General features: G+C 43.6%; 2 protein-coding genes and 1 pseudogene across 5 annotated transcripts in view; 1 reads left to right on the top strand and 2 right to left on the bottom strand.

Moving 5' to 3' along the window:
• TTC39A (tetratricopeptide repeat domain 39A) overlaps nt 1-47,718 on the top strand; it is a 52,109-nt gene extending 4,391 nt beyond the window's left edge. The window contains exons 1-18 of one of the 4 annotated variants that reach the window (XM_057534155.1): nt 7,634-7,849; nt 14,980-15,084; nt 23,650-23,781; nt 24,679-24,755; nt 26,022-26,089; nt 27,940-28,004; nt 30,055-30,154; nt 31,505-31,570; nt 32,937-33,045; nt 33,490-33,557; nt 33,639-33,698; nt 34,629-34,790; nt 40,227-40,318; nt 42,274-42,394; nt 44,567-44,678; nt 45,099-45,213; nt 46,142-46,258; nt 46,793-47,718. In XM_057534155.1, coding sequence (XP_057390138.1) covers nt 7,812-7,849; nt 14,980-15,084; nt 23,650-23,781; nt 24,679-24,755; nt 26,022-26,089; nt 27,940-28,004; nt 30,055-30,154; nt 31,505-31,570; nt 32,937-33,045; nt 33,490-33,557; nt 33,639-33,698; nt 34,629-34,790; nt 40,227-40,318; nt 42,274-42,394; nt 44,567-44,678; nt 45,099-45,213; nt 46,142-46,258; nt 46,793-46,916 — 1,731 coding nt within the window. In that variant the 5' untranslated portion in view covers nt 7,634-7,811 and the 3' untranslated portion in view covers nt 46,917-47,718. Of the gene's footprint in view, nt 1-7,633; nt 7,850-8,307; nt 8,398-14,979; nt 15,085-23,649; nt 23,782-24,678; nt 24,756-26,021; nt 26,090-27,939; nt 28,005-30,054; nt 30,155-30,712; nt 30,777-31,504; nt 31,571-32,936; nt 33,046-33,489; nt 33,558-33,638; nt 33,699-34,628; nt 34,791-40,226; nt 40,319-42,273; nt 42,395-44,566; nt 44,679-45,098; nt 45,214-46,141; nt 46,259-46,792 lie in introns of those variants that run through there. The other 3 variants (XM_057534161.1, XM_057534150.1, XM_028164134.2) reach the window with 3 other exon arrangements.
• Nucleotides 47,719-56,341: 8,623 nt separating this feature from the next.
• Nucleotides 56,342-92,142, bottom strand: RNF11 (ring finger protein 11). The gene is made up of 3 exons (XM_007164480.3): nt 91,574-92,142; nt 59,723-59,892; nt 56,342-58,401 (listed from the first exon to the last, which is right to left on the bottom strand). The coding sequence occupies exons 1-3, from the start codon at nt 91,694-91,696 to the stop codon at nt 58,230-58,232; spliced, it is 465 nt and encodes a 154-aa protein (XP_007164542.1). The 5' UTR covers nt 91,697-92,142; the 3' UTR covers nt 56,342-58,229.
• Nucleotides 92,143-103,841: 11,699 nt separating this feature from the next.
• LOC103004615 (serine/threonine-protein phosphatase 1 regulatory subunit 10-like) lies at nt 103,842-106,931 on the bottom strand (annotated as a pseudogene).
• Nucleotides 106,932-144,179: the final 37,248 nt, after the last annotated feature.

The following is a 144,179-nucleotide window of genomic DNA, read 5'->3' as shown; positions in this document are numbered from 1 at the left end:
GCATCTGTGATCACCAGACTCATGATTTAAAATTCCAAATTTCTATGATGTTGAAGCTACTGACCCCAGGATTCTGATTTACCCCCTGTTGCTGATGGCAGCTGCATGGGGTAGGAGGGGGCTCTGGTGTGGGAGGCACAATGTGGTCCCTCAGATCCTCAACCCCTGGTGAGGATATCATGGAAAAACTCCAAGTAACATTTGTTCCCCTTTGTCAGTTATGGAGGGATTCTGACTTGGGATATTTTTGGTCCTTTCTTGAGGTCAATGAAAAATAGATTATTTAGGTTGCAATTTCAGTTCTGCCAGCATGCCACATTTCCTGAAATCTCTTCAATCTGTAGCTCTAGTTGCTTGAGTTGCTTTGTCCTTCCCCTGAAAATTTCTGCCTCTCAGCTCAGTTTCTGTCTGTGGTCAGCTCCATTCTCTCCTAATGCTCACCTACTTCTCTACTCAATGCAAGACATGGCTGCCAGCAGTTTCCAAGCTCACGTCCTGGGACAGTAAGACAAAGCAGTGAAAAGTCCTCTGGAGCCCACACAGGTTGATTTTGAATCCTGACTCCGGGCCTTTCTACCAGTGTGACCTTGGACAGGTTGTTTAAGTTCTCTGCGCCTCAGTTTCTTCACCTGTAAAGTGAGGGTAATGGTAGGACTTGCCTCACAGGGTTGTTGTGAGGACTGCATGAATTAGGCTATGCAAAGCACAGAGGACCGTCCTTGACACATAGTCGGTGCTATACCCAGGAGTGTTACTGATTGTTATGATTAGTCTCCCCAGGCCAGGAGAGGAAGGGGCTTCTCCACCAGCTCTAATATGAAAAAGCTCAGGGAAGTATTCCAATTGGCTCTTCTTTAACCAACCGCTGTGTCCTGGGAGGTGGGGTCAAGGAAGAGAACGCACCTCCCGTTCAGCCATTGGGGCAGGAGAGGAGAGGAGGAGAAACAGTTCTCTAAAAACAAGTGGGTGGCAGGGGAGGGTTCAGGGCGGGGAGGGTTGTAGCATCCATGTGGCCACATGGCAGGCCTTAAAATAAAGCCATAGTTTCATGAAGTACCCAAATTATGATTTCCTTGGAGCACCGCTGCCCATCTGTCTCAGTCTTCCAGCTGTCGTTGACCCCCTGGGAGCTGGGAACTAGTCCCTTATGAACCCCTCTTGGGATCTGTGCCACCCACCACCCCCTGCGATTGTGGCTTTGCCAGCCCCAGTCCCATTCTCTCCATGACTACCACCACCTCCCTGGCCTAGAGAGGGTATAGGCTCTTTGCTTTATCACCCCATCCCAAGGGTGGGACAGACCTTTCCCCTAATTCCCTACCACTTGACTAGGACCAGGCTGTAACTTTTAAGGCCACCTTGGGATGCAAGGAATGAGCAACTGAGTTTTATGATTCTATGGCTCCTCTCCAAGCCCCTCAACCATCCTGGAAGGAGCCTTCCTGCAGAACTTCCACTTCTGGGAGGGCCCAATATATGTCTTCCAGCATCTTCCCTCCCAAGAGAGGAGGAAATCTCTGCCTTAACCAAGACAACCAAGCCTTCCTTTCCTTTCTCAAGATCAGCCCTTTCCCAGGTGAACAGCAGTGCAGAAATCTACTGCTTTCAGGTAAAATCCTTTGCCCAGCCTACTAACTGGCTGGTTATATTATAACCCAGACAATTATATTAGGAATTAATACAGTAGGTGGGACATCAGGCACCTGTCCAGGTAGACCTGGGTCAGGTCTATTCCTTTTGATTTCCTTTTTCCCCCATCAGACGAAGTTTGTCCGTGCATGTTCCCTCCCACAGCCTCAGGGGTTCCCCTTACCCCCTTGCAGAATCGCCCTGCAAGTACCCACCCCCTGCAAAAATTCATCTCCAGCTAAGAAACAGCCTCCCCCAGAGAGAGCATCCAAGTGTCAGATTGAAGTAACTCTGCTCTCTTTCCAAGAAAATTGGTGGGTGGGTACTTCCTTTATATCAGTGACTGAAGGGCACACCCAAGCACTGTCCCTGAGTGCAGGCCAGGCCAGTCAAAGGGGGATGGCGGCTCCCCAGGCTCTGAGGACAGCACTGCACTCAAATCGTCACCGTTCTCCACCTTCACTTGCCCCTGCTCCCTCCAGCCACAGCTTCTCTCCCCGACACCCTCTTAACTAGGCCCCTGCCTCCGGAAGACCCTGTGCCCTTCCAGCTCTGATGCCTCAGTGATCTGTAATAACAGCAAGATCTGCCCTTGGCTGCGCCCTGACTTGACAAGCATCATCACCTTCGACGCACCACAACTCTGACCGGGGGCCCTGTTGTCTCCAATTCTAATAGATGAGGAAATTGAAGCCTCCTCATACTTTCTCAAATGCATAGACATTGGGGTTTTCTTTTTAGTACTGGATGTGTAATTTTGTATTCTGCTTTTTTCATATTTTTCCACCTTCTCAAAAACTCATTCATGCAATAAATATTTATTGAGCACCTACTGTGTGCCAGGCACTGTTCTGGGCACTGAAAATATGTTAGAGAACAAAGCTGGAAAAAAACCCAAAAATAAACTCTTCTCTTGTGGAGTGTAGAATTTAGTAGGGAGAGACAGAGACTAAACGAATAAGCAAAATATACAGGATGTCAGATAACAAGTGCTATGGGAAAAATAATGCAGGGCAAAGGAATTGGGAGAATGAGGGCAATGGTTCCATTTTAAATAGAATGGTCAGGGAAGGCCTCACAGAGAAGGTAACATTTGAGCTAAGTCCTGAAGGAGGTGAGGGACTAATCATGTGAATATCTGCAGGAAGAGCATTCCAGGCACAGGGAACAGGAAGTGCAACGGGCCCGAGGTGGGAGCCTGCCTGACATATTTGGAGAAGAGCAAGGAGGTCGGTGTGGCTGAATAAGAGAGTAAAGGGAGATGATATCAGAGAGAGAGATGGGGGTGCAGGGCATCCAGGCCTGGTGGCCATGCGAAGACTTTAACTTTTGCACTGAGCACCATGGGAAGCCAGTGCAGAGGTGTGAACAGGAGCGTGACATGATCTGATCATGTGGGTCTGGTGCTGTGTAGAGAGTAGACAATAAGGGGACAAGGGTAAGAGCAGAGAAACAGGAGACAATGCAGTAATCCAGGCAAATAAATTCTCTATAAATTTAATATCCGCAGAATAGTTCACCCTACAAATTCACTATAGTTCACTGAACTAATTCCTTATTTTTTTAAATACATATTTATTTATTTTTGGCTGCGTTGGGTCTTTGTTGCTGCGTACGGGCTTTCTCTAGCTGCGGTGAGCGGGGGCTACTCGTCATTGTGGTGCACGGGCTTCTCATTGCAGTGGCTTCTCTTGTTGCGGAGCACAGGCTCTAGGCGCACAGGCTTCAGTAGTTGTGGCTCGCGGGCTCTAGAGTGCAGGCTCAGTAGTTGTGGCACACGGGGACCAGGGCTCGAACCCGTGTCCCCTGCACTGGCAGGCGGATTCTCAACCACTGCGCCACCAGGGAAGTCCCTGAACTAATTCCTCATTGATGGGCATTTAGGTTATTTCCAGCTGTATCTTTATTATAGGAAACACTATGATGAACATCAATGTACCATAAATCTTTTGTGTCTGTGATTTTTTCTGAAGACATGTTTGCTACCCAGGTGTTACTGGTCATCTTTCTGAGGCTTTCAGCCCATAATTCCAGCTGCCCTTCAGAAAGATAGTGCCACTTTCTACTCCCACCAGCAGTGAGTGAGGTAGCACATTTGCCCTGAGGGCATGTAGTAAATGTCCAATGGACGCTGCTCTGTCCTTGTGGTCCTGGCCAGGTCTGGGTGCACGTCATAGGGGAAATGCCTCTTCTCTGGACAGCCTTGCATAGTTCCAAAGCTCTTTTGGGTTCATTTGCTTATTTAATGCTCACGACAATCTTGTTATCCCTGCTTTATGGGTGAGGAAATTAAAGCTCAAAGAATAATGATAAGGCCCCATTCCAAGAGCTTTGTGTATTTTATCTCGTTTAATCCTTACAGCAACCCAGTGAGGTTGGTGCCACCAACATCCCCATTTCAGAGATGAAGTCCAGGGTGTCAGAGGTGGGGTATAAGCCCTGGCTTGCAAACCTGCTCTCTGAACCGCTCCCTGCCCTGCCTCGAGCTAGTAGGGTGACTGACTTGCTTGGGGCTGCACAGCCAGGACACGGTGGGGCAGGAGTCCAGCCAGATCTTCCTGGTCCTGCAGCCCAAGTTCTAACCTCTGACGGGATGCCACTCGATGCCAGAAACCCTTCATTAGCATTCTGTATCTTCTTTTCATTCAGAATTGTTCTTGGTCCTTTGTGCCTGACTGGAGGCTCCTTTCTTAGACCCACGCTTGGCAGCTCCTGGAGACCAGACTTTCATAAAAGAGCTCAGATCCCAGAACTGAGAACATCAGAGCAGGGAGGGCCCTTGACTTCCTGGTGCAATCTCTCCCTTTTATATTTGGTGGGGAGAGAGAAACTAAGGGCCAGAGTGAGGCAGTAACTTGTCTGAGGTTCATAGCTAGTCGGGGCCAGAGTCCTTGAGGAGGAAGGCAGCCGGCCCAAGGAGCAGGCCTCGTGCCCCCTAAGGGCCTCTCTCCAGGGAATATTGAAGAACTGTGACTGGTTCAGCCCTCTTCCAGGGCCCTTTGTGGATGGGCCTGTTTACTTGTGAATTATTAACGAGCCCAAGCCTGTAACCTGCTGGGTGGGGCTCACTCACTTTAAGAAAACCTGCTTTACAGTCACCAGCTCAGCTGGGCTGGGAGGGCTCTAGGGTCTGAGGTGGGGAGTTCTGGGCTTTAGAGACAGTGGGGCTGGGGCTGGGGGTGGAGGCTTTCTCCAGGGAGAGGTCTGGGGAAAGGCACTGAGAATAGGGAAGGGGACAAGGGGTCACCCAAGTAATGCTCAGTAAGCCTACCAGCATCCCTGAGAGGTTGGCACTATTATTCCAGGTTTACAGATGGAAGACTGAGATTCAGAGAGGAGAACTGACTTCTCAGCTTAAGCTCCTTCTACGATGGCATCACTTTTCACATGCTCACACCCCTATTTCTGTGACACACATACACACACACACCCATTTCCACACATTTTCTCTACAGGATAGAATTGAGACCTGGTTTAAGATATGGCTAGACCTGAGTCCAAGTCACACTTGGTCCAAGCCTCAGTCTTCTCATCTGTAGGATGGGAGATAAAGCTACTATGGAGCTTTCTGGAGCATTCTGAGGAGGTTTCACTAAACAGATACTTATTGAAGGCCTTCTTCTTCTTTTTAAAAAAATTTTTTTTTTAATTTGGCCACGCTATGCAGCTTTCGGGATCTTAGTTCCCTGACCAGGGATCAAACCTGGGCCCTGACGGTGAAAGCACCAAGTCTTAACCACTGGACCACCAGGGAATTTCCTGAAGGCCTTCTTAAGCTGAGAAATGGTATTGGTGAAAACAGTCTATATTGAGATGTCTCAGGGCCACTGAGAAGTGCACTGAGCTCAGTGGTTTGTTCTTGCAGGCTGGGGAGAAGATGAGAGAGGAAAACAGGCCTCGCATCTCCCAGGCACAAAGCACCAGAAAAAAAGGTCCCCTGGCAGGGGAGGAAGGAACCCAGGACTCAGGATGCTCTCCTGGTCCCCTGGGAATGAGCAGGTGACCTGAGCAGGGTCACCGGGGTTGGGAGGCAGAAATAATGGTGACTCACAGGCTCTCCAGGGTTGGGGCTAGGCAGGAGCTCTTGGGGGCCGGGAACTACCCAGGTGGAACCCTCAGGAGGGGTGGGCCACTCTGATGCTCTGACTCACCAGGCGAGTGGCCCCAGCATCACTGCCACCGTTGTGGCATGGGCAGAGTTCCAGCTCTGAAGGCAAAGCTGAGCCTCAGTTTTCATCTGTAGAAGGGGGAGAATAATAGCATCTACCTTGGCACTGTCACCACCATCGTCAGAGCACTTATGTAACACCGTAAGCACATGCTAGGCACCATTCCGGGCATTTTACACATATAAATGCTTAATCCTTACAATGACCCTTTGAAGCAGGCAGTACTTCCATCTTACTGATGAGGAAACTGAGGCTCAGAGAGGTGGTTAAAAGTGTGCATTAAATGAGATAATCCATGTTACATACTTAACATGTGTGGCACATAATAAGCCTTCGATGGATATCAGTCATTATTATAATCATTACCTCAGAGGAAAATGGTAAAGTGCTAGGCTCAGTGTTAAAGTTTTTGGTGATTAGTTAGGCACTGATACAGAGATGTCTGACCAGGCCCTACCCTCCAGAAGGTCCCAGTCTGATGGCAGAGACAGTCACATACAAACCTCACTCCACCCCCACCATACACAGATGGTGTTCACCCAGGGTGATAGGGGAGGTCAAAGTGGGTTAGAGCAGTGTGTGCCCAGGAAGCCCCCAGCCTATATAGCACTCTCCCTTATCTGGACTTCTGGAGATGACAGTGGATGTTATCATAGCCCACTCCTTGTAGTTAATTATCTTTTCCATGCCTATGTCAGAATCCCAGAGGTGGGATGACCCTTGCTAGTGAGCACCTGGCCTCTGCTCACATATGGACAGCATAAGAACTCACTACCTTTCCAGGCAACCTGTTTAGATTTAAACAGTAATCCCCCTAAACCTCTCCCCTCTGCCACCAGGCCCAATCTGCCTGGCTCTCCCAGGACCTAGTCTAAGCCCTCTTTCTATCCTGGCTGCTTCTACAGACTCCTCCTGTTTCCTTTTCTAACATCCTGGAGCTCAGGGCAGATCCAGGGGTGCTGGAGTCCCTCCTCCTTCTGTCCCCTGCCTTTGTGAAGGGACAGCGCTAATGGCAGCCACGTGCTCTGATGAGTCATGATTAAGAGCATCTGGGGCCTGGACGTGGTAGCTGGTTAACTCTTCATGGGCCAGTGGCTCTTCTGCCAGGAGACCAGGTCGCCTTCAATCCTGGTCCTAGACATATACCTTAGGGCTGGGCACACAGTAGGCATCTGAGGAGTGTTATGGGTGACCCCATATAGGCCCTGGGGATTCAGGGGAGAGGGGACCCAGAGGGCAAGAGTGTGCACTTTGGAGTCAGGAGGGTTGAGTTCCAATCACGACTTGCCATTTTTTAGGTGAGTGGCCTTGGGCAAGTCACATGAACTCTGTGCCTTAGTTTCCCCATCTGTAAAATGGCAGTTATGGGGACTATTTGAGGAGGCGAGTGTGAACTGCTGGCTAGCAGTGAGTGCTAAACCGCGTTATTTTCTGCCTTCTGGTCTCCTGAAAACACAGTCAAGCTGTGGACAAGTGGGTGGGATTAAAATCCAAGCCTGACTCTGGAGGCCGTGCCTTTCTTTGCATGCATGCCCCCCACCAGTGCAGTAGGATGATGAAGGGCTCGGGTCGGGGGGCGGTGAAAGTGGCAGGGAGGTGGACCTCAGGCCTAGGAGAACTTCCCGGGACCACACTGGTGGGGCTCCTTGAGGAAAGAGCGAGCCCCCGCTCCCGGGGGCATGGGTCGGGCAGACCTTGGGCGCCCCGGGGTCTTACCCGTCAGAGCGGAGGTGGGGCGGGGGCGCCTTCCGCTGGCGGGCCGGCCCCAAACAGCCCCCGCCCGCTGCTTGGCCGGCGTCTGCGGTCGGCCGCGGGCGGGCGGCGGCCTGGCCCCACTGCGCAGGTGGGCAGACCGAGGCCCGGCCCTGCCCCGCCGCCTTCCCCGCCCCTGGCGCGCCCCTCCCCGGCCGCCGCGTCCGCGGCTCGGCGGCACAGCGCCGGCTCCGGGTTCCGGCGGCAGCACCTGGGCCGCGGCTGGCGTCTGCGGCGACACGCTGTCCGCCCCCCTCGGCGATGACCACGGCCGGCGCCCCGGGCGCCGTGCCCGCGGGGTAAGTGCGCGGCGGAGCGGCCCCGGAGGGCGCGGGCGGGGCGGGGCGGGGCGGGGGGGCGGCGCCGGGCCTGGCCTCCCCCGAGGCCCGCACTGCGGCTTCCAGCCTCTGCCGGGCGGCACTGCGACCCCCGCCCCTCCCGGCCTCCGGGTGCCGCCGCCGCCGCCTCCGGGGAGCGGGGATGGGGCTGCGCGGGGACGGTGGACGCCCTGGGCACCCTGGGTCGGTCGGTCACTCCCCGCTGGGTCCCAACTTTGTTAGGAAGCTGTGGCCGCAGCCGGGTCAGAGCCTCCTTCCTCCGCTCGTGGCGTGTACACCTCCACACCTGTGGGTGGGCTCTTATTGTCACTCCCGTTACAGGTGAGGAAACTGAGCAGTAGCTCTTAAATGACTTGTCTTAGGTCTCCCAGGAGGTGAGAAGTGGGCCTGGGATTTGAACCCAGCGATGCCAAACAGTACTTCATCTTCAGGGATATTCGGAGGAGTTAAAAGACTAAGATAGGAACCGGCCCGGCCCACCGGGCACAGCGGGAACAGGGGTAGTAAAGGTGGGTGTTGTCACTTTCAACGTGGCACTTCTGCTCATCCCCACCCCACCCCGTTGAGGAACCCTGTAGGACCCCTACACCGCCCCTGTAGCAGTGACAGCTGCCAGCTGCTGGGAGACCTGGAGCAACTCTTTGCCATTCCTGGACCCCCGTGGATAGGGGCTGGGAGCCCTGCGGCTGGGAGCCGGCACTGCCAGGAGGTTGCTGGGCGGAGATCCTGCGCAGGTGAGCTGGGAGGGCTGCCGTTCTGCCTGCAGCCTCACCACCAGGGACAATATTTGCCTAGGGCCTCAGGACTAACACATGAACAGGGAGGTGACTAGGCTGGAGCCAGCTGTCAGCTGGCGGCCTCCACAGGGCCTGTGTGTGTCCCAGGCTGAGGGCTTGGAAGTTGGGTGGCCGGTGGACACCCTGGCCTGGGGGAGGGTTGCCTGGTGAGTCAGGCAGCGTTTTGTATGACATGGACCAAGTCCTTTATCCTCCCTAGACTTCTGGTCCCTCCTTTGGAAAATACAGGGAGGCTGGGCTGGCTGCTCCCTTCCTTCTCTGGGCTGGTCTTTGTAAATCTGGAAGCTGGTTAAATCCCTTCTGCCCAGTCCTGAGCACCACCCCATTGGGCCCAGAAAAATGGTTTCCAGGAGAGAAGGCAGGCATGGAGCAGGGCACCTATCAAAGAATCCTGAACTCCCAGACTAGAACCCTCATTCATCTTTCTTCCTTGCACACTCACATCCCTGACTGAGTCCTCTCTACAACCCAGGGCTCCTCTGGCCCCTCCTTGGGCCTCCAGGGCAATGAGCTTACCCTTCTAGCACTGGCAGGTCGTCCTCATACCTGCCCACCTGCATGCCCTCCAGGTCCATCTGGCCCTGGCCCTGGTCAGTGCCATTCTGGTGGGGTCTGAGTAGAGCAGGGGCAAAGCAGTTCCACCTTCACCATAGACACTCATTCAGGCAGTCAACAAACACTCCCAGGCCTGCTCTGGGCCCGGCCCCATGTGTGAGGCTCAGTGGTGAAAAGACCAACATTTAAATCTCCTCCACTTAAAAAATTATGAAATATTTTCAGCCTTCAGAAGAATATCGCAAATAATAAAATGAACTCCATGCCCTTGCCAGCAAGCTTTTTCAGATGTTAACATTGTGCCCTGTTTATTTCATATTCTTTTTAAGAAATAAACCATGGCAAAGACCGTCAAAGCCCCTGTGGACCACCCCACCCTTCCCTCTACAGAGATAGTCACCATCCTGAATTTTGGTTTTATCATTTCTCTGTCTGTTTTTATTCTTTTGCTGAGTATGTATAAGCCTAAAAAATATGTAGTTCTCTAAATTTTTTCTGTAAATGGAGTCATATAGCATAAATCATTCTGCAGCTTGCTTTTTCTCACTCAGCTTCAGGTTACTGAGATTTAGCTCTCTTGATCCTTGAAGCCCTGGTCCCCACTTGCCTGAAGTATGATATGCCACCTGATGTAGAGACCATCATTTATTTATTTATACAGCCTTCTTGGTGAACACTGAGGTGGCTCCCAGTGTCTTGCTATTCAAACAATGAATATTCTTGAATGATTGTCCTTTGCATGTATGTGAGTGTTCTTCCAGGTTGCCAGGTAGGAGTGGAGTTGCTGGGATTTTACAGGAAATGTGCACTCAATCTTTTAAAGTTACTTAGTTTCATTATAAAAGTGGTGCTGCTCAGTAAAAGAAATGATGGAAATACATAATCTTAGGGAAAAAAAATTGCTAACGTTTCCTGAATACTTCTTATTGTGCTTTCCACTGTCTCAGTCATTCTTCCCAGCAACCCTGGGAGGTAGGTCATTCCCATTTCATTGATGAGGAAACTGAGGCTCATAGAGGTTAAAGAACCTTCCCACGTTTCTCCAACAAGTGATTGCTGAGCTGCAGCTTGAGTCCAGGGTTGTCTGCTTTCAAAACTCCACGCTACCTAGGCCACACCACATCACTCCCTGCCACGTGGTACTCGCTTTATGCACAGCTAAGCGGGACTCTGGGAGCAGAGTCACAATCGTATTTGCAATTTAGAAAGGTCACTGTGGAAGTGACAGGTCCCCATGGATAGGTTGCCTTACCCCCTGAGCCAAAAGTTCCCCCTGAATGCTGGAAGGAAGTAAAAGCCAGCTCTGATTCCAGTCTGCTCTCTGAGTGACTGCCTTGCCCTGCCTCCACTGCCCCACCCACCTCACCCTGACTGGGGTCGGGGTAGGAGGGTTTCCTGTCTCCAGCGGAGAAGAGGGTCCCCCAGCTCTGCCCATCAGACACTAAGGTAGTGGTTTCCAGGCAGACCACCGTGGGGAGGTGGGAAGGAAGGGGAGTGGGGTGGCTCTCTTCTCACTTTGGCTTCAAGCCCCCTCCCCCACTACGCCAAAGTTCCTGGTGTTAGTCATCACCAGCCATGCTCCACGCTCCACCCTGCTCGGCGTCCTCCCCATACCAGAGTTTCCACCTGGCACAGCAAAGAGGCCACCATCACCACTTGGGAGCCCAGGAATATTTTGGCCTGGGCCCCGGCAGGGTGGTTTGGAGCAGAAAGGCCTTAAAGACATGGGGACAGCCTGCAGAGAAGTGGGGACCTCAGTCACAGCCAGGGGAGGGCAACGGTTTGGCAGGTTGCTCTTGCAGAAAGTATTTCTGTCTTCTCCCAGGTTCCTGGGAGGAGGACATCAGGTTCCTGTCTTCACTGTCTTCACTTATCTGTCAAATGCAGATAAGAACATCTGGCTCTTGGGGCTGGTGGGAGGACTGAGTGAAATAATGCAGTCATCAATTTAGATAACTTGAAGTGATATTCTTGTAGTGGTGATAGGTGTTTGTTCATGCTATTATTAGGTCAAATGGGGCCAGTGTCCCCAGCCGGCCTGAGCTCCCCAGCCAGCTGGGATGCCCCCATCCCACCCGTCCACTTACAGGCCTTCCAGAGCCTCTGTCTTCTCCACCTGCCCCATGAGGGCCTGTGCCCCCTCCTCACTATGGTATCATGCCTCCAGCCCTTTGCTCACACTCTTTTCCTCTTCTGGGACTTCCTTCTCCATCTTGTCCTCAATTCAGGGCCATCTTATCCAGAAAGCTTCCTTGACGGCACCCCTCTTCACTTCCGGGCCTCCCCAGCCCCCAGTGACTCCCATGATCACAGCCCTGATGGCTCTGGCCGTCACTGTAGCCCTCAAGGGCAGGCCTACGTCTGGGTCCAGTTTCTTTCCCCAGAGTCCAGCCCCAGGCCTGGCCCAGAGCCAGAGATCGGTGGATATTTGTGGCAGGGAAGAAATCAGCTCCAGCGCTGCCCCAAAGCAGCTGCCCATCTGGAGAGGTCACTGCAGACCCACCTCATGACAGTTAAGGGAAAGTGGTGCTGGGGCTGCCAGGGAAAGGACTATGTGCCTCTGTGCTGTCAGTCCATCTCTCTGTGCATCTTTCTCTCCAGGTAGACCGAGGAGGCAGAACCTCTTTCTTGATGGGGGTGGAGGTGGGGGTGGGAGCGGGGTGTGCGTAGAAGTGGGAGGTAGGCTCTCGACTCTGGAATCGTTTAGAGATGGGCAGAAGCCAGGACAATGGACTTGACTTCCTGGGGCTGGGCTGGTGGGCACTGGCTCAGGCAGAAACCTGGCTGCTTCCAGTGGGGCCTTTTTGGTCCTGGAAAGGAACTTGATCTTTATCCCAAGAGTAAGACAGTGAAGGATTTCAAATCCAGAAGTGACATGGTCAGATTTGGGTTTTAAAAAGATAATCTTGGCTATTATGAGAAGGACAGAGTAAAGGGAATAATGCTTCCTACGTGATCCCTTTAAAAAACTACCTAGAGGCTGGATGAGTTACAACATACATCCTTTAAAATGCATTCCTGAGTGCCCACAGAAGTAACAAATCCGCTCAAGCCAAGAATTGAGAGAGAGCTGAAACCAGGCTGGTAAATAAGATGAAGCCACGGCAACCTGAGGGTGTTTACACATTCCAGAAACCTAGAACCTTGAGTTTTTTTTTTTTTTTTAAATTTTTATTTATTATTTATTTATTATGTTTATTTTTGGCTGTGTTGGGTCTTCGTTTTTGTGTGAGGGCTTTCTCCAGTTGCGGCGAGTGGGGGCCACTCTTCATCGCGGTGCGCGGGCCTGTCACTATCGCGGCCTCTCTTGTTGCGGAGCAGAGGCTCCAGACGCTCAGGCTCAGTAGTTGTGGCTCACGGGCCCAGTTGCTCCGCGGCATGTGGGATCTTCCCAGACCAGGGCTCGAACCCGTGTCCCCTGCATTGGCAGGCAGATTCTCAACCACTGCGCCACCAGGGAAGCCCAGAACCTTGAGTTTTAATGACACTTAAGGAATGGGAAATAAGGACTTGGGGGCTACCCAATGACAGCGCGAAGAGTTGGAACTTAGCCTCCCTACCACCTCACGTGAATCTGCCACCTTCAAAGGGCGTCCTCAGCAAGTAGGTGCATTGACTAGAAAAAAACACCCACCCACCACAAAGGGAGACGACAGTTCTTGTGGGGACAAAGAGGCTCCCTAGGCGATTATACATGTTGGTCTGCCCTCACACAAATTTCAGGTTTGAATATACACTACCTCTGTGGTCCTGGAAATGCAAAACTAAAAAAAGTAACATAAATGGTCTTGGGGGTGGTAGCACCCCAGGGAACCTGGCTGAAGTAAATGAAAATCCTCTCTGGAGGAATGGATTCTCATTTCAAGATCCCTTTGGGATCAGTCAAATAGGAGCTCATGGTAAAATTACAAAACACACAAGGAAACAAGTCACTGTGAGCAATAGATACCAGAAGCAAGAAATAGCAGAATTAAGAGTCTAAGATCCTAGAGTGATAAGATATTGATTTTAACCGATTGTGTTTAAAATGTGTAAAGAAATCAAAGATAGACTTGCCACAATACACAGGGAACAAAATACTGCCCAAAATGACCAAGCAGATTTGAAAAAGAACCAAGTGGAATTTCTGGAGATGAAAAATAAAATCACTGAAATTAAAAACTCAGTAGAGGATAAGTAGCAGATGAGACCCACTTAAAGAGAATTAGCGAAATGAAAGATCTAAAGAAATTACTCAGAATCTAACTGAGAGAGTGAACGAGATGGCAAAGAAGAGAGAGAAGAGGCATGAAAAACAATAAAATGGGATAACAGAGAAGAGTTAGGAATGGACAGGAGTAGAGGAGGGGTCTTCCATCAGACTTGGGTACAGATGGTAGTGGCCTGGACTGGGGGGCACTGGGTGTAGAAGGAAGTGGATTGAGAGATGTTCAGGAGGTAGAACTGATAGGGCTTATTGATGGAGTAGATGACAGAAGCCAGGGGGAGGATGTGTCAAGGATGACTATTTCTGACTTGAGAAACTTGGTCGAGGGGTACCATTTATTGAGATGGCAAATCTGGAGAACAGATTTGGGAGAACAATCAAGAGTTCAGTTTTGACCAAAACATGTTTAATTTTGCCTGGGAAGTTCTGTTGATGCATCACAGAGGAGGAGACATTAGAGCTGGGCCTTATGATAGGTGTAGAATTTTACCTGGTGGAGAAAGAACTTTTCTTAACTTTGGGGGCAAAGGATCTCCTTTCAGTAAGATCGTCGGGACACTTTTTAGAACCTTCTCTACTTAAAAGAGACCCCTTGAGAAGAGACATTCATAAGACCATCAGACAGGACTTTTGGGATCATCTCTCGTCTTTCAGATGGGAAGCTGAGGCTCAGAGAGGTCAGGGATTTGCTCTCCTAGCCCAAGGCTCTCCATCCATCCATCCATTCATTCATTCACTGACTTAACCTATATTTATCAAAAGCCCATTTTGTACCAGATACTAGGTGCCGGTGATACAGCAGTGAACAAAACAAAGATTCCTGCCCTCAGGAAGCTTATATTTTAGTGGAGGGAGACAGACAATAAACACAAAAATAAGTAAAAAAAAAAAAAAAAATGTCAGAGGGTGATAAGAGCTGTCAAGAAGTGTAAGGACTGGAAGGAGGTCGGGTGTACTGGAGGTGCCACTGGGAAGGTGGCCCTTGAACATAAAAGGCCCTGGGCAGCTCTTACAGGGTGGCTGCCCACTATGGCCCGTTGTGACAGCGCCCGTGGGGTTCTAGAGTGCAGGCCTGAGGAGGCCAGGAGAAGGCCTAGAGAAGGAGGAGGTAAGAAAAGAGCTGAAGTGGGATTTAGTGGGTAGGCTGTGCCCCCCAGTGGGGGCAGAAGAGTCCAATGGGTCAGAAGGGCCACAAAGACTCCTTTTACCCTTGTGAGAGGAAAGATAAATTTATTCCTGAGGTTTCCTTGCACCAACCCACCACATCCCATCCTCAGCCCCTCCCCACAATCTCAGATGACACCACCCCCTTCTGCTCCCCCTCCCACCTTTAGGGACACTTAGAGGTAGGTCCAAATTGCCCTGTGTCTTAGTACAGAGTGGGCAGCCTGGAGGAGCTCATGACAGGCATCCAAGGACCACCAGGGAGTTCGAGTGGGCCTTGGGCGGCTCTGTTCCAGCCAGGACAGTCGAACCTCTCAACTGAGGCTCTGTTGAGAGCTCCCAGGTCATGCCTGTGTCTCTCCCATCAGGACTCCTGTGAACAGCCTCCACGAGTCCCTGGACCAGTGCATGACCGCCCTGGACCTCTTCCTCACCAACCAGTTCTCAGAAGCACTCAGCTACCTCAAGCCCAGGTGAGGCTTAAGCCCAGGTTGGGGATGGAGTGTGTGTGTGTGTGTGTGTGTGTGTGTGTGTGTGTGTGTGTGTGTGTGTGTGTGTGTGTGTGTGTGTGTGTGTGTGTGCGCGCGCGCGCGCGCATGCGCGTGCACACACACATAAGTCTAGGGATGGGGATGTCGGATGGAGAACCAGAGGTTTTATGTGAGAGGAACCCTGTGTAACTCAATGCCTTCAGCCTTCTGGGTCACTGTGACCCCTGAGAATCCCATAAAAATGGCTCAGGGTCCCCATTCCACAGCCAGGAACAGCCAGGCCCTCCCCTAGGTCACTGTGACTTCCTTCCCCTCAGGTCTTGCAGCTTCTTCCACTTTGATTTCTTGTTCCCACTGAATCCAGCTCTAAAACAGCCCCTTTTTGTTATTTTCCTCCAAAGCGCTGAAGACTTGAGTTGCTTTTACTCAAGGCTCTGGGGCAGTGATGACAGTAGTTTAGCCATTTCTTCTAGTGTTGACTGCCGTCCTTCTTTTTTTGGCTGCATTGCGCGCAGGCTTTCTCTAGTTGTGGTGTGCGGGCTTCTCATTGTGGTGGCTTCTCTTGTTGCAGAGCACAGGCTCTAGGCACGTGGGCTTCAGTAGTTGCAGCACGCGGGCTCAGTGGTTGTGGCACTTGGCCCCTAGAGCGTGCAGGCTTCAGTAGTTGCGGCGCGTGGGCTCTAGGGTGCGCAGGCTTCAGTAGTTGTGGCGTGTGGGCTCAGTAGTTGTGGCTTGCGGGCTCTAGAGCGCAGGCTCGGTAGTTGTGGCACACGGGCTTAGTTACTCCGTGGTATGTGGGATCTTCCCTGACCAGGGATTGAACCCGTGTCCTCTGCATTGGCAGGCAGATTCTTAACCACTGCGCCACCAGGGAAGTCCCTGCCTTATTTCTAAATAATATGCTTAGAGTGCTCTTTCTTTACTTACCACTTTTTTCAATTTTTTAAAAACTGAAATTAAGTTGAGATATAATTCACATACCATAAAATTCACTCTTGTTAACTTTTTGCTTTTTTTTAAAATTTTTATTTATTTATTTATTTATTTATTTATTTATGGCTGTGTTGGGTCTTCGTTTCTGTGCAAGGGCTTTCTCTAGTTGTGGCAAGCGGGGGCCACTCTTCATCGCGGTGTGCGGGCCTCTCACTCTTGCGGCCTCTCTTGTTGCGGAGCACAGGCTCCAGACGTGCACGCTCGGTAATTGTGGCTCACGGGCGCTCGGTAATTGTGGCTCACGGGTCCAGCTGCTCCGCGGCATGTGGGATCTTCCCAGACCAGGGCTCGAACCCGTGTCCCCTGCATTGGCAGGCAGACTCTCAACCACTGCGCCCCCAGGGAAGCCCCAACTTTTTGCTTTTACACATCACCTGATGGTTGACAAGAATTTAGCTTTCTTATACCCCTGCCTCACCTCCCTTCCCTCCTCCTATCATTATATCACAATATCTGGCTAAATCAGTAATCAGTGTTTTCATTATTATAACTATGTAATTATGCTCATTGCAGAGACAAGTCTTACATTATAAGATTACATTTTCTTTCTGGAGTTAATAATTGTCTTGTTTTCTTCATTTGCCTGATTTGCTATACGTTTATCCTGAACTCTTTATAACTACTCCATCAAGTCATGAGATTTTCCGTAAATACTCAGACATATCAAGTAAGCCCTCAGTCCCTCTTTTTCCTGGAAACCTCTCCCCTGGAGGACAGACCTGTTTACTGGCCACCTTCCAGCCGGCTCCTGGAATCCCCTTTGCTGCTCTCCTGTTTGCTTGGCCTGGCTTTTTCTCTCTCATATCTGTATCCTCCCTCATTTTACTAGAGCATGTCCTCTAGAAATTTCCAAAGAGAGAGTTGCATGAATATGATCTTTCGCCCTCAGAATTTTGAAGGCGTTGTTTTCTGGCATGTACCGTAGCCGGGAGAATCCTAATTCTTCTTACATGGCATGGGGTCTTTTTTCCTTCTCCAGAGTTGTTTAGGATCTTCTCTTTTATTCCTGCAAATCTGAAATTTCACAATAATGTGCCAGAATGTAGGTCTTTTTACTTGGCATTTTTTTTTCTTTGTTTGTTTTGGCTGTGCTGGGTCTTTGTGGCTGCACGTGGGCTTCCTCTAGTTGCAGCAAGCGGGGGCTACTCTTCATTACGGTGTGTGGGCTTCTCATTGCAGTGGCTTCTCTTGTTGCCGAGCATGGGCTCTAGGCGTGCGGGCTTCAGTAGTTGCAGCACACGGGCTCAGTAGTTGTGGCTCGCGGGCCCTAGAGCGCAGGCTCAGTAGTTGTGGCGCATGGGCTTAGTTACTCCGTGGCATGTGGGATCTTCCCGGACCAGGGCTCGAACCCATGTCCCCTGGTTAGCAGGCGGGTTGCCAACCACTGCGTCAACGGGGGAGTCCCCTTGGTATTTTTTTATTCAGAAACTGAATTCTAGGAAATTCTCTCGTATGATCCTTCCATGTTCTGTTTCTCTTTCTTGGGCTTTGTTTAAGGCAGGTATTGGACTTCCTGGATCAGTCCTCTTCTAAGATATTTATCCGCACACCACCCCCCTCACATTTCTTTATCTTTTTTCCTCTGATTTATGGGAGAGTTCCTCAACCTTATCATTAAATCCACTGACTTTTCTTTCTTGTGTGTAATCATATGATTAATTCCCTAGTACTCTTCAGTGTTCTCTGAATGTTCTTTTTTTCCTAAAACATCTTATTCTTTGTTTATGAGTGCGCTGTGTTCTTTATATGTATATTTAAAAATATGAGTGTCCTGAGGATAGGACCTGGCATGTAGCAAGCCCTCTAATAAGTATTTATTGTTGTTATTACTATTATCGCAGAATATTATCTCTTTTAAAAATATTTTATTCTTTCCCTGCATGATCTTGGCTTTCTCCAGGTTTCCTTTTTGTGTTTAATGGGGGGGAATACTCTCCTCATGGTAGGACAGGGGGCGCTACCCTGAAATGCCCAATGGTCCCTGGCTGTCTGTCTGGTCGTATTTAAGAGCAAATTCACTCAAAGGCCAACTGGAAAGTCTGGGCCAAGAAACCTTGTAATTGGTGGGATCAACTTTTGGATGATCTGGCAGAGAGCGGGCCCCAGATGTTAGATTTTCCAGAGAAGAATCCTCCATTCCTCAATCTGGACAGAGAGCCCCTGGCTGCCTGAGTTCTGGGACTGGGATAGGGGTGAGGGGCCAGGGGTCTAATCATGCCTGCTGCCTGCTTGCCTGATCCCCTCTTTTCAGCTCTAGGCTGTCCTCTGCCACCACTGGTTCCCCTAGGTCCCCAGGGAAAGCAGGTGCTGGGGTGGGGGGACGGCTTTCCCCAAGCCCCAGGCCAGGCCTGTTCAGTTTCTCCCGGCCTGACTGACCCATCGATCTCCTGTCTGGGGTCAGTGGCCCAGCTTCTGAGCGGGGCGGCTCCAGGGCTTGGTGGTCCTGAGTCGTACGGTGGTCCCTCTGCCAGCAGCGCTCACACCTCATCCCCACCCTCGGGGGGGATCCGGCTTGAGGTGCGGCAGGGCCGGGTCTGCTCAGGAGTGTGGCCGCTGCCTGAGGCAGGCCAGGCCCCATCTTGCCCCATCACTGAACATCTGGCTTCCCCTCCCAGTGCTGTTGGAAGGCTCCCCGGCTCCCCTTCCCTGCTGGTCACTACCCGTCCCGAAGTGGCTCCTCTCTGCCACTGCCCCCTCCTGCCCTCAGCCCCCTCCTCGCTGAGGGGCCGCCTCACCTTCCCTCACCTCAGGAGGGCCCTCTTCTAGGGGTCCCGCAACCCAGGCCCCCGAGAGGCAACGCCTGCCCTGAAGGAAGCACCGCAGAGAGAACAGGCTTCCTGTGAGGCCACCTTTCATCTCACACGTGAGGGAGGCCCTGTAACCTCTCTTTCTCTTGACTCCTGCCCCATTCCGGAAAAGGGTCTTTGCTTTCTTCTGAGTTGGAGCGCTTCCTCCCCAAACAGTGGGTGTCATGAGCAGACTCCCGGCCCCTTCTTGTGACAACCAAATAGTGTTTCCAGGAACTGCCAGCTGTCAGGGGAGGGGCAGGCAGATTCAGTAAAAATACCTCCCCATCTCTGTTAAGAACCACTGGTCAAGATAAAATAACTCGTGCTCAAAAGTGGTCTCCTCTCCCCATTCACAGCCGCTGAAGCTGTGAAGGACGCTGGGGGGTCAGTGTCACCCACTGCTCCCCATGGCACGCATGGTGTCTCGTTTCGCTGTCACCCACGCTTTGCCCTCGGGGAGTAACTGGGCTCTCCAAGCCTCCCCCCCGCCACCCCCCAGCTTCTGCTTTCCCTTTTTCACTTCTTTCTTTTTTTTTTCCCCCAAACTAACACCAGAACCTGCATGTTAGACTACTTTGTTTTTTGTTTGTTTGTTTGTTTTACAGCAGGTTCTTATTAGTTATCTGTTTTATACAGATTGGTGTATACATGTCACCATATATACACCATTTGCTTTCTCTTTTTCACTTCTTCGAGTAGCTTCTAGTTTATTTTACTTCGTGCTGTGTGTGTCCCTGAGCACTGTCTCTGGAACATGGTAGCTACACATTTGGTGAAAACAATGGTCATGGTTGATTAGTAGCAGGACCAGGACGCACGTCCAGCCCCACTCGGCTCCACAGCCCACACTTTGCCCCCGGGCCATCCTGGATCTCAAGCAGGTGGAGTTTCCCTGGGACAGAGGGCCTCACACCTGCCGCCTCTTCCAGGAGGGAGGGAAGGAGGTAGAACAGGTGTGTGGGGCGGAGGGAGGGTGGTGTGCCCCTGCACTGTCCTGGGATTCCTCTGAGGGAGGAAGCAGAGTCCCCTGCTGAGAGGAAGCGGCCAGGCTGCTGCTGGGCTGGGGAGGTGACAGGGACTGGGCAGAAGTTTATGAGTGGCCGGATGGGCCGAGGTTGGGGTTCCCGCTCAGAGCGTGCCTGTCCATGTGGCTGGTGCCTTCCTCCTGCCTTGCTCAGTGGCAGCGCTGCGGAGAAAGTAGGCGGTGGCGCGGCTCATAACCAGGGCAGCAGGAGTTGGCAGGCCAGCAGCGAGGGTTTTGACGAGAGAGTGGCTGGTATGAGGAAGCTCAGCTGGGGGGTCAGGGAGAGAGGACAGGCTGGAGGTGGGGGGATGGCGCAGTGGGAGTGATGAGAGCGAGCGCACAGGTGGAAGGCGGGGAGTCTGTGGCCGGGAGGGTGGGTGGTATCGTGCAGGACTCCAGAAGCAGAGCTGGTCTGTGGGTTGACGGGGAGGTCAAGGGGTGACCCATGGGATGGGGTGGTTGGACGCCTGGGGCCAGTTCACTTGGCAGCGCCTCAGGAGTGCCCTCGTGTGGCCGGCGGCGGGCCGGGTGCTGGGGCTGCAGTACTGAGCGGGGCGTGGGCCGTTCTCAGGGTTCCTCATGGCCCCAGTGAAACAAGTAATAATGGCTTTAGGACCAGCCACATACCTTCCGGGGTGCACTGCAACATGAAAATGTGGAATTCTTTGTTCAAAAATTATTAAGGGTTTCAAGACGGTGACAGCAGAGCATTAAACCAAGCATGGAGCCCTGTGTGACTGCACAGATCGCACACCCGTGAAGCCAGCCCCGGAAGTCTTCCTGGAGGAAGTGACAAATTTAAGTTGAGAGAGGCTGGATGAGAAGGAGTCAGCCAGATGGAGAGGGCATTTCCAGGCAGAGGAACAGCCGGTGCTAAGGCCTGGCAGTGAACGAGGGTCTAGTGTATTTGAGGAAGACAGATAGTCAACCTGGCTGGGGTGGGGAGAGCTGGGGCAGGTCCCAGAAGGGAGAGGGCAGGGTGATGGAAGGTGGACTGGGGATATGAGTCCCCCAGAAGGTGGTTGGGCTGGAGAGGAGGGCAGCGAGGTGGGTCTGAGAGGCGTGGGGGGATTTCATGAGGGTGAAGGGTGGCTTGGAGGCAGGGGGTCTGTCTCTGAGACAGGCTGCAGGGGGGCATCCTCGCCCAGAGAGGTCCTCGGGAAGTAAGGCCTTAGGCTGCGACTGCAGAGGGGTCCCCAGGAAAGAGCAGTGGGATTTGGGTCAGAGTCAGTCACCCTGATGGTGAGGACAGGATGGCTGACGAGTAGCTGACAAGGGCCTGAGCCCTGGCTACTGGCAGAGGAGGGAAGGGCTGGAGGCCGCTGGGCTTAGCAGACCTCCAGGTGGCCAAGGAGCCCCCGGTCCCAACACCCTGCTCTTCCGATGGCTCTTCCAGTGCCCTCCCCATCTTGATAGCTGGTCTAGGCCTGGCAGGTGAGACCCCATTGGGCATCATGTCCTAGAGGTGGGTCTAGCTCAGAGGTGAGGGGATCGTTGCTTCTAGGGGTCTGGTCGCCATATGTACAAGGACTTTGTGGAGTAAAAACTAAACTTGGGGTGCCTGAGGTCTGGGGGGTTGTTATACCTCTGTGCCCTGAATCCCAGTCCAGACCAGAGTTGGGGGTTTCCACGTCATGGGCTGGGGAGGGGCTAGGATTCCCAGCTGGAGGTGCCTGTCGGGGCCTTGGGCCTCAGACTAGAAATTCCACTTCGCCTGCCAGCTGCCCAGGCGGGGCTCTCCCTCCTACTGGGCTGGGCAGGTGGGGCTGAGTCCCGGGCCTGGGGCCTGGGGGAGAGGAGGGTGAGAGTTGGAGAGGCCTGGGGGAAGGGGATTATCTGGGAGGTGGGTCTGTGTGCTGCCCGGGAAACCCTTCCTCAGGGAGAAAGTTTTTATGTAGGGCAATGACCCTTGACCCTGGCAGGACACAGAGGGACTCAGACTCACATTCATTGAGCATCGGTGTTATGGCCCTGGCCTGGGCACCCTACTTAAGCCACCCAAGGTCCTGGGGGAGAAGGGTTATTGTATCCATTTTACGGAGGAAAAGCCTGAGGCTCAGAGAGGCTACAAGACTCACGAGGGTCACACAGCTGGTGACTAGCGAGACCAGGATTCCAAATTGTGTCTGAGAGACTCTGAAGTCTGAGTTCTGTCCCCACTGCAGGCTGTGGCCTCCTTTCCCACAAGCCACTGCCCTCAGATAAGCAGTTCTAGCAGAGACCTGGGAGGTGTCCCGACAGCTGCCAGGACTGGTCTCCTTCATGAACCTTTGACTTCCAAGGATAATATCACCTGAGAATCACCCAGAAGTAAAAAAGCAACTTAATTTACAGAGGTGTTTTATGAATGAGGAACGGGTGAAGTCTTACGATAGAATAGATGGTCTATAAACCTTAGTCATCTCTCTCTCCCCTGAAGTTCCCAGCATAAGCCTGGCACTGAGGAGTTTGGAAAATAATTAATAAGGGAGTGTAGGGAAGGGAGCAAAAAATCACTGCAGCATCTACTGTGTGCCAGGCAAGGGTAATCCCCAGCCAGACCCACATGGACTCGGGTGGGCCAGCATTATTGTCCCCATTTTGCAGAAGCATAAATCAAGCCCCAGACACATTGTGACTTCCCCACGTACAGAGGGGGACTGGCATTGGTCCCATCCTTCCTTGCCTGTTGCTCTCTGCATGTGTTAGACTAAATGCCACCCCTCTCCCCTCCAACACCCTTTAGATGCGAGGTCTGGGGCTGTGGCGGAGCCGGGAGACAGGACGGGGAGGCTTCCTGAGACCGGCTCGCTCAGCCCTGTCATGTTGGTGCTGAGTCAGAGATAAATCTCACACACGCTCTGCCCTTGAGGTGCCCACAGTCTGGGAGAGAGCTGAGCCTCGGCTGATACAAGTTCAGTGTGACCTGTGCCTCAGTTATTGACACATGCTCCCTTTGGGAGGGAGCCCTGGATTCCCAGTGGCCTTTGAGGCATTTGAGGGCCTTGGCAGATGAGTCAGGGGATGCGGGGGTAGGGGATGGGCATTTCAGGCTGAGGGAACAGCAAGGACAAAGGCCTGCAGGAGGGAAAATGGGGGCTTTTCTCGAGGAGAGTGTGTGTGGTTCAGTGTGGTATAGTCTTGAACGTGACCAGATGGCGGGTCAGAAGCAGAAGTGATAAGAGGGCTGGGCTGGAGAGGTGGGCAGGGCCTGTGATATGTGGAGCCTTGGGCCCCCAGCATTGTCTCATGGGATGTGGAAGTCACTGGAGGGCTCAGCCAGAGAGCAACAGGATCAGATGGTGGGGTGGGGAGAGGCAGGAGGTGGCGAGGTCAGTGAGGTCCGGGGGACAAGGATGGGCAAGCCCGAGGTGGGGCTTGAGGAGACAGGACCTGCGGTAGGTGGGGCAGCAGGCGAGAGGCAGGCGCTGGCGCAGGGGAGTACCGCCTCAGGCCAACACACTGCTGAGCTCTTTCGGAGTCCTCACGGCAGCCTTGCTGCTGCCATCCATGTGGAATGGGTGAGAAACCGAGGCTCAGATTTGGAGAGTCACTTAGGGCCACTCAGCAGGAAGAAGAGGAGCTGGGATCCGAGGCCTTCTGAGCAGCAATGGAAGGGTCAGCCCTTGGCGAGTCCCTTCCCCTCTCTGGACCTGTGTGTCCTCCCACGCGGGATGGGGGAGGGGACGGTGGGTGATGACACAGGGTCAGCTACCTTGGAGTTCTAGGAGTTTATGCTCTCGTGTCCCTTCTCTCTGGCAGAACCAAGGAGAGCATGTACCACTCACTGACGTATGCCACCATCCTGGAGATGCAGGCCATGATGACCTTTGACCCCCAGGACATCCTACTTGCTGGCAACATGTTGAAGGAGGCCCAGTCGCTCTGTCAGAGGTCGCAGCTGGGGGTGTGGACAGGGATGAGGGGTTGTGAGGCCCATCCTTCTGTCACCTTGGCTTATCCCAGTGCCTAACATGCCACTATTAGTCCTACTCCTTTTGGCTAAAAAAAGGTGTCCCCAAGTGCTAAAAGCCGTCCCTGTTAGCACTGCCCCAGGAGCTGTGTTGTCTGAGCCAGTCACGGAGGGCTTCCAGGGGCCAGGCTGGATTGGGAAGAGACAAATCCTGGCTCTGTCACGTAATAACTCGCTGACCTTGGGCAAGCCCCTTTCTGGTCTGAACTTTCCTCATCTGTGAAATGGGTGTGATGACAGGGTTGTTGTGGGGACTGAATGAAGACATCGGGGTTACGGGACCTGGTGCATAGTTTGTGTTCAGTACACGTTAACTGCCTGAACGCGTGAATGAATAGACCCTCAGGGTTCGTGCACAGGTGGAGTCATCTTTCACTGGGACACACCCCTGCCTGCTCTAGGCCAGGCGCTGTGCTGGGCACTGGCCACCCAGGGAATCCTCAGACCCCGGCCCCTCTGACGCCTGAACTGCCTGATCGGGGAGACAGGCACAGACAGTAACATCCCAGCACAATGCAGGGAAGCTCATGGGGTCGTGGGGCTCCAGCTGGAGGAGCAGGAAAGGCATCCTGGAGGAGGTGATGCCAGAGCTGGGTCCTGTAGGGTGACTAGGAACTGGCCAGGGTAGAGGGGGCAGGGGCGGGGGCTCCATACAGAGGCAACAGCAGGGGCAAGGGTGTGAGAAGGCCTGGATTGGGGGGAGTTGCCAGGAGTTTAGTGTGCGGAGTCCTACGGGAGGGGCAGGAGATGCTGTTGGAGGCGCCTGGGCCCTTCGCTCACCCTCCCTGAATGACCTGAGACCCCGTTTTCCTCTTCAGGCACCGGAGGAAGTCCTCTGTAACAGATTCCTTCAGCAACCTGTTGCACCGCCCCGCTATGGACCAGTTCACGGAAGGTGTGGCATCTGGGATGTCCTCTCAACTCTGCTGACGCCAGGCAGCCCAGTTCCAGGCCCAGGAAGGGGTGGGAAGGGGCAGCTGTCCTCCCGGTTGTCACCCAGGGGGCCGGGCCCTGCCCTAGACACTGGGACACAGATGGGTCAGACCTGGGGCCTTTTGAGGACTGGTCTCAGGTCGGGGGCTGGGGTGAGGGCGGGGGAGCAGGTGAGACTCACTTACCTGACGGTATTACCTGCTGGAAATTGAGGAAAGAAAATGCTGTCACAAGGTCTGTGCACTTTGCTCCTCAGGCCAGTGTGGGCTTAGGACTGTGTGTGCAGTTAGGTTTACTGGTTTAATTATCTTAGTGATCTCACGTGCTCCTGAGGGGAATGTGGTTCTAGAGGCTGACACACTGAGATGAAACAGCTGGGAGCCGTGGAAGAGAAGGTCTGGGCCGCCAGAGCCATGTGGCATCTTTGTGCCGTGACCACAGGGGGCAGTCCTGGAGACAGCAGCAGCCAACCATGAGCAATTTGGGGCCCTTTAGTGCAGGGGCGAATGGCCCTCCCCACCTCGAGAGCCCTTTGAGGGTTCCAGTGCGAAACAGTGCTTATGATGGTGCACTCTCTCCTTCATACCTTCCATGGTTCCCTGCTGCCCACAGGACCAAATCTGCAAGCCTCCACCAGTGTTTAAGACCCTTTACAGCCAGACTTCTGCCCCTCATCTTTCCCTGTCCCCTAAATCTCTCCCTGCTCCACCCCATTTCAACCTTCTGTGGCTCAGCTGTCCCCCAGGCACCTGAGTTGTTCGGCTTTCCTGGGCCTCTGCCGAGAAAGCTCTTCCTGCCTCATTCTTCCATCCCGTGTTCAACTCAAATGGCCCAACTCAGGCGTCTTCTTCTGGAAGTCTTTCCTGACTCCTCGGGCTGTCTTAGTTCTCCTTCCTTACTCCTGCAGCCTGCGGCTTCCCTGGGTTTATCCATTCATCCCAGCACTGTAGGGGTGTTGGTGCACAGCACCTACAGTGACATCCGGAGGACAAGAGGACAAGGCCCAGGGCCCTCTGCTGACATTCTTGGGGGTGGGGTCAGGGGTGTGAGCTAATTCAGGACAATGGTGCGTGCCACCAAGGAACCTGGTGATGGGGATTCGGGAGGTGGCAGGCAGGTGCTGACTCAGGCTCCCTTTGCCTTTTGGGAAGTGGGATGAGGAGGATCTGGCCCAAGCCTCCTGCCAAGAGTCCCAAGAGGCCACAGGGCTTTGGTTTTCTCCTTGCAGTGGAAATCCACGCTGAGGTCTGCTACGCAGAGTGCCTGCTGCAGAGAGCAGCCCTGACCTTCCTGCAGGTAGGAACCCTCTTCTTGTACAAGCAGCCTGGGGGTTTCAGAAGATGGATCACCACGTCTTAGCCTGAAGGGTCTAGAGCAGCCATGCCCAGCCCCCTTGGGGTTGAGGCGAGGACTGAGGCTCTGTCACCCCAACACTCCTGGCCCTGGGCAGGCTCAGTGGCAGAGGTGATGGGCCCTGCCCCTCCACATGGAGCACACGCGTTCCCACCCACTACCAGGATGTGCTTCCACCTCGTGACTGCTGCTTCCCTGCTGTTTTTATGTCACGGGGGTGACAGAGGCTGCTTTACATTTGATTCATTCAGCAGACTAGTCTGAATGAATCAAACGCGATTCATTCAAGAACTTGACTTGTAGAACCTGCAACATACCAGGCTTTGTATGTACATTACAGGCATGTCATTTTTACATACCTTATACACATTGCATGGTTGTTTTTACCTACATTTCTATGTATTATTTAATCAGCACCTCACAGGCCTATGAAGGGGAGGATTAGCGGGGGAGGAACCACCTTCCCAGGGTCACATGGTTAACAAATGGCAGAGCTGGGATTTGAACCAGGTCTGGCCAACTCAGAGCCTATGCTCCTCACCACAGTGGAAATTAAGAGAACCATCACGTCATGATTTTACCAAAAAGCCTGGATTATAATTATAAAATATAATCATCATGTAAATAGGTGTACTGGGGTGGAGAGGCACATATAAATTTTATTGTTGGGGTACTGTTTATTTTTGCCAGTGAGTTTTCTATCTTTTTGGACCTCGGATGATTAGAATTGGATTAATCTTAATTCTTCGTTAGGATCACTGTAGTAATTGCACCGTGAATGGCCTTTTGTTTCCGTTGTTTGTTTACTCTCTTATTACACATAACGCGCACGAACCCCCCACCCATCCGGAGAACAGAACCCTGCTGGCACGTCTCCTTGCCCTCTGCCTCGCTTCCCCCAGGGGAAACCACTACCTAGAGTTTGCATTTATCATCCCCCGCCCTGTTTTTAAAAAATGGTTTTCTCAGCTTCCTATTCATGTCTGAAGAGCATATTGTTATGTTTTAGTTGCCTTTGAGCTTCTTAAGGCCTCAAGCTGTGTGGGACTTGCTTTCTTCACCCAACCGTACGTGGCTGTGTAATACTGCCTTCTATGAATATACCAGTTTGTTTATCCATTATCCTGCTGAAGGATATCTGGGTTGTTTCTGGTTCTTGGCTCCTATGAACAGTGATTCTGTGAGCATTCTTCAAGACGTTCATCCGTTTCTCTTGGGTGTGTACCTGGGAGTGGAACTGTCAGGGGGACTGTAGGTATTGGGGCTTTTTTGTTTTGGCTGCACTGTGTGGCATGCGGGATCTTAGTTCCCCAGCCAGGGTTCAAACCTGTGCCCCCTCTAGTGGAAGCATGGAGTCATAATCACTGGACCGCCAGAGAAGTCCCGAGGTCCTGGCGCTTTAAATTACAAATGTGATGGATACCTGCTTGTTGTAAAAAAACACAAACAATCCAAAAATGAACGTCTCTCTTCCTTCCCCACAGTTCCTCCACTGTTAACCGGTGGGAGCATCTCCTCCAGGCCTTTCTCCAAGCACATGGTATAGGTACATGTGAGCCTGGTAAAGGAGGCTGTGGTCGAGCCCTGGGCATTGTGGAGGTCTTGTTTGGCAAGCAAGACCCTCATCTCAAGTACCAGGGGTAGAGTGGGGAGGCCTCTGACCCCACCCACGCGGGGCCCCTCATAAAGCTGGGCCCAGGGAGGGCCAGGCAGTATCCAGAGCCTTGTATGATCCCTCTCAAGCCTGTGGCTACCCACCCAGGCCCAGCTCTTAGCATCTCTCCCCCCTGCAGGACGAGAACATGGTGAGCTTCATCAAGGGTGGCATCAAAGTTCGAAACAGCTACCAGACCTACAAGTGAGTGGGGCTGGCCTGGGGGGCCTGAGGCCACAGCATCTACTGCCCTGTGCCCCTCAGGCTGCTTTGTGGGAGGTAGAGGGCACTGGCTGGAGGCAGGAAACCTAGAATGCTGTGTGACCTCAGATAGATTTCTGCACCCTCAGGACTTCAGTTTTTCTGGACTATTATTCCCCTGTGTGTATCCATTCATTTGGTCCCCCTGAGAGCTGACTCTGTGCCTGACCCTGAGCTAGGGGAAAACAAGGCACATATTCTGTACAAACAGCTCGGTCTGGTGGGGGTGGGAGAAAGACACAGGAACAGTCATTTTGAGAATAGCAGCAGGACTCCTACCCATCCGTAAAGGCCCCATCCAAATGCCGCTTTCCCCATGAAGCCTTCCTTGAACCCTCCAGTACACAGGGATGATGCTTACATAATACACACCACCTCTCCAAACTGGGAGCTCCTCGACAGCCAGATTATTTCCATGCCGTCTCAGCACTGGGCCACACGTAGGCCGTGTTTATGGAGCAAAGAATGAAGACTCAGTCCAGAGCACTTCTGCCCAGTGTGGTCCCGCAATCCTTTTCTACAATTCCAAACTCAGAAAAGCTCTGAAAATAATTAACCCTCCCCCCTACCCCAAGTTTGGCATTGAAACTCCTTTTCCATTAAAAGTTGACTTGAATTGACTTGAGACTATCATCTTTATTTTCCCCACTTAATGTGACTATTTCCCTGCAGAGAGATTGTGAGTTTGATTTCCAGGTATTACTGGGGTATAACACACCATGCAGTATATGGACAGCACACTGCTTTGTGGGTCTCTGCTGGAATTGTTCAGGGAAACCAGACTGTGTTCTGGCCCTTCTAGTCTCCCTACCAGCTGCCAGAGTGATGTTTTCAAAGCACAAACCTTGTCAGGTCAGTCGGTCCCTGCCAACTCCTGAGACCCCCTCTTGCTCTTAGAATAAAGTCCTGGGTCCTGCCGAGTCATTCCTGGGAGGTGCCCCTGTCCTCCTAGCCGTAGCTCCTGTCCCACCGTGCCTCAGGCATTTGGGCCTTCCCTCCGGTTTTCAAACATGCCAGATTTCTCCCTCAGGGCCCCGGGACACACTGTTCTCTCTGCCAGGAACACTTTGTGCCAGGCTAACCCCTCATCCCTCCGTTTTCAGCTCAAATGTCAGCTCCTTGAGGAAACCTTCCCAGAACCCCAAACTAGGTCAGGCTCCAGGGTTCCTCCTCATCCTCACAGTGACTCGATAGGGGTGTGTCCCTAAGAGTGGGAGAGTTGTGAGGACAGCAGCTTGATGGCTTTGCTCCCTGCTGTTCTCCGATGCTTGGCACAGAGAAACCTTAGTCCGTGTTTGCTGAGCGAATGCCCTCAAGGTGCTTGTGGCCTGGAAGGGAGGCAGGTACATCTTTAAAGCCCCTGTCCTGCCCCAGGCAGACCGGGATATGGACTCTGAGCTCTTGGTGACCAGAAGAAAGAGGGTTGGATCCCAACCAAGAGACTCCAGAGGGACTTCCTCAAGGAGGCGGTGTTGGAGTTAACCCAGAGGTTCCCAACTGGGGGCGGTTTTTCCTCCCATGAGACGTTTGGTGATGTCTGGAGACATTTTGATCGTCATACTGGGGGAGGTTGCTGCTGGCATCTAGTGGGTAGAGGCCAGGGTTGCTCTTGAACATCCTAGGACGTAGAGGATGGCCTCCTGCCCCCATCTGAACAAAGAATTATCCAGTTATCCAGCCTAAAATACTAGTAGTGCCGAGGTTGAGAAACTGTTCTAGACAGAATGCAGAGCATGAGCAAATGCCTAGATGTTGGACAAGGCGGGTGTGCTAGGGCTGATAGAGCTGAAATCCAAGAGCAAGTGGTGCGTCATTACGATGGGAGATGGGGCTAGAAATTCCTCGAATATCAGCTCTCTGGATGGCCAGGCGGTTACAGATCCACCACCAGGGAGTTCGAGATCAGCTAGGAGTATAGGGGCAACTTGGGCCCGGCTGGAAGAGGCCCCAGCCCCCCAGATGTGGCTGAAACAGTCTTTGCATCCCTCCGCAGGGAGCTAGACAGCCTCGTGCAGTCCTCACAGTACTGCCAGGGAGAGAACCACAGGCACTTTGAAGGAGGAGTGAAGCTCGGTGTGGGAGCCTTCAACCTGGTGAGTGGGCATGCCCTCCCCACATCCACAGCGTCTGGGTTCAAGATCAATCTCCCCTGCACATCCCCGCCCTACACATGGTCTCTGCCGAGCTACTATCCCGGGCCCCAGTGATGAAGCAGACCCGTGGCCAGCCTGGGGGCTCACAGCTGGGGTGGAGATGGGGGCTGGCCGTGGCTCCGGAGTCCCTTCTGTGCGTTTCTTCCCAAGGCAAGTTGAAAGCTTGAAATCCACTATAGTGGCAATATTCACAGCACCAGAAACTGACAAACACAGTACATCAGGGCCTTTTCCTCCCTGGAGGGCTAGTGGTTAAACATTGACCAGTGGCGGGGAAGGAGACAGGCCTGGAAACAGCCAACGACCCACAGGGAACAGAGAGCCAGGACTCCTTCCTGGGGGAGCCCGGGAAGGTTTCATGGAGGGGATAGTATTTGAGCTGGATCTGGAAGGATCCATAAGCGGGGGAAGTTTTCCAGGCAGGAAGGGCGTTCTAGGCAGAGGGAACAGTGTGAGCTGAGGCAGGGAGGCTCAGAAGAGTTGTGACTACTCCTAGGAGGAGGAGCTGGTCTCTAACGATCCAGACTCCTGGCCCTGGGTGGCCAGGGACTTACCCACAAGTGTGAGTGTGGCCGGGGGTGGCTCTCTCCCCTCTAGGCAAAGCCTGTTCTGATGGGGGTCCCTGCCCCGCTCTGGGTTCCAGATTCCCCATATGTAAAATGGAGCAGTGATCCTGGCCCAAGTGCTGGGAAATACAAGCTGCCACGTGCATCAGATACTTCAGCAGGTTATAGCTGGACTGTCTGCGGTTCGAGAACTGGCTCCACCACTGATGAGCTGTGGTGCCTCGGACATATCCTGTCACTTACCTGTGCCTCTGTTTCTCCATCTGTTGAAAGGGGTTAGTAATCCCTTCTTTGCAGGACTGTTCTGAGGATCAAAGGCAATGACAGAGCCCCTGGTACAAAGTAGGGATTCAGTGTAATAACAATAGCTAACTGCTAGGTGCAGGCCCCATTATGTGCTTCACATATATTAATTTGATCCAGCTGGTAGGGGCTATTATTATTTCCATTTTACAGATGAGGAAACTGAGGCAGAGGGAGGAAATGTAACTGCCCGAGCTGGGAGTGTTGAGACTAGGATTTAGACGCAGTCTGCTCCTAATTGTCTGTCACTCTGAAGTGCCTCTCTATCTGGGGAAGCTGGCTTTCGGAAACCTAGGGCCTCCTCATGGGCATTCCAGAGACAGGGCCTGCGCCTCTGGGATTACCCCCAGGACTCTGGAGGCTTGGAGATTGGGAGGGTCAACCCCCACCCCTTCACGTGTCCACCTGCCTCTTCCTGCAGACGCTGTCCATGCTTCCTACCAGGATCCTGCGGCTGCTAGAGTTCGTGGGGTTTTCAGGAAACAAGGTAACCACCTTCCTTCTGGGGATCCCAACCTGCTCAGCCCCAGGGCTGGAGCTCAGCTGGACAGGGTGAGGCTGAGGGGCTGCGGGTCCTGAGTGCTAGTCCTGGCTCAGCCCCCCTCAATGTATGGCCCTGGACAAGGCTCAGACCTCTCTGGACCTCAGTCTCCTCTCCTGCAAATGGGGCCATTGATCCCTGCCAGGCCCTTCCCAGGGTAGAGAGGCTGGGTGTAGGTAAGGGTAAGGGTAAGGGTGTGTGTGAAGAGCAGCTCCTGGGGTCCTCCTTCAGGGGCCTGGGGCCATATTCTCTGAGCCTGGCAGGTGTCAGGAACCGGGTCCTTCTCCCCTCAGAAGACCTTGAGCAAGTCCCTTCCCTTGGGACCATTTTCTGGTCTGGGAGATGCCCAAGGGAAGCCCTACTGTGCATTGGGCCTTGAGGTGGAAACCAGAGGACTCAAGCACCCAGAGGCTTTACTGAGGGCAGGAACCTGAGTGCCAGGTAGCAGATCAGGGAGGGCTCCCTGGTGGAGGAGACCTGATGTGGTACAAGGAGCATTAACCTGGAAGTCAGGAACCCTGGGTCAGTCCAGCCTCATCCCCTTCTCCCTGTGAGCCTGAGCAAGGCCCGCCCTCCTCTGGGCCTCTTTTTTTGTAAAACAAGGGGCTTTTTTTTTTTTTTTTTTTTAACATCAGGTCAATGTTTCTCCAGCTTGGACTTTCTCCAGCCCTTCCTGATTTTTGCCATGTCCACACACCTCTATATTTTCACTTATGTATCATTTTTCTCAAATGTGAGTCATATTTTTTACTTAAATTTATTGAAAGGAAACATTACTACACAGAAAACCCGTATTATGTGGCACGATAAGAACATAATCATAACAATTAATACTACAAGAACTGAGCAATCTTACGAAAGCCCTGTCTGTGCCCTGAGCCTGTGGTTAGGAGTATCTGCCTCCTTGTCATTCCTACTCCCCCACCAGACTTGGGGCTGCTTAGGGCCTTGGTGCCCACCATGGGGACTGAGCAAGTGAATAAAGGGGGGAATGGGGAAGGGGCTACTGAGGAGGTAGGGGACACCCACGCCTTTGCCCTGGCTGTGGCAGCGGTGTCCCCTGCCCTCAGGAGGCTGGCTGAGGCACTGAGAGGGGCAGCCCCTTGTTCGAGGTTGCACAGCCTGGGAGCAGCTGACCGGCCTCCAGGGCTCCAGACTCGGAGTCCAGCACTCTCTGGTCCCTTCTGTGGCAGCGTTGCCCTCACACCTGTCCAGTGACCTCCCAGGCCCCTCCCCCCCTCCCTGGGTCCCGTGGTGGACCCTGGGGAGCTCAGGCCTTGCTGGCCTCAGCCAGTCCCCGTCTTTCCTCCAGGACTACGGGCTGCTGCAGCTGGAGGAGGGGGCATCGGGGCACAGCTTCCGCGCCGTGCTCTGTGTCATGCTGCTGCTGTGCTACCACACCTTCCTCACCTTTGTGCTCGGTAGGAGTGTGCTCGGGGGCGAGTGCTGGGGCCTCTGGGCTTTGGTTGGCTCTAAGGGCAGCGGGTGAGAGGGCAAGGGGCTGCAGACCCTGCTCGGGCCCCCAGGACTGGGCATGGGGCACTGAAACCAGAAACAGCAGAGCCGAGTCAGCTGTCCTGGGGCCTGGCCTGCTGGCCACTCGCTTCCTCACAGTGTGACTGGGTTCCAGCCCCAGTTTTCTCATCTGTGAAATGGGGGTGGGTCATGCCCACCTCAGAGAGGGTGTGAGGATGCTGTAGGCTGTGCTGTCTAATTCAATCCTCCCATCACCCTGGAGACAGAAGAGTTATCATCCCATTTCACAGAGGGGAAGCGGAGACCCTGAGAAGCCCCTGGTAGGTTGCTGGGAGGAGGATCACCAGGGAGGATGGTGACGTGTCCTATTGTCCCCCCACCTCCTTCAGGCACTGGGAACGTCAACATCGCGGAGGCAGAGAAGCTCTTGAGACCCTACCTGAAGCGATACCCTAAGGTGAGCCCTACCTCCTGGCAGATACTCCCAGCCCACGTGTGCCCTGTGGGCCCACACGGACCCACACGCGTGTTGTTGCAGGGCGCCATCTTCCTGTTCTTTGCGGGGCGGATTGAAGCCATTAAAGGCAATGTTGACGCGGTGAGTAATGGGGGTCGGAGCCAGTGCTGGAGGGCCCTCGGGTCTCCCAGGCCAGTAGGAAAACACAGATACACACAGATGAACTCGGGGACAAGGCAGACTGGGAGGAGGGCCCCGAGAGAGGACTTACGAGAGAGCGGGGGCAGGAGAGGCACTTCCGACTGAGACAGTCTGGGAAGACGAGGGAGGAGTTGGCATTTGTGGTGAGTAGGATTTGAACGGGAGATGGAGGGCTGCGGCATCCTTGAGTAAAGCAGAGAGGTGGGAAGACCCGCTGTCCAGGGCAGGGCGACAGGCTGGAACCTGGTGCCAGGGGGTGAAGCGGGCACCTTGAGGGTCTGGCTAAGGAGTCTGGGCTCTGTAGCTGGGAGGGAGCCATCGAAGGGGTGAGAGGGGGGAGGGTCACGGTCCGGGCAGAATCCCCAGCATTAAGCCAAGGCCCAGGACGGACTCCGTGACCTGGAGTTCTGGTGTCTCCTGCTGGTCCTGGCTGTGGTTCCTCAGGCAGCAGGACAGATGCCCCAGGTCCAGGTCACTTCGTGGGAGCTTCTGGAACCTTTGCAGTTTGCTCTGAGGCATAGACGTTATTATACCACTTTAAGATTAGCACTTTCCACTGCCTGTTATCCCTCCATTATAGCTCTGTCCCACCGTTTCATTTTGTGCTGCAAGACCAGAGTCCCCAGGAGGGGCAGTAACTGGGCCCAAGGTCGTGTAAGACTTAGGCGGTAGAACCAGGACTGGAGGCCACAACTCCTGTCTCCCCGATGCTGCCCCTCGCCCCCTCCCCGAGCCTGGCACAGGGCTGGGCCGCTGTGCACGGCAGGAGGCTGGGGCTACGGTGGAGCTGGGTGGGGACAGAGGGTGCAGAGAGCGGGGCGGGGGCGGGCCAGGGTTCGCCCACCGAGGCTGACCGGCAGGTGCCCACAGGCCATCCGGCGGTTCGAGGAGTGCTGTGAGGCCCAGCAGCACTGGAAGCAGTTCCACCACATGTGCTACTGGGAGCTGATGTGGTGCTTCACCTACAAGGGCCAGTGGAAGATGGCCTACTTCTACGCAGACCTGCTCAGCAAGGAGAACTCCTGGTCCAAGGTGGGCTGACACCATGTGCTGGGGGCACGGGGGGACCAGGCCAACCCAGACTGGCCATGAGCCCCCAGAGCAAGGGCCAAACCCCTAACCGAACGCAGATGTCTCAGCTGGAATTTAACCAAAACCACAAATTCTACTAGGCCTCAGGGTTGGAAGAAACTAAAGACCATGAGGAACAGATGACCTTTAGAACTACAGTGTGTCGAGATTTTTAGTCACAAGGGATAGAAGTGTGTGTTGTGACTCACATGGTCTATGTGAGTGTCGCCCAACAGAACTTTCCATTACCATGGAAATGCTCTATTTCTTTTTTAAAAATTAATTTATTAATTTATTTTTGGCTGCGTTGGGTCTTCGTTGCTATGCGCGGTCTTTCTCTAGCTGCGGTGAGCGGGGGCTACTCTTCCTTTCAGTGTGCAGGCTTCTCATTGCAGTGGTTTCTCTTGTTGCGGAGCACGAGCTCTAGGTGCGTGGGCTTCAGTAGTTGTGGCATGCAGGCTCAGTAGTTGTGGCACATGGGCTTAGCTGCTCCGCAGCATGTGGGATCTTCCCGGACCAGGGCTCGAACCCGTGTCCCCTGCATTGGCAGGCGGATTCTTAACCACGGCGCCACCAGGGAAGTCCTGGAAATGCTCTATTTCTGCACTGTCCAATGTGGTAGGCCCTAGCCATACGTGCACACCGAGCACTCGAAATGTGCCTACTGCAATTGGGAAACTGGATGTCTTCAATTTTATTCCATTTTAACTAATTTAAATGTAAAAAGTCACATGGAGCTAGTGGACATAGTACCTGACTATGCGGGTGTAAACACAAAAGGCTCATTGGTTCACATAACTGAAAATTCTAGGCACATCTGACTTCAGGTAGGGCTGAATGCAGGAATTCAAATTATGTCGTCTGGGCTTGTTTTTTCCACCTGGGACTGTGCTCTCCTCTATGACATCTTTGCCGTACAGGCAGGTTCTCTCCATGTGCCAGCAGGGTGGCTATGGGCTGCCTGCCCCTAACTCACATCTTCCCTTTGGTTTCAACCAGAGTTGAATAGATAGAGCCTCATTGATCTGGCATAGATCACAAGTCAATGCCTGGAAACAGGGGTGGGAGGACCCCTCATGGATTGGGAGTAGGAGATGGGTGGTTCGCCAGAAGGAAAATGAGGTAATACCCCAGAATAAGTGTGGATGGGGGTGGGCATTAAAGAGATGCCATGTAGGCAAAACGAAGCAAAACAGATGCTCAGCACAGCATCTTATAGCTTATAACATCATGGTAAGTGATGGAATAAGTATCAGGCGTTATCATCATAGTAACGATAGCACAGACTTCTGAACCAAGGGTCTTAGAGTCATCTAGATCATCACAGAGCATCTGGTAGTGTCAAATCCATAGCACTTGTGTCTCAGTGACCTTAAATCCCTATTTCTCATCTCTCCCCCACCTCTGCATGAAAGTCCCTTTTCAGTCCCCCTACCCGGGGCCCAAGCTGAAAGGGAACTCTCCGGCTGTGGGCAGGTGGGGCTGGCAGGAGGAGTGGGCTCTCTCGGAGCTCTGTGTGCCCAGGCGTTGTCTCCATCAGGCACAGGAGGGACACTGAGGCTTAGGGCGTGTGACTTTCCTGGGCCACACAGCTGTTGCTGACAGACACTGGATTTGAAGACAGTTCTGTGTGACTCAGAGGCCTCTGCTTTTCCCTTGCTCCTCAAGTCCTCCCAGGGAGGCCCAGCTTGCCCTGAAAGCAGCCTCCTGTTGAAGGACTTCCTCAAGCCCAGGCCCTGTGGGCCCAGCATTCATTCCTCCTCACCTCCCACTCCCAATACAGCCTCGGGGAACCTTTTTAAACTAAAGTGACCTAGAATCCTTCTTGTGAAGTGGGGCAGGCAGCTGGGCCCACCTACCCTGGGAAGGAGAGACCTGGGGTGGCCACACGGCCGCTGTGCGGAGCAGAGGGAGGACGAGGCCTCCCAGGTGTCAGGAAGTCTGGCTTCCTGAGTCGGCTCAGTCTCCAGCTCTGTGACTTTGGGGTGGTCAGCCCCTCTTTCTCTGCAACGCTTTCCTCAGAAGGGTTTCCTGTGAAAGTCGGGATTGTGGCACCCCGAGTTCTGGGGCTTCATTCATCCCTAATCTCCAGCACTTGGCCACCAGAGTCCACCAACTTCCAGCTCTAGGAGGTTGGCCTGTGGCCACTGCCATACGAGCCGGTCCCTCTGCTCAGCATTCTTCTCTGCCTGTGCTATGCCGAGTCGTCCCTTTGGGCCCGTCACGTTTCCCGCCGTGCGCGCGGCTTGGGTGAGCAGTAACCAGAAGGTGCCAACTGTGTTCTCGGTGCTGTGACGGCGGATCTGAGGGGAGCTCAAAGGCATCCCGGGGCAGCCCAGCCAAGGGCACAAGGAAGGCTTCTGGAAAAGGAGATGTCTGAACTGAACCGTGAAGGGGGAGGAATTAGGGTGGCAGAGTGGAGGAAGTGGAAGTTCTCTCCCCAAACCGAGAGAACTGCAGGGGCGTAGGGTTTGTGGGTGGGAGTGCAGAGGGACTGTGGAGGGGCCGTCCCCCTCTAAGCCACTCGCTGTAAGCTTCTTGAGGACAAGGTCTGTCTGATATCCCAGAGCCTGGTAGAATAATCCAGCAAAATAAATATGTGGACTCAATAGACAAACAGATAACTCTGGGAGACGGGAGTCCCATCAGGGAAGGTGGCTGCAGTTTTCCATCAGTGTGGCCCCAAAACATCCCCTGGTAACTCGCATGTCCATGGGTCTCACAACTCTAGGTCACTGCGTCCATCCTAATTCCTGTGGACTCAGTGAGGGTGCGCTGTCCGGGGGCAGTAGGAGAAGGCTCTTAGAGGAAGCCAGCAGACGAGCCTGGCAGAGAAAGGACAATGGCATCCCAGGCAGAGGGACAGCACAGGCAAAGGCCTGAGGTGAGTTCAAGGAGGGATGGGGAAGAGTGGCCAGAAGAGGAGGAGCCAGAAAAGCAGGTCACAAGGGCCCTGAGTGGCTGTTTGGGCTTCAGTCTGACAGTGGGGGAGCCCCTGCTTGTGGCTTAGATTCGTGCTTTTAAGAAATCCCTCCTGCAGTCGCTGGGCACGCTCACACGCCGCGTCCACGCCGCGTCCTCTTCTAGGGCAGGACATACGCAAATGAACCGAGCAAAGATCCCCTCAAGGCTCATGTTCTAGTGGGAAGAGAGAGAGAGACAGGAAACACACAAATAGATGATGTACAGTGTAAGATAACGTCAGGTTCCAGGAAGTGCGATGAAGAAAAATCGGGTAAGGTGCGGGTGCAGGGCGTGGTGAACAGTGTGGTCAGGGGAGGCCTGTCTGAGAAGACACCAGAATGGAGTGAAGGGGCGAGCCGTGTGGACATCTCCGTGAAGAACAGTCCAGGCAGAGGGCATTGGTAGATATTGGGGCAAGAGGGGGAGGAAGCTGAAGCCGTGAGTTGATGTGTTCTGGAAACAGCCCAGAGGCCAGTGTGGCTAGAGTGATAAGAGTGAGGGGGCGGGCTTCCCTGGTGGCGCAGTGGTTGAGAATCTGCCTGCTAATGCAGGGGACACGGGTTCGAGCCCTGGTCTGGGAAGATCCCACGTGCCACGGAGCAGCTGGGCCCGTGAGCCACAACTACTGAGCCTGCGCGTCTGGAGCCTGTGCCCCGCAACGGGAGGGGCCGCGATAGTGAAAGGCCCGCGCACCGCGATGAAGAGCGGTCCCCGCACCGCGATGAGGAGTGGCCCCCGCTTGCCGCAACTAGAGAAAACCCTCGCACGAACCGAAGACCCAACACAGTCATAAATAAATAAATAAATAAATAAATAAATAAAGTAGCTATAAGAGCACCCAAGCCCTTAAAAAAAAAAAAAAAAAAAAAAGAGTGAGGGGGCAACAGTGGAGGGGAACTGGAGAGGAAACGGGGCGGACTGCACAGGGTCTCGCAGGCCGTGACCGGTAATTTGGATGTTCTCCTAAGTGTGATGGGATACCGTGAGACGATGTCTAGGAGGGACTGATGTGATCTGATTCTGAAAGGTCAGAGCGGCAGGTGGTGTGGAAAATGGCTTGCAGGGGCAGGAGGGGGAGCAGGAGATCGGTTAGGAAACCGCGTGGACTAGGGCAGTAGAAAGACATCCCTGGTGGCCCGGAGCAGGGAAATGCTGTGGGGGCTGGTGGAATAATTGAGGTGAGGGCTAGGGCAAGGCCAGGGGGATTTAGGAGCTATATAGGAGGTAAAGTCATGAGGGCTTGGTGGCTCACTACTAGGGCCGGGGAGAGGGAGAAGGCACAGATGACGCTGGGAGGTTAAAGATGGGATGGGGAACAGATTTCACAGAGGGGAGCTTCTTCTCAGCATACCCCACAAAGACCAGCTTTTCCTCACGTTGGGAAGGGCAGACTGCAGTGCTGAGGGCAGGCTGGAACTGGGAGTAGCCCTGGGCTTCAGCATGGGTGGGGCTCCCAGGTGGAGGTTGCTTCCCACCTTCTCCTAAGACTAGACTCCAGGATGTCCTGCTCCCTTTCCTCCTCCACCCGCTACACTTGTTTGCTGGGTAGCTGCCCCAGGTGGCAGGAGCTGTGGTTCAAGACTTGGCCACTGGAGGGCAGCACAGAGCCAGACTCCCCTGGCACTGGACTTCAGGCAAAGGGGAGTGGCTTTCGGGGATGGATCTTTGGGGTGGGGTTGTGGCAGCTGTCAGTGGCGGCTGTGGATCCAGTGGGCAGACCCTTGAAGCCACACAAACCTGGGGTCACCCCCAGCTCTGCTCCTAGCAGCTCTGCTGTCCCAGGAAGTAGAGGTGGGGTATGGATTCCTTTCTGGCATTGTCTTTGGGATCAAGTGAGGTGATGTATGTAGAGTGCCTGGCACACAGCAAGGCAGTTTCACCAAGGAGCCCTGAGCTGAGCCCTGACCCAGGGCCCTGCTCATTCTTCTGGCCTCACACCTCTTCTTGTACACATCCCATGCTTTATGCTAGTGATTTGTATCCTACGTACACACATCTCTGCCCTCCCTGGCTTTGATCAGGCTGTTCCCCTTGCCTGGAAGGTCCTTTTTCTGTCTCTGTGAATCTTCCCATTGGCCTTCAAGGGCCCAGTCTGAAGTGGCTGCTTCCCTGAAGCCCGTGCTGCCCCGTCTTTGTGTCTCCATCCTGTCCTCAGCGCCACCCCGTGCATCCTCTAGTTGCTTGCGTCTGCCCTGCTGCTTCGGAGTGGAGAGGGCAGCTGCTTAGACACGGCCCATCGTGGATTTAACTCCTAGCTCAAATCCTCAAGCTGCTTCGGCTTCCTCGCCCAGTTTCTCCCCTGGGGCTTGGGGATAATATAATGTCAGCTACTATGCTGGGCCATAGTGAGGTTCCAGTAGGGCACTGGTACCAGTTCAGGACTGTGATTGGAGGCGGGTTGCCCACACCTGGCTGTTGCTCTGCCTCACACAGGCCACCTACATCTACATGAAGGCCGCCTACCTCAGCATGTTTGGGAAGGAGGACTACAAGCCGTTCGGGGATGACGAAGTGGAGTTGTTTAGGTGGGTCCGACCGTTGCAGCCCATCGCAGGCCCTGCCCACAGCCAGCCTGAGCAGAGGGAGGTGGTGGGGTTGTCGCCTCCCCGACACTCCCCCACAGTCACCCCACGTGCCTGTCCTTCCCTCCCATCGCCGCCGGCGCCTCCTGCTGCCCCTGGTGAGAGCCCTTTGAATCCATTCAGAGGTTTTCTTTCACAAAAGTGGTTTTGTCAACATTCTTTCCACTGAACCTCTTTCACCTGGAGTGTAGGACAGATGTGGACACTGAGGTCCAGAGAGCTTCCTTCTGCCGAGTACACCTGATCCACTGAGAAAAGCAGAGCTGGAATCACATAAACAGGATAAAATCTAGCCTCTGCCATTTGTTAGCTGTGTCACCTTGGACAATTTCAGGATCTGTAAAATGGGAATAACAACCTCTGCCTTCGCAGTGTTGTTTTGCAAATCAAATAGAGAATAGATTTAAAGAGCCTGGGGTAGGGCCTGGAGCCAATAAATGGCGGCTGTTTTTATTCTTATCTGCACTACTGTGTTTGCCTTGTGCGAAGGGCCTAGAGCAGGGCTCAGCCACGGCAGGCTGAGGATGGAGCCTAGGGCATTCCTCCAGTCAGGGTTGGCCCCAACGTGCAACATGCTAGGTAACCCTAGCTTCCTGGGCTGTCACAGTCACAGGGTGTTTATCATTTACTGAGTGACTTTGTGTCTCCATCTTATGTCACTCTTCCAGAAGATCTGTGAGGGTAAGAATCTGTGGGGGAGGAAGAGTAATTTTTTCTCCATCCTTCTAGGTTCTTGGCTGAGACCCTCATAATAAGATTAACAGGAGAAAAGCAAACAGAAGTTTAATAACTCCTATATACATGGGAGAGACTCAGGAAAACTGAGTTAACTCTCTGAAATGGCCCGAGCCATGACCTGAAGTGCCATCTCCAGCTAAAGGACAAAAGAAGATTTGGGGGGATAGGGAGCCAGTTGTGGGAGGCTTTCAGGTAAAAGAGGGTATATGGTTGTTACGCAGATGTAAGTCTCTGCCTTCTCCATTGATAAGTTTCTAGAGATTTAGTTATCCTCCTCTTCCTGGTACAGAGAGAGATAACCTTACAAATGGAGATTTCCCTTATAATGTTAATGTCTCGTACAAAAAGGTAACTTCTACTAGGTTTTCAGAGCTTTTTGTGTGTCTGCTGTTTCTTAAAAATAATCAGCCTAAAATAATCTTTATGCCAAAGAAGCATATTTGGGGGTAACAACTTCTCCCTTTCATATCGTCGTCTCCATTTGAGGGATGAGAAGGCAGGCCCAGAGCGGCTGCACAGTGAATAAGCAGGGGAGGTGTTTGGTGGGGGACCTCACAACTAGGTCCAGCTGTTTGCTGGGCCTGGACAGCTCAGGTCTGAAGGTCACAGCCATACCCCCATGATTGTGGCAGAGATCGAGGGTAAGGCAGAGCTGGGTGGGTGAGGCCCCAGATGTGGAGGCTTGCCCAGCTGCATACCACATTTTACTGTACCCTTGGGAACAGCTGAGGAGGCCACAACTCACGTGGCCAAAGTTAATGAAAGGTTTGTGCTGTGTGGTCTTGGGCAGGTCCTTCCCTTTATGAGTTTTAATCTCCTCTGTGAAAGTAGGGTCAGACTTCCGCTGGGCCCTTAGGAAATGGGGGCTGGGAGCAGAGAGGGACAACTAAAAGGCAGAGCAGGCCTGGGGGGTTTGTGTACATTCTCGCCTCTGCCTGCTGCTGCGGGGCAGCCCCTTGCCTGGCCCCAGGAAGTGCTCGGGTCTTGGGCAGGGCCCGTGAAATAAGGCCAGAGCCACAGGCTGCGAGTCCAACGCTCTCATCATGTAGATGGGGAAACGGAGGCCCAGAGAGGGGCCAAGCAGAGGCTGGGCAGGCTGGGGACTCTGTCCTTTCTAGCATTTTCTCGCCCTCTCCCCACCCTCCTCATCTCTTCCACAGAGCTGTGCCGGGCCTGAAACTCAAGATTGCTGGGAAATCTCTACCCACAGAGAAGTTTGCCATCCGGAAGTCCAGACGCTACCTCTCCCCCAAACCTATCTCATTGCCCATCCCTGCTCTGGTGGGTAGGAGGGTCTTGACTGGCCCTGAACTCCAGTTTGGGATTGTGGGGATGAGCTGAGAGCCAGGGATATAGCCACTGACCCCGGGGGAAGTGGATGAGGGAAGAAGACCTCATGCCTCAGGGGCCTGGAGAGGATTTCACAATTCACCTGGGACTGGGTGGGGGACACAGATGAGCTCCAGCCTGCCTCAACCTCTGAGGAAGCACTGGTCTACTAGGGATGGGGGTGGGGAGACAGGTGAGTCGGCTGCAGGCACCTCAAGGCAGAGCGAGCAGCCCCCCCAGACAGCCCCGCCCCCCTGTTCCCAGGCAGAGGCATCCCTCGGCTGTTTGTGTTTCCACCCTGCTTCTGTCTTGTTGTTTACACTGTCCCGCCCTCACTGGACCAAGATTTTCTGAGGCTGGGACCATGTTATATTACAGTCAACTCTGAAAGAACAGCAATTGCTGGCATTGTTATTGGGCACTTGCTGTGTTCAAGGCTCCTTATACCCATTGCCTATGGCCTCATTTGATCCTCACAACAACCCTCTTAGTAGGTGCTGGTGGCATCTCCATTTTACAGAAGGAGATAATAAGGCCTAATAGATAAGTAACAAGATAAAATATCTAGTAAGTAGATAAGATATAAGTAGAAAAATGAAATAACTTGTCCAAGTCCCATAGCTAGTGAGTTAGCCAGAATTTGAACCCAGGTAGTCTGGTTCCAGAGCCCATATTCTGAACCACGGTTTTGATGCTAATTCCATGCATGATTTGAGCAGGCATCAGAGAAGTTTCTAGTTTGTTAAGAGTCCTTGTTATTCAAATAATAAGGCAGCCAGAAAGGTAGAAAGGGTGCTGCTTCAGAGACCTGGCTCTGCTAGTCACTAATTGTGTGACCCTGTGTAGGGTCCCCTTTCCCTTAATGTAAATAATAATACATTCCTTGCCCATTTCATAGGGCAGTTATGAGAATCAGCTGATAAAACATGTTAAACACTTCAGAAATCAAAAAGTTCAATATTTATGTAGAATTTATTTAGAGCTCGTATCCTGAATAGCTTTAAATAAAATTTGAGCTATTTCACAGTTTAAAATATACAGCAAAGCTATTATCAAATGGGGGCATATGTTGTAAGGAAGGGCAGGGAAAGCAACTATATCAGAAATTTAGGGGAGAATTTCCAAAACTATAATCTGCAAAATGCTATTTGTGCATAAAATGATTTCTGTGATTAAATACATTTGGGAAAGACTGGCCTAAACAAAGTTTATATACTGTAGACCTTCTTGGAGCCTTTATATGCTAATCTGCATGGTAGGTCTCCAAGGAGAAGCTTGAAGATGCAGTTTTTCCCTAACTTATTTGGCCACAGAACAATCTTTTAATGGAACACTTGCTAATTTGAGACCATATAACAATTTGATAAAACCTTGTCTAAACTTAAAATTCCTCCCTGGAACATTAGAAAAGCCATAACAAAAGTCTTTCTAGAACTTTATGTATACAAATCACTTTCACATCCATTGCCTGGTTTGATAGTTTAGGAAATGCTAATCTAAGCTAACAGAATTACTAGAATGAAAATTTAATTTAGTATTCTGAACTTCCTGGCAGTTAAGGCAAAAAAAGGAATCAGATATGTTTCATAGATGGATACTCAAGCTCAGTGCCTTGGCAAAACAGGAGAGAAGGTAACATGGTCTTAAGCTCCTGAAGTGCTTAAGTAAGTTATGGTTCCTCCAGTATAGGAGGCCCTATTAGCTGGAGCAAGGAGGAGGACTCCCTGGAGAGTGTGGGGCATGACCTGGTCCTCAAAGAATGGGAAGAGTTTGGACACAGAGAGATTGGGAGAGAGCAGAGTAGTGCCCCAGGAAGCCATGAGCAGAAAAGTAACTGAAAACTATCGGCAGCTATGAGCAGAAGAGTGAGAATATGCGTCCCTCTTAAATTCTCACTGGCGTAAGGAGAGAGCTCAATAATAAGTAAGAGATAAGACTCCCCCTAACTCCCTCAAGTCCACAGCTTCAAAGGCTGGGCTGAGACTTGTCAAGGCTGGGCTGAGACTTCTAGAGTTAGAAGGGCCTTTAGTGATCCTCTGATCTGAGCTACCCATTTTACAGATGGGGAAACTTGAGGCCCCACTGGGGAGGAAACCTGGGACTGACTTGCTCCCCTGCCCCCAGGAAATGATGTACATTTGGAACGGCTACGCTGTGATTGGGAAGCAGCCGGAACTCACAGACGGGATACTTGAGATTATCACCAAGGCTGAAGAGTTGCTGGAAAAGGGCCCAGGTGACTACCCGCAGGCCCTTGAACCTGCCAGGCTGGGTCAGACCACAGGTCTTTACAGTTGAAGATTCCCTCTACCAAAAATGTCCTTCCTCACTTCTCTACCCTGGTAATTGTCCTTTGCCTTTCCAGACTGAGCTTCAGTGGCAGCTCCTCCAAGAAGCTGTCCCTTGTCCCCCAGGTAGGGTCAGGGCCTCTTCTGGGCTCCCACAACCCCCGGGCTTCCTTCAATCAGTCCTGGTATCACTGTATTGTCATCGTCTCAGTATCTGTCTTTCCTCCCCAGATGTGAGCTCCCTGAGGATGGGGACCATGTGTGAGCCGCCTCTGTCTCCCCAGGGCCCAGCACAGAGTAGGGGCTCCATGAGTAACTGCTGAAAAAATGAACAAACCTGTCGTCTTCCCTCACTCCCCTATTCTCAGAGAATGAGTACTCAGTGGATGATGAGTGCTTGGTGAAGCTGCTGAAAGGCCTGTGTCTGAAATATCTGGGCCGTGTCCAGGAGGCCGAGGAGAATTTCAGGAGCATCTCTGCCAAGTAAGTGCCTCTGTGGTTGCTCCCGCTCCAGATGGCCTACTGCTGGGCCCACGGCTCCAGGGCAGTATTTTCTGGGTTTCTCCTTCCTCATGCACACATGCACAGTGCGTGACTCTGGACTACCCCTACTTGCTCCACATGTACTAGTGTCTATCCTGTGCCAGGACCCTTGCTGGGCACAGATCTTTCCCACGTTGTCCTCTAGGGCCCAGATTGCCCAACTACAGGAGCCCCTCCGCAATGAGTTTCGTGTGAATGGTGCCCCCTGGAGTTTGTAATTTATCAACTCTGCCCTTGGGGAGTGCAGATGTTAGAGAGAGACAGACAGCTACAGGCAACTCAATCTGGTACGGTGAGGGCTGTGCTAGAGGAAAGCAGAGGACAGCAGGTGCCAGGAGGAGGGAACTAAACCTAATGCTAGATACCAGGAAAGGCTTTCCAGGGATGCCACTTAAATTGGGAAGTTTATCAGGCAGAGAAAGCAAGGAAGGAGGAGTTTTAAGTGGAGTAGGTAGAGCATGTGCAAATGCCTGGACACAGGAAAGACACCTGAGGTTGGGTGACAGTGGTCAGGTCCTTCCCTGCCTGGGTGAGGTTGTAGAGGGAAAGGGTTGCAGATGAAATAAAGGGGGGGGGGGGGTTGGGGACTGAGGTGGGGGTGGGCTAACTAAGGACATGACATGAGCCACAGGTTGTCAGGGACTTGGGGCCCCAGGTGCAGAGGATCGGAAGGCTTTGCTGTGGATCTTAAGCCTTTCTCGGGCTAGGTAGTGGGAACCCTCCCAAATTGGAATTCAGATCAGAAAACCCCACAAGACCATGAGTTGGATCCTCCCATGCGGAAGAGGCTCAGGAGGAGTCTGAAGGACGTGCCTGAAGGATGTCTCAAGAGCAGAGCCTGTAAGCCATGTTTTCCTCTGTCCTGCAGCGAAAAGAGGATTAAATATGACCACTACTTGATCCCAAATGCCCTGCTGGAGCTGGCCCTGCTGTTTATGGAGCAAGGCAGAAATGAAGAGGCTGTCAAACTCTTGGAAACTGCCAAGTAAGGCGTGATTGGCCTTGGTCTGTCCTTTGTTCCCCATGAGTGCAGGGTATGGGCAGAGGAGGCCAGGCAGCAGTGAGGGAGGAGGGTGCTGGCAAAGGCAGTATAGGCAGCCCAGAGGCTGGGCCCATGTCGCTGGGGAACCCAGCTCTCACCTGGCGTAGGGAGGCTTCTTCCTCAATTTACCAATGAGGAATTGAAATCCCAGCATCAGGGACTGAGTTACCCAGGGTCACACCACAAGCCAGCTGCAGGGCTGGTGTGAAGATGCAGGTCTCCTGCCTTCCAGCCCTTGGATCTACCTCTTGAAACCACTCCTTCAAGCTCAGGGACCCAACAACAGGACCAAGAGTGGCACCAGAGGGCATGATAACAGGTAATCCCTATTAGTCAGGGCCCAACTCTTTCTTTAGACAGAGGTAGGGATCTAAGTCTCTGAAAATGTTCCTTGGCTAGTGGGCTCCCACAGTTCAGACTAAAGGAAAAGCACTTCCTGGAGCAGCCTCATGTGTCTGATTCTGTGGTTTCTTCCAGGCAAAATTATAAGAATTATTCCATGGAATCAAGGACACATTTTCGAATCCAGGCAGCCACACTCCAAGCCAAGTCTTCCCTAGAGAATGGCAACAGATCCATGGTTTCATCAATGCCGTTGTAGTTTTGTGCAGCATTCCCAGGCTGGAAGACAGAGTCAGCTGGACAGAGAGCTCCTGGAAACATTTCAAAAAGATCCCCTCCCCCTGCCCTGCCGCTGTGGTCCACCGGTGCTCCAGTGCGATGACACGACATAGGTATCTGTGCAGAAGTGAAGCTGGCATTTTCACCAGTGTGGCCAAGGGCCTTTGCCGAGGACAGAGTAGCTGGAGCCCTCCGCCTGCCCTATCACATATACGGGTACTTGTTTTTCACTGTGATGTTTAAGAGAATGTATAAACAGTTGTTTACATTTTCCTTAGAAATACATTGATGGGATCAAAGTTGGCTTTGGAAAAAACTACCAACCAACCACCTGTAAATCATTGTTTTAACCCATACTGATGTGGAGGTAAATCTATGATGCCAAGGGCCAAAGTGCTTTTCAGACTTCAGCGAGGTCTCAGCTTCCAGGGCTGGAAGGACCCAAAGGAAGATCTGCACCACAGGCTTCGAGGTTTCTGGGGGTTGGACATAGAGGTTTCACACACTCCCACTACCTTACTTCTTACACTCCCTTTGTAACAACTTTCCAATTTAAAAAATCTCAAACAAACACGTCTTTTTAGTGAGATAATTTTGAGTCCGTCTGTAGGAAAAAAAAAAAAAAATCCATCTTCACCACTAAGGAAGAGCGATACCGAGGCCTGAAGGATGGGGGAGCCCTGTGGCCCTTCCTGTGCCAAAGCCAAGAAGTTTGGCAGGTGAAGCTTCTCAGACGCCAGTCTGCTAGATGCCAAACTGAAACCACTGGGAATGATTTATGAAACATAAAAATCTTCTGTACTTCCCTTCGAGGTACACTTATTTACTGACAGCATTTTTCTTAGAAACAGAATGGTTATTCTTGGCCTGTTTGTTTGTTTCAGATTTTTCAGTTAAGAGAAAAGATATATTTAAGTAATAAAACTTATACACTTAAGAGATCATGCAACATCTATTTCAGTAAAATATATTGTTGCTTGAATTCTTAGGCTGGGCAGAAAGTTTGAATCAGAAGTCATATGGCTCAGGCATGTTTTATTTAGCCAACATAATGTTTTAAAATTTTTAGAATAAGTTACTAACATTTTAAAATGGGGAGATTTCACAAATAAATCTGGTTTCTGGCATCTTATTTTAATAATCTGGCAATATTGGGCCTCATTCCCACAAGGCAACAATCAGTTGGAGCTGAGTAGAGGCTCTTTTCAACACTTATAATCTTTCTGGCGCCTAAAAGCATCTGAATTTTCACCCAGTGGGACTGTTAAAAGTGAGGACTCAAGTTCAGTGACCAACAAACACCAAGTTTTACCATTCACAATCTAACAGCATACTTCAACTTAACCATTTTCCTGGTAAAAATATTCATCTGTGAAAATGTGATTCCTCAAACACATGACTGCAGTTTCTGTAAAGGAAGAACCGCAAGATAACTTTTCCAGTCTTCCAGCCTGCTGTATTTAGCAAACACTTTTTAGCATTTGCCAGAAGCTAGGTGGTTTAATCTATTAATATACAACCAAGCTTCCTGTGACTGATGCTGAATGAAGTTATGGGTTTTAGGTAAAGCATATTCTCATTAGGAAAACAAAGCCGAAAACCCTCATCCAAGATCCTCTTTTGCACTTATTTAGTGTACTGTCATAGCAGAAATGCTATGAAAGGAAGATTCCTTATTTATTTTGTTAGAACTAGACAAAAGAATGCTTTCCACAGAGGGCAAGTCCTTTGCAAGCTCTCTCTCCTCCATAGCCTGAATGCTGGGAGCCCAGCCTACTTCCAGGTTGTTGGGCAGGGCAGATGAAAGGGGTGAACTAGAGCCAGGCTGCTGAATGAAGGTGGCCTGTTGTCCTCCCTCACATATTAGAATGCTACCTATTGCAGTATAAAAGCAGCGCCGGTCACAGGATACCAAACATATAATTTGCAAAATTGCCGTTTACAAAACACTTTCAATGTTCATTTTAGGTGCTTTTATTCTTAAATTTTTATGCCAGGATGGTTTCCTAGTTGTTGCTATTTCCTGCTGGGCTTCATTAATTAGCCTCTGTCACCTTCACCTCTGGCTGCAGTCTGGCTATGAGTTTTGTTTCCTTTATCCTACCTGCAGCTTGAGCTAGTCCATCAAAAACATGTATGTGAGGGAGTTCCCTGGTGGTCCAGTGGTCAGGACTCAGCGCTTTTACTGCCGTGGCCCAGGTTCAACCCCTGGTGGGGGAACTAAGATCCCGCAAGCCGAGTGGCGTGGCCAAAAACAAACAAAAAATGTATGTGAAGCTGAAACTGCTGGGTGTCTGACACCACCATATCCTTGTGCAGAGGCCTCTGAAGGTGAAAATTCTGTCATGGGCTTCTCATTGCGTCTTGAGCCATTTCTGGTCATTGCTTCTCTAACACTGCAGACCTTTCCAGCACATCTGCCCTGAAGAGGCACCTGATCAGGTGAGGAGAGTCTTGGCCTAGAAATAAGGAGACCTGAATTCTAGTCCTTGTTTTGCTACTGCCTTTCAGAGTGACCTTGGGAAAGTCATGGACCCTCTAAAAATTAGTAATTTGGACTAGATTAAGGCTCTTTGCTGCTGTCAACAGTTCTGATTCTAATTCTGGTCAAGTCTGTTTCTGGGCTTTCATCTCCAAAAAGAGGCAACAGATATATACCTCCCTACCTTTTGTCAAAGCCTTGTGCCACCAGGCTGCTTACCAGAAGTGATGATAGCCTTCCTCCCAGGACACCCAGAGAGCAAATAATCCTCATTTGGGGAAAGTCTGAATCCTGTGCCACACAGAGGAACTCAGTTGTTAGGAAGCAGCAACTGTGTAACATGCTCTGAATAGGCTCTTGGCAACAGAAAGTCTACCTCTGCCTCTCACTGGTCCCAGGCCTTGGACTGGCAGGGTAGCTTCCAGCACTGTGCTGGTCCCTATCAGCTCTCCCATATGTTGGCAGGATTCCCTATTCCTTATCTCTCAAGTCAGAATGGGAGTGTTTCCAAGACAGCTGTCGTCATTCACAGCAAAAAAGCCACGACCTGACAGCAAAGCCAGGACCCTAAAAGGCCAACGCCAACCAAACACTAGGCTGAGGTCCAGGTGGGAGATTCCCAGCAACTGAAGGGAGCATCAGGAGGATTTTAAAAAGGCCCAGCCTGCTGAGTGCTTGAATCATTCAACGAGGGAATAAAATCCAAAGACACTTTTCTCTGGAGTTACTCCCAAGTTTATCTCTTCTAAGATGATAGGGAGTGGACAACAGTCTTCTTCTCTGCTTCTAATTCAAAGCCCAACAGCGTGCCTTTTCAACACTTTTCTTATGTCCTTAGCACCATCACACTACTTCAGTAATAAGTGAGAGGTGCCTGGATTCTGAAAACCAAGCAGCAAACGGGAACTTCTCACCCTCGCCCTCAGATGCAGCTTTCCAAGGTTGGAAAGTACACAGCTCTGTGGAAATCTGGTAGAAAGTTCATCACTGTCCAACAGGGTAAGTTAGTCCACAAACAAGGAGCCTCATTTAGGGGCTTGAAAAATCCATTTCGAAGTAAGCAATCTATGAGTTGCTTCTACTGTCTAGTCAGCTCTTAAGTGACAAAATATAATAGAGCCCTTACTTTGGTAAGACATGCAATTACAGAAGATCGCTATGGACTTCTAAAAGCTGACATTCAAGTTTAATCAATCAGACACATCACAGCTAACACCTCACAGATGACTGGATAGGATGGTTTTGTTTTTCTTCACATCCCGAACACACACTTCATAACACCAGATACCATATGCTCTTGGTGGAATAATACTAGCTAATATTAAGTGCTATTTACCAGTTGTGAGTCTAAGTACTTTACATTTGAAGTGGAGCTATTATTGCCATTTTACAGATGAGAAAACTAAGAATAGGTTAAATAACTTGCCTAAGACCACACAGCTATTATGCATCAGAAATATTTGAAGTCAGGCAGCTGAACTCTAAAGCTCATGCTTTCCTGAACTGCTGGTCAAGCTTTCAAATTATCAGCTTAAAGTCGGATCTGACTTAACATTGACTCTTGGGCCACTGTTAAGTATGGAAAAGGTACTGGCTGGAAACTCAAACACTAGAAATCCTTGGCTTGGAGCACATGGAGCATATGCCTGTGTGGCACGGTTCCCCTGTGGCACTTGGCATCATGAGGTAGGGACAGGGTCTATCTTGGACAAAGGCAATCCTTAAGCAACCATATTGCTCATAAAATCATCAGGATGTTGAAGGAAAAGGCATGATCTAATCCCCAGCTGGATAGGTAGGGTTCCAGTCAGCTACTCCAGAGATGGGAAGTGAACAGATGCAGAGGCTCAGGCCTGGACTGAGGCTTGAGTCCAAACCATATGCTAGAAGAGGTTTGGGGTAAGACAGTAAGAGGTAGGAACACTGACAAACTGGGAAGCATATGATGCTGAAGACACTCTTAGAATTTTAAGTTTAAGCACCTAAGAGTGCTGGCTGGCCAAACATATCACACCTGTGGGTCAAAGTGGTCCATGGGCCAGAAATCTGTCACCCTTGGGCTAAAGGTGACTTTCAGACAACTATCTATGGAAAAGAGGTGGTGAGCAAATTCATAAAGAGAAAAGCCTGATCTACTAAAAGTAGCAACTTTAAATTCTATTAATTACACGGGATAATAGTGGATAAAAGTACAGACTGGATTCAAATTATTCTGCTGCTTTGAGAATCAGTTTATTCTTCTATAAAATGGGGCCAATACCAACTGCTTTACAGGGCTGCTGAGAATAAAAAGAAATCAACTAAGCAAATAGCCCAGCACAGTCCTTAGTATAAGAAGGTAAATGTATTGGCCCACACATACTGTGGGAAGGCAGTGGTGAGTTTGGCCTAGGGGATGACTGAATCAATGGCTCTAGTGCATCCATTAGGCCTTCTCCATCTCTTGGCTTTGCTCTTGTGTTAGATTTATTCTCTTGAACTGACTTCTCTGCGTGGCAGTTCAGACCTTACATCCTTACAGCTTTGTGACAAGAAAAGGGCTCCTTTTCCTACCTCCAGTATGAAAAATCCCCAGATAAGGACTCTGATTAGTCTGACTTGGCTTGAATGTCCATCCCTTAGGCCAGTGGTTCCCCAGATCAGCATTAGGTATCAGGGAGTTTGTTGGAAATGCAAATTATCAGCCCCCCTCCCCCTGATGCAGGGGTGAGGCCGAACCACCTGAACAAGTCCTCCAGGTGGATCTGATGCACACTGAAGCCTGAGAGCCACTGCCTTGGAAAGGGAGTGAGGTGCTACAATTGGTCTATCTTGGATTACATGCTCGGTTGGGAGTTATTACTAAAAAAGATGGGGTACTGGGCAGACAAAAACATGTATCCAATATGTCCTTTCTTTCAAAAGTTGATATACAGGAACTATGACCTGCCAACATTCTCAGGTGAAGGGGAGGATGAGGGCAGTACTGGTTAGAGACAAGGCTTATTAGAAAGCTGCCCATTCAGGAAGAGCTTTGCCTTTGCCCTTCCCCTTGCAACCCTCAAAAATCTTTATAAGACCCCAATTTTCCAATGGGAACCTCCTTGACGGTGGCTCCCACTCCTCAGAAATGCTCAGACTCCTTAGGGCTTCTCTTCTTCCCTGCTTTCTCCTTCCCTTCACTTAATAAATATCTGTTGAGCACCTAAATGTCCTGCTGTCATGGAAGTAAACAAATTAGAGCCATGGAGTAAATAAACAGGGGCTGTTGGTCCAGAGGGTAAGAAACCAGCCATCAAACAATCTGGGGAAGTGAACTACAGGATGGAACTACAAAAGATCTAAGACAGGAGAGAGCTTGGCATTTTAGAAAGCACACAAAAAAGTCTAGAAAGTAGAGTACTATGAAAGGAGAGAGGCAGAAAGTCTACTGTCTCCATTAAGAAGCTTGGATTTTCCTCTCCACACAATGGGAAGCAATTAAAAGTTTTAAGCAGATGAATGACATCATCCGATTTACTCAAAACTATTTTAACTGCTGTGTGAAGAATGTATTATATAGGGTTAAACATGGAAGTTGGGAGGCCAGTGCCATGCCAAAGGCCAACAGCACCAACTGCTTCTGCTTCATGAGAATTGCCATTAAAATACCTCCTCCTCCCTGCACCAGCTACCACACTTAGAGGGAAAAAATACTTTCAATATGCTGCTAAGTGATAATCAGGCTCTAAGAGTCAATGTGAGTTGGCATTTCTTGTTCTTTACTCTTCATGAGAAATCAGCAACCCAGTTTATCAAAAATCCAAACCCATAAACATGATTCCTTACTTCAAAGATATCTTCAATGCCATTAACACCAAGTTTTAGAAATAAATAATCCTGAGAACAAGGCTTGCAAAAATGACCAACCTGACAATGCAATTAGCACCCACCTCACTACTGAAAAGAAGAATGGTTATTATTCCTCATATCAAAGTAACATCATGGACAGTGATTATCAAGGGCCATGAGGACAAATGGTTTGTGAAAAACAACTTCCCTTCACCGCATACCCTCAAATTGTAGCCATTAACTTACCTGTCTGCTTGAGTTTGGCTACCCTCATGGAAAGAAGATCATTATTCTGCACTATCTCAAAGCTGAAGGACTGGCTGTGATCCTGGAATTGGCAGAATGCAGCTTATCCCCATACCTCTGGCATGGATAGTGCTGGAAGCCAATCTGATAGCACAGTCCAGGCTTCCCAATTCACACAACGCCTAAGACTCGCTTTTGGGTCCTGAATGACTAGATGAACTACTCTATGGCCCCCCAGAGAAAAGCTGGGCCCATCACTTGCTTAGCCAGCCACATCTTCTCATAAGCATTCATCACTCTGACCAGACTCTTGAGGTAAACCCTCAGTTACCTTTTCCAACTTCTTTTTCTCAGCATGAAGAAATCCAGTCGATAAACACTGCAGTTACACACTGATAAGCACGTATTCAAAGTAAACAGGCACTGCCCATACTTTGATCACAATCAGTTTTAAATGCCTAAAATCTGTATCTTATTGATAATGCTGCTTCATTCATATGCAGAGAAAACCAAACTTCCTGTGGAAAGCATCCAAAGATGACTAAATCTTCCAGTGGACAGTTTTCTCAACAAACAAAAATGTAAAAGAAAGTTAGTATCTCTTAAAGATTCCATAAAAAATTTATGAAATGGTAGATGGTTTCAGTCTATCAGTAACATTAATTAGATGGATCCAGTTATTATCCTGGGCTAATGCCTATTGCGTAGTGTCATAAGGCAAACAAGAACAATGTGGACAATTAAGATGTGCAGGTAAATCCAAACCCCTTTTGTAAAATTTTACTGAAGCCTCTAACAAAAATTTTATGGATCAGGAAATGGGTTGTAAAGGGATTCATCTGGATTTTCATCCATGCTAAAGAGCAAGGAAACAGCCAAAGGATAAATGGAAAAGCAAAGTCTGGATACTTGTATCAGGACAATCAACATCTGAATAAATAATCACCCAGCACTGCTGTTTTTAGACCCAGAGGCTCTCAGAAAAAGAATTACAAAGTATATTTAAATTAATATTCCCCAGATACATGTGCCTCATCCATTTACTAACTTCTATGTCATTTTAATATAAACGTTAATGTGTTACAATGTAACTCTTAGGAGCTTTAAAAAAAAAAAGATGTTATTTTCCTCTAGTTAAAAATAGTACTTTATGTGAAGAGAGAACTAACAAATAGTCCAGTTAACTTTCCCTAAATATATAAAATGAACTTACTACATCTTTTAAACCACTCAGAAAAAGTACTGCTTTAAGGTGTTTTATATAATGTAATCAAGCTTTTACAGTTACTCCTCCCATTAAACCCTTATGTTTCACTTGAATTACTACAAACTAAAGTCCTCTCTAAATCTGAATTATGAGCATTAAACCACTGCCTGGCCATAAGTAAACACCTATTCTGACAATACAGAACTGAGAAAAAATTCTTTCAGAGACCATTTCTTGATAGCTCTTAGGTAAATCACCTAACAGTGGGTCAATCAGTAACGACATTAAATGCAAAGATGGAAATTTTGTAGTTGGACATTTTTACTCCACACTTTTTAATTTAATGATGGCAAAATACTTAGAAAGTGGGACCAAGGGGGAAGAAATTATAAGGAATTCAGCTATGTCCTCAAAAGGAATAATATAATGCCGTCAGAATAAGACTGCATAGGACGCTGATGGCTCTCATGCCCATGCCTCACATGATGGGGACATCCGAACCAGGCCTGTGTCTTAGGGAAGTCTAGTTGAGTGTAAGACTAGAACAGGGGAGCTACACAGGGTATAGAAGGAGGGGTTACAAACTATCTTCACTAACTTTTTCCATACCCAGTAAAAGAATAGATGATCTTTAAATTCAGGTGGGTAAATTTAGTATTACTTCAGGAGATACTAACCAAAATCCACCTTTTCTCATGTCCACCAATTTCAAAATTAAAGGCTTAAAAAATTAGCTGATTAGCTCTGATGCATTTAACATGCAAGTGTCATCAGCTGACTCTGAGAAACTGATTGCTAGCCAATGCCTTTGTAAGCAAACATGGCCACCAATTGCCTACATTTCCGAATTATGCCAAAGAAACTTACCTTCTTTCCTGTTTGCCATTTTCAGTCTCAGGACCATAGGCAGTTCTGCTTTGGACTCCTTTATTGTTATTCCTTTTTTAAAATGCATGCTTCCTTAAGAAGGAGCTTTGTTCACAGAAAATTTGTTACCTCAATGCTCACTATACTCTGTTTTATATTACACAGACACCGAAAGTAGTTGGAGAGTCTTCTAATACCTGAGATGTCTTATGAAGAACACTCATAGCATTTAAAAGGTTTGTGTGAACCAAACTACAAGTATCTTAAAGTATTTCAAATTGTTCGGTTTACATTTAAAAGAGTAAGATTCTTTTATTTTTTCCTGGTCAGGCTTTCCAGACATCTCAAATCCTACAGCTAAGCCTGAACATATCTTGCCCAAATCCAAATATGTTGTACCTATTATTTGGCTTAAGAAAATTTAGAAACTATCAAGCTTCTAAATTTATGACTAGATGGTATTAAATGCCAAGCCATAAAAAATACTTCCCCCAAAGTATATATACCTAGAAATTTTTAAGTAAATTTATACATGTGTGTTTTAAAGAAAGGATTAGAATATTCTTATGTAATCAATTCTAACTTTAGCCCTTTACAACTGTATTATAACTTTATTTAACTTGGTAAAAGCCAAAACTGATGGTTCTTAACATGGTATGTGGAGATCAAAATTAAAGAATACAAAATACCTTAAAAAAAAAATAGCGTTCAGCTCAATCCTGGTTCCTTCAATATTACTGCCAAACTTCTGTGAAAGAAGCCTTGCAATAAAGACTAACAGCAACATAGAAGATGATTTAAAAAAAAAGTTCATTTACCAATTTTAACAATCTAGAAAAAAAGAAAGTGACTATAATACTTGATGACAGACATCATGTTTAAGTAGAAAACACAAAGATAAAAAAAGTAATACCGCTGAAAATATTGCACAACTTCAGGTGTTTCCTCCAAATTTGCTTTATGTAATTGGATATAAATTAATGAACAAAAACTTAAGCAAGATACATGTAACAATTTAACAGAACCTGATAATCTAATTTCTTTCAATTTTTCTCAAACTCATCATGGGGCTCATAAGAAAATTAACCAACATGGATACTGCTACAGTTGAATGTCAAATATTTAAGTGCTTATGACATACTAAATTCTTCTATAATGCATTTATGAAGAACCCTTTGAGAAACTTGTGTTTTGTATGTAGAAAAGTGTTAAAGTCAAATATTCAACTCAATATAAAATAAAAAGAAACATTTCTGATTTGTTGGGTTGAGATTGCTTCTCCTTTTGCTAATGAATGATTTTTTAGCTGTAATATCACTGAGTTGAACAAATATGTCACCTTCGAGTACATAAAGAAAAATAAACACATGCTAAATGGATAAAACATTACAACTACATCTTTACTAGACCATCTCTACCTCTAACACTTCAGAAGCTTAGAGATTCAGTGTTCTTATATTAACTGCAAGAAAAAGATAAAAGAGAAATTCCTTCTTTTTTGAGATCACAACTATGAAGTCATGTGGTTATACAAATTCTGCATTTGTGTGCAAAACATGAAACACATTTATCTTAATTCTCCCTGCTTAGAATTGTCAGTCAACTAGCAGGACTGTCCTTCCAAGAAACAGAAACAGAGATGTGTTTTATATAACTTCAGTAACCTCAGCACTACAATAAGAAGAGATGCAGTATCCTTTTGCTATGTTCAAGACAACAGGGAAGGAGGTCACAGGAAAGAATAAATCAAAATTGTTACAACTGAGAAACTTTTCTCAGTTTAACCATGGTGCCACTTTCATTTTTACATAAACATGGTGGCATAATTCAAGCTCAATAAATCAGAATTCTTAATATTTAAAATTTACCTTGACTTTTAATTATCACCATATTAACAACCAAAATAATTAGGTGAAACACATAAGAAAGGGTAATATTAAACCCCACTTTACTAGAGTTGGTTTCTTGACACATTAACTCATTTTTTTATAGAAAAGGGATAGTGCATCTCAGTTTGCTTACAAGCTAGGAGATCACTTTGAATTCTGCATTTCCTAACTGCAAACAGATATAGCACTTATAACAGGTTATAAATAAACTGGTTTTCAAGCATAGAGCCAGCCCCAACGATAATAATACACTATTTAAAAAGACCTAAGGCAATGAATTCCATTTCCAATGGAAAAAAAGAACTGTGCAAACAAGCTTAAAACTACTTTTTTTGTGCCAGTGTTATAAAATGTAGCTTTTAATAAAACCTTGACCCAAATGCCAGCAACTTGAGAAAAGAATTTGGGTGGGGGGAAGAAGAAAGTTATTTCATTTAGGAAAAACAACCACTATCTTTTTCCTAATCTTCAACATACACAATTTAAACATATACAGCTGCTGTATAACACTTTACACAATTCCTATGTACTGGAGCAATAACAAGATCTAAATACAATTATATTTTTGAACACTGGGTCAAGGCTTTACATAAAAATACCTTCCTACTTTTCCCCCTAAGTTTCTAAAATATCACATACTTTTTTCCCCCAACATCTGCAGCCATTCAGGAATTTTTAGGAAACTTTTGTGCATGATCTTAATTCCTAATCCCTGGCTCTTTGGGCTCAGTGACAAAAGATCAAAACCACCAAAAATGATGGTTCACTTGAAGTCAGATGAGAGACCCTGGCTCAATTAGTCTCATAGGACGAAAGCAGTGCTGCATCAACTGGCTCCATGCAGGAGGGGCACGTGAAGGATCTCATCAACCAGTCGTCTATACAGTCCAGGTGATAGATGTGCATGCACGGCAGAAATCGAATTGGGTCCCCATAAACAAAGTCCATCATACAGATCACACACCTGTTGAGGGTGAGGGAGAGAAATAAGAAAGCATTTTTAGAGAAGTGATCCATCTAGAATACTCTTTAAAATCCCCATTACAAAGACAGTGTTAACATGAACAGATGAAAATGGCTTGCCTGTCATCCTACCACCTAAGCATCCAGATTGAATTTTTTCCTAATAAGTGTTATACAGCCACAGTCTCTTATTTCAATCACCTGGGAATTTGAAGAGTTTGAGAGCAATCAACAGGGCAAAGAGAAAGGTATCACATAGGGATCAAGTCCACTGCTAGAACTTTACTTGTAAAACAGCTACATATTACAGAAGAAACCTTAAGGAGAATGTGAAGCTTTAGTATGTAGAAAACCATGTTAGATTAATTTTATTTGAACTGCTTTTTTAGTGTAAGCCCAGATAGTTTTCACTTTAATACCTGTATGTAAATACAGAACCACTAATTTCAGCCTACTTACTGGGCTGCTACAGGCTAAAGTTCTCTTCAGTAACCCGGGTTTCAAGCTCACTGCACTCTTCTACAGGTTCAAGAAGCAACCCAATTCGGCAGTCAATATTCTAGATAGGTTATAATCTTAAGTACTAGCCCTAAATGGTGCTACAGCTCAAAGAGCCAAACACAACATAGTAAATTACTTTATGTCTGTGTTGGTAAAGACCATTCTCAACCTAAAAGGAGAATGGCTGTCCTCATTAGGGATTCTCAGACAATAATGAGCTCTGAGGACAAAATCTCCCTTATATTTAACTCATCAGGCTTAGTACAATTATTCTACAAGTTAAGAAATGGATAAGATTTTCCTCATATCACTAAAACCCTTAGCAAACCATTTTAATGGCTACATAACCTACCAAAGTATTCCTCTACTGTTATTTTTCACTAAATAAAACTATGGTGACTATCTTTATGCATAAAACTCTAGGGATTGAAGTGAGGTACATATTTTAGGATAGATCTCTAGAATTAACTGTTTCAAAGGGTTTAGGATCTAAAGGTCCTTGACATCCTGCCAAATGGCTTTCCCAATTGATTAGGCCACCAGCAATGCTGGTACTACTTCACAGTTATTACACAGGTAAATCATTTTTAACTGACATTAACTGTCATCCAAGTGGACAGAGGCAACATATAAAATGGTCAGAATGCACACCATCATTTATTTCTTAGCTATTTTCATATGAAAATTCTTCTTAATTGCTACATCTAAACATTTCCTTGCAAGAACTGATTAAACATCTGACTTCCAAAATGCAGGAGAGTATTTTTAAAAATCAGATCTCTGAAGATAGATCTTTGAAATATGTATAAATTAAAACTTACTCCCGGATCTTTTTTTCTGATCCATCTCTTCCAGGGTCATAAACTCCTTTAGGCAGATGCTGTATAAGGCCTATTCTTTGAGCTATCCTAATTTGTTCCTCTTCAGTCAGCTGAGTTGCTAGGCGAGTCTGGCTAGGTGTTGGATGATAGACCGGAACTGGAACTTGTTCCTAAATTTTTTAAAATGGAGAAAAGAATTATTTTTTAAAAATTTGTTTTCTGGGGTAGTGTTTTCCTTTTGTTTCTTCCTTTTTTGGCTAGGGGAGGGGGCCTTGGGGAGAAGGAGACTGGACAAGTATGCTGTAGCATGAGATTCTGTTTTACCCTGCCTTAACTTTAGCATATCTACCTATGTTTAAAGGATACTGAAACACAGCTTTACAGAAAAACTGGAATGGAATGTTACTTGAAGTATTTCTAAAGGAAAACCATATAACACAGACATATTCATTCCTGATACACAAAAAGATAAATCAATGTAACTAATTAATTAACCAAATGGACTGTATTCAATATTCTGTAAGCCACAACGGAGTTTTGTGGCCTCAGTATATCATTATTTACATTAGAATTGACCATTATAGATTCTTCTTATTTGCAAACTTATTCTTTCTTTCCATACAGACAACAATCTTAAAATTTATTTATTATTTTTTTGAAAAGACTGGACATTATTGCAATAAACTTCTGTAAAATTTCTTTTAGGCTTTTGGATACATATTTAGATATGATAATCCAGTGAGCCAAATGAGGCCACCTTCCTTCTACACGGAATACACATCCAATGACTCAACCAACCACGGATCATGTAGTACTGTAGTATGTATTTGTTGAAAAAAAAAAATCTGTGTATAAGGGGACCCGTGCAGTCCAAACCATTGATCCAAGGGTCAACTGTATTGCTTTTTTTTCCTACTCACATTTATGAGATAATTTTATTCACACTCTATACAGTCTTTCAACAGATACTTGAGTATCTATTATGTGCTAGGTGATGGGGAGTGAAGAGTAAACAAAATAAAGTTCCTAGATTGATGGAGACTGCTTCTTTAGGTAAGATACTCAGAAAAAATCTCTCTGATGAGACATTTGGGAAGAGACCTCAATGAATACGAGGGAAATAGTGCATCTCTGACCTAATGATTTCATTGTGGCTAAAACCATTTTTGAGCCACCTAATATGGTGTTTAAGACAACATCTCTACTGAATAAACTGAGACATAACACTTTCAATCCATGTATGATGTTTTCATGGGAAAATTTACGTTAAATCACAACTACCTATTCACATTACATTAGAAAATGTTATTTTCATTCATCTTGTAGGATCACTCATGATTTCTACAATTTAAGCACTCATTTACAATGACAGCCAACATTTGCAAGTATGAGATTATGCCTCCAGGAATAATTGCTAAATTTGTGTTAAGCTTTAAAAAAAAACAATTCTGTGAAATAACCTCCATAAGCATTAAGAACTAGCATCAATTGAAGCTGTTTTGAGCCAATGGCTTCTGCGGTTCAAAATAAAATAATTAAGAATGCAACCATAATTAGAGCCTTCATAAGGGCTTAAGTATAAATATCCTTTTCAAAGAGAAATTTTAGGGGAAAGTCTCAGATACATATAAAGTAGGCTCAAATACTGAAATATTTAATTCAAGGAAAAATGCACTTCACTACAATGTCTCTTTTTTTTTTTTTTTTTTAATTTTATAGCTACGTTATTTATTTATTTTTGGCTGTGTTGGGTCTTCGGTTCGTGTGAGGGCTTTCTCTAGTTGCGGCAAGTGGGGGCCACTCTTCATCGCGGTGCGGGGACCGCTCTTCATCGCGGTGCGTGGGCCTTTCACTATCGCGGCCCCTCCCGTTGCGGGGCACAGGCTCCAGACGCGCAGGCTCAGTAATTGTGGCTCACGGGCCCAGCTGCTCCGTGGCATGTGGGATCTTCCCAGACCAGGGCTCAAACCCGTGTCCCCTGCATTAGCAGGCAGATTCTCAACCACTGCGCCACCAGGGAAGCCCCTACAATGTCTCTTAAAGATACCATTATGTCCCTTTAAATTAGCCTTATTCTTATAAACCCCCTTTTTTTTTAACATATTTTTAAATTTTATTTATTTATTTATTTTTGGCTGTGTTGGGTCTTCGTTTCTGTGCAAGGGCTTTCCCTAGTTGTGGCAAGTGGGGGCCACTCTTCATCGCGGTGCGCGGGCCTCTCACTCTCGCGGCCTCTCTTGTTGCGGAGCACAGGCTCCGGACGCGCAGGCTCAGTAATTGTGGCTCACGGGCCCAGTTGCTCCGCGGCATGTGGGATCTTCCCAAACCAGGGCTTGAACCCGTGTCCCCTGCATTGGCAGGCAGATTCTCAACTACTACGCCACCAGGGAAGCCCAAACCCCTTTTTTGACAGTAGTTATTACTGAGTTTCTTGTCAAAGGCAGTTCAACTTAAGACTTTAAATATTTCTTTTCTCTGAGATTCAGAACAAATCTGTAATTAAAGATCTCAAAACACAGTAAATCCTTTATCAAATAATTAAGATTACATTCTCTGGTAAAATGTCAGTAGTTCAAAGTTTCATGTTTTACGAATTTCCACATAAAATCATTAATGGTTACTTTCATACTTCTAGCTCATGATTTAGGAAATAATAACCAAGCATGTGAGTGCTTATCAGAACTATATTCTTCATCCAAGTATTTATTTAGTTCATATTACATGCAAAGAAGATTTATTATTAAGTATGGTTCTTGGATCCAGATAACCTTGGGTTAAAGTCACTTCTCTGCCACTTAACAGAGTGACTGTGTTGAAATGATTTAACGTATCTGGGTTACCCTACCTTATATGGTTGCTATAAGACTTAAATGAGAAAGATGGTGAACCTTGAAATGGCAGGAACTCAATAAATAGTAGCTATTATAACTATTAACACCGCATTCGAAGAGCTATATTTATTACTGCAGCCCAATTAGCTGTTTCCTATGTTTCATGCCTGTCCATCTTACTGGCTTTGTTCTTGCTATCCCCTCTACTTTCCCCTGCACGTCTCTTGGTCCAAATTCTACCTCGTCTAGCAGCTTGTTGACCTAAAGCTTTCCCCAATCCTCCTCCCTACCACACAATATTGACAGACTCTGCCTCTAGCCTCAGCTTAATTACATAGGTGTCTACCTATAAAAGAATTAAGACGATTATACAGAATACAGTAAAACTTTAGTTAACAAGTGCAGTCATCAAGTGAGAAGAGACTGTCAATTCTTCTAGCTTTCAAAGAGGAAGTGAAGTACAAAACTGACTGTATTTCAGGACTTCCCTGGTGGCGCAGTGGTTAAGAATCCGCCTGCCAATGCAGGGGACATGGGTTCGAGCCCTGGTCTGGGAAGATCCCACATGCCGCAGAGCAACTAAGCCCATGCGCCACAACTACTGAGCCTGTGCTCTAGAGCCTGCGAGCCACAACTACTGAGCCCGTGTGCCACAAATACTGAAGCCCGCGCACCTAGAGCCCGTGCTCCGCAACAAGAGAAGCCACTGCAATGAGAAGCCCGTGCACCACAATGAAGAGTAGCCCCCGCTCACCGCAACTAGAGGTAGCCCACGCGCAGCAACGAAGACCCAATGCAGCCAAAAATTAATTAACTAATTAAAAACTGCATTTCTTTAGCACAGTATGAAAACTTTCTTTCAGCCCTATATATCTACACCATTGTGACTACAGGCAATTTTTTGCTTTATATAATTATTTTTTTAACAAATATTTCCTTTTAAACAAGTCTGTATATATACAAAAATTTTCAGTTTGTAGGTCAAACTCAGAGCATCTTTTATGCACTAGAAAAATAACTTTGTTGACCAGGCTTTATAGTGCATATAAAAGTTACATGACCCTTCTGTTATTAAAGATCATAAAAATGGCTGTTGCACCTCTGGTTTAGAAATTCACCTCTCTAAGGTTTTATACCTAGCAGGCTAACTTTCGATGCAGAAAAGTTTCATAGTTCAGAGTCAAAAAGCCTGTCCCTGATCTGCTACTTATTAGTCATAAGACCTTGACCAAGTTATTTACTTAACCTCTATTAGACTCAGTTTCTCTATGTGTAAAGTACCAGGACTACTGTAAGAATTAAAGGAGACTTGTAACTGCTGTCCCGGTACAGCATGAGACACACATACAAAAGCTCATTAAATAAATGTTAGCTAAATAAATGTTAGCTACTACAATATTATTCTGTCTCTACTAGTATGTGACTATAGAAAAGCATTCGAACGTTTAAGAAATGGACTGAATTTTCAATTTTGTATGTCAATTATAACTCAATAAAGATGAAAATGAAATACAACAATTTTTTTAAAAAAGAAGAAATGGACTAGACTATGACAAAGGTAAGTAAAACTTGTCAAAAAAGAATCTTAGAAATTCACTTAAGAACAACTCTCTCATTTTACAGGCCCAGGCTTGCCTACAGTCACAAAATTACTGACAATGTTGGAATAAGAATTCTGGTCTCCCTTTTAAGCTGGTAAATTCCACTACATCACATGCTTGGTTGCTGGATAGGAAGGAGATTCTCCAAGTTAATGATTTGGACTTTGTCCATTTATACTACATTGAAATGACATTTTAAGAAAGCCATCAAAATAAAGAATTTCTAATAAAGTTATAAAGATTTTTCATCTGCAATAAAGGTTTTATAATGTCAACAACTTCTAAAAGTTGTTAAGAATTTCAAAGAACATCAAATCCATTTTGAAACTGCCCTGTAAAATAGATTCTATTGCTGACATAAAAATAGAATCCCACACCCCCACTCCTACCTGGGGTACTTTCACAGAATCCTAGGAATCAATAGAACACTGCTTTTAAAACACTGCTATTTATGAATATGGGATTTTCAGTCTGAAAAATTAAATTATAAGATTTGAGTCTCTGATACTTCCTGTAGTAAGTTATTCTAACCCTCTGCTTTCTCTCCAACATCAAATGACTCTGGTTTGCAGACTTGAAGCTAACTACTATTGCCCCTGGCTTTGGTCCTATCTTTCTGGCTTGTCTCTGAATACAAGAAACTCTTCGGCCTCTGTTGTAACCCCTGCCAGCTCAGATTTTCAACCCTTGAATTACGATTTCCAGTCTAGACTACCTTTCATTATTCTCAGTCCCAGACCAACTGACCAGTCTTGATGACCCGCCATCCACATCAAGATATGACTCATACGGAAGTCAGTGGAACAATTCGTATAAGACTGTGGGTAATGAGGTACTCCTTAATCCTTGAACATACCTACTACAAACAAAAAGACTTTAACTGTCTCTAAGCATGTGCTTTTTAAGAGGCTAGATTTCTTTGGTCTTGTGGTTCACATATGGGTACACAGAACACAGAAAGCAGAACAGAAAAGGAAAGCTCTACCTTACGAAGAAGCATATTAATAGATAGAAAAACAAAACCCCTTATTCACATTATGGATGTATTTTCTTCTTCGGTATTTTTGTTAAACGAAAGAAACCCTCTAGATATTTTAAGTGATTCACCATTCTAATTTCGGTTTATATGCGACTTTTCAGAAACCCTCTATAGGGAAGAAAATGACTAAGAACTCCTGATATTTTAAAGATAGCCTCACCCTTCTTACCACACACACCTAGTTTTAATTCCCATCATACTTATTAAAAATGACCTTAAGTATGAATTACTATTTAGTAACTAGAGATCCAATGGTATTTTCTAGGTGGCAAAATGTAAACTTGTTTCTCCTGTCAGCTAGAAGACACTGAATGGAAGATTGGGCGGGGATATAAAAACAGCACTGTTTAAAAGATCTGGACTCTGGGACAGTTCTCAACATTCCCTAACTGATGGCTCACTGTGCCTAAACTCTTTGTGTGAACAGTACAACTTATGCTGAACACCTGCTTTCCCTCTGGGAGTCTAGAATTTTGGTATATGTTAGGCAGTGGCTCAGTACTTTGGGCTTCCCTGGTAGACAACACTTCAAACATGTTGGCACAATTCAGTGCTGGAGAATTAAGCACATTCTGTGTGACTCCACTAGGAGAGAACTCTTAGAAGCCTGTGCCTTTTCTATGGACCTATGCACCCTTTCCCTTTACCAATTTTGATTTGCGGTCTTTTGCAGTAATAAATCATAGCTGTGATTACAATTATATGCTAAGAATGATGAGTCCTCCAATGGAACTGAAGATCATTCTAGATAACGTTAAGAGTGATAGGGGGAATTCCCTGGCGGTCCAGTGGTTAGGGCTCTGCGCTTCCACTGCAGGGGGCTCGGGTTTGGCACTTACCCGCCTCCCCCACCCAAAAAAAAGAGTGATGGATAGTGCCTGCATTGACTCCTTTGTTTTCAAGCAGTTTATCTGGTGATGTTCATTAGAAATGCTCCTTTGTGGGCTTCCCTGGCGGTCCAGTGGTTAAGAGTCCGCACTTCCACTGCAGAGGGCATGGGTCTGATCCCTGGTTGGGTAACTAAGATCCCGCATGCTGCGTGGCATGGCCACAAAAAAAAAAAGAAATGCTCTTTTGTGAAAAATGTGTGTTTTGACAATGGCAGTTACACAGTACTTCTGTTTTATTCCTTTTTTCAAAGCAAGTTTGAAGGAACTAATATTTTGAACATTTATTATTTAGCACAGAGAAAAACACCTTTGACCTAGAAGGGTTATATGCTGAACTGTGTCCCCCAAAATTCTTATGCTGAAATTCTAATCCCCAGAACCTCATGATGTGACGGTATATGGAGTCACAAACGTGACTGTTTTTGTCCTGGTCTCTTCTCCTGCCCTATACTCTTCACCAAAACTATGTCCATGTTGACAGCTAAAACTACCACCTAGATATAAATGATTCACAAATTTATATTCCAGTCTAGATCTCGCTTTTAAACTCCAGGCTCTACTTTGACAGTTCTAATTCGATGCCCCAAAATGAACTCCCCTCCAAAACCTGGTCCTCTTCCCTATCTCAGTAAATGACACAACCACCTTTCTAGTTCTGGAAGACAGAAACATCCTTGGTACCTCCCTTCCCTTTACCTTCCCATATTTAATACATCACCGGGTTCTAGTGAATTTATTTTCTATTGAAATGCTGATGGAATCTATTCATTTCTTTCCATGTCTATTGCCAATACTCCAGTCTAAGTTCCCATTTCTTTCCTGGTGTACAAGATTAGCTAGGAAAATCTCAATTTGTTCTCTACCCAGAAGTTACAGCAATCTTTCCAAAACAAATCCAACCCTATGCCCTCCTCAACATACTTTAAAACTCCTTCAATAGCTTCCCACTGCTCTTAGGATGAAGTCCAAAGTCCTTAACAAGACCTCCAAAGCCCTGCATAGTCTGGTTACCTACCTACCTACCACTCACCCTCTCCTTCCTCATCTAACAACTCACTCACTGCTTTCTAGCCCCACTGCCTTCTTTCAGATCCTTTAAAGAAGCAAGATCTCTCCTAGGTGAAGTCATAGCACCTGCTGTATTCTCTGCATGAAACACTCTCCTCCACCATCACTCTGCTTAAATACCTCTTTTTTTCTTCCTTCTGAGCTCAGTTCAACTTCTATTTTCTCAGAAATCTTCCCTAACTAACCATTCTCCTCTGTTATAGGCTCTTATACACCAAGTAACTTTCCTTCATAGCATCTGTCATAGTTGTAATTTTATATTTAGTTATAGTAATTTAAATGTTGTCTTTCCCACCAGACTGTAAGATCAATGATAAGAATTGTGTCTGTTTTTGCTCCTCACTGAATGGATAGATGAATAAATGACCTACTAAAAATGTTATCTACTAATAGCTAAAAATAGTCACCCATTAACTTACTCCCATGTTCCTTCTCATTTCAGTGTTTCTATACTTATTAAAGTTAGTATACATGCTATAACACTGGGATTACAGAGTTGTTTTTGCTTTGCTAAGTATATTCTTTAAGAATGACTGATAATAATAGTATCTCCACCAATCCCTCCAAAATGTGAACCCTAAATATGATTTTGAAGACCTGTGGAAAATAACATTTACAAATTAATCATTTACAATGTATAAGGGCACTTAGTACAAAATGAATGGGTTTATGAAAATCTAAATCACCAATGTAGTAAACTGCTAATTAATATAAATGCTGGCAACCTTCAAGGGTGGTTCAGTTGGCTGCCCTCACCTCTCTATGTCTATGAATATGATTCATGAAGTATTTTGTGTCTGGGCTAAAAAGGTGATTGCGTGACTATTTTATTAATGTATTCCTTCACCACTAGACTGTAAGCTTGATAAAGGCAGGGATTATGTCTGTTTTGCTCACCAATATATACTATTTACCTAGCACAGTATCTTTCACATAGTAGGGATTCAAACATTACTGGATAACTGAATGATTTAAATCAAAGCACTCATGTTCCTGTAATCCATGTCATATATTCTTATCAGGATTTTGTAAACATGCTATGAAAATTTTGCTAAGGATCTGGATTACGCCACAATAAAACCAAAAAGGAAAACCTGATATAAATTACAACCAACATTCCTTCTCCAAGTGATAATCTGGTTTGTTGCCTCTCTGAAATTTCTACCTACCTTTCTATCCCACAGTAACTTCAATTTGTCCAAAATCAAACTAATTATCTCCTTCTACTTCCACAATCCTTCTCAAGCTCAGAATTTCTATGCCCACTATCTAGGTTAATAATAGAAAAGTATAGTGGAAGGAACACAGACATATCATAGAATTTCAGCCTCTGGCACTTACCAGGTATGTGACCATAGGCAAGTTACTTAATACCTCTAAGCCTAAGGTTCCTCATCAGAAAAATGAATAGAATACCTATCTTAAAAGAATGTTATAAGGAATAACTAAGAAAATGTACCAACCACGATAGGGGCTCAAATATCTGGGCCTTCCTATAATGACATCATTAGTCATCCAAGGTACACATCTCTTCCTCCCTTCCCTTTATCCCCAGCATCTACTTAAATGCCTTATCTAACTACCATTTCCTCAATGTTGATAGGAGACATACATGTACTTGCCCTGTGAGTTTAAATTTTGAGAAAGAGGGAATTCACAGTAAGAGAAGCAAATATATTTCAAGTAAATTTAAACATTTTTTTCCTCTTTAATGTTTTAATTCTCCACGTTCTCATGCAAAAAACAAAAAAACAACAAAAAACCCCAAAGAGAATCCAAGCAAAAGCATTTGCTTTAAAGAAAGGGAAAAATTTAAATTAAAATGTGTTAGGAAAAGAAATGCAGCATCACAGAAAGGGGTAGAATAGACAAGGAACAAAGGATTACAAAATGTGCTGAGGCAGAGCAAAGGGCAAAGACAGGGTCAGTCACACAAAAAAGCAAGGTTTGACCTTCTGATGAGGAAAATCTCTGAAGTGTTCCAATTGTTTCTTAATAAATAATGAATCATCTATAAAATGATGAATGTTGTGAAAAATAAAATGGGCCCCAATCTCAGAGTTTACAAGTCAAGAAAGAAACAGATCAAAGTGTGAACTTGTCTGTCTGAAAGGCAATGCATTAAAAGTTGGACCCAGGTTAGGGAATATGATATAATTTCAGAAACTAAATAAAACAATGCAGTGGGGAAGTGCCTAAATAATGTGCTGAGGCTGGAAATAGTACAAGTCTGGTTTGTGGTGAAGGAAAAATAAAGTCACTGCCGAAGAATGCAGCTTGTCACCAAAAGCTGTGTCCTTCCCTCCAGAAGAGTCAGCTCTTCTGATTTTCTCCTTACAGCCTCACAAACTGCTGCTGGCACCACCCCCTCCCCAGCTGCAGTTTCCTACTGGGAATGGTTTTCTCTGCATTTTGCCAGACTGAAACGTAAGGCCATAAAATGGAGGATTTGGAATAAATGATCTCAATGCATATTCTAACTCTGATGTTCAATGAATCTTGACCAAAAACCCTCAAACCAAACAAACAAACAAAACCCCAAAGACTAGCATTAATGCAATTCCTGAACCATAAAGGATAACAATTATACATAGAGGGGAAAAAAGCCAGCAGCCCATCAATGATACTGACAAATGATATGTTTTATTTAATGAGATCAAACCAAAGTGATCTGCATGGAAAAAGAGCATTGCTTCCAGGAGGGCGTTTTGGCATTTATTTGTTTGCTTATTTTTTAAAGAAATGAAAAAGCTGGCTTCTTTTATTCATTACATAAATATTCACTGAGCACTTGTTATACAAGGTTATATACAGTATCCTAACTGGTGGAGAGCTGGTAGGCATCATCACCACAGACACTCGGCATTAGCAAGTCATAAATCCATCTAAAGGTCAAGACAACTGAAATCAAGGTCACATTTTGAGCCTAGGCACAAATTACAATATTTCTTGAATACTCAACCATATTTCAGATGCTGCTTTAGGCAAAGGAGATACAGTGGTGACCAAGACAGATGAGGTCTGTCCTTACAAAGCCTAAATCTCCTACAATAGGGGGATACAGAGATATAGCAAACAAGAGAAGATGATTACCTCGCTCACCCATGGCTCCTACTATCCCTAAATTGCCCATGACCTGGCAACTCCTGGGACAGGCATACATTCCAGTAGACCCACAGGCTAGTCAACGTTTGATGACTTGCAACCTCCTGACTGGTGAAGAGAGGATGAATCAACAGACTGTCTTCTCTTAGAATTAGAATTGGAAAACTGAATTAACTGACCTGAAAGGTCATTGAGCAGCAAATACGAGATGTGTAAACTGAGGTTTGAGGAAACTGTTTGTATTAAAGACAGATTAGAAATGCTGAGTGAAGCAGACATTAGGAAAGCCCACAAATGAAAAACCCTGAAGCCTCTGGGTAAGAAAAATGGGAGAAAGTGGCTGCCTTGGTTCCTTGACATCTGTCTGATTCTAATCCATGTGTATAGTTAAAATAAAGCACCTTTCCTCTGAGTTAATTTTGTCTAAAATAAGAGTCTCCTAAGCACCACCACTATTTTCTTTACTGAATGAGACCTAAATTAGACCACCTTTTCCTTCTCATCAAGCAAACTGATTTCCAGAGGGGAAATGGTACCCACTTACTAACAAAGAATTGCTTACCAGTGGGGCAGATCTCCAGGGTAGTTGTGGGCCTAGAGATATCCCATCTGACTTAGTGCATGAGTTACTGTTGGAACCACTTCTTTGCTACAGCCAAAAAATACTGGAATTTTTCTCATTTAAGCATCCTATCTTTGAATTTTACCAGTTCAAAGAATAAGAATATACATTTCAATAACTATCTTTCATCCTTAAATGGAAGATTCAAATATATGACTACTTGAAAGCTAAAAGTAATAAGCCCAAGAATTCTTTGCAAAACCAGAGTCAGAATATACACAGCCTTTAAGGAGTTAAAAGACGAAAGCTTAAAACGGTGTTAATTCCAAAAACAATACGTTTGTAGCAGCCAAGCGTTGTCTTTGGAGCTCAGGAAGTCTGTTATTGCATTTACTGCACTAAGTTCTCTAACAGATACCTTCCCCCCTCTTTTTTTTTTTAAACAAGTGTTTTTTGAGTGTCTATTTTCTGTTTTTTTTTTTTTTAAAGATTTATTTATTTATTTATTTATGGCTGTGTTGGGTCTTCGTTTCTGTGCGAGGGCTTTCTCTAGTTGCGGTGAGCGGGGGCCACTCTTCATCGCGGCGCGCGGGCCTCTCACTATCGCGGCCTCTCTTGTTGCGGAGCACAGGCTCCAGACGCGCAGGCTCAGTAGTTGTGGCTCACGGGCCCAGCTGCTCCGCGGCATGTGGGATCTTCCCAGACCAGGGCTCGAACCCGTGTCCCCTGCATCGGCAGGCAGATTCTCAACCACTGCGCCACCAGGGAAGCCCCCCCCCCCTTTTTAAGGGTTATTTTTTGAAGGGCTAACATCATCAAAAAAAATTAATTCCCTCTGAAAACTGGTGAACTTCAGTTGTAAGAATTCTGCAAAACTTTTTTTTTTTTAATTTTTAAATTTTATTTTATTTTTGGCTGCATTGGGTCTTTGTTGCTGTGCGTGGGTTTTCTCTAGTTGCGGCGAGCAGGGGCTACTCTTCGTTGTAGTGCGCGGGTCTCTCATTGTGGTGGCTTCTCTTGTGGAGCACGGGCTCTAGGTGCACAGGCTTCAGTTGCTGTGGCTCGCAAGCTCTAGAGCGCAGGCTCAGTAGTTGTGGCGCACGGGCTTAGCTGCTCCGCAGCATGTGGGATCCTCCTGGACCAGGCCTCGAACCTGTGTCCCCTGAGTTGGCAGGCAGATTCTTAACCACTGCACCACCAGGGAAGCCCCTGCAAAACTCTTTAGGAGGTGTATTTCTTGGATTCTGACAGCTTTTTGCTGCTGTTGTTGAAGTGTAGTTGATTTACAATATTATATTAGGTTCAAGTGTACGGCAGTCATTCAATATTTTTATAGATTATACTCCATTTAACCTTATTACAAAACAATGACTATATTTCCCTGTGCTCTACAATATATCCTTGTTGTTTATCTATTTTATACAATAGTTCTTTGGCGACTTACAACTTAGCATGTTTTACCCATGTTGTAGCATTTATCAAAACCTCATTCCTTTTTATTGCTGAATAATACTGCATTGTATGTATATACCACATTTTGTTTAGCCATTCATTAGCTGATGGACATTTGGGTTGTTTCCACTTCTTGGCTATTATGAATACACTGCTATGAACATTTGTGTACAAGTTTCTGTGTGGGCATGTTTTCAATCTTGGGTATACACCTAGGAGCAGAATTGCTGGGTCATATGATAATTCTATTTCAATCTTTTGAGCAACTGCCAAACTGTTTTCCAAAGCGCTTGTACCATTGTACATTCCCACCAGAAGTGTATGATGGTTACTTCCAATTTCTCCACATCATTGCCAAATCTTATTTTCTGTTTCTGTTTTTTGTTTGTTTGTTTTAAATTACAGCCACCCTAGTGGTTTTGATTTGCATTTCCCCTGATGGCAAATGGTGTTAAACAACTTTTCATGTGCTGGTGGCCACTTGTACATCTTCTTTGGAGAAATGTCTATCCAGATCTGTTACTTCTTTTTAAAACTGGGATTTTTATCTTCACTGAGTTGTAAAGAGTTCTGTATATATCCTGAACATAAGTTCCTTATCAGATAGATGATTTGCAAATACTTTCTTGCATGCTATGGACTGTCTTTTCACTGTGCTGGTGTCCTTTGAAGCACAAGTTTTTAATTTGATGATATCCACCTAATTTATTTTTTGGTCAGTTGTGCTTTTTGTATCATATCTAAGAAGGCTTTACCTAATCCAAGGTCAAGAAGACATCTATATTTAAGAGTTTCATAGTTTTAGCTCTTACTAAAACTATAGTATAGGTATATGAACCACTGAGTTTATTTTTGTATATGGTGAGAGGAAGGGGTCCAACCTCATTATTTGTATGTGAATATGCAGGTGTCCCAGCACCAACTGCTGAAAATTGTTTTGAAAAGGCCTATATTTTAATGTGAGTTTTCCCAGAAGCCTAGTGAAATATTTCAGGGAGGAGGTTAAAGGAGTAAGGATTTTATAAGACTGCTTATTTTAAGCAAACAGGATCTCTTCAGGAGGTCTAAAAAAAAAAATTAGTCTGACCAAGTATGTTTTCTATATCCTCTAGTCAAATCAGCTGCTGAAGCTTCTACATAGCTGGTTCTTATTTTCTAATGGACTATGCATTCAATACCATATCCCTGGGACTTCCCTGGTGGTCCAGTGGGTAAGACTCCACGCTCCCAATGCAGGGGACCTGGGTTCGATCCCTGGTCAGGGAACTAGATCCTGCATGCATGCCGCAACTAAAGATCCTGTGTGCCACAACTAAGACCTGGCACAGCCTAAATAAGTAAATAAATAAATAAATATTTTTTTAAAAAAGCATGATCCATAAAAAAATACTGATCAACCAGTCTTAATGAAAATGAAAATTTTAAAAAAATACCATATCCCTCATACTTGCCTTCTAATTGTTCATGTTGTTTCATGTAACATACCCTAACATAGAAAACAAGAAAAATTATAATTGTCTTACGGTGATCCTCTTTAAGACACAGACACTTTGGATCTCAACATTGAGACTGTATTAAATAAATACTGAGATGCTGATACTTGTCCACTAGACTTCTCAGATTATGCTGAGTATCAGCACCTACAAGTCTTAAACTAGAAAATCAGGTTTAGTCTTTAGATTCTTCCTCAAGCTCAATTCCAGGGGTCAGGTCATCAGGAAATCTCTAACTAGTAAGCAGAATATGGAATACAGAGTGCTTAAGTCCTTTTGCTAATGAACCTCAAAAAAAAAAAAAAAAAAGAGGCTTCCTAATACAAATATAAGTAAAACAAAAGTTAAGATTACTAGAGAGATACTAATGTTTCCAAACGTAAAGTTGCCCTAAGCAAGGCTATCTACCCATCAGCCAGCTATTTACAACTTATTTTCAAACTGAAACTGTCAGCACACTACTTTTTCATAAAAGCTCCCCTGGTACAATTTCTAGATGAGAAACACATCTCAACATCTCCTCTACCCCTACCACCATCAAGAATCAAGAAACTTATCCTGGAATATCAAGAAATAACCTGAATGTATAGGACAGTAATATGGACTTAATAGATTTATAGATTTAATGGTTTTTAAAAATTGGAGCTTTCAAAACTACAGTAACATGAGAAAATGCTTGTAAAATGACACTGAGTAAAAACTAAAAGTATGCAAAAAATATTAGAGAGTAATATTATACATATTTTAAAATATTTGCATTTGGGAAAAAAGCATAAAACTTAGTACCCTTTAGGTAGTTACCACCCATTCCTCCTTTTCCCCAGCTGTTTCTATGGACTTACCTATTCTAGATATTTCATATAAATGGAATCACAGACTACATGACTTTTTTTTTGGTGTCTAGCTTCTTTCACTGAGCATTATATATTTGAGCTTCGTCCATGCTGTAGTATGTATTAAGTCCAATTTTAAGATATAGTGAACCAGTCATACATAATTCTTTTGAGTTTCTTGCATGTAGGGTACTATTAGCTAAACAATATTTGGTTTCAACAAGGCAACTTGGAGTGCAAAGGTATAAAAATCAGTGGAAACTAACTTGGTTTTTTATATTTAAAATTGTAAAACTACAAAGAAAAAGGATTGTTAAATTTCACAATATCTTTTTAAAGTATACAAACCACTTCTAGTTTAGAATTATGTAATGAAATCCAATGATACACGCTGTGTACCATAAGTCAGGAAAACATGGCTCAGTGTGGTGTTACAAAATAGCTGTGTGACCCTGTCACACCCATTCAGTCAAATATCCAAGAGTATAGGTCATCAAATGTTCTTAAATTTTTGTTCTTTATATTAAATAGCTGGCACTGAGGGATCACTGTTTAATAGGAGACCTGGCAGCAGTAGACAAGATATAATGAAGAAGGCAATGAAAGAAAGTAAGAACAGAAGTTTGAGATGATAGACGAGAGGTTGTTAATTGAGATCTGGGCTTAAGGGGGGTACATAAATTCCTTGAAATTGCATGCAAAATTCTGTGCATCTTCCCAGGAAGAGGACTTATGGTTTTCAGCTTCCCAAGAGTTATTAAATAACGAAAGGGTTAAGAGACACTTCTGTGAACTTGGATGGTTGCCACAGAAACAGAAAAACCAGTTGAAGGAATATAAGGAAACATTTCAAACAAAGAGATAAAAGAAATCTTGGTTTTTGACACCTGAACATCAGTCCTTCAAGAAGCCATCTCACAAAACTGTAACCAAAAGTTAGCTGTCTCACCTCAAGCCTCCTCTAGCACCTGTCACCCATATGACCTTGTACTGTTTCATGTTTGATCTTATGCTTTGGCCCATGGTACCTAACAGTGAGAGTGACCTCCCAGACCCACGAAAGTTAACTGAAAAAATTGTAACCACTTTCAGGTGCCTTAAGTCAGTGCAAACAAATTTATAATTTAGACTTAATGAATTTTTCTATTTTACGTTAAAATTACACATTCTATAACTAAAAAACAACAGTAGAAAACTGAAATTCTTTGGAAATTAGGCAGTAATGCCTTCTCATAGAGCTTCTGAACCCAAAACGCAGTCTTTGCCCTAAAAAGGACTCCTTGCCCTTCACTTCATATGGGCTAGATCTATTTAACCTTGAATGGAGGGTCCCAATTTGAGTCTACCAAAAAATATTCTTAATTCTTCACTATCAAAAGGTGATTTCTGAAAGTGACTTTTAACTGACAAACATGTAGTTTAAGGAGTTTTCCTGGCTATTGTCTCCAACTTTGGTCTAGTGACTCCCTTACCTCCATCTAGTTTATTGACCTGGCCAGATTTCCCTAGATGTGGTATTTTAATTCCTGCTTATTTGAGCAAGTGAGTCTCCACACATCAGCTCTTTAACCTGAATATTAAAGTTCAGTCTGCTGGCCCAAAAATGGACCACCTAGCTCTCTGTATCCAGATCATTTGGACCACTTAACTTTTAGAGTCAAACATACAGTCCTGCTCACATGTGCACCTATCTCCAGTTAGTCTTTCCATCTTGTTAAAATAGAGGCACTATCAAAAGAATGGTAATGACCTAAATGTCCATCAGATAGGGAACTGGTTAAATAAATAACAGTACACACAATGAATACTATGCAGCCCTAGAAAAGAATGAAGCTTTTAATGTACTGATAGGGAAACAACTTCAAGATACATGTGGAAAAAAAAGCAACATGCAGAATTGTTTTGTACAGTGGGCTACTTTTTGTGTAAAGGGGTCAAGGAGGACTACTTGTATTTGTTTGCATGTGTATAAAATCTCTTGAAGGATATACAAAAAACATTAACTTCAGTTGCCTACTGGATGTGGAACTGAGTGGCTAGAGAACAAATAAGATGTCTCATCCGTACTTCTCTAGAATTTGACCACATGAATATATTATTTAAAATCATTAAAAAATAAATTTAAAGATTGTTTTCTTTTGTGTAGGCCAACCCTACTACCTCTGTTTGGATTCCATGTGCTTCCACCTTCTCAGAAACCTTATACTACAGATTTTTGCTGCTCTCGCTATTCAACTTCTTTTCACTGCATCCTTCCCATCAGCTTATAAACCTAAGTCTTTCTCATTAAAACAAACTAATCCACTGTCGATTCCACATCTAATTATTGCCCTATTCCTATACCCCTCCCCTGCTTCACAGCCGATCTTCTCCCAAAATCATCTGTTCTTGATGTTTCTATATCTTAATCTCCTGGAAAAATTCTTACCATACAATCCATTACTAAGTTCTGCTGTTTTTGTCTCTCAAATATCAATAGAATTCATCTATAACTCTTCATCTCTACTGCCAACAACCTAGCTAACAATATCTGCTAATGCAGTGGCTTCCTAAATAGTACATATACTCTTTGTTCTCAGAGACCTTCTTTAAAAATACAAATCTAATTTAATTTACATAATACCCCCCTCCCAACCCCACCTAAAATCCTTCACTGGCTAGCTTTCCTCTGTTCTAGGATAAAGTCCAAAATCCTTAATAAAGATAATAAATGTAAAGAACCTGGCACAAACATCTTAATGACTATTCCCAGGGTACAAACATGTACCCACTTCTCTAAAATGCTCTTTTTAGAGAGGCAAGTTTGAATTCCTAAGGGATTTTGTTTGAAATGCCAGACATAAAAAATATTTTAAATGTATTTCATAATCTTATCTTTTTGGTACAATATCTTGGAGTCTTTTTCTGGACTGCAGGTCATGAACATTGTGGATTATAAAATAAGTTTTAGAGGGTCAAAGCTAGGACTTTTTAGAAAATGAAATAGAATATACAGAATATATAATAGTAAGGGTCAATACTGTTTTATGAAATTTGTTTCCATTTTTACAAACTGAAACATGGTATAAAATGTATTTTTTCTATTTTGAGTTGCCAAAAAAATATCTGAACTACATGGTCTAAGCAATTTGAGATTATGATACTACTGTTTTCCTATGATACAATTTTTTTCATCTATGGCTACGAAATTATACTTCAAGTTAATTTTCAATAGGTTTCAGAATTTCAGCCATTTTAAAATGGCTCTATTTCACACTACCTAATCTTAAATGAGGTCTGATAATATACCTAACAATGTTGCAACAGCAAAATTTAACTGAATACCTATACCACACACCTATCAGAACTCTGTGGCTCAAACCCCAAAGGCTTTGCGGTTTCTGGCAGCAGAAATATGAGCTCATTACCTGCAACTCAGAGACTGCCTCTCAGGGATTCTTAACCTTCTTTGTGGCATGGAAACCTTTACCAAGCTGATGAAAAGTCACAGATCCCTTCTCAGACAGTGCTTTTGAATGGATACATAAGATTACCAAGGAAATTAGTTACACTGAAATACAGTTCTATTCTGTACCCTGTAAGGATCCGTGGACCTAAGGGTAAGTATTCATCAATCTAAAGATTACACTGAGTTTAAAAATTTATACGTAAGAAGTCCTAGGTAACTAAAGCACATTTTAAGAAATAAAAAGCATTTTGAGAAACAATATCTAGGAACAAGAGAAAATTCCAGATAATGAAACACAATGGGGGATGGGAGGTGTATGTGAAAAATGAAATACTGATAAGCTTACCTCAGTATTAAGGAAGGTTTCTTCCCTTTCTCTATTTCTCTACTCTCATGTATATATGGACTTCCTACTAAAATCAACTTTATTTACTTAAGCTAATTTCTGCAACGGAAACTCTAAAAATAATTTTTTGAACCTTAAAAAAAAGTACAAGGTGCCCATGTATCCAAATCCCCAAACAGTTTATTCACAAATAAAAATGCTGCTCTACTCATAGGTACTACCTTTGGGCTCTCTTCTATTGGCAGCTGCTAGGAAATACTATGACAAGCCTAATTATCTGATTTTCCAATATGCAGAATATTAGAAGAGTTACTATAAGGGGAGCTGCATTAACAGCAGATGAAGAACCATCAGACAGTGGGAAGACAATGAGAAAAAAAATTATAAAATGCTGGTACAAGAATTAAAGCAGAAGGACTTCCCTGGTGGTGCAGTGGATAAGACTCCACGCTCCCAATGCAGGGGCCCCGGGTTCGATCCCTGGGCAGGGAACTAGATCCCACATGCATGCCTCAACTAAGAGTTCACATGACACAACTAAGGAGCTTGAGTGATGCAACTAAGGAGCTGCTGAGCCACAACTAAGGAACCTGAGAGCCAAAACTAAGGATCCAGCGAGCCGCAACTAAGACCTGGTGCAACCAAATAAATAATATTAAAAAAAAAAAAAGAAAAGAATTAAAAGCAGAATAGATTTCATTCAGTAACACAAATATTCCTACATAATAAGACTCTGGGGCACCATTCTATCACCTACAGAGAATAATAAACTAATCCTTCTAATATGTTTTGAATCAGTAAAATGAGATGAAAATCTGCTCAGATGTCAGTATTTCAGTGATTTATGGGGGAAGGAGTGAGAATGAAAAGGGAGCATTGTGAAGTTTGAAAAGACCCAGCTGCAAATCAGTCTTGGTAAGACACTGTTACCAAAGACAATGTTCTGGAATAAAAAAAAAGTTAAAAATGTGAAACATATTTTAGAAGGTTTCTATACAAAACTTATCTATCCAAAATAAATTGTTTGAATTGGAAAATTTCACTTAAATCTAATTGCAGTTGTACTTTCTACAACTGGATCCATTCAATTCTCCTGTGTGATTTCAATACGCCATCTTTTTAAGTCTTGTTTTTTAAGTCTCCTTGCTCCTTCATTACCCTGAACAGACTACTTATCAGTACCTATGGCTTCAGGGCCCTCTTAAGCTTCAAATCTACTTCTATTACTTCTACATTTAAAAAAATATCACAGGGCTTCCCTGGTGGCACAGTGAAGAATCCGCCTGCCAACACAGGGGACACGGGTTCGAGCCCTGGTCCAGGAAGATCCCACATGCTGCAGAGCAACTAAGCCCCATGTGCCACAACTACAGAGCCTGCGCTCTAGAGCCTGCGAGCCACAACTACTGAGCCTGCGTGCCACAACTACTGAAGCCTGCATGCCTAGAGGCCGTGCTCTGCAACGAGAAGCCACCATAATGAGAAGCCCGCACACTGCAATGAAGAGTAGCCCCCGCTCGCCGCAACTAGAGAGCCCACGCGCAGCAACGAAGACCCAATGCAGCCAAAATTAAACTAATTAATTAATTAATTAATTTTTAAAAACCCAAAAAACCACAATGAGATACCACTTCATAGGCACTAGAATGGCTATAATTAAAAAAAAAAAAGATAATAAGTTTTGGTGATGATGTGCAGAAATTGGAACCCTTGTGCACTGCTAGTGGGAATGTAACACCATACTACAAGTGTTTTGGAAAATAGTTTGGCAGTCCCTCAAAAGGTTAAACATGGAATTATGTGACACAGCAGTTCTACTAGGAAGTGTATAACCAAGAGATATGAAAACATATCTGTACAAAAACTTGCACACAAATGTTTATAAAAGCATTCATAAGAGCCAAAAAATGGAAGCCCAAATGTTCATCAATGAAGAATGGCTAAACAAAATGTGGTTGATCCACACAATGAAATACTTCACAATAAAAGAAATGAAGTCCTGATACATGCTACAACATAGATGAATCTTGAAAACAGTAAGACACCAGCGACAAAAGACCACATATTAGTATGCATACTGGTATGCACTTCTCATTGGGGAAATGCAAATCAAAACCACAATGAAACACTTCTACACACTTATCAGAGTGTCTAAAAGACTGGCAATACCAGGTGCTGGTAAGGATGTAGAGCAAACAGAACTCTCGTATATAGCTGATAGGAGTGTAAACTGGTGAAACCACTTTGGCAACTTATTTTGAAATGCATCAAAAAATAGGAAGGATTGATAAAGGGACTGGATATGTGTTAAAACAAATATAGCAAAATGTTAACTACAGTCTAAGTGGTAGGAATATGGGTATTCAAACAATTCTGTCAACTTCTCTTTGTTTTTGAAATTTCCATAATAAAATATTGTGGGAAAAACTAAATATATACCTGTTCCATTACCCAGCATTTCCACTCCTGAATATAAACCAAATAGGTATTTATGTATATTTTAAAAAATGTTCACAGCACATTCATACAGTCAAAAACTAACACAAGCCAAATATGTATTAATAGTCAAATGGATTTTAAAAGTATATTTATACAACTGAATCCTCTACAGCAATGAAAAATAAAATGAGCTACTGCCACAAGTATGGAACATCATAATCGAATTTCACAAACAATGCTGAACAAATTATTTAAGTTCAAAACTGGGCAAAACAAATAGAAGGTGCTAAGAGGTCAGAACAGTAGTTACCTTTGGGGAAGGGGTATTGACTGTTAGAGGAGATATGAGGGAGCCTTTTGGCGGGTTGGATATTAGCTATATCTTGATGGTGGTTATAGTATGTAAAAGGTCACTGGACTATATAGTTAAGATGTTATTTATACTATTAAAGATATACTCTTTATTGTATATAAGCAATAAAAAGGTTTTACACACACACGCACATATTATACTTTAACTGTACAACATTATACAACTCCCTCTAAATTCATGCTCACCACCTACTGATTATTCTTCCAGCTCCAAGCTCCCCAACTCATAGTTTAATCAGGGCAGTTCTTTTGCTTTTATTATTTTTTACATTGATGTTCATCATTTGATGTCTTCAGAAGCTAAAGAGTTATTTTGTGATTCACTGCCCTATCATAAATTGATCCTCCAACTTAAAAAGTCTCAAGTTTAATACTTGATTATACTGTTTCACACTGAATAAATGCTTCATGTATATACATTAATCTTGTCTCCTTAAAGTGGTAGCTCCTTAAGGGTAAAGGACTCATTTCTCCTTTCACCTTGGTGCCCAACACATACCTACTGACCGATAGAAGAAATGAAGTAGCAAGTGTCCTGATTTTTATCCTTAAAGCCTTGCTACTCAGTTTACGGTAAACTGCTTTTTTCCCCCACATATATAAGAATTAAATTGTTATACAAAATTACATGTAATTTTAACTAATTGGATCAATTATAAAAGTCTCATTCTTCTTAAAGCCATTCAGCTTCATAAGAATTCAGAAAGTTTTAATAAATTTAGGAACTAATATATCTGGAGGATTGCTTTCTTCATTCCCACACCTTCAGATCCCTTACTTACCTTACTGTATGCTCTCTGGATTAAGTAACAAGATAATTACTCAACTGCCCCTGGGAGCACACTCCATGTTGGCTATTTAATTAAAAGATAGGTATATGTGCATTCATATTAAATGAACTCAAAGTATTTTTAATTGGTTACAATAAGGAACTCTTCTAAGACTTGAAAAGCAACATACCATAAAGTCAAATTGAATATCAAAACCAAAAGGTCAGGCAGATTCTCCAAGAGCAGAAAATATATTTAGTTCTCCCTTATCACTTTACTTTTCAACTGCATGTAGCAATTTCTTCTGCCATTAAAAACACACACTTTGGCTATCTATATGCTAGCTTTTCCTCACATCTTTCACTCACATTTCCACTCTGAGTCTTTAGTATCTTTACCACCTCACTCTTGATTTCATTTACATCACAACTGCAAAAATCCTGAATACTGAACAGGTTAGCAATATCACAAATATTTGTTAAATTCAATATTAAAAGTTACTGACAAGGAATCAACTTCTGGAAATTTGTTACAGCCTATTTTTTAATAATCTGTTGATACAGGACAGAAACACATAATCCCTAACTCTTTGCTTGAAGAAAGGTAATACACAGAAGATAGTTACATTTAGAAATGGCTTGCGGCAAGATGACAAAGAAATACAACATCTAATTCCAACTGTATTTAAAATCATCTTCTTTTCCCTTCCTTCCTCATTTCTAGAAATTTTGAACTTGGCTGCGACAGTAAAGACAGAAAGAAGTGGTACAAGTTGAAGAAAAAAAGTCAGGGAGACCCTACAGTAGCCATTCTGTGACAATTTTTCTATGCAGAAGGAACAAGTAAAATTAAGATCTTTAAAAAAAATTCCCTTCTACCTGAAGTATTATATTATGATTTTTAAAAGATCTAAATTTTACAAACATATACTAGAAAGTGCTAACTAAAAAATATTTTAAGAAAGTCAACATTGCAACAAAAAGAATAAAATATCTAGGAATAAACCTACCTAAGGAGACAAAAGACCTGTATGCAGAAAATTATAAGACACTGATGAAAGAAATTAAAGATGATACAAATAGATGGAGAGATATACCATGTTCTTGGATTGGAAGAATCAACATTGTGAAAATGACTCTACTACCCAAAGCAATCTACAGATTCAATGCAATCCCTATCAAACTACCACTGGCATTTTTCACAGAACTAGAACAAAAAATTTCACAATTTGTATGGAAACACAAAAGACCCCGAATAGCGAAAGCAATCTTGAGAACGAAAAATGGAGCTGGAGGAATCAGGCTCCCTGACTTCAGACTGTATTACAAAGCTACAGTAATCAAGACAGTTTGGTACTGGCACAAAAACAGAAATATAGATCAATGGAACAGGATAGAAAGCCCAGAGATAAACCCACACACAAATGGTCACCTTATCTTTGATAAAGGAGGCAAGCATATACAGTGGAGAAAAGACAGCCTCTTCAATAAGTGGTGCTGGGAAAATTGGACAGGTACATGGAAAAGTATGAAATTAGAACACTCCCTGACACCATACACAAAAATAAACTCAAAATGGATTAAAGACCTAAGTGTAAGGCCAGACACTATCAAACTCTTAGAGGAAAACATAGGCAGAACACTCTATGATCATACATCACAGCAAGATCCTTTTTGACCCAGCTCCTAGAGAAATGGAAATAAAAACACAAATAAACAAATGGGACCTAATGAAACTTAAAAGCTTTTGCACAGCAAAGGAAACCATAAACGAGACCAAAAGACAACCCTCAGAATGGGAGAAAATATTTGCAAGTGAAGCAACTGACAAAGGATTAATCTCCAAGATTTACAAGCAGCTCATGCAGCTCAATAACAAAAAAACAAACAACCCAATCCAAAAATGGGCAGAAGACCTAAATAGACATTTCTCCAAAGATATACAGATAGCCAACAGACACATGAAAGAATGCTCAACATCATTAATCATTAGAGAAATGCAAATCAAAACTACAATGAGATATCATCTCACACCGGTCAGAATGGCCATCATCAAAAAATCTAGAAACAATAAATGCTGGAGAGGGTGTGGAGAAAAGGGAACACCCTTGCACTGTTGGCGGGAATGTAAATTGATACAGCCACTATGCAGAACAGTATGGAGGTTCCTTAAAAAACTAAAACTAGAACTACCATACGACCCAGCGATCCCACTACTGGGCATATACCCTGAGAAAACCATAATTCAAAAAGAGTCATGTACCAAAATGTTCATTGCAGCTCTATTTACAACAGCCAGGACATGGAAGCAACCTAAGTGTCCATCATCGGATGAATGGATAAAGAAGATGTGGCACATATATACAATGGAATATTACTCAGCCATAAAAAGAAATGAAATGGAGGTATTTGTAGTGAGGTGGATGGAGTTAGAGTCTGTCATACAGAGTGAAGTAAGTCAGAAAGAGAAAAACAAATACAGTATGCTAACACATATATATGGAATCTAAGGGGAAAAAAAGGTCATGAAGAACCTAGTGGCAAGATGGGAATAAAGACACAGACCTACTAGAGAATGGACTTGAGGATATGGGGAGGGGGAGGTATAAGATGTGACAGGGTGAGAGAGTGGCATAGACATATATACACTACCAAATGTAAAACAGATAGCTAGTGGGAAGCAGCCGCATAGCACAGGGAGATCAGCTCGGTGCTTTGTGACCACCTAGAGGGGTGGGATAGGGAGGGTGGGAGGGAGGGAGATGCAAGAGGGAAGAGATATGGGAACATATGTATATGTATAACTGATTCACTTTGTTATAAAGCAGAAACTAACACACCATTGTAAAGCAATTATACTCCAATAAAGATGTTTAAAAAAAAAAAAAAAAGAAAGTCAAGTTCTCAGACCTTATGTACCAAGTACTCATTACCCCTATCTTCTCAAGTTACCCTATAATTAACTCTAGAATTAAACTGACACACAGACTGTCCTACTCTTAAAGGTGCTCATACATTCTTAATGGCAAAGAATCAGCCTTAATTAAAGGACATCCAGAGGGGTAGGTCATGCATAAACAAACAAAACCCTTGTAACAATGGTTACAAATAAATAAGCAAAGATATTTGCTTAGTTATTAAAAAAAAAGAAGAGGCAAGCTGAGCTACACAGAACACAGACCAAACTCAAATGAAGATGAGGTAAACAGATTAACTTTCCCAAAGCTTATGCACATTATAAATTAGAAGTGATAGGACAAAACTGAATATAGTCAGATAAAATAGTTAATGTGGGAGAGAAAAATAGCAGAACCCTTTAAAGTACAAAAGCCAAACACTAAAGCACAGGATTCTGGGAACAATTTATAAAGAATCGAACAACCATAAGACTTCACACTCACAGAAAAACACAATAACTGATTTTCACATTTACTCAAGTATTTGAGTGCCTGCTATGTGAAAAGCACAGTTCTAGCAATGCAAAGATGAATCATCAGACTTGGATTCTAGTAGGGTACAGGCAACATTGTTATAAATAATTAAAATCAAATAGGAAGGGTAAAGAAGTGTCCTAAGAATGGTAAACAAAGTGCTAAATGAGTTCAGATTAAGAAGTTATTCATGTTGGGGGAGATCAGAAAAGGACTCATAACATTTGAGCTGGACATTGCAAGCTAAAATTTACATTGGGAATGATTAAGAGGAGTATTCTGGGCAACAGGAATAGAATGAGCAAAGGCAGAGGCTGGAAAGCAGAAGGCATATACAGAACATAGCAGGGCTTCCCTGGTGGCGCAGTGGTTAAGAATCCGTCTGCCAATGCAGGGGACACGGGTTCGAGCCCCGGTCCGGGAAGATCCCACATGCCATGGAGCAACTAAGCCCATGCGCCACAACTACTGAAGCCCCCGCGCCTAGAGCCCGTGCTCCGCAACAAGAGAAGCCACCACAATGAGAAGCCCACGCACCACAATGAAGAGCAGCCCCCGCTCGCTGCAACTAGAGAAAGCCCATGCGTAGCAATGAAGACCCAACACAGGCAAAAAAAAAAAAAAAAAAAAAAAGAACATAGCAAACTTCAGTCTGACTAGAGTATAGGTTTTATACAAGACTACGAAAAGCTGGAAAAGTATAAAAGAAGCCAGATCATAACTCTGAATGCTACAACAGATCTTCAGTGGTGAGTCAGGAAGAATCATTAAGGATTAAGAGGCAAGGGAATCTGATTTGGATAGAATTTACTGAACAATAAATGGTTGGGGATGAAAGGCATGGGAGAAGAGGAGACATCAAATAGGTTATTGTGAGAGGTCATGTAGACCTCAGTTCCAGTGGTGACAGTATAAGAGGGAGAAGGCAGAGTTCTAAGTTAGACACCAGGTGTCTACAATGTGTAAGGTACCATTCCACTCCACTGAGAAACTTTTAAAATCTTAACACATCATTCTCACTTTTAAGGAATTGGTAATCTGGAAAAATAATAAATGTTAAAGCACTGAGAGCTAATAAGATAATATATGATTTCCAGATAAATATTACAAACAGAAAATACTGCACTTGAAGAAATCAGGAGAGGGGAAAAAAATGGTCAGTGGAGGCTTTATTAAAGAGGTTGGAGTTGATCTGCACCTCAATGAAAAGGTAAAATTTCAAGAGGGGAGGGATAAAATTTCACATAAAGGGAGTTTTTTTTAAGTTAAATAATTTGTTTAATAAGAGCAAGATATGTGAGATACATTGAGGTACTTTCCAACAAAATAGTAAACAAAACACTAATACATTAAAAAAAAAAAATTCAGGGCTTCCCTGGTGGCGCAGTGATTGTCTGCCTGCTGATGCGGGGGACGCGGGTTCGAGCCCTGGTCTGGGAGGATCCCACATGCCGCGGAGCAACTGGGCCCGTGAGCCACAACTACTGAGCCTGCGCGTCTGGAGCCTGTGCTCCGCAACAAGAGAGGCCGCGATAGTGAGAGGCCCGCGCACTGCGATGAAGAGTGGCCCCCACTTGCTGCAACTAGAGAAAGCCCTCGCGCAGAAACGAAGACCCAACACAGCCAAAAAATAAATAAATAAATAAATAAATAAAACAGTAGGGACCACAGATTAATATGGGCACAACCAGAATGAAGGATCATTAAGTTTACTTTAAAAAAAAAAAAAAAAATTCAACTACCTGAACTTAACTTCATAAAGATACCAGAAAAACAAGGTATTATCACTATTACAGCTCTGAATGCTTAAAAATGAGTATTTTCTTATATTCTAGATCTTTAAAGGAGAGGGGTTACTTTTAATGAGTTCTACAGGAGAGACTAAGCCTTAAAAAAAAAAGTAACCTTCAGTGAGTTTGCAATATCCAAAATGTTATGTTATCTGTGAAAGAAGTTCCTCAAGACACAACATAATCTGATAAACTCTCTTCATATTTTACATGTAAGTGATATGAACCAGGATATGAACTCAGACCCATCTGACTCCAAAACCAGAGCTACACTTGCACTCAGTGCTGTATTACCAATAATTTTTCTTCTGATTTTAAAACCTCAAGTGTATTAATCACAAAGTGCACAGCAGAAGGGATTAGTAAATCTCAAACTATATAACTACTGCAAAAGTGAGAGATACCGCTTTATTTATATATGTATATATATATTCAGATTAAAGTACTGTAAAGCGCTTTTTTGTTGTCAATGAATATTAATTTAACAGAGTGCCACTCCTGAATTAGCCATGAGAAATGGGGGTCTTAGAGTGACTAGTGGTTTCTCAATCTGTTCACTTACACCTTTCAAAGCTGGGCTACCTACCTGGCTCTTTCCTCTTATCAACCCTCATTCCTCAGCCTTTCATGACTTATCCTCCCTCTCACAACCCTTCTAAGACTGCCCTTGATGGGCAGATTTCCTCTGTATTCTTTTTAAACATTCAGGAAGGAAAGAGTAGACAGCATGCCAAATTTCTTTGTTTTTTACCTTCTAATTCAAGAAAAGCTCTAACCTCTTCCCTCCAATTTCTTTAAGGACAAAGATTTAAGTCCTTTCTCACAAAATAAACATTTTGTTATAGAATATAAACAAGGTGAAAAAACCTATTTTATCATTAATTATTTTAAACCAATTCCTATATTTAATATTATTGGGATTTGATTTTTGGGATTGATTCCTTAAAAATGATCCATTATAAAGGAAAAGGCACTAGGAATGTGCATAATTCTTACAAAACATTCTACTGCACTTGCCTCAAAATAAATATATTAATTCATTTAAAAGAAATCCAGTCATTCAACCAACAACTGAGTGCCTAATGTGTGCCAGGCACTATTTAGGCACTTGGGAAACAACAATTTTTTAAAAACTCCCCTTTCCTCAGGGAGTTTACCACCTAGCAGGAGGAGACAGATAATAAACAATAAATATAATAAGTAAAGATAATGTGTTAGAAAGTGATAAATGCTATGGGGAAAAACAGAACAGGGTAAGCGAGAATTCCAGGGTGCCAAGGCAACTGCACTTTTAAATAGGGTGGTCAGAGAGGGTGTAAGAAGGTGTCATTTGACTAAAAACTTGAAGGTAAGGGAGTCAGCCATGATGATACCTGGGGGAAGAGTACTCAAGGCACAGAAAAAAACAGAGTAAGGTCCTGGAGTATCCTAGGAACAAGGAGACCAGAGGAAGCCAGCAAAGGGCAGAGTAGTAAGAGGTGTCGTAAGAGCTATGTATGGGAGCAGAGGGTATAGATCATGTAGGGTTTATGGGACACTAAGGAATTTGGCTTTTACTTTGAACGAAATGAGGATCCACAGAAAGCTGAATAGAGTGCCATGATCTGTTTTACCATAATCACTCTGGACGATGGGTTAAGCATAGACTAAAGGGAGGGTAAGGGTGAAAGCAGGGAGACCAGTTAGGAGGCTACAAAAGAAACCCAGGAGAGAAATACGTACTTCCCATCAACTTTGACCACAGTAGTGCAGTGCTTACATTTAAGCATAAATAGATAAAACAAATCTCAGATCCTGCTAATAAGAAATAACTGGATCTTACAAAAGATTTTTATATAGAGCTCTTGGCATATAGATACATTGTACATCTTTTCTTTTAACCACTCACTGCAGAGAAATACCAGATGTGTTCCTTTATAATCAGTTATGCCCTCCATGAATTTTTTAAAAATCCTACTGTAACTGAGACTATTCTTTAAGGAAATAAGCCAATATTTCTGTAGCTCTGTCAATTATACACTATTTTTGAAGAAACAAATAAGTCACTTCTATCCCCTGACAATATAAATCATTTACCTTGGATTACTGTTTCTCAGACCACCTGATTTACATTCCTAAAAACCTCAATTCCTTCACGTAAGACAAATTTCTACAAAAGTTTCTTTTTATGCTTCTATCTTTAAACAAATTACTTCTTTCAAATTGATGCCAAATTTGCATATCAGTATCTGGGTCGTTCACTTCAGGAAATGGCAACCACAAAAAACTCCCGCTGTCACAAACAACATGTTTCAAAAAACGTTCCTTCATGACACCAAAAAAACTCTCATCATCTTATCCTCCTGGAAAAGGCAAATTCCCATAAATTCTAAAGAAGTTATTCTTAACACTGTATTTGTCATAAGGATATAAGAGATAGAGTGTAGAAAGTCAAAGATATCTGACTTGCCTAGAAGGGGGCTAGGGAACATGGAAGGAGATTTTGAAATAAAACCTCATACCTCTAAAAAAATTTGCTTATGAAACTGAAATAAGCACACTGTCCTATAGCATTTATGAAGGAAACCAAGAGTGAAATATAAACTATTTACTTGCTTCAAAGACTCAGAAAAACATCTAGACTTAGCTTGGATTTTTTAAGAGACTTCCCTTGTGACAATTCTTTGGAAGAAATGGGTGTGTAAATTTACAAAACAACTGAATTCAAATTCATTAATTCACTCAACATTTAAGTGCTTATGTGCCAGAAATTGCACTAAGCACGGGGGACATAGTCCCTGTTCTCAAGGGCTTACAGTCTTCACTTACTCCAGTTACTAAGCATCTACTATGAGCCAGATGCTGCATATACAACAAACAGGAAACAGGGTCCCTACCTGCATGCAGCTTATACTGGAGGAGGGAAATGCCTCAAGAATGAGACACACATCTAACTAAACAAGGATAACATTCAAGTGTTAAATGGGCTGCTTATGAAAGTGTGGACACTTCCTTCAGGGGGGACACAAAGAAGGGAGTAACGGATTCAGGGTGAGAGGGAGGGGAATGTAGGGACTTCAGATACAGTTGAGTCCTCAAAGAGGATTACGTGTTCACCGCTGACCTTGGGGGAAGGGCTCCAAACAGAGGGGGCAACTGGAGCTAAGGCAGAGAGGTGTGAACAGGCTGTTGTATTTGATAGGCCTGGAATATGAATGTGAGAGAGAAATCATGGAGACTTCTCTATGCCACAATTAAAAGACTGGACTTTATTGGCATATATGAAAGGCCCCTGAAGGGCTTTATTCAGAAAACGAGCATATGTGATCAGGTTTTTCTGGTGTGGTGAGACACTGATTTACATAGGAATGAGAAAAGAATAACACTAGATAATGATGTCACCACATGAAACAACAAAGGAGACTGCCCAGTTTGAAAATTAAACCCCATTCATGAAAAAAATTAAGCCACTTAACTATGCAAGCCCTTCTGGGGAAAAAGTTTTTAATCAGCATCATTTAAAATTGAAAAAGTAGAGAAAAGGTTTATATATATTACGGATTATAACATCTGCATATCTATTTTGAGTTTTCTAAAGCGGTCTTTAGCTCTTTATTAATTGTGTAAAGATATCTGGAGCTGCTGATTGCTGTACAAAAAGCAGTGAAGCTATTTAGAAGACAAGTTTTTGATACAAAGGGAGAACCACGAGTAACAGAAGGTATTTCTCAAGTAAGGTTTGAAGGTTTCCAAAGTTCAAGATAAGCAAGTTCTCTTAAGTCAGCGCGTTTAAAAGGTGTGTCATAGGGGTGGAGCAAAAGGAGGGATTAAAAATTAATATAAACATATATATAAACAAGTAACTCGATGTTGCTGGAACCAAAATCACTACTTGGAAATCTCCTCCCAAGCAGAGGGAGAAATGAACGCCTACCAGATCCAATGAATACAGACAGACAGGAGGGAGGAGAGAATGATCACACTTGAAAGTATAAACGGGGGGGAGGGGGTAACCACCTATCCAGAACCCAAAATCCAGCCGGCGATGCGATGAGGAAATCATCTCCAAACCTTACAGTTCAGACATAAAGGCAGGAAAATATCACTTCCAAACTCCACCATCTAACCACCAGCCACAGGCCAAGGGGATATCACACATACTCGAATCCCAGAACTCAAGGACAAGTACCATCCCCACGCAGTGCTTGAGGGGAGGTGAAGGATTCCCCCTATCCTGAGGGTGGGGAGCAATCACCCTCATACCCAGCCCTAAGGGGGTCAGTGCCCCTCAGGCCAGGTGTTGCCGAGGCCAGGGGCAGTGACAGCCCCGAAAATCCCACAATCTCAGCCAGAGCTGCCCCTACTCCTCGCACCCCCGTTCCCCAACACACACCCTCCCCTACCTGATATGGCGGCGGCGGCTCCTGATCCGGCTCCGTCCCCTCGCCAAAGCTAGCCCGGTCGGACTGAGACTCGTGAAGCAAGGAGATGTCATCCGAAGTGGGAGACTTGAGGCAGTTCCCCATCTTCCGGGGCTGGGGTGTGTGATCTGGGGGAGGAAGAAAGCAGTAGCGGGGTCGTTCGCACGCTCCGCGGTCAGCCTCGGTCAGCGAGGTGGGGTCGGGCGGCAGGCCGGGGCTCAGGCGGCGACGGCTAACCCGCCCCCCGGCGCCGCCGAAGAGCCGCTCATGACAGCCCCCGGGGTTGGGGGCTTAAGGCTGGGCCGCGGTTTCCCTAGGGTCGCGGCGGTAGCCTCCTACGAGGCGGCGGCGGCGGCGATGGGGGGGGGGCGGGGAGACGAAGCACTTCCCCACCCCGCCCCCCCGCGGGGCGGCGGCGGCCACGGAGCTGCTGGGCCTAATCCAGGTCAGGAGCGGGGGGGCGCGGCCGTCGCGGCTCCCTCAGCTGCTGCCTCAGCTGCTGCTGCCCCCGCCGACGCCGGAGCTGCAGCCACGGGCCTCATCCTACTCCGCCTGAAAGCGGCGGCGACGGCCAGAACGAGGCCAGCTGCGGCCCTGCGTCACGCCGCCGTGCGTTCTCTGGTCCCGCCCCCGGCGCTGGGAGGCGTGGGCGGCTCTCAGCTGCGCGTCCCCCCCTCCCCCCCGCCTCTCTTGCCTTCTCCAGTACCCAGCAGCTGTTCTTGGGCCTGCGTGAGTTTCTGCTTCTGTGACAGTCTGAGACGTGACTCCGAAACCTCTCCTGCGTCTCCCGTGCCTCCCCAGACGCACTGCGCTCACCTCGCTTGTCTCAGCTCTTACCTGTGCGCTGTTTTGACAGTCTTCTCACCACCGTCAGCCAAGTGATCTATTTTTAAACCCGTATCTGAATGGATCACTCCCATGATTAAAATGTTAAAAGGTTTACCATTTATCCCTTCAGAATAGAGTCCAAACTCACTAATGAACCTTCCCTACTTCCCCAGTCACTTCCTAAACCTCCTACATCACAGCCAGAAAGATTCTTCTACCAATTGTTCTCTTTCTTTCCATTCCCACCACCATAGTACGAGCTACCATCATTTCTCTACTGTAATACTTTGAACTCTTTCCCCTGCATTCACCATTGCTCCCATTCAATCCACTATTTGTACAGTTGAGTTATCTTTTTTAAATATAAATATGATCATGTCATTCCCCTAGGGGGAATTTAAGCCTTTTAAAACCTTCAATGGCTTCCCAATGCTGTTATGACTAAGTATTAATTGTTAAATTGTTTACAAATCTGGCTACCTCTCCAATCTCAGCGGCATTGTTCCCTGCATATTCTAAACTCTAGGATGTCTAAATAAAGTAGTTTCAGTTATCTAGAGGACTATTCCCTCTGGCTGAGGCCTTTACCCATATTTTTTCTCTGACAGAAACTCACTTCTTCCCACTCCTGACCTTATACCTCCCATTAAGGTAAACTTTATCCCCACTTGTCTTCCTGGACTCAACTTTGGTACCCCTGGGAAACCTCTCCTAACCCTCCAGTCTGGGTTAGTTGCCTCCTCTGTGCTCTCAGTCCCTGAGCATCTCTCTGTCACAGCCTGATCAAGCTGAATCATCTGTACCTCCTCTGTGCAAGGCCTGGCACATTGCCTAAGGCAATGTAGGCTTTCTTCTTGGTTGAATGAACAAAGAGCTCAAGAAGCAATGTATGTAAAGGAAGGAAATAAGAAAGATGAGAATGTTCCTAATATTCATTCAACAAGAGACTAAAATTGGGTCTTGACTCCATTTCTTTCATTCATCATTTACTGATTTTTTTTTCCCCTAGACCCTATGCTAGGCACTAGGGAAACCTGGCTAGTTCCTGATGGAGCCCAGAATCCAGCTGGGAAGACAAGTAAACAGATGAGTTCTTCTGTCACCCACCACCAAAGGTTTTTAGAGGGCACAGAAGGGAGTGATTAGACCATTGGGTGAGGATCAGAAAGGATTCTTGGAAGCAGAACTGTGTCAAACTGGCATGGGCCTAAGTGCTCTAACTTTGGAGTCCCTATTCTATAAAATCACATATTTTATTTAAATGTACTCATATCTCATATTAAATATAACCATTTTGCTATTTACCCTCTTTTCCAAGACTTGCCTTCCTTCCTATTAATGGCTCCCACCTAAATAGGTGTATCCCTAATGCCATGTTTTTTATCAGAATCTTTCACACATCCCCAAGAATCATTACTTAATTCTCTGGCTTGGACAAATAAAATTATTGGATCATTTGGGAGGAAATTTTCAGGCATTTGCCTCTTTTCTCCTATTGCCATTTTCCTTGTCCCCTCTGAACTATTGCGACAACTTCTTAATGAAGCCCTTGCCTCTGCACCATCAATCCATTCTCCACACTACTGCCATGAAAAATGTAATCAGAGAGCATTCATAGACTTGTGGTTCAGAAATTTAGCATGGCATTAAGACCTTGAACCATTTGGTCCCATCCTGATCTCCCATATGACTCTGACTCCAACCAGGCATCCTATATTCCAGCCATATCACACTACTTACCATGCCCTCAGTTTTCACTGTGCTTTTCCACTTCTGATCTTTTGCCATCTTTTGCCATGCTGTTCCCTTCTGTTGAAATCCAACTATCTTTTAAGACCCTCCTTAAATACTACCTTCTTCATGTAACTGTCCTTTATTTCACTTAGTTGGAATATATATAACTATATAAAATAAATGGGATCTATTATTGTATTATATTGTGTATATCTATATAACATGTGAATATTTTAACATAATTCATATATATATATAAACAGATATGTATGTATATGTGTGTGTGTGTGTGTGTGTGTGTGTGTGTGTATATATATATATATATATATATATATATATATATATATATAAAATCATAACTTCCACTTATTAGCCTGAGCCTTGAAAGGTTAATGTTGACATTCCTGTTTTATAGGAATAGAAACATGGCTATTCAGGGGTAAAGCCAAGATGTGAATTATATACCAGTTGCCTTTATTAGGTTGTGGGAGGGAACTACAACTTTTTTTCATCCTGATATTCTTTTCTCAGTGTATAAAAACAAGAAAGTGGGGGAAGACTTATCTTGAATGCCTTTAGCATCTACATGTACCTTTGTAAGGAGGTAGTTATTCAATGAACTTTCTTCCTAATCCAAATTTAGAAAGGAGCCCTTGGGAAGTGTCCTGTAGACCAGAGAGTGTGATCTAATCACAAAATGTAATTTTAAATAAAAAAAGTAACCAAGACTATTGAAGTGACAAAGACTCTCCTAGACCCAACTCTAGTCAGGCTCCTCTAAGCCCTCAAGGCCCTAACCTTGGGTTCTGTGCTTAGCCCACTTATTCCAGTTTTAGCAAGATTCTAGCTGAGTTAGTTTAGCCAGAATCCCCCTCCCTCAGTATCTGACCACCTTGGCCTGCCTTCAGCAGAAATCCTATCAATGGGTTTAGCCAGAATTCCCTTTTAACCCTGATGTTTCCTCTTTGTAATTTTCCATCCACTTTCTCCCGCCCTATTCCTTGCCCATAAATCCCCCCTTGTCCTTTTTGTATAATACAGAGTGAAGTCCAGTTCTATACTGAGGTTTCTCTTCCCCTTTTGCAATAGGTCCTGAATAAAATTTGCCTTCACTGCTTTAACTTGTCTGGTTCTGGTTTTCTCTGACAGCAGGAGATCTAATGCAGAAGCCGATATGAAAATCTAGTACCCTCTGTTGAGCCAGATTTTTTAAAATAGTCTTTATCTTTTTAGACCAGTTTTAGGTTCACATGAAAACTGAGCAGAAGGTACAGAGATTTACCATACACCCCTGCCCCTGTACATGCATAGCCTCTCCCATTATCAACACCCTGCATCAGAGTGGTACATCTGTTACATTGATAAGCTATCACACAAAATCCTTGCTTAAGTTAAGGTTCACTCTCAGTGCTGTACATTCTATGGGTTTAGACAAATGTATAATGATGTGTATCTACCATTATAGCATCATACAGAATAGTTTCACTGCCCTAAAAATCTTCTGTGCTCAGCCTATTCATTCTTCCCTTGCCCCTAACCCCTGGCAACCACTGATTTCTTAACAGACTCCAGAGTTTTACCTTTTCCAAAATGTCATATATTTAGAATCATACAGCATGTAGTCTTTTCACATTGGCTTCTTTCACTTAAATGAAAACTAAGGTTCCTCTGTTTCTATCCATGGCTTGGTAACTAATTTCTTTTTAGCACTGAATAATATTCCACTCTCAAGATGTCCCACAGTTGGTTTATTCATTTATCTACTGAAGGACATTTTAGTTGCTTCCAAGTTTTGGCAATTATGAATAAAGCTGCTATAAATATCTGTGTATAGGGTTTTTTCCCAATTTTTTTACTGTAGTAAAATACACTTAACATAAAATTTATCACCTTAACCATTTTTAAGTGTACAGTTCAGTATTTAATACGTTCATAATATTTTGCAGCCATTACCACCGTTCATGTCCAGAATGCTTTTCGTCTTGTAAAACCAAAACTACCCATTAAACAATAACTATCTTTTTTCCCTCCCCTCAGCTCCTGGTAATCACCATCCTACTTTCTGTCTCTATGATTTTGACCACTCGAAGTATCTTATAGAAGTATAATCATACAGCATTTGTCCTTTTGTGACTGGTTTATTTCATTCAACATAATGTCTTCAAGGTTCATCCATGGTATAGCATATTGCAGAATTTCCTTCTTTTTTAAGGCTGACTGCTGTAATATTCCATTATATGTATATACCACATTTTGCTTATCCATTCATTCATTGATGGACACTTGGGTTGCTTCCACATTTTAGCTACTATCATGCTGCTATGAACATGGATGTACAAATATCTCTTCAAGACCCTAATTTCAATTCTTTGATTATACACCCAGAGTGGAATTGCTGTATTATATGGTAATTCTATGTTTAATTTTTTGAGGAACTGTCATACTGTTTTTTCACGGTAGCTGTACCATTTTACATTCCCTCAAACAGTATGTTTGCAGGTTTTTATGTGAACATAAGTTTTCAACTAATTTGGATAGTACCAAGGAACACAATTGCTGGATTGTATGGTAAAAGTGTGCTTAGTTTTGTAAGAGACTACTAAACTGTCTTCCAAAATGGCTGTACCATTTTGCATCCCCACCAGCTATGAATGAGTGTTCCTGTTGCTCCATATTCTCACCAGCTTTTGATGTTGTCAGTGTTTGGGTTTTGGCTATTCTAATAGGTACATAGTAGTATCTCATTGTTATTTGATTTCCATTTCCCTTAAATTTTCCTTTCATATGCTTATTTGCCATCTGTATATTTTAATTGGTGAGGTGTCTGTTGAGGTTTTGGCCCATTTTTAAAAAGGGTTGTTTATTTTCTTGTTGTTGAGTTATAAGAGTTCTTTATATATTTTAGAGGACAGTCCATTATCAGGTATATCTTTTGCAAATATTTCTTCTCAGTCTGAAGCTTGTATTTTCATTCTTTTGAAAGCGTCTCCTGCTCAGCAGAAATTTTTAATTTTAATGAAGTCCAGCTTATCAATTCTTTCTTTCATGGATTATATCTAAAAAATCATCACCAAACCCAAAATCATCTAGATTTTTCTCTTATGGTATCTTCTAGCAGTTTTATATATTTGTATTTTACATTTAGATGTGATCCATTTTGAGTTAATTTTTGTGAAGTGTGTAAGGCCTGTGTCTAGATCCATTTTTTCACATGTGGGTGTCTAGTTGTTCTAGTACTATTTGTTGAAAAGATTATCTTTTCTCCATTGTATTGCCTTTTCTCCTTTGTTAAAGATCAGTTGACTATATTTATGTGGGACTATCTGGGCTCTTATTATGTTCCACTAATCTGTTTGTCTATTCTTTCACCAATAACATACTGTCTTCATTATTGCAACTTTATAGTAAGTCTTGAAGTTGGGTAGCATCAATCCTCCAACTTGTTCTTCTTTTTCAATAATCTATTTGTTATTCTGGGTCTTTTTGCCTCTCCATATAAACATTAGAATCAGTTTGTTGATAACCTCTAAATAACGTGCTGGGATTTTCATTGGGATTGCATTGAATCTATAGATCAAGTTGGGAAGAACTGACATCTTGACAATACTGAGTCTTCCTATCCATGAATATGGACTATCTCTCCATTCACTTAGTTCTTCTTAGATTTCATTAATCAAAATTTTGTAGTTTTTCTCATATAGTTCTTATACATATTTTATTAGGTATGTATCTAAGTATTTCATTTTGAGGAGTGCTAATGTTAAGTGATATTGTGTTTTTAATTTCAAATTCCACTTGTTCATTACTGTTTATATAGAAAAGCAATTGACTTTTGTATGTTAACACTGTATCCTCCAATCTTACTATAATCACTTATTAGTTCCAGGAGGGGTTTTTTGTTGATTCTTTTGAATTTTCTATAGAGATAATCATGTCTTCTATTAACAAAATCAGTTTGATTTCCTCCTTCTCAATCTGTATAACTTTGATTTCCTTTTCTTTTTTTTTAACTTTTATTTTATATTGGAGTATAGCTGATTAACAATGTTGTGATAGTTTCAGGTGCACAGCAAAGGGACTCAGCCATACATATACGTGTGTCCATTCTCCCCTAATTATTTCTTTTTCTTGTCTTATTGCATTAACTAGGACTTCCAGGACAATGCTAAAAAGCAGTGGTGTGAGGGTACATCCTTTCCTTGTTCTTTATCTCAGTGGAAAATCTTCTCACTAATGTTGGAATCTCACCATTCAGTATAATGCTACTGCAGGTTTTTTTGTAGATATTCTTTATCCCATTGAGGAAGTTCCCCTCTAGTACTAGTTTACTGGGAGTATTTATCATGTATGAGTGTTGGATTTTGTCAATGCTTTTCCTACATCTATTAATATGATCATGTGATTTTTCTTTTTGAGACTGTTAAGGTTGTGATGTAATGGATTATATTAATTGATTTTCAAATGTTGAACGAGCCTTGCATACCTGGGGAAAATGTCACTTGGTATATAATTCATTTTATACATTGTTAGATTCTATTTACTAATATTTTGTTGAGGACTTCTTACATCTATGTTCATGAGAAAGACTGGTCAGTTTTCTTTTCTTGTAACGTCTTTCTCTGGTTTTGGTAATTATAGTAATGCTGGCCTCATAGGATGAGTTGGAAACTATTCCTGCTGCTCTATCTTCTGAAAAACACTGAGAGAATTGGCATAATTTCTTACTTAAATGTTTATTTTATTTTTTCAAATTTATTTATTTATTTTTATTTTTGGCTGCATTGGGTCTTTGTTGCTGCTCATGGGCTTTCTCTAGTTCTGGCAAGTGGGGGCTACTCTTGGTTGCAGTGCGTGGGACTCTCATTGTGGTGGCTTCTCTTGTTGCAGAGCACAGGCTCTAGGCGTGCGGGCTTCGGTAGTTGTGGCATGTGGACTCAGTAGTTGTGGCTCATGGGCTCTAGAGCGCAGGCTCAGTAGCTGTGGTTCACGCGCTTAGTTGCTCCGCAGCATGTGGGATCTCCCCGGAGCAGGGCTCGAACCCCTGTCCCCTTCATTGGCAGGTGGATTCTTAATCATTGCACCACCAGGGAAGCCCCTTAACCATTTTTAAGTGTACAGTTCAGTGGTTTTAAATACCTTCACATTGTTGTACAGCCATCACCACCATCCATTCCCATACCTCTTTTCATCCTGTAAAACTGAAACTTAATAGGTATAGCGATACCTATTAAAAAATAACTCTCTAGTTATCACTGTGCACAAGCATTCCAATTTCTCCACATCCTTCTCAACACTTGTTGTTTTCTGTTTTTTTGATAGAAGCCATCCTAACTAGTGTCAGGTCATATCACATTATAGTTTTTTTTTTTTAATTTTTTTTTTTAATTTTTATTTATTTATTTATTTATGACTGTGTTGGGTCTTCGTTTCTGTGCGAGGGCTTTCTCCAGTTGTGGCAAGCGGGGGCCACTCTTCATCGCGGTGCGCGGGCCTCTCACTATCGCGGCCTCTCCCGCTGCGGAGCACAGGCTCCAGACGCGCAGGCTCAGTAATTGTGGCTCACGGGCGTAGTTGCTCCGCAGCATGTGGGATCTTCCCAGACCAGGGCTCGAACCCGTGTCCCCTGCATTGGCAGGCAGACTCTCAACCACTGCGCCACCAGGGAAGCCCTATAGTTTTTTTTTAATATTTATTTTTATTTATTTATTTGGTTGCGCTGGACCTTAGTTGTGGCTTGCTGGCTTCTTTTGTTGTTGTTGTTTTTATATTCTTTTTTTCTTTTTTTTTGAATTTTATTTTATTTTATTTTTTTATACAGCAGGTTCTTATTAGTTATCTATTTTATACATATTAGTGTATATATGTCAATCACAATCTCCCAATTCACAACCCCTCCCTGCCCCCACCCAGCTGGCTTCTTTAGTTGTGGCACCTGGGCTCCTTAGTTGTGGCTTGCAGGCTCCTTAGTTGCAGTTCGCCAGCTCCTTAGTTGTGGCATGCATGTGGGATCTAGTTCCCTGACCAGGGATCGAACCCAGGCCCCCTGCATTGGGAGCGTAGAGTCTTAACCCCTGCACCACCAAGGAAGTCCCTACATTATAGTTTTGATTTACATTTTCCTAATGATCAGCAATGGTGAGCATCTTTTTGTGTGCTTCTTGGCTATTTGTATATCTTCTTTGGAGAAATGTCTATTCAAGTACTTTGCCCATTTTTGAATCAGGTTGCTTTTTTATTGTTGAGTTTTAGAAGTTATCTATATATTCTATATATTTATGCCTTATCAGATAAATGATTTGCAGATATTTTCTCCCATTCTGTTGTTTTCCTTTTTACTCTGTTATAGTGCCTTTTGATGCACAAAATTTAAAATTTTTCATAAAGTACATTAGTCTGATTTTTCTTTTGTTATTTATGTTCTTAATTCATAGCTAAGAAATCATTTCCAAGTTCAATGTTTTGAAGCTTTTGTCCTATGTTTTCTTCTAAGAGATTTATTCTTTTAGGCTTTACATTTAGGTCCATGATCCATTTGGAATTTTTTAATATTATGTTAGCTAAAAGTCCAACTTCATTATTTTGCATATGTAGATCCATTTTTCCCAGAATTATTTGTTGAAAAGACTGTTCTTTCCCCATTGAATGATCTAGGGACTCTTGTCAAAAATCATTTGACCATATATATGATAGTTTATTTCTGGGGTCTCTATTCTACTCCATTGGTCTATATGTCTGTATTTATGACAGTACCACACTGTTTTGGTTACTGTAGCTTTTTAGAAGTTTTGAAATCAAGAAGCGTGAGTCCTCCAGTTTTGTTCTTCTTTTTCAAGATTGTTTTGACTATTTGTGGTCTCTTGAGATGTCATGTGAATTTTAATATGCTTTTTTTTTTATTTTTGCAAAAAAAAAGTAGTTGGTATTTTGGTAGGGATTACATTGAATCTGTAAATTGCTTTGGGTAATATTGACATTTAAACAATATTAAATCTTCCATTCCATAAATACGAGATGTGTCTCCATTTATTTATGTCTTATTTAATTTCTTTCAGCAATGTTTTATAGTTTTCATTGTACTTAACCTCCTTGGTTAGTTCTTAAGTATTTTACTCTTTTTGATGCTATTGTAAGAGGATTTTTTTTTGTAACTTCCTTTTCAAATTGTTCATTCTTAGTATGTAGAAATGCAACTGATTTTTGTGTTGACTTCGTATCCTGCTTTTTTGCTGGATTAATTAATTAGTTCTAACAGGGTTTTTTTTGGGGGGGGGATCTTTAGGATTTTCTACATATAAGATTACACCATCTGCAAATAGAGATACTTTTACTTCATTCTTTCCAATTTGGGTGCTTCTATTTCTTTTTCCTTGACTAATTTCTCTGGCTACCACTTCCAGTGCTATGTTGAATAGAAGTGGTGAAAGTGGGCATCCATCCTTACCTTGGTCCTGATATTAGATGAAAAGCTTTCAGTTCTTCACCACTGAGTATGATGTTAGCTGTGGGTTTTCATATACAGCTTTTGTTATATTGGGGTCATTTCCTTATATTCTTAAGTTTGAGTGTTCTGTATCATGAAAGGGTGTTGAATTTGACAAATGCTTTTTCTGTGCCAGTTGATATGATTATGTGGGTTTCTCCCCCTTCATTCTGTTAATGTGATGTATTGTATTGATTGATTTTCATATAATGAAACATCCTTGCATTCCAGGAATAAATTGCACCTGGTCATGGTGTATAATCCTTTTAATATTTTGCTGAATTTGCTTTGCCAGTGTTTTGTTGAGGATTTTTGCATCAATGTTCGTAAGGGATATTGATCTTTAGTTTTCTAATAGTATTTTTGTCTGGCTCTGGTATCAGGGTAATGCTGGCCTCACAGAATGAGTTAAGAAGTGTTCCCTCCTCTTCAATTTTTTGCAAAAGTTTGGGAAGGATTGGTGTTTGTTCTTTTTAAAATGTTTGGTAGAATTCAACAATGAAGGCATCAGGAAGGGGGTTTTCCTTCGAAGGGAGATTTTTGGTTGTGAATTCAATCTCTTTACTCATTATAGGTCTAGTCAGATTTCCTGTTTCTTTGTGATTTAGTCTTGGGTTATTTTTCTAGTAATTTGACCATTTCATCTTGGTAATCCAATTTGTTGCTATATACTTGTTGATAGTAATCTCTTATAATCCTTGTTATTTCTGTAGAATCTGTAGTTATGTCCCCACTTTCATTTCTGATTTTAGTAATTTGAGTCTTTTCTCTTCCTTTTTGGTCCCTCTAGCTAGAGGTTTGTCAATTTTGTTGATTTTTTGAAGAAACAACTTTTTGTTTCATTGTTTTTTTTCCCATTGTTTGTATATTCTGTTTCATTTATCTCTGCTTTATCTTTATTATTTCCTTTTTCTTCTGCTAGCTTTGGGTTTAATTTGTTCTTCTTTTTCTAGTTCCTTAAGTTGTACAGTTAAATTGTTGATTTGAGATCTTTATTTTTTTAAATGTGTTTATAACTACAAATTTTCCCCTTACAACTGATTTCACTGAGCCCTATAAGTTTTGGTATGTGTGTTTTGCCAGCTATTGTTGTAGAGTGTACTATTATTTTTAATAAGCTGCTTCTCTTTCCATTGTTTATTATTAATATACAAAATATACAAAAGCAAAAGAAAAAGAAAATACTCATCCTCAAATCCATTGTGGCTCTAACACAAGACTGTGCACAAAATCCAACCAATGCACTGTTTTCTTAGAAAACAACTGATGCTGAGACAAGTGAAGGAGAGGGCTGTGAGAGGACAAGTCATCTTATTGAATCCACCCAGGAAAGCACTTGGTGGGGATTCAGAGGTGGCTGACAGGGCAAGGGAGCTGGAGGCCTCACACTGACAAGGTTCCAGGTGGAGGCCAGGAGCATGCTAACTCCCAGAGTAGTGCAAGTAGTGTGACTGTCAGGCCCAGCACACTGGGCTTCAGCTGATAGAAAGCTGGTCTCACTGAAGTGTTTTACAGTTTCCAGAATGAGCTGTAGACCACCATCAATGGCCTCACCTATGCAAGCTGAAACTTTCACTGGATGCCAGTATGAATTTGCCATCATTGAACCTAGCAGACCCATGATGCAAACTTGGGTATTCACAGAAGATTGCAAAGTCTTACTTGAGAAAGGACTCAGAATGTAAAGCTTGTGTCAGAGGAGGAATGGACATGATGTGTATTCCAGAACTCAAATCCAGCTGGATTGAGCCTTCTCAGTGCAGTAAGATACACAATACCCCTTTTGCCATCTCCCCACCCCATAAGGAAGAATGAATTTGACTGGGATGATTTCATAAGTGCAGCTGATCCTGCATCAGAGTTCTGTGTGCATGTGGAGGACCCACAGTAGGAGAGCAGAGGTATTCTCCAGGATAACCAGCTTTAGGTTCTCAGGTAAAAAGGGTAATACCAGAAAGGGGCTTGGGATACAGGGAAAATCTCCTCAAAAAGTGAAGGCAACTGGGTCTCCTCTTAAACAGTCCAAGGTACAGAATGTGTCCAGTCTCTCTCCTCCCAGACTGGAGGAAAATATGTACATCAATGTGCACCAGTGATCAGAAAACCCACAGGAACCCAGGCAGGTGGGCCCTGAGGGGGCCAGCTCATCAGCTGGGGAAAAGGGAAAATGGGCCTCACAGAAGCCATAAAAATGTGGAAGGAGCAAGGCTACAGTCCATAGGGGTGTGTGTGGATGGGGCGGGCAGGTGGTTCCCTAGGGCAGGAGGGGCCATTGACACTCGGGTGGTAGAAGGCGCAGTTGTTCTCATAGAAGCAGTTGCTATGAGAACATCATGATATGTCAACAAACAGGGCAGTTTGACATGTTTTTTCCATGGCTGTGGCCTCCATCATGCCCTTGGTGACCCCCTCCTCCATGGCCAGGGCCATCATAGCCATGGTACTTACGAGGGGGTGGCCTTCGATGGTCGTGGCCTCAGTGACCAGGGACATAATGAGGCCGGTGGCCATGGGGCCTCCCATATCCAGGGCCGTCATAGGGCTGATGTCCATCACCAGCACCCATTCCTCCACCAGGGCCTTCATGGAGACCATTCCCACTGCCTCCAACCATGCCTCCACCATGGCCCCCTCGTCCATTTGGGGGTCCTCCTCCAGAGCAACCTCCTCTGGTCCCTCAGAATGGAAGAGGAGGAAGAGTTTCATTTCCTCCTTGGCCACTATGGCCTCTATGGGATGGTCCAGGACCTGGTCCTGGTACCCCCAGCGTCAGGCCACCCTGCATGGGGACACCTGGGTCATCCTAGAAGAGATTGCACTGCCCCCAGGGAGGGGTTGGGGGACCCAGGAGACATGGACCACTGGCCCACCAGGGCCCCCAGGGCCTCCATGGGGACTTGGCATAGGTCCCCTAGGTCCAGGGGGGGAAGTGCTGCATGCCCTTGGGGGCTCCCGGGGCCTCCCGGTAGAAAACCATTGGCTATCAGATCAGGGCCTAGGAGTCTGTGTGGCACCGGCATCTGCTTGACCTTGTCTGAAGAGTCTGTTTGCTTCAGCTGTTCCTCTGCGGGATGACTGTTAGGGCTACCCATGATGGAGGGACGATCTCCTGGACATCGATGCCTCCTCCTCCAGAACCCTGGGGGCCCTTCCCGGCACCCATGTTTTCCATAAGATCATCCAGAACAGAAGGCAACTTGGAAACACTTACCCCGTCGGGTGAACCACAGCCCACCCAACCTAATAGGCTCCAGGGTCTCAACATATGGGGTTTTATCCATGGAACATTCCTCATCTAGGGGGATGAATTTTGGAGGGATAGGCTCATAGGGCTCAGAATCAGGATTGTGAGGACTTTCCTTGCTCAGGAAGAGCTCCTGAAGGATCCCCTTCTCCTGCTCAGCCTGGATGTACTACTGATCCTGGCTACTGCTTCCAGGGGTGATGAGAGGTGAGAGCAGCACAGGAGCCGGGGGCACACCCAGGGCACATTCTCCTCCATGTTGTTGTCGCTCAGACACCAGGCTATCTCAAACGCCTGTTGGTCTGACAATATCTCTCACTTAGCTGACTCGCCAAAGTCCTTGATCTTATTCACATTTACTCGTTCAGTTTCATTCAGTTCAAAATAGAAATACTCTCTGTTTGCCCTCCTCAGGTCACGTCACAGTTTTCCTCTTCCTGCCCTTCTGGGTCAGCTGGCTAGGATCTCCACTGGCTTTGCATCCCAAGCTTCTGGTTCCAAAGAGGTGGTATCCATGAGTTCTGGGACTTCAACAGGGGGAACTGGGGTCCCTGGACGTTCTGTGTCCTCAGAAGGCCTCAGAAGGAGGTGCTGGCTCTAGGGAAGAAGGTTTGCTGTGCTTGGTTCTGTGCTTGTTTTCCATTCAAACGGGCTTGACTTGGCAGCTGTGGGTGACAACACCTTCTTCTTCTTCTTAATTTTGATGCCTGGAACAGGTGCTGAATTGAGCACATCCAGAAAGCCCAGGCCCTCCATAGGCTATGGTGGGATGATGTTCACTTTGATCTCTTTGGTGGCATTGGGTGTCGTGTTGAGTGGCTTGTATTTCTTCTCTGCAAGGGGTGCAGCATCTCCTGGGGCAGCTGTGGAACTCTGACACTTGAGGGAGATGGGTTTAAGGTTGTACTTGTCAGAAACCACCACTGCACTGGCATTCTTCTTTACAGGCACCAAAGACGGGGTCTCCAGCTCTAGCCTAGTGGAAAGGAATGGGACGTGACTGGGCACCATGGTTCAGAGAGACCTGGGCTTCTCCCTCTTCTTCTCTGGGGCCTCCTCAGTCTGAGTCTCAGCCTTCACCTCAGTCAAAGGTCACTCAGGAGGGGTGGTTCAACTCTTTCCCTCTTCTTTCCGTTTCTTCTTATCTTTCTCAGCAGGCTGGGTACTGCTCTGGGAGTGGATGACAGTCATTCAGTCGCTGATAAGGACTGAGGCCAATTTCCAGAGCTCTTCATCCTTACTTGACTTGCTCAGCTCTTCACCAGTTTGGCTGTGTTGTGCTGGTTGAGATGGTCAACAGTGAGTGGTAGATGCTGCAGCGTCAGCAGAATTTGCTGCAAGAGGGGAATGTTGTTGGTTGTCTTTGAATACTTCAGCCAATTGTTAAGAAACTTGTAACTACCAACATCAGTAAACTTGACCAATATTTCTAGTGAACAGGTCTGCAGGAGAGTGTTCAAGTAAATACGACTCACTATCTTTCATGCTTCCTTTATCATACTGAAGATCTTCAAAATCCCATCCACACTCTTGACTTCCCCATCTCAGTTAAGGAAGCTATCCAGCTTCCTGATCGAGGTTTTATCGGGCTTGGGGTGGAGGGGGTTAAAATTTGGGGAAAAAAAATAAAACAACCAACCAGAACCCAAAACTCAATTATTTGGGAGGCCTCATTGGATCAGAAAGTCTCTTTAAAAAAACTAAGGCCAGCTCAGTATTCATCCCTCCCACCACCAACTCCATGTAGGGAGGGGTGTTGTAGAAAAAAAGTTCTGAGTGGATTCAAAAAAGTAAACGCTGGATGAGTGAATTTGGGTGTGTTTGGGAAGGGAGGGTTGTTAATTATTTTTGAAGCTATGTGGTGATGGTCCTTCAGCCACAGATTTCAAGTCCCAGGCAGAGTGGGCTGGTGGGGTGGGCAAGATAGGTGGGAAGGGGTGGGAAGACACAAGTGGTTGGGCTTGTGGCTGCTGTTTTTCCTCCCCTGACACCCTCAGGTTCCTTTCAAGGTCTTCGATGTTGCTGTGGTTTGTTTCTTTTATCCTTGTGGCCATCCTGTCTTTCTCTGAGAAAATTCAAACCTCCAAAAGAACCCCAGAATCGAGCCTTCTATTTCTCCCTTCAATTCCATCAGAAGGAAAAGAAAAAAATGTGGGGGGGAGGAAATAGGGGTGCCAGCCCTTGAAATCCCCTGGAATTTAGCTATACGGGTAGGAGCTTGCAACAGGGTGGGATGCGCAGCAACAACTGCCTGCCGCTTTGTCTGCACCTCTGTGGTCAGAAGCAAGTCTTCCCCTGGAAGTTGTAAGCAAGCCTTCAATAGACTCCAGAGTTCCAAATAGTTACATGAGGCAGATTCTGCTAGTGAAGTTGTTGTCTAGGTGGGGAGATAGAAACCTGGTGCTTTCTACTTTGCCGTCTTCCCAGAATCCTCTCTTGCTAACATTTTGTCCTCTGAAGCATGAATTGTGGTGATTACAATCTTTACAGTAAAACCAGGAGCTAAAACTGCCAGTAGTCCTCTTTTGGAGTTTCATTCTAAAGGAAATTTTTAAATAAAAAATAAATACATAGGGCTTCCCTGGTGGTGCAGTGGATAAGAATCCGCCTGCCAATGCAGGGGACACGGGTTCGAGCCCTGGTCCGGGATGATCCCACATGCTGCAGAGCAACTAAGCCCGTGTGCTACAACTACTGAGGCTGCACTCTAGAGCCCATGAGCCACAACTACTGAGCCCTCATGCCACAACTACTGAAGCCCGCGTGCCTAGAGCCCGTGCTCTACAACAAGAGAAGCCACTGCAATGAGAAACCCGCGCACCACAATGAAGAGTAATCCCCGCTCGCCACAGCTAGAGAAAGCCTGAGCAGCAATGAAGACCCAACACAGCCAAAAATATAAATAAATAATTAAATATATATATATATGTGTGTATATTTCACTGACAGACAATCTCAGAAACAATGATCCAAATGTTTGATCATAGGGAAATATTAAGTAATTGTGTATTTACTCCAAGAGGTATTTTCTAAAATGGTCACTCTCTATATTACTTTCTGTTCCATTGCCTTGCTTTAATTTGCTTTATAGCACCTGACATTTGAATTGTTTGTTGTATGTCTCTCTCACTGGCATTAAGTCCTCAGGGTAAGAGCTTTGGCATATTCATTACTGAATCCTTGTCATCTAAAATAGAACCTGGCAAATTATAAGAACTAGGTAAATATTTGTTGGGTATATGCATGAATGAAACATGAAATTTTGGGGGGACATACTATTCAGTAAAAAGTGCAGAAAATAAAATGAAACAATTAAAACAATAAAAAATGACACACGTTGACAGAGTTTGGAATTTAGGAACTTGGAGACAATGGTCACCAAGGTTATGTGGAGAAATGAAAAACAGTTTACACGATAGGAGACAGGATTGTCGGCAATGTTTTCTCCCCCTCTTTCTCTTTATTCCTGGTGTTAGTGTTTCAAAATGGTCTTTGCACTGAAAAAAACAACTTTTAAAAAAAGTCATTTTCCTGAGGCAGATGAAAGTATGGATAGAATATTACGCTTGCCAAACTTATTCCTGACAAATTGGGCTCTATATTCCAGGTAGGAAAGAACAGTTCCTGGAGCTTTCAGAGAGAGGAAAATAAAGACAAAGAAGGAGAATGATCTGTTTAGTGTTTGAACAGTAAGTCACAGAATACTTTATAATTAAAGGATGTGGGGAGCAGGGGACAGAAACTAGCTTCTCTGGTCTGTTCCTACAGGCTCTATTCTGAATTTAACAATAGAACACCAATAACTACCCAAAACCAGAACATAGAGTCACACATTCTGTACATGTCACAAAGGTGCCAGAGGCAGGAAACAAGTGGCAGCTGATATTCAGACCCTGCTCTACTCTCCAAGCCACTGAAACCTGGTGTGAGCCTGTATCTGCCCAGAGGATGTACATTTTTCTAATTTTCACAAAGGCATTGCAGGGGACAGGTATTGGAATGGGTCTTTGACTTAGCATGTTGGAGTCTGTTGCCAAGTAAAATACCTCTTTGTTGAACCACATCAATCTCCACTCCACTAAGGACTAAGGTCAGGCTTAATATGTAGGCTTCAAATAACCATATGAAAAGGCAGGATGAATATTTATGACACACAGTCTGTTACCCAGACTTGCACACATGTTGGAAAACTGGAGTTTATATGCTGGATGTAAATATAGAACATTAAATGACCTTATCTTCCTCTGATCCTATTGCCATGATTTAATGAAGAAACAGGGTGGGAGGGTTGCAAATAGAAACAGAGAAAGAAAAGATTTGGAGTCAAAACTCTTAGAATCAATAGGAAAAACATTAGGTTGAAATGAAGTCTCCAATCACCTTCTCCCTATACCTCTCTGACTACCTCAGGAAAAAAATCATTAAAATAATTTCAGGCTTGTACTCCTCACATTCTCCACATCAATCACGTGAACTCCTCAATGTTTCCCAAACATACCATGCTCTCTCACCCCGCCTCTTCTTGGCCCATGCCTAGAAAGTCTTTCACTGTCTTCTCTTCTCAGCAAATTCTCTTCAGCTTTTAAAACTCAGCTCTAAGTTTATTTCTCTAGCAAGTCTTCCTGATATTCCCTCTTTCCCATTGTAGATATTCCCTCCCTCTTCGGTGTTCCCCCAGCATTTGGCATAACTCTCTATTAGTATCTAGCATTATCTGTGATCATATCTACTAACCTCATTAGACTGTGGGCTATCCTAGAATAGAAGATAATGTTTATATCCTGCTCAGCATCTAACATGGTACCTAACAGACAGCGGCATTTCAGAAATGTTTCTTGGATCATGAATGAATGAAAGAATGAATGAGTGCTATGACCCATGCATGCATCTGAAGGCAGAAGACCTGGGTTCAACTCTTTGTTTTACTGCTAACTTTCTTTATGTGGCAGATTAAATATGGCCACAAATTCTTTGATGCTTCTTCTCTTAAGAGATGATGTCCATATACTTTCCCCTTGAATCTGAGCAGAGTCTGGAACTGCTTTAGCTAATAAATAAAATACGGCAGAAATGACATGGCCAGTTTCCAAGCCCAGGACTTAAAAAACTGGAAGCTTCCATTTCCTATCTCTTGGAACACTGCCTCTTGGATACCTTGGGTGTCATGTAAGATGTTTGACATCCCTTCTGGACACACTTCATGAACAGGCTTTGAGACTACATGCAGAAGAGAAGGACCTGACTGAGCCCAGCCTTCAAGAGAGGGACAAAGAGAAGGCCTTCAAGAGAAGCTTAAATCTAGCCTTCCAGTTGCCCTTGCCAATGTCTCAGTCATGTGAGTGAAGCTATCTTGGACCCTTCAGACCAGTCCAACTGCCAGCTGAATATCAACTGACCCCAGTTCACTTCATGTGGAGCTGAAGAACTGGTCATTCAAGGCTTACCTCAAATATTGACACACAAAATCGAGAGATATAATGATTTTTTTTTTAAAGCTACTAAGTTTTGGGGTGGTTTGTTAGGCAACAACTGATAACCACAACAGAAGTTGCTAACTGGGAATTGGGCACTCCTATAACCCAAAACCCCAAACATGTGACATTGGTTTTGAGACCGGGCAATGTGTGGGGACTTGAAAGGGCCTTTGAGGCATCTGTCAGTGAAAGCTAGAAAGACTTGGAGGTGTTGGCGATCACTTTCAGAACAGTAAAGGAATTGTTACTGGAAGCTGGACAAAGGTTTGGCAACAAGGTTACTTGTGGTAACAGGGAAAATAGAAAGGTACCTAATGAATTTGAGGATCTGTTTGACGAGTTTCCAGGCAGAAAGTCCAAAGTGTCAGCTGGCTTTTTCTAGCTATTTATAATGAAATATGAGAAGAGAGAGGTAAACTAAAAAAGGACCCAGGATAGTATTTCCAGGCAGCACAAGAATCTCAATGGAAAAAAATGGCCTCATAGTAAAGATCAGCTCTAAGGTGTTACCAGCAAAATGAGATCACAGGGTAAAGACAAGTCGAGGATGCAACTGTAAAATCCTTTGTTAAGACCTCAGAAAGATTTTTTTAATTGAGGTAACATTGATTGATAACAGTCATGTGTATAACATTATATTTAGACTTCTATATACACTACAGCATACTTACCACCAAAAGTTTAGTTTCCATTCACCACATACAGCTGATCCCCTTTACTCATTTCACCCTCCCCCCATACCTCTTCCCCTCTGGAAACCACTACTTTGTTCTCTGTATCTACGTGCTTGATTTTATTTTACCTAAGTGTAAGGGCAGACACTATTTTACTTTTTTTTAATATTCCACATATGAATGAAATCATAAGTTGTTTGTCTTTCTCTCTGGCTTATTTCACTTAGCCTAATACCCTCAACGTCCATGCATTGAGACAAATGGCAAGATTTCATCTTTTTTATGACTGAGTAGTATTCCACTGTGTGTGTGTGTGTGTGTGTGTGTGTGTGTGTGTGTGTGTCTATATATATATATATATATGTATACCACATCTTTATCCATTCTTCTGTTGATGGGCACTTAGGTTGTTTCCATATCTTAGCTATCATACATAATGCTGTAATGAACATAGGGGTACGTGTATCTTTTCTAATTAGTGTTTTCATATTCTTTGGATAAATACCCAGTAGTAGAATAGCTGGATCATATCATAGTTATATTCTTAATTTTTTGAGGAAGCTCAATACTGCTTTCCATATGGCTGTACCAGTTTACATCCTCACCAGCAGTGTAGGTCAGAAAGATTTAAGGCAGTGTCTCATAGATGCTTTCAAAGTTATTCCTAGTGGAAATAAATTCTTTCTGCGGATCTTAATGCTGTGCCTCATGGACCCTCTGTGTTAAACAACTGGGTTTCTAAGAGTCTTAAGGATGTTGTTCCACAACAGGTTCACAGGGGGCCCAAGGTCGAGAAAGGCTATCTGAAAGATTTGTGGGTGTGTTTTTTGGATAATGGAGTAGAGTATAATTTGATACACAGGAACCCCCCCCCCAAATTTTAAAAGGATTACGTTAGCTTGGCCTGAAGCTCACAGAGACAGTACGAAATGAAAAGAGGTCTTTGGACTCCCAGTCTACTATGGGCAGAGAGCAGGCTGAGAAAACTACTCAACTATAAAAATGGGCTATTTCTTATGGAAAAAGAATGGTGACTCAGAGGGCAGAACCAAAAGTCACAGAGATTCATTCCCAGGGAGCAGAACTAGGCCTTAATTAAAGCACTGGCATCATGTGTTTGGCTAGATTTCAGAATTTCTAAGCATCAGTGACTGCTTTGTGCTTCCATTCCTTCCACCCATCACCACCACCCCACCCTCTTTTGAACAGGAGTGTCTACAGCAGTTACCTTATGCCTGTCTCACCATTGTAGTTGGGTATATATGGGGAAGGTAACTTTTCTCTTTTGTTCAGAGATTTTCAATGGAAAGGAACAGTGCTCAAGAAACTACACCCTAGGAACTACATCTGAGGAAACTCATCCACATCTGGAACTTATTCAGATGATGAGATCATGGACCTTGATCCTGAGCCTAACATTGTAATAGGTTGAGTTTGGAGGGGTAGGTCCTTTGAGGAAGTGAATGTATTTTGCTGTGGGAAGAATGTAAATAATTCGTGGCCAGAGGGCAGACGGTGACAGATTAAAGATGGCTGTAAATTCTTAGATCCTCCTCCCATTGACTGTGGGGTCTATGTCTCCTCCTCTGGAGTCTGGATGAGCTCTATGATTGTTTTGACCAATAGAATACTGCAGAGGTGACACTGTGCTAGTTTCCAAGCCCAGGTCTTAAGAGACTGGTAACTTCCACTTCCTGTCTCCTGGGAACATTTTCTCTTTGAGCCCTGAGATACCATATACTCTGCTGGAGATATCACATTGAGACACTCTGGAAGGAGAGAGGGGGCCAAATGAAGCCAAGGCTCAAGACGTTGGGTGAAGCCAAACGAATACCATGGAGAGATCTCACTTGACTCCATGTGGAGCAGAAGAAGCAACTAGCCTAGACTTGACTAGATTCCTGACTCATAAAATTGTGAGAAATAATATAATGGTTGTTGATCTAAGCTGCTGAACTTTGGGATACTTTGTTACACAACAGTAGATAACTGAGATCTCCATGACCTTGGGTCAGTCTCTTCTCTCTAGAACTACTTCTTCAACTTGGGCAGTGTTGGGCTAGGTTAGGTGAACTCTAAGGTTCTTAACAGCTCTGATTTTCAGTTCCAATGCAGTTGAAGGCAGTCAAACTACACCAGATGACATTTGGACATCTGTTGAATGACCAGCGGGACATAGAACATATATTATTAGGTATTCAATAAATATTTTAATGAGTTTTGAAGGACGAAGAAGAACTGGGTAAGTAGAAGTGAACGGAGGGACATTTCAGGCAGAATGAACAGCATGTACAAAAATGCAAAAACCTGGACAGCTTAGGAAACTGAAAGCATTTCAGAATTGTTGAAGTAGCAAGTACAAGGGAGAATGGGGGAGATGAAGCTGGAAATATAGACAAGGGCCAGATGATGGAGGGACTTGTGTGCCTGGCCAAGTGTTTTAGGCTTTTCTACAGACCCAGGGAGACCTCTGAAGGAAAATTATCACTGAATCCTCAGTCAGATAAATGATGTTTTTCTTCTTTTTATACATATAGAAACTGAGGTTTTGTCACTTGCTGAAGATCACATTATTAATAGGTGGTTGATCCAGGATTTGAATCCATGCCTAACAGCTTTGAAACGATATTTTAAAAGACTTCAGAAGTTAATATAACTTTATTTTAAAAATTATTTTGAACATATTCTACATGACTGAAATTGTATAAAGTAGAAGAAATGTGAAAGTAAATGTCACAAGCAATATGAATTACTTATGATTAATTTTCCTTGTGGGAAATAGAAGGAATGATTAATTTTCCTTGGAGAAGTGAATAAAGCTTCCTAGAAAAGAGGACGTTTGTTTATTCGTTATTCATTTATTATTATTTTAAACCAGAGCTAACATGCATTGAGCTCAAACTACGTACCTGCCATTGTTCTAAGCATTTTACGCATGTTACTGATATCTCACAACAACCCTGTGAAACAGGTACTGTTATTTTCTACTTTTATTTCTAAAGCAAAGAGAGCTTAGGTAACATGTTCAAGTCATACATTTAGTAATCCTGGGTTGGATCCTGGTGAGTCAGACATCATGTTTTAACCATAAATAGGGACATTTAAACTGGGCCTTAAGACAGGGAGATTTGTGGACCAAAGGGCATTTAAGAGAGAAAAACAAATGCAAATACTTGATGGTATGAAAGTTCACTGTGTTCTAAGAATAGGATTTCAGGGAAGTTTAGGGAAATTTAAAGAAAAGAACATTGTGTGTGTGTGTGTGGTAGGAAGTGGAGAGAGAGGGTTACAGAAGAATGATAGAAGAGGGTGCTAGAAATGTATTGGGTTGCCCAAAAAGTTCCTTTGGTTTTAAAATAAAAATAAAAGACACATTTTTCATTTTCACCAAGAACTTTATTGAACAACATATTCACCATTTTGTTCCACTACCTTCTGCCATTTTTCAGGCAACTTCATAATTCCATCTTCCCAAAACTTTTTATCTTTTTGAGTAAAGAACTGTTCCAGGTGCCTTTTACAGTTTCCAGGGAATTGAAATTTTTTTCATTAAGAGAATTTTGTAAAGACCGAAATAAATGGAAATTTGAAGGTGCAATGTCTGATGAATACAGTGGATGAATCAGAACTTCCCAGCCAAGCTGTAACAGTTTTTGCCTGGTCTTCAAAGAAACATGTAGGCTTGCGTTATCCTGATGGAAGAGTATGCGTTTTCTGTTGACTAATTCCGTATGCTTTTCGTCGAGCGCTGCTTTCAGTTGGTCTAATTGGGAGCAGTACTTGGAATTAATCGTTTGGTTTTCCAGAAGGAGTTCATAGAGGACTCCCTTCCAATCCCACCATATATACAACATCACCTTCTTTGGATGAAGACCGGCCTTTGGTGTGGTTGGTGGTGGTTCACTTCGCTTGCCCCACGATCTCTTCCATTCCATATTATTGTACAATATCCACTTCTCATCATCCGTCACAATTTGTTTTAAAAATGGAACATTTTTGTTACATTTAAGTAGAGAGTTGCATGCGGAAATACGGTCAAGAAGGTTTTTTTTGCTTAACTTACGTGGAACCCAAACCTCAAAGTGCTTAACATAACCAAGCTGGTGCAAATGATTTTCACTGCTTGATTTGGATATTTTGAGTATGTCGGCTATCTCCCGCGTCGTATAATGTTGATTGTTCTCAATTAATGTCTCGATTTGATCGCTATCAACTTCGACTGGTCTACACGACTGTGGAGCATCGTCCAGCGAGAAATCTCCAGCACGAAACTTTGCAAACCACTTTTGACACGTTCAATAAGTCACAGCACCTTCTCCATACACTGCATAAATCTTTTTTTGCGTTTCAGTTGTGTTTTTACCTTTCTTGAAATAATAAAGCATAAAATGCCGAAATGTTGCTTTTCTCCCTCCATCTTCAATATTTAAATGGCTACACAAAAATTCACCAATTTTGATAAGTTTTTTCAAAATGCATGCTGATATGACAGATATCACAATACTATCTAACAAAATTGTTTAGAATGAAGTTAAAGACAACTAAGTGTTACTAGAGCCATCGTATGGAAAAAACCGAATGAACCTTTTGGCCAACCCAGTAGTTTGTGGCCAGGTAAGGAGGCCTGGATGCTAGACAAAAGAGTTTGGACTTGATCTTGTAGGCTATGCGGAGGCATTGAAGTTGCTTTTCTTCTTTTGTTCTTTTTTTTTTTTTTTAATAAATTTTATTTATTTATTTATTTATTTATGGCTGAGTTGGATCTTCGTTGCTGTATGTGGGCTTTCTCTAGTTGTGGTGAGCGGGGGCTACTCTTCGTTGTGGTGCATGGGCGTCTCACTGCAGTGGCCTCTCTTGTTGTGGAGCACGGGCTCTAGACATGCAGGCTTCAGTAGTTGTGGCGCACGGGCTCAGCAGTTGTGGCTCGCGGGCTCTAGAGCTCAGGCCCAGGAGTTGTGGTGCACGGGCTTAGTTGCTCCGCAGCATGCGGGATCTTCCCAGACCAGGGATGGAACCTGTGTCCCCTGCATTGGCAGGTGGATTCTTAACCACGGCCCCACCAGGGAAGCCCTCTTTTGTTCTTTTTTAATCAAAGGAATGCCATGATTATGTCTGTGTTTAGAAAGAGTAATCTGATGGCAAGGAAAAATGGACTGAATGGAAGAGGCTGGAGGCATACAGAAGGGAGTCAAGGACTCAGTTGCAGTGTCTGATATCAAGGCCTGAACTAGGATGATGGTAGCAAGGATGGAGGAAAGGGAACCGAGGAACATGTGGACTAGTGCTTATTTTCATAGCTGATGTCTACTTCCCTTTGGGCATAATATTTTGAAAGATGATTAAATGCTGCTGGTTTTGCTTGGAGAGAGTATTTGGAAAGTCAGCAACTCTGCTTACAACTCAGTGGTCTTCCACACAGGGCAAATCAGACACATTGAGACCATAAGAGGATACACATACCAAAAAAGTTCAGACACTTTAGGGTTTTCCTGGCCTTCCCATTTGTGAAACTATGCCATCTATAGCTGTGTCTTTTCTTTCTACCTCAAAGACAGGATGCCAGCTGCATTTTAATAACAGGTACCTTTGTGAGATTTGAAAATGTCCACAGAAGGCCACAAAACTTGACCTGACCCAAATAAAACTAAAGCTGAGGCAAGCTCACATTCTGCATGTCCTACCTTCTAGCCTTAACAAATGTGACAAAGGAAACTTGTTGACACCTCCAACCCTTTTCACATGAATTCCATTTGCCTGGAAAGCTCCCCCTTCCATTATCCTCCTCTGTGAAGCAGCTCAGATCCACCTCTCCCAAGGCAAAGCTAGATATGCACTGCTTTCTGCTAGTGCCCTTCATATTTCTCTGTTATAGCACTTGTCATCTATTTAATAGCTACTTGGTTATTTATCTTTCTCCCTCACCTGTGCTTTGAGCTATTTCTTTAAAGGTAAATCTTTAACTTTCCTCATGTATTTATCTCCAGTGCCAGGTAAGACACCAAATATATACATAAATGTTTGTTGAGTAACTTGCAGTCAGCACATAAACACATGATAAAAAGACTTCAGTTAAGGAAATTTAAATGAAAATGATATGTTTAAAAAAATATTTAAAATTTTTAAAAAGTAATAAAAATAATATATTCACATTGTTTATAAGGTCAAAAAATGCTATAATGCTTATGATGAAAACTCCTAATCTCCAGCTCCACCCATTCTTAACCTCAAACCCCCTGCCCAAACTCTTTTAGCTATTTCTTCTAGTATTTACTTCCATTAAAAAATAATATAGTTATACTGATTCTTTTTGATTTATCAGTTTTAGACATTATCTTTTGAATTCCTATTTTGGAAGATGAGGATTCATCTCTTCCATCACCATAGGCCCCTATTTCCTCTCCCTTATGTAGTTAAAATAAAACTTTTGACTAATTCAAAATTCATTTTTTGAATTAGAGTTAAGCATTGGTTGCTGCTAAGCTAAGTTCTGTACTATAATTATATTTCCTTTCTTGTACATACTTTTCTTACTGGAGACATTAATAATTTTATTTTTTCATTTGCTTAGTTCTCTATGTCACTATTTTCTACATTATCAAATATATCAGATAATGTATCTGTTCCATTTATTTTCCTGAAGACGTAAGTCCTGGAGCCCTCTATTCTCCTGTTCCAATCTTTTTACATGCTAAACAGTGGTTATCCTAGGATCCCCTTTTAAAATCATCATGGGGATTCTCTTTGCCTCTCTCCTGTGTTATATTTCCTATTTCTTTTTTTTACAAATCCCATGTTTCTCTCTCTCTCTCTCTCTCTCTTTTATTTTTAAACTCCCTCATTTTGGTGGCACATATCCTGTAGTAGCTTTCTGGAAAAGAGGTACGGGAAGTAATTTTTTTTTTAAGGCTTTGCAAGTCTCAATGTGCCTTAATTTTACCTTCACACTTGATTGGTAGTTCTCTGGATATAGAATTCTAGGTTGAAAAAAATTTTTGCACAGAACTTTTAAGGCATTGCTACTTTGTATCCTAGTTTCTAGTATTTGTTGTTCAGAAATTCAATGTCATTTCAATCTCTCTCAGTCCCTTGCATGATACCATGATTTTCCCCTGGAAGTCTGAGCATATTTTTTTTAATCTCCTAGTGTTCTGAAATTTCTTAATGATGCACCTTGACATAGTTTTTGTTTTTGTTATTTAAAACCATTGTGCTCAGCCCTTGATAAGCCTTTACAAACTGGAAATATGTATTCTGTAGTCTGGAAATTTTTTCTTGTATTCTTTCTTTAATAATTTTTCTTTTCTTTTCTCTTCTTTTGTCTTTTTGCTTTCTCATTTTGAAACTCACATTGTTTAGATATTACATCTCCTGAATTGTTTTTTCAGTTTCCTTATCTCTTCTATTGTCAAACTCTGTCTTTTTGTTCTGTTTTTTGGGGCGATTTCTTTAATTTTAATTTCCAACCATTGTATTGATTTTTTAAAAGTTACTGCTATCATGTTTTTAATTTTCATGAGTTTTTAGTCTTTTATTATTCCTTTTTTTAAAAAAAAGAAAGCCTCCTAGTCTTGTTTCATGAATGCAACATCTATTCTTTTCTAAGTTCATCGATGATCATTAAAAATTTTTTTCTTCTGTTTCCTAATTTATTTCCTTTGAGTTTCATTTTCTGTTTGTTTCTTTTGGCATTTCTCATTTTGGAGTCTTTTTTCAAATATTTGGAGAAATTTTGCAGCCCTTCATATTTAGCAGTAAGTTACTAAAAAGTCAGTTGGAAGCTCTGTGTGAATAGATGGAATTTTTTTTTTTTAATTTTTTGGCTACTGGGTCGGGGATCTTAGTTCCCCCACCAGGGATCGAACCTGCACCCCTTGCATTGGAAGCATGGAGTCTTAACCACTGGACCACCAGGAAAGTCCCAAGATGGAATTTGTTGATTGGTGGCTTCACTGTAGAGTAATATGGAGGCTACCTGAACATTTTGCTGGGTCACAATATCAGTACAAAATATCAGTATTTGTAGTTCTTTTTTCTGAAGCTGGTCAGTTTCTCCAGTCTCTTCTCTTGGGTAACAGAGGCAGGTGTGACTGCCTGGCTATCCAAGTACTCAAAGCTGAGTAGGACAAGGGGGCCAAAGGCTTCACCATTCAGTAAGTAAACATTCACTTAATTCCCATTTTCACCCGGCACATCTCTCCCCCTACTACAGGGCCTAACTTATCTGGGCTTTGGCCTCTCAGGCTCAATTTTTCCTTTGATCAAATATCTGGTCTACTGCCAGGGTAGGGAGATATACCAGTCTGGTTGGTTCAGCTGGGGAAGGGACCTGCAAGTCTAACTTCTCTCTTCACAGACTTTCAACCAATCTCCACACCTCACCCCTGCCTTCCACAATTCTCTGTGCCTCAATTTACTGAGCCTTTCTCAAGAGGCAGTACAATGTAGTTGTTAAGGGAATAATCTTTGAACCCAGATAGCCTGGGCTTGATATTTGGCTATGTGACCTTGGACAAATTATTTGACCTCATGCTTCAGTTTCTTCTTTTGTAAAATGGTAAAAATAATAGTATCTACCTCAAAGGATGTTGTGAGGATTAAATGAGTTTATATATGTAAAACGCTTAGAACAATGCCTGCCATCTACTAAGATATGTGATAAGATATTACTCTTATTCGTTTCTATAGCTTCCCACTGGATTCTCCCCTCAGCATACTTCAACTTTCTCAAGTTTGCTAACTTTTCCCACATCTAAAAATGTGTCTACTGACAGCTTCTCTTGCATTCTCTTTAATTGTGAGTTGATACCTTTAAAACATTCATTTCTTCTCTTTTTACTGATGTTTTGGGAGAGAAGAAGAGATAAACACATATATAGATTATAATACACACATATTATATATAAAACATAGATGTGTTACATATAATATATGATATATTACATATAAAACATATTATTTATTTGTAATTATGTTAGAACTGGCTAAATTAGCCAAAATTGAGAACATTGAAATTATAACATCAATGTTGATAAGACTGCGGAAAAATAGGGAACTCATTCATTATTTATTTATTTATTTTTTCTGGGTAAACTGCACTCTTTTTTAAAAAAATATTTATTTATTTATATATATTTTTAACATCTTTATTGGATTATAATTGCTTTACAATGGTGTGTTAGTTTCTGCTTTATAACAAAGTGAATCAGCTATACATATATATATATCCCCATATCTCCTCCCTCTTGTGTCTCCCTCCCACCCTCCCTATCCCACCTCTCTAGGTGGTCACAAAGCACCAAGCTGATCTCCCTGTGCTATGCTTCTGCTTCCCACTAGCTATTTATTTTACATTTGGTAGCGTATATATGTCCAAGCCACTCTCTCACTTCGTCCCAACTTACCCTTCCCCCACCCCGTGTCCTCAAGTCCATTCTCTATGTCTGCATCTTTATTCCTGCCCTGCCCCTAGGTTCTTCAGAACCCTTTTTTTTTTTCTAGATTCTATATATATGTGTTAGCATATGGTATTTCTTTTTCTCTTTCTGACTTACTTCACTCTGTATGACAGACTGTAGGTCCATCCACCTCACTACAAATAACTCAATTTCATTTCTTTTTATGGCTGAGTAATATTCCATTGTATATATGTGCCACATCTTCTTTATCCATTCATCTGTCGATGGACACTTAGGTTGTTTCCATGTCCTGGCTATTGTAAATAGAACTGCAATGAACATTGTGGTACATGACTCTTTTTGAATTATGGTTTTCTCAGGGTATATGCCCAGTAGTGGGATTGCTGGGTCGTATGGGAGTTTTATTTTTAGTTTCTTAAGGAACCTCCATACGTTCTCCATAGTGGCTGTATCAGTTTACATTCCCACCAACAGTGCAAGAGGGTTCCTTTTTCTCCACACCCTCTCAGCATTTATTGTTTGTAGATTTTTTGATGATGGCTATTCTGACTGGTGTGAGGTGATACCTCATTGTAGTTTTGATTTACATTTCTCTAATGATTAGTGATGTTAAGCATCCTTTCATGTGTTTGTTGGCAATCTGTATATCTTCTTTGGAGAAATGTCTATTTAGGTGTTCTGCCCATTTTTGGATTGGGTTGTTTGTTTTTTTGGTATTGAGCTTCATGAGCTGCTTGTAAATTTTGGAGATTAATCCTTTGTCAGTTGCTTCGTTTGCAAATATTTTCTCCCATTCTGAGGGTTGTCGTTTTGTCTTTTTATGGTTTCCTTTGCTATGCAAAAGCGTTTAAGTTTCATTAGGTCCCATTTTTTAATTTTTGTTTTTATTTCCATTTCTCTAGGAGGTGGGTCAAAAAGGATCTTGCTGTGATTTATGTCATAGAGTATTCTGCCTATGTTTTCCTCTAAGAGTTTTATAGTGTCTGGCCTTACATTTAGGTCTTTAATCCATTTTGAGTTTGTTTTTGTGTATGGTGTTAAGGAGTGTTCTAATTTCGTTCTTTTACATGTAGCTGTCCAGTTTCCCCAGCACCACTTATTGAAGAGGCTGTCTTTCTCCATTGTATATTCTTGCCTCCTTTATCAAAAATAAGGTCACCATATGTGCATGGGTTTATCTCTGGGCTTTTTATCCTGTTCCATTGATCTATACTTCTGTTTTTGTGTCAGTACCATACTGTCTTGATTACTGTAGCTTTGTAGTTTAGTCTGAAGTCCAGGAGACTGATTCTTCCAGCTCCGTTTTTCTTTCTCAAGATTGCTTTGGCTATTCAGGGTCTTTTGTGTTTCCATACAAATTGTGAAATTTTTTGTTCTAGTTCTGTGAAAAATTCCAGTGGTAGTTTGATAGGGATTGCATTGAATCTATAGATTGCTTTGGGTAGTATAGTCATTATCACAATGTTGATTCTTCCAATCCAAGAACATGGTATATCTCTCCATCTGTTTGTATCATCTTTGATTTCTTTCACCAGTGTCATAGTTTTCTGCATACAGGTCTTTTGTCTTCTTAGGCAGGTTTATTCCTAGGTATTTTATTCGTTTTCCTGCAATGGTAAATGGGAGTGTTTCCTTAATTTCACTTTCAGATTTTTCATCATTAGTGTATAGGAATGCAAGAGATTTCTGTACATTAATTTTGTATCCTGCTACTTTACCAAATTCATTGATTAGCTCTAGTAGTTTTCTAGTAGCATCTTTAGGATTCTCTATGTATACTATCATGTCATCTGCAAACAGTGACAGTTTTACTTCTTATCTTCTAATTTGGATTCCTTTTATTTCTTTTTCTTTTCTGATTGCCATGGCTAGGACTTCCAAAACTATGTTGAATAATAGTGGTGAGAGTGGACAACCTTGTCTTGTTCCTGATCTTAGTGGAAATGGTTTCATTTTTTCATCATTAAGAACGATGTTGACTGTGGGTTTGTCATATGTGGCCTTTATTATTTTGATGTAAGTTCCCTCTATGCCTACTTTCTGGAGGGTTTTTATCATAAATGTGTGTTGAATTTTGTTGAAAGCTTTCTCTGCATCTATTGAGATGATCATATGGTTTTTCTCCTTCAATTTGTTAATATGGTTTATCACATTGATTGATTTGGGTATATTGAAGAATACTTGCATTCTTGGGATAAACCCCGCTTGATCATGGTGTATGATCTTTTTAATGTGCTGTTGGATTCTGTTCGCTAGTATTTTGTTGAGGATTTTTGCATCTATGTTCATCAGTGATATTGGCCTGTAGTTTTCTTTTTTTGTGACATCTTTGTCTGATTTTGGTATCAGGGTCATGGTGGCCTCGCAGAATGAGCCTGGGAGTGTTCCTCCCTCTGCTATGTTTTGAAAGAGTTTGAGCAGGATAGGTGCTAGCTCCTCTCCAAGAGTTTGATAGAATTCGCCCATGAAGCCATCTGGTCCTGGGTTTTTTCCTGTCAGAAGATTTCCAATCACAGTTTCAATTTCAGTGCTTATGTCTGGTCTGTTTATATTTTCCACTTCCCCCTGGTTCAGTCTTGGAAGGTTGTGCCCCTCCAAGAGCGCGACCATTTCTTTCAGGTTGTCCATTCTACTGGCACATAGTTGCCTGTCATAATCACTCACGATCCTTTGTATCTCTGCAGTGTCAGTTGTTACTTCTCCTTTTTCATCTCTAATTTCGTTGATCTGAGTCCCTCCCCTTTTTTCTTGATGAGTCTGGCTAATGGTCTATCAATTCCGTTTATCTTCTCAAAGAAGCAGCCTCTAGTTTCATTGATCTTTGCCAATATTTCCTTCATTTCTTTTTCATTTATTTCTGATCTCTTCCTTATGATTTCTTTCCTTCTGCCAACCCTGGGTTTTTTTGGTTCTTCTTTCTCTAATTGCTTCAGGTGTAAGGCTAGTTTGTTTAATTGAGATGTTTCTTGTCTCTTGAGGCAGGACCACATTGCCACAAACCTCCCTCCCAGAACTGCTTTTGCTGCATCCCCCAGGCCCTGGGTCATCGTGTTTTCATTGTCATCCATTTCCAGGTATTTCTTGACCTCCTCCTTGATTTCCTCAGTGACCTCTTGGTCATTTAGCAGTGCACTGTTAGCCTCCATGTGTTTGTATTTTTTACAGATCTTTTCCTGTAATTGATATCTAGTCTCATAGCATTGTGGTCAGAAAAGGTACTTGATATGATTTCAACCTTCTTAAATTTACCAAGGCCTGATTTGCCACCGAAGATATGGTCTACCCTGGAGAATGCTCCATGAGCACCTGAGAAGAAAGTGTATTCTGTTGTTTTGGGATGGAAGGTCCTATAAATATCAATCAAGCCCATCTTGTTTAATGTATCATTTAAAGCTTGTGTTTCCTTAATTATTTTCATTTTTGACGATCTGTCCACTGGTGAAAGTGGAGTGTTAAAGTCCCCTACTATTTTTATGTTACTGTCAATTTTCCCTTCCATGGCCATTAGCATTGGCCTCATGTACCATGGTGCTCCTATGTTGGGTGCACAAATATTTACAATTGTTATATCTTCTTCTTGGACTGATCCCTTGATCATCATGCAGTGTCCTTCCTTGTCTCTTGTAGTAGTATTTATTTTAAAGTCTATTTTTTCTGATATGAGAATTGCTACTCCAGCTTTCCTTTGATTTCCATTTGCATGGAATATCTTTTTCCACCCCCTCACTTTCAGTCTGCATGTGTCCCCAGGTCTAAGGTGGGTGTCTTGTAGACAGCATATACATGGGTCTTGTTTTTGTATCCATTCAGCCAGTCTATGTGTTTTGGTTGGACCATTTAATCCATTTACATTTAAGGTAGTTATCGATATGTATGTTCCTATTACCATTTTCTTAACGTTTTGGATTTGTTATTGTAGGTCTTTTCCTTCTCGTGGGTTTCCTGCCTAGAGAAGCCCCTTTAGCATTTGTTGTAAAGCTGGTTTGGTGGTTCTGAATTCTCTTAGTTTTTGCTTGTCTGTAAAGGTTTTAAGTTTTCCATCAAATCTGAATGAGGTCCTTCCTGTGTAGAGTAATCTTGGTTGTAGGTTTTTCCCTTTCATCACTGTAAGTATGTCCTGCCACTCCCCTCTGGCCCACAGAGTCTCTGCCGAAAGACCAGCTGTCAACCCCATGGGGATTCCCTGGTATGTTATTTGTTGCGTTTCCCTTGCTGCTTTCAATACTCTTTCTCTGTATTCAATTTTTGATAGTTTGATTAATATGTGTCTTGGCACGTTTCTCCTTGGATTTATCCTGCATGGGACTCTGTGCTTCCTGGACCTGATTGACTATTTCCTTTCCCATATTAGGAAGCTTTCAACTATAATCTCTTCAAATATTTTCTAGTACCTTTTTTTTCTCTTCTTCCTCTGGGACCCCCATAAGTCGAATGTTGGTGCATTTAATGTTGTCCCAGAGGTCTCTGAGACCGTCCTCAATTCTTTTCATTCTTTTTTCTTTATTCTGCTCTGTCATAGTTATTTCCACTATTTTATGTTCCAGGTCACTTATCCGTTCTTCTGCCTCAGTTACTCTGCTACTGTTTCCTTCCAGAGAATTTTTAACTTCATTTATTGTGTTGTTCATCATTGTTTGTTTGCCCTTTAGTTCTTCTAGGTCCTGTCTAAATGTTTCTTGTATTTTCTACATTCTATTTCCAAGATTTTGGACCATCCTCACCATTGCTAATCTGAATTCTTTTTCAGGTAGACTGCCTATCTCCTCTTCATTTGTTTGGTCTGGTGGGTTTTTACCTTGCTCCTACATCTGCTGCATATTTCTCTGTCGTCTCATTTTGCTTAACTTACTGTGTTTGGGGTCTGTTTTTCGCAGCCTGCAGGTTTGTAGTTCCCGTTGTTTTTGGTGTCTGCCCCCAGTGGGTAAGGTTTGTTCAGTGGGTTGTGTAGGCTTCCTGGTGGAGGGGACTGGTGCCTGTGTTCTGGTGGATGAGGCTGGATCTTGACTTTCTGGTGGGCAGGACCACATCAGGTGGTGTTTTGGGGTGTCTGTGACCTTATTATGATTTTAGGCAGCCTCTCTGCTAATGGGTGGGGTTGTGTTCCTGTCTTGCTAGTTGTTTGGCATGGGGCATCCAGCACTGTAGCTTGCTGGTCATTGAGTGGAGTTGTGTCTTAGCATTGAGATGGAGATCTCTGGGAGAGCTTTCGCTGTTTGATGTTACATGGAGCTGGGAGGTCTCTGGTGGACCAGTGTCCTGAACTCAGCTTTCCCACCTCAGAGGCTCAGGCCTGACACCTGGCTGGACCACCAAGATCCTGTCAGCCACACAACTCAGAAGAAAAAAATAAAAATAAAAATAAAATAATGTTAATAAAATAAAAAATTTAAAAAAATTATTAAAAATAAAAAAAATAGTAATTTAAAAAAGAAAGAAGAGAGCAACCAAACCAAAAAACAAATCCACCAATGATAACAAGCGCTAAAAACTACACTAAAAAAAACCCCAAAAAACAAAAAAACAAAAGAAAACCGGACAGACAGAACCCTAGGACAAATGGTAAAAGCAAAGCTATACAGAAAAAAATCACACAAAGAAGCATACACATACACACTCACAAAAAGAGAAAAAGAAAAAATATATATATTAAAAAAAAAGGAAGAGAGCAATCAAATCAATAAACAAATCAACCAGTGATAATAAGCTCTAAATACTAAATTAAGATAAACATAAAACCAGAAACAAATTAAATGCAGAAAGCAAACCCCAAGTCTACAGTTGCTCCCAAAGTCCACCACCTCAATTCTGGGATGATTTGTTGTCTATTCAGGTATTCCACAGATGCAGGGTACATCAAGTTGATTGTGGAGATTTAATCACTGCTCCTGAGGATGCTGGGAGAGATTTCCCTTTCTCTTCTTTGTTTGCACAGCTCCTGGGGTTCAGCTTTGGATTTGGCCCTGCCTCTGCGTGTAGGTCGCCTGAGGATGTCTGTTCTTTGCTCAGGCAGGATGGGGTTAAAGTAGCAGCTGATTAGGAGGCTCTGGCTCACTCAGGCTGGGGGGAGGGAGGGGTACGGAATGAGTACGGAATGAGGGGCGTGCCTGCGGCAGCAGAGACCAACATGACGTTACAACAGCCTGAGGTGTGCCATGTAGTCTCCCGGGGAAGTTGTCCCTGGATCATGGGACCCTGCAGTGGCGGGCTGCACAGGCTCCCGGGAGGTGAGGTGTGGATAGTGACCTGGGCTTGCACACAGGCTTCTTGGTGGCTGCAGCAGCAGCCTTAGTGTTTCATACCTATCTCTGGTGTCCACGCTGATAGACACAGCTCATGCCCGTCTCTGGAGCTCGTTTAGGTGGTGCTCTGAATCCCCTCTCCTCGTGCACCCCGAAACAATGGTCTCTTGCCTCTTAGGCAGGTCCAGACATTTTCCCAGACTCCCTCTTGGCTAGCTGTGGTGCACCAGCCCCCTTCAGGCTGTGTTCACGCAGCCAACCCCAGTCCTCTCCCTGGGATCTGACCTCCAAAGCCCAAGCCTCAGCTCCCAGCCCCCACCTGCCCCAGCGGGTGAGCAGACAAGCCTCTCCGGCCGGTGAGCGCTAGTCGGCACCGATCCTCTGTGGGGGAATCTCTCTGCTTTGCCCTCTGCACCCCTGTTGCTGTGCTCTCTTCCATGGCTCCGAAGCTTCCCTCCCGCCCCCCACCCACCCCTGTCTCCGCCAGTGAAGGGGCTTCCTAGTGTGTGGAAACTTTTCCTCCTTCACAGCTCCTTCCCAGAGGTGCAGGTCCTGTCCCTATTCTTTTGTCTCTGTTTTTTCTTTTTTCTTTTGCCTTTCCCAGGTATGAGGGGAGTTTCTTGCCTTTTGGGAAGTCTGAGGTCTTCTGCCAGTGTTCAGTAGGTGTTCTATAGGAGTTGTTCCATATGTAGAGGTATTTCTGATGTCTTTGTGGGGAGGAAGGTGATCTCCACATCTCACTCCTCCGCCATCTTGAAGGTCCCCCTCATTCATTATTGTTATCAACATAAATTAATATAATTATTTTGGAATATAGAAATCTATATTGAGTCATAAAAATACTTTGACCTTTAACTGATTATCCTATGAAATTTTTTAGGGGAAAAAATTTAATAAACAAAAATGTTATTAATTTTAATGAAAAATTAAAGGCAATGAAAATTTCTAACAATCTCAAGATGTTAAAATTCAGTAGATGTCTAGTTTGAGTTGCTAATATTATATAGTAATTATTTTCCAACATGTATTACATTAACAGTTAAATATTATAATATAACACTAAGTGCAAAGAAAATACAAACATATGTTCACTGTGGGTAAGCAATGTAAACTTTATATGCTATAAAGGGAATATACAAAAATAGAACCAGTTGTTTTAGCAAGGTAGAATTAGGAAGGTTTTGTTTTTCTTTTTAAAAAGTTCCTTTTATGTTGCAATAAAAATGTTTTTATAATTAAAAAAAAACCCTCTCAAGCCTAAAGCTGACAAAAATCATAGTGATTGTGTCTACCAGACCCCTTAGATGAAGATGAAAACTAAACCATTCAGCCAAACATCTGAAAGTTTCAGAACAGCCGGGTCTTTGATGTTGGGTAGACTAAACAACCAGATGTTTGACTGAAGTTTTCTATTTTCATCTGAAGGCTGACATCATGTAACTATAGCCTGAGTGCATTACTGATGTCAGTCACCATAAAGTTCAATGAGTTGTTAACATGGCCCCATGCAGCTCTCCTGGCCTTCCTCATTTGGTACTCGCAAATATCATCTTTAACTTGCTCTTTGCTTTAAGGTGTTATATAACTCTGATTATTCTTCATTATTTAAAGAATAAAGGCTTAACCCTTCATAATGTGGCCCCAACTGGCATCACCAGCCCCATCTCTCATCATTTCCTTCCCTCACAAGGTCTATATGCTCTAGATGCTAGAAATATAGTCCCTGACCTTCAAGATACTCATACTTGTATTATTATTATCATCTTTGGCTAGAGAACATTAGTGTTATCATTCATTGAGCTATTATGCTCCAGAGTGCTAGGGCTTAGTATACACTATTGAGTTTAACCTTCACCATAACTTTCTGTGGCATTATTTCCATTTTATCAATAGAGAAAGAGAAGCTACAGAGGTTAAGGATCTTGCCCCAAATTATATAACCAGTAAATTACAGAGCCAGGACTCAGTCTATTGGATTACAAAGCTTATGCTCTTAATCACAACACCACTGAGACATGTTTACTAATAAATTTACTAAGGTATTATGGTGGCTGTGTGGTAGTATGGAGAGAATGAGGTCTATAAAATGGCAGTAAATAAAGTAGAAATAGGCAAAGGTTTAGTGCAAGTACCATTTATAGAGGGCCTAGTATGTTCTGGGCCCTATCCTAAGTACTAGGGACACAAAAAAGTCAAATATCATCTTTGCCCTGAAGGAGAAATCAGTTTAATAAGGGTGTTAAGAACCCAAAATTAGGTGGAAAATTCAGGTGGTTCCAGAAATGGAGCCCAAAGGAGAGATGGTGTCATATATGCCCAGGGCTTGGCTGGGGTACAGAGTCACGGGGTAAAAGCTCCAGAAAGAGGAGAAAGGGAATAGAGAGTTCCCCAGATACCAAGGAATCTGGAAAGAAGTGCCCAGAGAGATCTGAAACACATGAAAGGCACAACTGTTTAAAACAATAATGAAACACTGAAACACGTGACAGGCACAACTGTTTAAAACAATAACGAAGATTTATTTATTTTACTAGTTCCTGTTGCTGCCTCTACTGGTCACCAGGGATTCAGATTAGAGTCAGACACAGTCCCTCCCAGTAGTGGTCATTGGGGTTGGCTCATTCTTTCTACAAATAAGTATGGAGAAGATATTATGTTTGAGGCTTTGTTCTATGCACTGGGGATACAACAGTAAACAAAACAGACATGACTTCATGGAGCTTACGTTCTATTAGGGAGAGACAGACAAATAAATATGTAAAATATATAGTATTTTAGAAGGTGATGAGAGTCAGGAAGAAAAATAAAGAAGAGAAGGGGGGCAGGAAGTATCAATGAGATAGCAAGATCAAGAAAGGCCCCTCTAGGAAGGTGATATTTGAGCAAAGACCTTGCATTTTCACAAAAAGGAGAGCATTCTAGGTAGAGGAAAGAGCAAGTACAAAGGGCCTGAGTCTGAAGTGTGCTTGGCGTGATCCAAGAACAGCAACAAGGCCAGTGTAACTGGGAAAGATTAAGTATTATAAGAATTTTGACTCTTATTCTGAGAGAGATGGGTAGCCATTGGATGGTTTTTGAACCAGGAAGTGATATGATCTGCTTTATGATGTCATATTTTTATTCTGGTTGCTGTGTTGGTAATAGACTGAAGAAGGATAAGGGTAGAGGTAGGGAAACCAGTTAGGTGGTATTGTAGGGGAGAGATGATGGTGGCTAGGATCAGGATGATCACAGTAGAGGTACTGAGTGGTCTGATTCTGAATATACTGTATTTTAAAGGAAGAGCTTGTAAAGTTTGCTGATGGATCAAATTGAGGTGTGAAAGAGTGGAGTCAAGGATGACACCAAGGTTTTACCCTAAGGAAATGGAAAGGTGAAATTGTAATTTACTTTGGTGAATAAGACTGAGGAAGAAGCAGGTTTTAAGGGAAAGATCTGGAGCTTAGTTTGGACATGTATATTAAATATTCAGGTGGAGATGATGAGTAAGCAATTGGATTATATGGGTCTGGAGTTCAGGGGAGAGGTCCAGGCTAGAGATTAAAATTTGGGACTCATCAACATGTAGATGATTATTTGAAGCTACATGAGGTCACCAAGGGAGTATATACAAGAAAAACGTCCAAGGACTGAGCTCTGGGAACTCCAAGATTTAGAGGTCAGGACATAAGAAACCAGAATAGAAGACTGAGGAAGAATTATTAAAATTAGAAAGAAAACTAGGAGAGGGTAGATTTTAAGAATCAAAAGAAGGCAATGTTTCTAGGAAAGGGAGTGATCAACTCAGTTATGTGCTGCTGAGAATTGACTGTTGGGCTTAACAATATGGAGGTCATTGGTGACCTTGACGAGAAATTCTTATGGAATGTTGGGGGCATAGCCAGACTGGAAAGTTTAAGTGAGATTTAGAGGAAAAGAAGAGACACAGTGAGATTAGATAAGACTTTTGAGGACTCTCAGTAAAGCAGCAATAAGTGTTGAAGTTGGAAGGGGATATGGAGTTAGGACAGGGATAGGAGTTTAATATGGGAGAAATATCAGCATTTGTGTGTGTGCTTATAGGAATGTTCTAGTTTAGGGTTTCTCAACTTTGGCACTACTGACATTTTGGGCTGAATAATTTTTTGTTGTGGAGGGCTGTCTTTTGCATTGTAAGATTCTAAGTATAACATCCCTGGCATTCTATCCACTTGATGCCAGTGGCATCCCCCCATCTCCCCAGTTGTGATAACCATAAGGGTCTCTATACATTGCCAAATGTTCCCTGAGAGATGGAGGGAAGGGAATGGGCAAAATCACCCGTGGTTGAGAACCACTGACTTAGTAGAAAATAAAAATATTGGTGATGCTGGATAGAAAATTGGAGAATTGCTGGGGCAATATCCTTGAGTTAATGAGAGGGTATGGGACCTATGGCACAAGAAGAGGGATGGGTCCACTAGTTTTATAGGCTGTGAATCCACATTAACAGAGAAAGCAGAGGTTATGGGCACAGATGCAGCTGGGTGGCTAGATGTGGTGGTAGAAATCTAAGGAAGTTCTCTTCTAGTCACCTTTGCTTTCTCAATAAAATAAGAAGCAGAGTAGGCAGCTAAAATTGAGCACATGAAAGGAGGTGTTGGAAGTTTTCAGAGATGGAAGATCATCTAAGAGAATGAAAGACAAAACAGACTAGTGAAATGTATTGTGATTGCTGAGCAGCTTTACTGTTCAGCAGTAAAAACCCATTGAGATTAGAGTAGGGCTAGTTGACTTTGTCGTGTTTTTTTCTCCAGCCACACTTAAAGGTCTTGGTGCACAGAATAAGCTGAGTTGGGTATGGGCACGGTTGTAGCCTTACCAGAAATGTATCATGAAATGAAGTGGGGCAAGGGAGTTGATAGAATATGAAAGGGAGTGATTATAATCATGGACCATGAAATTTAAGCTGGGTAGGGAGGGAAATGAGGACATGAAAGGGGTGAGGGACAGTGAAAAGGTGGTAGGAACATCAGTGGAATATGTCAGTCATCAGTGGAATATAAGTGGGATTGAAAGATTGCTGGAATTGGAGTATTAAAGAAAATGAGCTGGAAATATAGTCAGTCAGAGACTGAGATGCTTGAAAGTGAAATTATGGAAGGGTGTATTTATTGGTAAGGATAGGGTCTAGGGTATGACCATGTCAGTGAGATTTGGGCTGGGGTGGAAAATGGAGTCACAAAGGCAAATGCACGGAGCCATAGAGTATAAGAGTTCAGGAGATGAGGAGTGATAGCAAGACCTTACTGTAGTAATTAACATAAACATTTACCAATTTCCACCCTGCCTTGGATGATTAGCTTAAACTCTTTGTGATAACATTATTCCCCTTCCCAGTGACTGATTTAGGGGTGGCTGAGAATACGAGGGCAAGTCTGGGATATGTTTCCTTTCTTTTTTTAAGTTTTTAAAAAATAATTTATTTATTTATTTTTAATTAAAAAAATTTTTTTTTGGCTGCGTCGGGTCTTAGCTGTGGCATGCGGGATCTTCGTTGAGTCATGTGGGATCTTTCGTTTTGGAGCACGGGCTTCTCTCTAGTGTGGCGTGTGGGTTTTCTCTTCTCTAGCTGTGGTGCAAAGGCTCCAGAGCGCGTGGGCTCTGTAGTTTGCAGCATGCAGGCTCTCTAGCTGAAGCACACGAGCTCAGTAGTTGTGGCATGCGGGCTTAGTCGCCCAGTGGCATGTGGGATCTTAGTTCCCTGACTAGGGATTGAACCCGCGTCTCCTGCATTGGAAGGCAGATTCTTTACCACTGGACCACCAGGGAAGTCCCTGGGATATGTTTCCTTATTCTGAAGAAATAGAAAGTTCCTCTTCTTTCTCTGGATTATGTGATGCCTGAAACTTTTTAGCCATCCTGTTAGCAGCCCGAGGATGAAGTTAACACTGAAGATGGCAGAGAGAGGGAAAGAACATGGGTTCTTGATGATACCATTGAACCACTATATCAACAAATCCTGGAGCCTGCCTTACCCAAAGATTTTCTATTTTGAGAAATAATAAATTCTCTTATTGTTTAAGTCAATTTGCATTAGGTTTCTGTTATTTGCAGCCAAAGCTTCTGACAACACTATCCTTGAAGAGAACCCTGCCTGTGGGAGAGCCAGACATAGAAACAAACAAACACATCTCAGTATGTCAAGTGCTGCCCTGGAGGAAAACCAGGGGACCGTGAGAGCCTTGTGTTAGTGCCTAACCAGACTGAGAGTCAGAGAAGCCTTTCCAAGGAAGAGTAGTTCTTAAAGGTCAATAAGAGTTTTCTGGGCAAAAGGGGGTTCCTGAGGAGAGAGAGCTGAAAAATGTGATGGGGCAATGGTAAAAGAAAGCTCAGACCTGTTTGTAGTTTTACAGCCAGCAGAAATTCCAGTTGACCTCAACAAAAATACTAGCAATAGTCGATACATACTTGCCAATCAAAAAGGTAACATGTTAGAGGTTCATTAGTTGCCTATCCAGCATCTACCTTCCCTCTCCTCTTCCTGATCATACTCATATTTTCTTCCTTCCTCCTTGTGTGGTTAACTCCAACCCCAGCTCTAGAGGTGACTCTGACTGACAGAAGCCAAGTAGACTAATCTTAAGCCCCTTGACACAGTGATTTGTTCTGGTAAATCAGGTATAAATCAGTCAAATCTGGCAGTTTCTGGCTACAGAAAGCTGTTCAGTGGTGGTTTAATCAAGTTTGGGACTTTTATTCATTAGTTTTGAGAAACAATGCTCTCTTCCTCTGCATGTGAGCAAGAAAGGATTGCAGGTACATGCATGGAGGTCAGAGATGAGACAACTGAAGAGCAATTGAGGAAAAGCCCTGACTGAACTGCCCTGGGGTCCGCCCTATTGTTGGACTTTCAGTTACATTTGCCAATAAATCTTTTCACTAGGTTAAGCCGATTTGAATTGGATTTTCTATTACTTGAAACTGAATGGATTTCAATTTGAAACACATATACATAGAATCAGTATGTTCATTTATAACTTACGTTATATTTTATGTTAGCTGGTACATGAACAATTCATACCATAATATATTTTGTATTTTTTATTTCTCAGACAGATAGATGAAATACAGGATGTCCAGTTCCACATCAGACATCTGCAGACCTTAATGGCTTGGAATGGGATACATGGATATAACTCTGGAGAAGAGGACAGGAGACAGTATTTTATCCTAAAGATAAAGGAGAGTCAAGAGTAAACAAAAGGTAATAATCGTGGTTTTGAAGATAAGCCTTTTCAAAAGGGAAATTCTTTTTCCTTGCTTTTTTTCTGTCATTAAAATTCTTATTGATTTCAAGATCAACCCATTCATTCAATAGCTATTTACTATGTGCCAGTCACAGTTGTAGGAACTTAGGATATAACAGTGAACAAAACAGAAAAATAATCCTGCCATCACGGAGCTTATGTCCTTTTCAGGCCAAATGGTATCCTCTCCAAGATGTCTGCCTGAATTTTCTAAATCATAATTAATATCTCCTTCTGCTTTTATGGCATGTTGTACCACTGTAATTACACTTAGGTTCTGCTACAAGGTAGAGGTATTTTTCAGATGTCAAATATCTCCCTCCCTAGACCAAGGGAATCTTGGGATCAGAGTCTATGTTATAATCTGTCTCCCAAGCACAGAGCTGGTTCGGAGCAAGTGCCATTGGGTATTTGTTAAATGAGCAAATAACTCTGTCTATAGTCCTATAGGGGCAGCGCACATGGTGCATCTCTCACTGCAGCCTCTGCCAGGTATTTGGAGCTGCTGGACTTAGGTGATCTGGGAGTTGTATAGAACTGACATTCTTAATAAGTGATTATTACTATAAGTGATAATAATAAAGTTCATTTGTATGACGATGGGCATAATAGGAAATGAAAGTCTAGATAATTCTATTATGAAATTCAAATAGCTGGGACTTCCCTGGTAGCACAAGGGTTAAGAATCCGCCTGCCGATGCAGGGGACACGGGTTTGATCCCTGGTCCGGGAAGATCCCTCATGCTGCAGGGCGACTAAGCCCATGCGCCCTCTACTGAGCCTGCGCTCTAGAGACCACGAGCCACAACTACTGAAGCCCACATGCTGCAACTACTGAAGCCCACGGACCTAAAGCCCATGCTCCACAACAGGAGAAGCCACTGCAATGAGAAGTGCTTGCGTAGCAATGAAGACCCAGTGCAGCCAAAAATAAATAAATTATTTAATTGATTAAAAAAAAAGAAATATCTTAAAAAAAAAGAAATTCAAATAGCTGTCCAGCTTAATAAGTCTAAATGGCTCTTTGATGAAAAATTGGAACAATGGCAGTGAAAACAGTGAATGCAAGTATGAAAATATTTCTTTGGTTAAAACTTAAACAACCCAGGATTGGTTCAAGATGGCAGAGTAGAAGGACTTGTGCTTACTCCCTATTGAGAGAGCACCGGAATCACAACTAACTATTGAACAATCATCGACAGGAAGACACTGGAACTCAACAAAAAAGATACCCCACATCCAAAGACAAAGGAGAAGCCACAATGAGATGGTAGAAGGGGTGCAATCACAATAAAATCAAATCCCATAACTGCTGGATGGGTGACTCACAAACTGGAGAACACTTATACCACAGAAGTCCACCCACTGGAGTGAAGGTTCTGAGCCCCACGTCAGGCTTCCCAACCTGGGGGTCCGGCAACAAGAGGGGGAATTCCCAGAGAATCAAACTTTGAAAGCCAGTGGGATTTGATTGCAGAACTTCAACAGGACTGGGGGAAACAGAGACTCCACTCTTGGAGGGCACACACAATGTTTCAGGACCCAGGGGGAAGGAGCAGTGACCCCATAGGAGACTGAACCAGACCTACCTGCTAGAGTTGGAGGGTCTTCTGCAGAGGCAGGGGGTAGCTGTGGCTCACCACAGGGACAAGGACACTGGCAGAAGAAGTCCTGGGAAGTACTCCTTGGCGTGAGCCCTCCCAGAGTCCGCCGTTAGCCCCACCAAAGGGCCTGTAGTCTCCAGGACTGGGTCACCTCAGGCCAAACAACCAACAGGGAGGGAACTCAGCCCCACACAACAGCAGACGAGTGGATTAAAGTTTTACTGTGCTCTGCCCACCAGAGCAACACCCAGCTCTACCTACCACCAGTCCCTCCCATCAAGAAGCCTGCAAAAGCCTCTTAGAGAGCCTCATCCACCATAGGGCAGACAGCAGAAGCAAGAAGAACTACAATCCTGCAGCCTATGAAATGAAAACCACATTCACAGAAAGATAGACAGCATGAAAAGGCAGAGGTCTATGTACCAGATGAAGGAACAAGATAAAACCCCAGAAAAACAATTAAATGAAGTGGAGATAGGTAACATTCCAGAAAAATAATTCAGAATAATGATAGTGAAGATGATCCAGGACCTTGGAAAAAGAATGGAGGCAAAGATCTAGAAGATGCAAGAAATATTTAACAAAGACCTAGAAGAATTAGAGAACAAACACCTAGAAGAATTAAAGAACAAACAAAAAGAGATGAACAATACAATAACTGAAATGAAAAATACACTCGAAGAAATCAATAGCAGAATAACTGAGGCAGAAGAACGGATAAGTGACCTGGAAGACAGAATGGTGGAATTCACTGCCACAGAACAGAATAAAGAAAAAAGAATGAAGAGTAATGAAGACAGCCTAAGAGACCTCTGGGAGCATTAAATGCACTAACATTCACCCTATAGGGGTCCCAGAAGGAGAAGAGAGAGAGAAGCGACCCAAGAAAATATTTGAAGAGATTATAGTCAAAAACTTCCCTACCATGGAAAAGGAAATAGCCACCCAAGTCCAGGAAGCACAGAGAGTCCCAGGCGGGATAAACCCAAGCAGAAACATGTTGAGACACATAGTAATCAAACTGACAAAAATTAAAGATGAAGAAAAATTTTAATAAAGCAACAAGGGAAAAATGACAAATAACATACAAGGGAACTCCCATAAGGTTAACAGCTGATTTCTCAGCAGAAACGGTACAAGACAGAAGGGAGTGGCACGATATATTTAAAGTGATGAAAGGGAAGAACTTACAACCAAGATTACTCTACGCGGCAAGGATCTCATTCAGATTTGACAGAGAAATCAAAAGCTTTACAGACAAGCAAAGGCTAAGAGAATTCAGCACCACCAAACCAGCTCTAAAACAAATGCTAAAGGAACTTCTCTAAGTGGGAAACACAAGAGAAGAAAAGGAACTACAAAAACAAACCCAAAACAATTAAGAAAATGGTAATAGGAACATACATATCAATAATTACCTTAAATGTGAATGGATTAAATGCTACAACCAAAAGACACAGGTTCTCTGAATGGATACAAAAACAAGACCCGTATATATGCTGTCTACAAGAGACCCACTTCAGACCTAGGGACACATACAAACTGAAAGTGAGGGGATGGAAAAAGATATTCCATGCAAATGGAAATCACAAGAAAGCTGGAGTAGCAGTACTCATATCAGATAAAATAGAATTTAAAATAAAGACTGTTATAAGAGATAAAGAAGGACACTACATAATGATCAAGGAATCAATCCAAGAAGAAGATATAACAATTATAAATATTTATGCACGCAACATAGGAGCACCTCAATACATAAGGCAAATGCTAACAGCCATGAAAGGGGAAACCGATAGTAACACAATAATAGTGGGTGACTTTAACACCCAACTTACACCAAAAGACAGATCATCCAGATGGAAAATAAGGAAATACAAGCTTTAAATGACACAAAAGATCAAATAGATTTAATTGATATTTATAGGACATTCCATCCAAAAACAGTAGATTACACTTTCTTCTCAAGTACACATGGAACATTCTCCAGGATATTTCACATCGTGGGTAACAAAACAAAATTCAAGAAAATTGAAATCATAACAAGCATGTTTTCCGACCACAATGCTATGAGATTAGAAATAAATTATACAGAAAAAAACCCATAAAAAACACAAACACATGGAGGCTAAACAATACACTACTAAATAACCAAGAGATCACTGAAGAAGTCAAAGAGGAAATTAAAAAATACCTAGGGACAAATGACAATGAAAACACGACAATCCAAAACCTATGGGATGCAGCAAAAGCAGTTCTAAGAGGGAAGTTTATAGCAATACAATCCTACTTCAAGAAACAAGAAAAACCTCAAATAAACAATCAAACCTTATACCTAAAGCAACTAGAGAAAGAAGAACTAAGAAAATGCAAAGTCAGTAGAAGGAAAGAAATCATAAACAGCAGAGCAGAAATAAATGACATAGTAACAAAGAAAGCAATAGCAAAGATCAATAAAACTAAAAGCTGGTTCTTTGAGAAGATAAACAAAATTGATAAACCTTTAGCCAGACTCATCAAGAAAAAGAGGGAGAGGACTCAAATCAATAAAATTAGAAATGAAAAAGGAGAAGTTACAACAGACACTGCAGAAATACAAAGCATCCTAAGAGACTACTACAAGCAACTCTATGCCAATAAAATGGACAACCTGGAAGAAATGGACAAATTCTCAGAAAAGTATAACCTTCCAAGACTGAACCAGGAAGAAACAGAAAATATGAACAGACCAATCACAAGCAATGAAATTGAAACTGTGATTAAAAATCTTCCAACAAACAAAAGTGCAGGACCAAATGGCTTAACAGGTGAATTCTATCAAACATTTAGAGAAGAGTTAACACCCACTCTTCTCAAACTCTTCCAAAAAATTGCAGAGGGAGGAGCACTCCCAAACTCATTCTACGAGGCCACCATCACCTTGATATGAAAACGAGACAAAGATACTACAAAAAAAGAAAATTACAGACCAATATCACTGATGAATATAGATGCAAAAAAACCTCAACAAAATATTAGCAAACAGAATCCAACAACACATTCAAAGGATCATACACCATGATCAAGTGGGATTTATGCCAGGGATGCAAGGATTCTTCAATATATGCAAATCAATCAATGTGATACACCATATTAACAAATTGAAGAATAAAAACCATATGATCAACTGAATATATGCAGAAAAAGATATGACAAATTTCAACACCAATTTATGATAAAAACTCTCCAGAAAGTGGGCATAGAGGGAACCTACATCTACGTAATAAAGGCTGTATATGACAAACCCACAGCGAACATCATTCTCAATGGTGAACAACTGAAAGCATTTCCTCAAAGATCTGGAACAGGACAAGGATGTCCACTCTCACCACTCTTATGCAGCATAGTTTTGGAAGGCTTAACTACAGCAATTAGAGAAGAAAAGAAATAAAAGGACTACAAATTGGAAAAGAAGAAGTAAAACTGTCACTGTTTGCTGATGACAATGATACTATACATAGATAATCCTAAAGATGCCACCAGAAAACTACTAGAGCTAATCAATGAATCTGGTAAAGTTGTAGGATACAAAATTAATGCACAGAAGTCTCTTGCATCCCTATACACTAATAATGAAAAATCTGAAAGAGAAATTAAGGAAACAATCCCATTCACCATTGCAACAAAAAGAAAAAATACCTAGGAATAAACCTACCTAAGGAGGTAAAAGACCTGTACTCAGAAAACTATAAGACACTGATTAAAGAAATCAAAGATGACACAAACAGATGGTGAGATATACCATGTTCTTGGATTGGAAGAATCAATATTGTGAAAATGACTATAGTACCCAAAGCAATCTGCAGATTCAATGCAATCCCTTTCAAATTACCAATGGCATTTTTCACAGAACTAGAACAAAAAATCTTAAAATTTGTATGGAGACACAAAAGACCCCGAATTGCCAAAGCAATCTTGAGGGGAAAAAATGGAGCTGGAGGAATCAGACTCCTTGACTTCAGACTATACTACAAAGCTACAGTCATCAAGACAATATGGTACTAGCACAAAAACAGAAATATAGATCAATGGGACAGGATAGAAAGCCCAGAGATAAAATCCACACACCTACGGTCAACTAATCTATGACAAAGGAGGCAAGGATATACAGTGGAGAAAAGACAGTCTCTTCAATAAGTGGTGCTGGGAAAACTGGACAGCTACATGTAAAAGAATGAAATTAGAACACTCCTTACCACCATACACAAAAATAAACTCAAAATGGATTAAAGACCTAAATGTAAGGCCGGACACTATAAAACTCTTAGAGGAAAACATAGGAAGAACACTCTTTGACATAAATCACAGCAAGATCTTTTTTGACCCACCTCCTAGAGTAATGGAAATAAAAAAAAAAATAAACAAATGGGACCTAATGAAACTTAAAAGCTTTTAAATAGCAAAGGAAACCATAAACAAGACAAAAAGACAACCCTCAGAATGGGATAAAATATTTGCAAACGAATCAACAGACAAAGGATTAATCTCCAAAATATATGAACAGCTCATGCAGCTCAGTATTAAAAACACAAACAACACAATCCAAAAATGGGCAGAAGACCTAAATAGACATTTCTCCAAAGAAGACATACAGATGGCCAAGAGGCACATGAAAACCTGCTCAACATCACTAATTACTAGACCAATGCAAATCAAAACTACAATGAGGTATCACCTCACACCAGTTAGAATGGGCATCATCAAAAAATCTACAAACAATAAATGCTGGAGAGGGTGTGGAGAAAAGGGAACCCTCTTGCACTGTTGGTGGGACTGTAAATTGATACAGCCACTATGGAGAACAGTATGGAGGTTCCTTAAAAAACTAAAAATAGAATTACCATATGACCCAGCAATCCCACTACTGGGCATATACCCAGAGAAAATCATAATTCAAAAAGACACATGCACCCCAGTGTTCATTGCAGCACTATTTACAATAGCCAGGTCCTGGAAGCAACCTAAATGCCCATCAACAGACGAATGGATATAGAAGATATGGTACATATATACAATGGAATATTACTCAGTCATAAAAAGGAGTGAAATTGGGTCATTTGTAGAGACCTGGATGGACCTAGAGTCTGTCATACAGAGTGAAGTAAGTCAGAAAGGGAAAAACAAGTATCGTATATAACACATATATATGGCATCTAGAAAAATGGTACAGATGAACCAGTTTGCAAGGCAGAAATAGAGACACAGATGTAGAGAACAAACGTATGGACACGGGGAAAGTGGAGAGGGGTGGTGGTGGGATGAATTGGGAGATTGGGATTGACATAATATACACTAATATGTATAAAATAGATAACTAAAAAGAAACTGCTGTATAAAATATAAATAAATAAATAAAAACTTAAATGACCCAATAACTGGGTCATATATGCACTTGAATACTTTATAAATTATTGTAATTTAGGGGCAAAGACCTCTGATTTTCCCAAAAACAACAAAAAAAGAATTACTGTAAAGATGCAAAGCAATTGTTTCTGCTGGATGTCAAACGGTTGCTGTTTTATTGCTACGCGGTCAACAGAGGGAGCCCATGTTACAAAACCTAATAACATCATTTCCTTATACAATGTTTTAGAAAGCCAGTAGAAGAAACAGAAAGAAAAAGAAGAAGTAGAATAGAGGAGTTAAGGTATTGGACAATATGGCTTTAAACTTTAATGGGAATCTGGAATCTCTCTTACAAAACTGAGTTTGGGGAATGATGTTAATTACAGGTATTTCGAAATAGCATATATGTAGTAGTTTTTTTAAAAAAGAAGTTTACATACTGCCAGAGTGATCCTTTATCTTTAAAGTACACAATTATAATTATATTACTCTCCTGCTTAAAACCCTCCAATGGCATCTTTATCATTCCTTTGACAAATCTAACCTTATGGGACTGTGAAGATTAAAGGAGATGATAAATAGCATAGTGCCTGGTAAAATAAATTCTCATTAAATTCTTAGTATTATTTTTCAATACTGTGTCTTTTATTGTACTGATCCTTCAGACTAGAATGTTTTCTGAACTGTCCTATTCCTACTCTAGATTTTGTCTTGTTAACCCCTTCTTATCCTATAGCTTTCAGGATCCCAGTATTCTTGCCTCATTCACAGTCTGAATGCTCTTCTGTTACTTATCACACCATATGGTAGTAACCTGTTCACAAAGGTGTCTTTCTGACTTGAGAGCAGAGGCCAGATCGCATAAATTGTTCTGTCTCTAATGCATAGCAATAAGGTGTCCAACCTGCTAGGTTCCCCTGGGACTGTTCCAGTTTTAGCACTGAAAGTCCCATTTCTGCAGAACCCCACATTTCCAGGCAAACTGAACAATTAGTCACTTTGCCACAGGTTCTGAAACATAATGATAGTTTAATCAATAAATTTTTTTACCTAAGCAATTATCTTTGGTGAGTCACTTTTGCTTCATGAGCTTAAATTTCTCCAAATATAACTAAAAAGTTTAAACAAAATAATATTTAAGGCCCTTTTAAACTCTGACATTTTAAAATTGGATGCCACATTTATGGCCTGCCTACCTTCATCATTTTACCTTATTTACAATACTAAGGAAGTATTAACTAGGTACCCTCTATTATTTTTAAAGCACTGCTGAAAATGTTCATGATAAATTAAATGAAAAGAGTAAGATATGTATGTTTTATACATGGTGTGATTCCAGTTTTGTAAAATGTGTATATTTTTATGTTTTAGAGAAGAAAAGGGAATAGAATTATGAATATGTTTTTTATTGTGGAAAATTTTTCATACTTTTTGAATTTTCAAACATCTCTACAATGATCATTTGTTTTTACAGTCAGCAAACAGTACCTACAAGACACCAGTGTTTTTGCTGATGGGGCAGTGTGTATACTTTAAATAATTATTTTTCAGAAAATTGTTACCTTTGTGTGAAGTTGTTGGCAAAAGTTAGGTAACTGATTACATGATTCCTTTAGGACAGTGCTTCTCAAACCTTAATGTAGGTCTGGGATGGGCCTGCGATTCTGCATTTCTAACAAACTTCCAGATGATGCCAGTGCTTCTGGTCTGTGGACCACATTTTCAGTAGCAGGCTCTAGTGTACATGAATTCTAATCCACATTTGACCATTAATTACAAAATTTTTACCATCCTGTGCCTTTGGTAGTGCTTCCCAAAATGACACACTGGGGTAAATATAGAAGGCTTCTCCTAATTCAACTTTCTGAGAACTGGGGAAATCAATACTTTGGGAACCTCTGTGAATTCTCTGAAGTACAGTATAGTGGTTGGGAATTCCAGCCTGAGAGTTAGTTGTCTTTTGTAAACAAGAAGTCAAAGGCAGCAAAACATATCAGACCAACCAAAATACCAGAGCACTATGTTGATAGATGTGACATTATTCAAAATAGATTAACTGCCCCCTCCTCTGTGTCCCTCACGGAGCTCCTAGTACAGTTGTGTTTGAAGGCAGAAATGAGCTTAAGTATATAATAATAGCTAACATTTGAGTACTTTCTGTAGGTTTAAAGCACTGGTTCGCAAGTTTCAGTGTGTGTGAGACTTATCTGGAGAAGTAGCTGAAATGTAGATTCCTGAACTGTATCCTCAGAAATTCTGATTCTGGGCAGTGGAGTTCAAGAATCTGCATTTTTAACAAGCATCCAGATGATTCTAATGTAGATGTCTCTGGACCATATGTTAAGCAGCACTGGTTTTAAACGTAAGAAAAAAAATACTACAACCTATGGTAAGAAATACACTTTACAGCATGATTTAGTTCACACACATTTATATACATATATATCTGAAACAAAATTTCATAAAATAATACTAACCCTTACTATGTGTTATATAGCCTGTTATTTTCTATTTTATTCAATTTCATTACTAAAACATTGTCCATGACCAACTACATTGATTTCACATCATTTATCTCATTTGATCTTCACATCAGTGCTGTAAGGTAAGCACCCTTAACTGCATCTTTCTTTATTTGGAAACTTATTATGCCCAATGTTACACATCGGGTATATGGCAGAGGTAGAATTCAGATTCAGAATGTCTGGCCTTAAATGGCCCTGACCTGCCCTCACCCTCACACAGACATTCTGAAAAAGCCCAGCAACCCTCTAATTTGGGAGTACATTCAGATAACCTCAGGTTTCCCCAGTTGAATCCTATCACCTTTGAATACCAATTTGAAATTTCTACGAGAAAAAGAATTTGACTCAACTTGGACCAGGTGTGAACTCTGATCTGTTCTGCTGTAGTCAAAAGGATGCTGAGGAGGGCGTCACCTAATACAGCCATTGCCAACAAACCCCTAAAGAAAGGGCTGAAGCTGGGTGAGATTTCAAAGAAGGGGCAAAGGGCTTGGCAGTCACATAGAAACACATTTACTGTACCTGCATTTCTCCTCCTTTGAGAAGGGGGATTTTCTACCTCCCTCCCCAGACAGGTCCTCACTGCAGTACCATACCACTATAATCCACGTCTCTGCCATCTCACAACCTCCTGCCAAATGTCTGCCCTCTTCACCTCCCCATACACAGCAGGAATAATCCTGAAAGTTCTCACCTGAGGCAAAGGAGAATGTCAAAATG

The sequence above is a fragment of the Balaenoptera acutorostrata genome, chromosome 1, assembly GCF_949987535.1.
Source record: "Balaenoptera acutorostrata chromosome 1, mBalAcu1.1, whole genome shotgun sequence".
In the NCBI taxonomy this organism is placed as follows: Eukaryota; Metazoa; Chordata; class Mammalia; order Artiodactyla; family Balaenopteridae; genus Balaenoptera; species Balaenoptera acutorostrata.
This window is presented reverse-complemented; position numbering and strand designations above follow the sequence as displayed.

Coding starts and splice junctions, on each gene's coding strand:
- RNF11 (XM_007164480.3), bottom strand. CDS start 91,696: ATGGGGAACTGCCTCAAGTCTCCCACTTCGGATGACATCTCCTTGCTT. Junction 59,893..91,573: donor AGCCGCCGCCGCCATATCAG/GTAGGGGAGGGT, acceptor TAAAAAATTTAG/GAACAAGTTCCAGTTCCGGT. Junction 58,402..59,722: donor TCAGAAAAAAAGATCCGGGA/GTAAGTTTTAAT, acceptor CACCCTCAACAG/GTGTGTGATCTGTATGATGG.